We start from the raw sequence: 140,281 nt of genomic DNA, 5'->3' as shown, positions 1-140,281 counted from the left end.
ACCAACCCTGCAACGGAACCTCCACCACCACCTCCCCCTAGTGGCGGTCACCATCACACTCCATCGTCACCCCCACCGCCACCGTCTCAGTCGACCATTTACCCTTATCCCTATTACTTCTTTTACTCTTCTGGATCCTCATCACCTGTAGCTGTACCAGTTGGACATGCTCTTCTCTTCGTGTTGTCATTGTTTATCGCGTTTCTTTTTCTTGTTTGATGCTTGATGTCATTGATTGCGTCTGTAGAGATGCTTATGTCCTCAATGCAAAAGCAAAAGCAATTACAGACTCTCTTTTCTCCCTCCGTCTCTCTCGATTTGAAACGTTCTGTGTGGGCCTGAGCCAACTGTGGCAAACTCATCTCTGGGTGGATCCATGGTCGATCGCATTATTGGGTCTTGCTGTTCCCAAACGTACGTTAGCTGTTGGTTGGACCCGCAGTTCTTGGTTTGGCCCTACTTTCTTCGCTTATTAGATTTGAAAATTTAATGTGGGGGATTGAAGTATCTCAATTCCTCAATGGATGGATAGCCAAGTCTTGCCAATTCTATGAGATCGAGTCAATCACGGAAGACTGGAAGAGATGCGGAATTGCTTCGAAACTGCTCCATTTTCTGGATGACTTAGTATAATTCTTTGCTGACTTGCTCGATCTCTTTGTTAGTGAAACGACTGTTTCTGATAGTTATGTGCTCATAGTTTACCGGTTTGCTTACTGATATAACATATTAACAAGAAGAAGTCTTGACCTGTCCTCCAATCCAACATCTACCAAATCTAACGGTGGATGATGAAAATGACAGTGGTCGAAGTTACGGATTCAATCTTTCTCTCGGTTTCCTTTTTAATCCAACTGAAAAAGGAAGAGATGATGGAGTGAGGAAGCTACACGACAACAAGATGCCAAAGAATGCGGTACGAACATACATGCCTTTAAATTATATTGGAGCTGTCAATGTATTTCGCCGAACAAAATGCGAGGAGTGCTACGGAGAGATAGACAAAAGATATTGTGAAAAAGGAAAGGATTTTCCTCCATTCAAACAATCGCTGGACATTTGGATGCTGACAACACGACCACTGTGGGTTTGCTTTTTAGAGATTGGGAGTCATGTCAAGCGATAGATGCGCCCCAGAACCAGAACCAGAACCAGAACCAGAGGTGGTTTGGAATAATTAAATGACAGAACAGTAGCTGTGGTGCGTTGCAGAGGCGCACAACGCCACTATGGAGGAGATAAGTTTAAGGGCCACATACTGCCATTCATGCGGTTGGGATGGGCACAATAAGCCTTTTCGTGACGTCTTCCACGGCTAATCAATTCTTTCTTTATAGGGCTGATCGGGAAACGTCCGCTTACTCCATGTTCTACGGCGGTGCATGCCTTGCTTTCGCCGTCACGTCCGGCTCCCGCCCCATTTGTTGATGGTGAGAGGGCAAGTTGCAGACCCCAAATCCTGGAAGTTTAGTTTACCAACTCATTTGGGGCAATAGTAACAGATATTTTGTATACGTTTGTCAATTTACCCTAAGATAAAAAAAAAATCCTCATGGTCTGAGCTTTGCGAATCTAAGATAAAAAAAAAAAAACTAAGATCAGACCCTTCGCTCCTTAATGCTGGATTATATCTTTTGTCAATCTGAACAGTAAAATGGGAATCTTAAGCCTTACCTGTAATCTTTAGTCCCATCACATTCATAGATTTAAAATTTCAAGTAATCAAGCACTTTGTAAGAGTTCCACGCGTTGGATAAATGGAGATGGCGTAGAATGTTCAAGTAAAAGGGGCGGCGAGACTAATGAAAAGTAACCAAAGTGTGACCAGACAAATGTTTAAAACATCAAATCAAATGAGTAAAGGATGTGATTAATTGCAGCTGATGCAAGTAACCTAAGACGCTTAGTTGTCCCTGAATGCCTTAGGTCTGCTATCCAAGATTGATTTGAATTGCCTTTTATGTCGAGTCGAGCCACCAAGTAACAATCATTTTCACTGTCATAAGCATGTCAACATATTGGATTTGGATCTAATATCTTGCTAATCTGTTCTGAAAAAATAGAATATGACAAACAGATCAGATTTAGGGTCAAATAAATGTCATGTCATACATCTAATGCCCTTGTATTTTAAAAATAAATTCGGATTCCAATTGTGAAATCATATTTCCGGTTTGGATTTAGATATGACTTTAAACATTCCTAATTAGTAACAAAGGCTTTCGCGGTTGCTCTGGTAGGTCAGCTGTGACCCAGAATGGAGGATCAATGGTGTTTGACCCGACTTTTTCTTCATCCTCCATAGGCTGTCGCTGTCCCAAGAAGCATCAGCACACCTTCTCTTGATATTGGGACCCCGTTGCTCCTGCGCCAAAGAAAGTGGTGATGTGGAGCCTGGCGGGACACCGAGACAAACAATCTCCGCCCCAAAACCATAATCTTAAATTCTTTTTCTTTTTTTCTTTTTCTTTTTTTCCTGGCCGGCCGTGAGTATCAGTTTATATATAAAATTAAAATATATATATATAGATCGTAAGCTTCTGCGTGATGGCCACGCATCATTTCTTTTACCACTTGTCCAACGCACCACGCGTCGACGCGCCAGTGGGAAGAAAAAGAAATTCGCCCACCAAAAAAGTGGGGTGGTCGGATGGTCACCGAAAGGCGAGGCCGAGTCACTCGATGACTGCCACGTGGTAGCTAGAAGGCCAAGTGCCCTTGGAGTCTTGAGAGATTCTGGGAAGGGTCCACCGTTCGTGACGCGGCGTCAGATCGGCCTACGTGGCAGGTGCAAGTCTACGGGGTGGCGGAATCTAACGGGAGATTTAAGTTTCGTTAATTTTGAAACCCGGAACGCGTATAAAAAGAGGGGAACACGCGGAAGAAGGGGATGTGAGATCGTCTGGGAAGGGGCGTCAGGACTGAGTGCCGTCTTCCGTATCCTCTCGTTCGTTCCTGGGTTATAGCTCTTTCTTGTCCGTGATTTCCGTGGCGAGGGAGATGAAGAGGTCCGGCATCTTCTTTGCCTCTGCTGTTGCCGCGTCGTCCGCGGCCTTCACCTCCTCGGACGATCATCAGATCCGCCTTCTGAAGCCCTCGGACGAGGTAAGATCCCGTTGTTGTTTCGTTTCACGGAGGGAGATCGACGTTTGTTTTTTCGCCTCTCCTGGTTATTGAGATTTCCGGCATGTGTCTTACTTTTCCCCCGTTTTTCAGGCGCTGTCCGGCGGAAATGGCTCTTCTTCGGCGTCACAGAGGAATCTGGCCGCCGATAAGTTCGCACCGAGGTTCGACGGCCTGCGCTTCATCGAGACTCTGATCACGGCTCACAGATGATTCTTTGTGTTTTCGTGCTCTTCCGTCACTTCCTGATTTCCTCGCATCGTGGCTCTCGGAAGCGGAAGCTGTGAAACTGGCCCCTTCGGGTTGGGGCGGAGAAAGGGAAGCCTGCGACGTCAGGGAGGAAGAGCTATTGGTAAGACGTCCTCAATAAGGGCGTCCATTTTTGGTAGGCGTGTATGTGTCTAGGTTTTTTGAGTGTACGAAATTTCCATGTGATTTAAATTCACTTGGAATGGTTTCGTATTTGGACTATTTCGCCAATTCTTTGTTTTTTCTCCCCGGTTTATCAAAAGTTGGTGCTCTGTAAATCTTCCTGTTTATACTCATCGAAATTTGTTTCGCGGAATTATGAATGCTGATTCCATGAGATCACAACCTTGTTTTGTTTCTGAGAGGATCGGCAGCTCCTGTATCAAGACGAGGACCCGGCCTTTTCTTAACTTGCCACTTTCGTTGCTTACCGGCCGGAATTTGAATTTCACTTGGTAAAGTCTAAACGAGAAAAAGAAAAATAAAGGTGTGGTCATGTCCACGGTCCACCTCCGTCTGGGGCCTGACCGTTTTAGGTAAATGGACGGTCGGGATCCATTCAGGGCCAGGGCAAAGAGAGACGTGTGATGACTATAGCTCCGTGATCAACTTGGTCTTCCCAAACACAGATCCTGGCCAGTTAGTTACCTACTGGCGATGGCTTTTGGGAGGGGGGGGGGGGCCTTCTTGTGTCCTTCGTATCAACCGACGAACCAGCCGGCGAAAACATGGAAATACCAAAATAAGTAGCCTCATTTAGCCGCCGCACCGAAGAAGGGGATCCAATGTTTCGGCCTTGGCCCGTCCCGGGAAGTCATTCTTTTGTCAAAAAATCGTCTTCCAGGCCACCTCTCTCTCACCCACTTGCCGGGAAATAATTCCCAATTCTACTTTTTAACTCTTCTTTTTCAACCTTCCTGGAGCACTGCAGCCTGATCTAAACCAGAATCTTCGGGGAGCCTCATCGTTTGGTGGCGTGTTTCATCTACTTGAAACTAATTTCATGGTGTGTTTTACTCGGTATGCTGACACGACGAACACTCTTTTCGGTGGGGACCTTTTCATTGATCAAAACTTTACCAATTCCCGCAGTAAAAAAGAAGAGCCGTCTCAGTTTATGGATGCATTGATTGAACCTCTCTCCCTAGTACATGCAATAAAAACCTCTTTTCCTTGTTATTTAAGACTTTTTGATGGGACCTGGTAAACCGACTAATGGCGCTTGACCGGCTCAACCTTCCCTCGCCGTATGCCGAGCCAGGTCAACTTTACGTACGTCATAAAGAAACTTGGACGAGCCACCCAGTTATGAATCAAGCTCAGTCGCAGTATTAAATTCCTTACTTTATTGCTACGATTTGAAAAACCTTTAACTTACTAGGCCAAGCTTGAATTTTCATTTGACAAAAGAGTGGCTCCTTTTGATCGAACTCCTTCATCTAAAACCAACCCGGTTTAGCTTTTTTTCTGTGGGCTCCTTTGACCAAAGCACTAGGTAGCAACATTCAACCCAGCCTCCAAGAAACCCCAACTATTGGCTCCTTACCACGAAAGCTGTTCGTACTTGACAGTGCCTCTAAGCAACTCCGCACCATTTTATACTTCAATACAAACAAAACGTATATCACTTCTTCAAGGGAATCTTGCTACAAGCGTGCTTTAATTTATACTTTTTCTTACAGTTTCGGACCAACCCTCCATTATTCAGGACCTCCCAATTTCTGGAAGCGTTTCCTTTCTCTTTAATTATTCAAGAGGTGTGCTCGATGGTGTAGCTTGATCGAGAGGTGACGACGTAACAGTTAAAATATTTAAAGGCAGCAATATGCCAACTGCTTTCCCTTGTTCATAAAAGTTACGAAGTGGAGATGGCATCGGCAAATCAATGAGGACTACTACGGCTCGCCTTTCTGATAGCACAAACTTTTCTGGTCCCGGTTGGTGAGAATTTAATCTACCCCACTTCTTCTTCTTCTTCTTCTTCTTCTTCTTTTGTTTCCATTGCTTTTTCAGACCCTATCAGTCGCGCTCATCTAATACTCAGAGGCACCGTTTCATATCTCTTCATCTTCTTCACGTGCCCGTTTCCTCTGTTTACTTTCCGTTTTTTGGTAGATTAAAGCTTTCAGAAGCTTTGTATTAAAGAAGCCACTTTTGGTTGCTCTCTGGAAGGAAAGGAATGGAATCAGGCTTCAGATTTCAATAGGTCCATGCATGCCAGAACGGAAGTTGCCGGGAAACATCGCAGAATTGTTGGAAGAAGGCCTCTGTTGTTTCGCTGCACATGCAATTCTGCCACCTTTCACATAACTTCGTCCCCTGCCGTCAACGACATCTCTCTCTCTCTCTCTCTCTCTCTCAGTGTGAGTGAACCACCATGTGCGCAGCATCTTCTGACCTTTCCTTTTTTTCTTTCACAGATGTGACCCGATAACTACAAGTCACTAATTCAATTATGCAGATCTATCTCTTATTTCTTTCCTTCGATCATATACGATTTTAGATTCTTTGGACTTTAGACCTATGAATTAAAGATCAGTGTTTCTCTCCCGCAATCTTAAATCAGACATTAGAGAGTGTAAAGAATGAAATGGACATCCTCAAGTGGAACTTAAGTCTGAATGAAAAACTTCAATTTGATGATGCCAACCTCAAATATTTGGATTCAAGATCAGAGGTGATCAGTACACGACTCAGCTAGTATTTAAGGGTCAAGTCTTCCTCGACCATGCCTTTTGACTATTTTCTTCAAGTACCAACATTAATTTTGTTGCCTTATTTCATTTATTTTCTGAGTTGCAGTTTGGGATGTCAACGGGCCTAACTTACTTACTTGTGCTCATCAACTTGACATTCTTTACCTTCACTTCTGCAATTATAACTTAGACCAATGTGCATGCACCTGCCTTGGCGTTCTTTTATCTTTGAGCAGGGGTTCAAACTTGGACCAGTATTGTAAGTATCCCATCCCATCTAGTTAAGTCTCCGCATCGCGCCTGGCCCAGCCCAATGAGGAGCCAGGCTCAGGCCAGGCAGGCGGGCAGGGTACTAAGTACATGTCGGGGGCCCGACCCAGTGCCCAAGCTTACATCCAATCCTTGGAGCTTAGATAATTTCTCAAGGGGTAGATAATTTTCTTGGTTACTTGATTAACAATAATTAAATAAAAGTAAATTGCAGCCACAGTCTCAAAAACTATAAACGACAGATCGTCGGCGTGGTCAGGCCCGTAAATATAAAATTTTCGATAAATTCATAATATTTTGAACATAAAGATCATTAGGTAATGCAGATTATTAGACATAAAAGTGAAAATTGTTAAAAGAAAAGGAAATGGCTAAAAAGCAGTATGGATGTAAGACTAGTACCTCAAGGCAATATGTCCAGTACGGATCACCCACCCTTTTTTACACGGGCGTTTAACCAATGGCTGGTTTAGTTAATGTCCGCTCCTCTGAAAAAAAAGTTTGAACCTGAATTAGAGTTTCGAGTACGTATGGGAGTTACTTATTTTAAATATTTATTATAAAAACCAATTATATGGACTTCTTTTTTACTTCAAAAACAATAAAACTTGATATTAAAACCATATATTTGAAAAAATAAGATGGGTATTATGAGCCAAAAAAGACAGATGTTGATTATTAAACAGTTGGAATATTTTATAATGGGATTACGATTTCGTGATAGAGAGAGATGAGTTGGTAAAATAAATCCATGGCTTAAACTTGATAAGCCATTTAGAGATAGGAGTTTTTCAATATTCTAAACTACTCTTCATAGGGTTAAACGTGTAATGAACTCGAATTCAAACGAGAAAAACTGACAGACCGATGCATAAATTGGATTTTAAAGGGAAAGATTGATTTCTAAAGTTTAACTACTTTTTCGATTTGATTGTCGCGAATAACTTTTCCAAAATATGTTTCTCAAAACATTATTCAAAAAATGATTCCGAGTTTGTTATTTTAAACAAACATCCCTCACCATCAAACACTACCTAAAATGTTACGGACACCCCTTCCACGTTGGGCACGTTAACGGTTACAAGACTTTGGTCATCAAAAAGGCGCCCGCTGTCACAAGAAGCTCCCACTCTCCCTCTCCGGCGCGCGCGCTCTCTCTCTCCCGCCATGTTTTGCAAGAACGCACCCATCGGATCGCCCTCACGTGGGTCGCTGGAGTCTTTCTTTGTCCGATCAGAACACTACAGGTTTCTCTTTCTGCAACTCTTATCGGAGCGCACGATGGCTGGTTGGGGATTTCGACATGCTTCCTGCACCGTTGAAGATGCCGAAAGGTCTAGGGCATCAGCAAGAACGCCCCGCCGGAGTTCCACCACAATATTCTCGTCACCCACCTCACCTACACCCTGGACGTGATCCAGTGCCCCTTCGAGGTCTCCTACGATGGCTCCATCAAGTTCGAGGAGAAGGACGGGATCGACTACTTGGCCGTCACCGTTCATCTCCCTGGTGGCGAGTGGCGAGCGCGTCCTCTTCCTTTTTTTCACTGTCAAAGAGCTCGCGGCCTCTAGCAAGCCCGATATCTCCGCGGGCGAGTTCCTGGTGCCCTCCTACCGGGGCTCGTCCTTTCTCAACCCCAAGGGCCGGCTTGGCAACGTTTGGTACGACAATGCCGTGGCACGGAAGGCAGGGGAGACGAGGAGGATCTGGTGAAGCAGAACATCAAGGGATCGTTGTCGTCCACGGGGAAGATCACGCTGAGCGTGACGAAGAGCAAGCCGTAGGCCAGCGAGGTAATCGGCGTGTTCGAGAACCTCCAGCCTTCTGATACGGATCTTTGTTCGTAGGTGGCCAAGGACGTCAAGAACCAGAGCATCTGGTGTGGTCGGCTGGAGCTTCTCTTTGTCTCCTCCTCCTGTGTAATGTGTCTCCTCCTTAGGTTGAAATGTTACAAGAAGCAATATCCAACTCTCTATTTTAAACTTACCAGTGCTAGATTATAATCTAGCACTGTTAATAATGCTAGATTAAACTCCCTATTTTACAACTTAACAGTGCACATTTAGAATCTATACACAAGATTTTGTCGTTATGAAATTTTTAGAATTGTAAACTGAATTTTTGTTTCAATAAGTTTCATCCTTTTGCTCAGAATATGATGCTAGGTAGGAGATAGCGCGAGCCCTGAAACGTGAATTTTATAATTCGGATTCATTGTGTGATGCTTCTCTAATTCGGATTCATTGTGATAACTTATGATCATGTCAGCTGTAACATCATTCGACTTGGATTATAACTGTGACGACCTAAAAATCTGCTGTAAATATGCGATATGCAACTTTAGTGTCAACTGTTAACAGTTTGCTTCACTTGGTTGAAGCTTTTCGCTCGTTGTAGATTTTTATATTGTTCTTCCTTTCACATGCCAATAATTACTTCTTGCTGGTGGTGGAAACTAGTATAAGCATTCTCAGTTAGGATTTTGAGTAAAATAGGTAATTATTAGGTTTCTAATTTGATGTGGTGCAACTGCATGTGTACTGACCTTGCTGGTTTTGAAAACTAATGTGAACATGCTATATTGAAAGTGAACAAAATCAAGAAGCACAGCACAAATCGGCACGATTACGTGTCATCTACATTAGCAAAATTAGTAATCAGAGCTTCAACACAATTGTGGAGGTCTGGAAACAAAACAAATGCATTTTGATTTCTTCCAGATGATTATAAACTTTTCGCTCCAAAAGAATCTGCAGCACATAATTTATCTATGGAGCTGGTTGGTTCATTTGATAAACTCTGGGTTTAATGACAACATCCTGATCTCCTGCAGGATTACCAAGGAAGTTGTCAAGATGCATGAGTTATCAAGGGAGCTGACTTTCTGATCTCTATGTAGCAGGTCTGTCGAAAAACCATTACATGTATCTGTTCTTTGTTGAAAATTTTGTTGCTGATTTTGTTTCCTACTATCTGCTGAGCCGAACAATGTTTTGGTAGCTAAAGATATTTTTTGGGCTTGCTCTTAGTCATTTTAATGAAATGCATCAGATAGTTTATCCTTGTTAACACATTCCGCTATTGGATATGATTGCAGACTTTTCAAGTATTGGTTGGAATAGAACTTTGATGTTGATGCTGTTGTTATGTGCAGATCTTCATTTTAGTGTATGCCCATTTAGTCTTCCATAGTCAGAATCAGAACCATATGTAAATCTCTTGGGGTTTAAGAGTCACTATGGTACTTGCTTTAAGTAGGTTGTGAAGAAACAATTGATATCAATGTTCCTTTACCTGTTAGCAGCCCTTTTTGTGTGAAGAAATAACTGATGTCAATTTTGGAATAACTTGCTTGGTGGTCAAGATCTACTTGCATTAGCATTCGAGTTCTTCTGGCCAGTGCCTCGGACAATATTTTCTCTGTAAGCTTTCAACCCAAGGATTATATTGTCAGTGTTTTTGTGTCATGATTCTTAATGCAAGAGATGCGTAGGTGACAATTAAAAATAAACAGGTACCAACAACATGCAAGGGTGGAAGTTTTCCTTTATCTGTGGTGTCAAAACCTGCATCCAGAATTCGGTTCTCCTTGCCTTCCTTTTTTGTGTAAATTTGAGTTCTTCATAGTATCAAAGTAAAAATGCATTTGTATTAGATCATTTTTTTATATTTGAGCAGACTATCAACCATCAGTAACAATTTTATAGCAAACTCAAGTGTGGTGTTCAATGAGCATCTTGTACAGTTTACTCTGTGAAACTCTTTAGTTGGTGAGTACAATTTGATGATCATCAGCAAAGTTTTTTGTCAAAATTGCACTAGTAGCTGGGGTGTTGCCTCATCTTTCGTTTTTTTGTTCTTTCATATCTGCTGAAGAAATTGGTGGTTTTGCTTTTTGCAGCCTGGCCTGAGAGCTACAATGGTAAAGTCTGACATAAAGAGTGGTCGTGTTGCTTATACCTATGACCTGCACCTTCGTTTAACTCAAAGCAATCTATTGTTAACCTTTTTGATACTATCAATTTTTTTTTTTTAAATTTACAACTTCAATTTGTTGTTCCTCTTATTGAACTTTTTTCTCTTATACTGGTTCTTGGTGATTTCCCCTGTACTTAGGTCCTGACTTTGTTTTGTTAGTGTTGCCTAATGTTTCTAATAATTTTGTAAAGCTGAGAAAAAGTCAGCTCCATGGTTTCCCTAGTATTTGGTTCATAGAATCTCATCTTGAAGTAATATCCATTTTGGATTGCTTATAGCACTGGCTAAAAATGGTAAATTCCTTATTACAGCGAAAGGAGGGTGTGGCATCCAACGTAAGCTGGTCGGTTATTTCTTTAGATGCTGGGGATATGTCCAAGAGAAGTGGTACTTACATAAAGGTGAGCTCTAATATCAAAACCCTTAATCATTGAAGACCAATGGGCTGCTTTATCTACTGAAGAAATTGACCAACATTACTTGTGTGGATTCCTTTATTTATTTATTCATCTTCAGTTAGCAGAACATGTTCCTTCTGGTGCTATCCTGTCAAAATGTGTAAAAGGCTAAAAGCATTGCATGTAATGGGAATAGGAATATATTATGTGCTAGCCAATGTCACATGCGTGCAGGTACGGTACGGGTTGTGAGTACGGCGGTACAGGTTCGGACATGACAATTTTGAAAATTGTGGGTACACGGGTCCGCAAATTTTATATTTTCAAAAATGATAAAATGGAAAAAAAAGTATTAATAGTCTTATAATCTACAAAAAATCTCAAAATTAGAGAAAAATGAGAGGAAAATATAGAATCTTATTGGAAGGGAAATATAAAAGAAGGGAAAATAAAAAATTAGAAAAGAATTAAGTTTGAAATATATTTTTTAAAATTTTTAAAATGCAGCTGTACCCACATACCGACACAGGTACCCGGGCAAAACTGGTGTACCCATGTCACATAGGTGCTAGCCAAGCAAGCTCGAGTGAACCCCAAGTTGGATCGACTCATTGAACACCTGTGCACTTCACTTTTGTTGATGCAATTACAACTGAAAAGATTGGGTCTTGACTTAAAGAGGCTGATGGCCCTTCTCAGCAAAACTGCCGTGTTTACTGGAAAAGAAGTCTCACTTTGGCATGATTAGGGCACTAGCAACACAGGTAGAGGGGGAGTTTCAGTTGCTACTAGGAGATTCTCCCAGGGTGCCCTATAAGTTAACTCAAAAGCAAATTCTGTGCATGTAGAAGACAGTTTAGGTAGGCTATTGGAAGTTTCCAAGATCAACTATGAGCTGATGGTTGATTGAGAGTTCTTGTCTTTTATAGTTGTCTTTTACCTATGTATGTCATTCTTTCCCCTAGTGTATAAAGCAACCAGGCTGTTCTCTAGTCTGCAGACATGTCAATTTCTTATTTTCCTGATGCTAATCAAGTTTTCACATGACGCATTCCATAAAGCACAGAGGTCTTGACATGCTGAATGTACATCGGTTGACCTGTGAGTTGCAAACCCACATGCTTGTTTCCCTGCCGCTACATGGAAGAAGGTAGGGTATTTATTTTTATCAGAAGCACCTGATTAATTTGTTTCTTGAAAGAAAAGTTCATGCAGATATGGATGCCGGCTTTTACAAACAATTGATAACAAACTTACTCTTTTTTTGGTCAGTTTTAATTGTGCACTTGTTTGATTGAAGAATATTTACTTTTTTGGATCTAGTTTTTCCTTCTTTTTCTCCTTTTCTTTTGGATTACGATTTTTTCTTCTTTGATTCACCATCTTTACATGAACCTGGCAAGATGTCTATAGTGGTTCTTATCAAACTACTACGGTGGTTTAAGTCCCCTACTTTTTGTGTTGATGCACAGATTTGGACATTCTTTCTTGGGAACTAAACTTGAGCTGAATTTGATGTCTTCAGTTTACCCTTGTGCCATTAGTAGGGCCTTGGAAGGTCTTTTTTTCTTTCCAGTAGAGAACAATATTATAAGTTGCATACTTGCATAGTATATGTTCAAAAGTGGCATTAAGAATATATAATATACAATTTGACAAAGGGAACTTGATTGAGGTCCTACGAGGGGCATCTCTCTTTAGTTAAAAATGCACAAGGGACTGTTCGATGATCTAAGCTTGGTAACAATATTTGACCTTTTTTTTCTCTGGCAATGCAAACTTACATACTGTAGCTAAAAAGTCAACTTATATGTTTTCCTCCTTTTAATGTCAAGAATTTCTATTCTTTTGAGCTTTCGCAGAGAAGAGGGCTTTCCAGGTTCTGAGGAGATCCTTTAATCTAGGTTCTATCTTCCAATTAGGAAGGCTAAGGTGTGTTTTTTGTGAATGCATCGTACTAATAGAAAATAATTTGATTTCATATCTAACATTCAATTTTGGCAGGTTTTGAAGTGATGCAAACTTTTACAGCTTTCTCTAAGATGGTTGGTTGTGCACTTCAGGACAGTTCAGTTTGTCCTGGATGCTGGTGTTGTTCTCTATCTGTAGAAAAGATAAACAGTTCTATATTATTTATCAATATTGATTATGTGTTGCATATTTATTCTTATAGGATCCAAAGTTGGAGCATCCCATAGCTTAGGCGTGTATACAGTGTGTAATGCAGATTGTTTTCCTACTCATTTTATGGTTTATTTTAACTGCTTTTGGTGTGCGATATAGAATTTCTATTCTCTTTTCAAATCATTGCGCAGAAAACATGAATATCTCTTTCTAATGATAATTCTTTCTACTGGAAAATTAGTGCTTTGCTTTCTGTATGAATCAATTTGATGCCCATGTTTAAAGTTTCATGCAGACACTCTTCTTTGCCACTAGATTTCATACATATATGTCTTTGCTTAAGGAACTTTGATAGCTTCTCTCACTCTCCTTCTACTACCGATTCTGCCCAGCAGCTTTAGAGAATACGAAGGGGAAATCGAGAAGAAAGAACAATTACTCACCAAATTAGGGCAAATCCCAACATCAGCGAGGGGATTACTTTCATTAACTTTCTCATAAAAGTCGGGTCACCCTCACCTGCAGCGTGTGTGTGTGTATATATATACATACATATTACGAAGGGTGATACAAGCAGGACCTCATATTAAGTGGATCCACGTCCCCTACTCTTATTCATACTATATTATAGAATATACATGGATCACAGCAAAAGAAAAACGTGCAACAAGATGAACACAACCAAACGTGCAGCAATATGAACACAACCAGAGAATAGCTGACTAGTTTCAGGTGCTATCAGATGTAGATCTCAGGCAGCAATATTAGAGATAGATATTAGGCAGCAAGTAAGCGTAGGTTGAACAGCTCCGCTCAACGTCCACTATGCTGGAAAACAAGGCAAACTGAAACTAGTCTTGACTTCAACGATTCTGTCAAAAAAAAAAATCTGAAACCAGTCTGCACCACTTGACTTCAACGATTCTCTAATGGGAAGATCCAAGAGGCAGCACCCAACCAAGCAGATCAGCATACCCTTGTCGATGGCCTGACCTTCTTCCATGGCAACAACATACACAACGACATCAGATTTGATTAGCATACCTTTGTCGATGGCCTGACCTTCTTCCATCACAGCACCATACGCAACAACATCAGATTTGTTGTTAATCACGTCAGAGTGCTAATCACGTCTTCAACATGTTAAACATGATTAGCCCCTTTCCACCAACTAGTCTGATTGCTCCTTTTGTAATCAATAGGGATTTCAGACGTGATAGCTTGATAGGAGAGATGAGAAAGGAGGAGAGGAGGGGAGGAGCGTGGCCTAGATCTCACAGCCCTAGGTCTTTCTCTCTGATACCATTTTTGAGGAGGAAGAAAAGGACACGAGAGAGAGAAAGAGAGAGAGAGAGAGAGGAAACTTTTAGATTCTATTCATGTAACCCTAATCTCATATTAAAGGGATTAGGGTGTGTTGACAACTTTACAAAATTAGTCCACTAGAAATAAGATAACAATAAAGTGGACCCTTCCAACTTTTTAAAATTTAAGAAAACCTCTAATTAACTTCTAACAACGTTGATGATCCATTTCTGCTCAGCTTGCGTTATTGTGTTTTGTTGCATAGAGCGTATATGGCCCGTATAACCTCAAAGCTTTCTATCAATCAGATAGTGATGTCATTTATGGATGTCATTCATGCTCTTTTTTCCTTTCACTACATATTTGTAAATTTTTCTTAATTGTTTGCAATTTTTTATGTGCTCTTCACAAAGTTTTCACCCAAAATATTATAACATGTCTTAACTTCTTACAATTTTTGAGCTTTGTTACATTTTTGGGGTTAAATTTTCACAATTTTTTGAACCAAGGTTTGAAAACATTTCAAACCCTTTTAAGCCTTGTTCTAGTCTTTGACACTCTTGAGCAGTAATAAAGTTTTCAACTCATATATGTTAACAAACTTGAGAGAATTTTTTTTTTCAGCTTAATTTTTTTTTTAAATTTCAAAATTTTTAAAAACATTTCCTGATTTTATATCTCTAACAGTTTTTCAAATATTCCATTTGTTATAACAGTCTTTGACAAATCTTTGGTATGTGAAAATTCTTTAATCATTTTGCGAAAGTAGCTGCTTCAGCTTCACCAACTCGAATTTTCAATATTCCTTTCTATTTCTCATCGAACTAATGGTGTGCCAGGGGGTCATTCTTGCACCGCCCTAGTTTGTTCCTTAAATTATAACTTCTTCAAAATGTTGATTTCTGTAACATTTATTAGGAAGCTAAACTTTCATTTATATGCTCATGATTATTTATCCAGATTGGTCAGCTATTCATGATTTCTTGTCAGTCTTTCTGATTGTTGGTCAATTTTCACTAAGGGGCCGTTTGATGGCATGGAATTATGGAATTGGAAATATATTTCTGGAAATATATTTTCTGGAAAAAGAGAATAAGAAAAATATTTCTGATTCCCATTTTGATGAGTGTGTGATAAATGAGAAATATATTTCCAGAAACATATTTCTGTGTTTGATTTTTAAGAAATATATTTCCAGATTTCCAGAAATACATTTCTTAGTTTGATATAAGAAACTTATTTCCAGAATTTTTAAATAGAACACAGACCATAGAAATCCTCCTCAGTCCGGAAGAGTACATCCTGCTTTGGTTTATGCAGAGAGAAATGTTCATAAAAATCCAACCGGAGCTACCATGACTAGGGGCTATCATGGAACAGGAAACTCAAGTAATTCAAGGGTTGCCATGTTACAGGCAGTCATGAAATGGTTGCATACTAATCATAAAAAGCTTAGTAGAAGAAAAAGAAACTGTGCTTAAAACCAAGTGGTAATGTAAAAACATAACACTGACCATTTATTTAATGGAGTAGTTGCAGATGTTGACGTAAAGAAAATTTGTAACATGGACAATCTTCTAGTTGCACATACATCAAATTTACAACGAAAAGTTGGAACATTTTGCCAGCATAGTTTTGATGACAGGATTATGAAATTCAACACTGAGAATATGTCCATTTTCACAGATACTGATCTAACCTCGATTGGAACTTGAGGTGTTACAAATCCTTCCAAAGTGAGCTCCTTTTGTTGCTTCCAATTTCATGGCTCCTAGTTGAACACAAGGAAAAACAAGAACATTACATTTGAACGAACATTATAGCTCATCCATCTTGGAGAATAAAGACCTATCCCCCTGAAATAACACTTTCGTTCTGCACAAAAATTCGTCCCTGTTGTCTTGAGAGAGAATAAAACCACGGCATCTTTAATGTGTAATTTTGTAGCAAGTAATATTACAATATAAATCAAACATGCAGTCAAGTGAAACAGATACACATAAAGATGGATGTTAGGCCAGACATTTGGAGCCTTGCCCAGCCGCATGGACATTGTCAGCCCAAAAACATATATATATATATATATATATATATATATATATGCAATTATGCATAACAACAACAAGAGCACATAAATACATATAATACATTACATTATAATACATTAATGACGCACAACCGAATTGTTTATCAGGCTACATTTAATACTCTTTCTGCTGGAAAGAATGTACATTTATGAGGGAGTAGTAAAAGATCAGGAACATGTACAAACCGAAAAAAAACTGAATAAAGTCCCAGTTTCTATCACATAGAGGAGCTCATACAATCACATTCTTGAGGATAAACGCAACCAACAAAAAACACAATACAGATGCTTCTAAATACAAGATAACGACCAGAACAGAGTTTGTCTTTCCCCACTCTCCGCATAACCCATCATCCTAACCCCGAAACAAGCATCAGTTACTACAGAACCACCTGATTCTAAACTCTCTACAGGAGCACTAAGCTATTACTTAGAAGTACTTCCAGACGTTTTGTGCAAAAAGACACACAGAAATCGCAATTACAAGGCAACTAACATATGTATGCAATGTATGCAATAGAGAACTCCAGAAAAAGCTCGAGTCCATGGACCATCCCTCGCAGCGATCGAAATTTTCTTGTGAACCCTTCAAAGAAAGCTCCAGAGAATGACAAAGTGCGAAAAAAGCGCAAACGACTAAACGAAAAGCAGATAGACAGAAAGACAAGAAGAATGAAGACAACATCGAACCTATCCCTAAACTTCTTGTCGGTTAGTTCAAATCGACTAAGAAGATGCTCAGAAACAAGCAATCGTTCCACTACTGCAGATAACGAAACGCTAAGCTAATAGAAGCAGAAGTGGAAACTTTGGGAAAGCAAGTAATGGTTTTCGCTTGGAAAGGGAAATGAATCCAGATCATTCACAAAAGGGAAAATCATTTCGTGTTTATCCTTGCACAAATTTTAAGGGTTAGGGCTTCCCTGCCGTGAAAGGGAGGAAAAAATAACAAGGGCATCCGCCCAAACTATCACGATAAGGAAAACGATTACATAAAAAGGCAAGGGAGAATACCTCGCAGACAACGATCCCGTCGTCGCTGCTGCCGCCAAACGACCGCTTGGCGCCCTTCTTCGCCAGCGCGTCACCGTCGGAGTCGCCGGAGCTAGGGTTCCAGTCCTCCTCCCTCCCTTTTCCCCTCTTCGGCATTTTCGATCGACGGCCTCCGACGAAAAAAGGCCTCGGAAAGCAGGACGTAAACCCCCAAGAAGCAAGAGCGACGCTGACTCACCTGAACAATGGGCATGGATTAGCGCCCTCGAAGCCCTTAGCGACCTTGTTTCTCAGGTACACGGGGAAACTCACAAGACAAAGAGTGAGAGAGAGAGATGATTACCTTCACAGCAGGCGAGTGAGAGGGCGACAGGGACGACGAGGGGATTGAGGCAGCAACAGCCGAGGATGAAGCGTCGAAGAGGAAGACGAGAGGAGCCGGACGCGCGATGAGTTTATGCGGTAACGGGCAAAAAAAAAATTCCAGAAACATTTCTCCACCCCTCGCGGTGGAAAGATGTTTCCGAAAACACTTGCAACGGTCATTAAAAAATTTCTCCGTTTGATTAACTGGAAAAGTTTTAAAATTTTGAAATTTTTTTCCTGAGCTACAGGAAATTTCCAGCCCGTCAAACGGGCCCTAAAGTAATTAAAAATTTTGTCAAACTTTTCCTTTGTTGAGACAACCTTTTATAGTTTTCTTCATTAAAGTTCACAAAGTTTTAATGCTCAATGAACATTTATAAACTGATTTTTTTTTTTTGAAAAACCGATTCTTATGCTCGTACTTTTTCTGCTCAAATATTTGCAAATTTTTCTTAATTTTTATGCATTAAGGTAGCTCAAGTTTTTACGGTTTTGGAAACTTTTTTTCTCAAATTTTCATCTTTTTTTAAATAAGAATTAGACACTTCTTAAACTTTTTTGAGTTTTTCTAAATCTCTAACAGGAATGAACAATTATAAAGTTTTGAACTCATATATATTTGCAAACATGTCAAAAATTTTTGTCAAACTTAAATTTCGAGATTTTTATCAAACTTTTGAAAAATGCTTCTTTATTTTGGATTGTTTTAAATTTTAGACTTTATGCTCTTCTCTTTGTTTGGGAAAGTTCTGCAAAGCTTCGTATGATCTATCACAATTTTTGTTGGCCTGACATCGAAAGGACCAGCAGCATACGAGACCCTTCAAATAGAAGTTCTGGACAAACTTCTAAGCAATGCATTTTTGTGTACTTTGATCACCCATTTTTTGCCATGGTAGTAGCCAAAGCTTTCCTAGAAACCATATGTAAATTGCATGGCATGCCAATATCTATTGTAACAATCTGACCCACTCTTGGGCTCGAGCCCCTGGTTCGGCGGATCTCAACCCGTCCCCTAGCAGTTTCGGTTCTAACCTCAAAAATGCTAGGAACCAAGACAACCATTTATGTAATAACCCTCTTTATAAACCTTTGAAGATCTCTCATAATTTTCAATACGAAACTAAATTTTTTGGGTGTTACAATCCATCCCCCTTAAGGCACACGCGTCCGTGCGTGTGGGACCTTAGATCCGAGTGTTAAACTAGATCTGATGCCACTGTAACAATCTGACTCACTCCTGGGCTCGGGCCATAGTTCGGCGGATCCCAACCCGTTCTCTAACAGTTTCGGCTCCAATCTCAAAAACACTAGGAACCAAGACAACCATTTATGTAATAACCCCCTTTATAAACCCTCGAAGATCTCTCACAATCTTCAATACGAAACTAAATTTTTTGGGTGTTACTTCTATTATAAAATATCATCTCACTACGGCACATGATTGATTAAAACAAGAGATAACTCATTAATTCCTATTGATAAAAACTGGAGAGTTGATATGTTGATATTTGACAAATCGATACAGATAAAAGTAGAAATTAGATAAATTGAGACTACAGTTATGCTTTGGAGACAGGAAAGCAGTTGACACCTCTAACATGATATCAGTTGTGACCAACTGTCCATAATTGGATGAAAACATCATCTTTCATTTTTTCTTTTTTCTCCTTTGGACTTCTGTCCAACATTCAATATGTTTGGATGTTTTCAGTCATAATATTGTGCTCCTTCACTTTAACCCACAGAAGTCATTGTCCTTTGCTAGGTTTCATGTAGTAGGCAATGGAGGGCACTCTCCTTTGATCAACCGACTGCAACATAGATTCCTCGGCTGAAGTATTCTTTCTGTTTTTCTTTTCCTTTTTTCTTTCCATTCTCAAGTGCTGTATTATATTAGTTATACCATATTAGCTAGTTAGTATATGGAGCTATTCTCTACGCTCCCAGAGGCTTCTGATTTTTATGTTAATCTTCTACCGGGCAAGTTAGGAAATCAAGTCCCATGGCTGTATGATTTTGAAACCAAATTGGGGAGCTGATTTTTTTGGAGACTCAGTCTCTGAGGAATGCAGAATCCACTCTTTAATTTGTCTTTTAACTTTTGTTGGATATTCTTAACTTATTTGGTTGATTGACTTTTTTCAGGTTATGGTAGACTAACTTTTCTGTGAAGCTGTGCTCCGGGCAGTACTGTTCCTGTTAATTTCATCTCCTTCTCTACTTATTATCATGTTGCACATGTCTTTGCTGTTGCTTTAGTCATTGAAAAAATGAGAGAAAAGCAGCTCCGGAAATGGGTGGTTAACAAATTGCTGCTCAACTTCTAAATGTCATCAAATAGGCACCCAACATTTCATGTAGCTCTGAAATAGCCACCTTCCAATGGAAAACGCTAAAAATGAATGGTTAAATTACGGAAATGCACTTTGAATCAAACTTATTTCTAAAAAAAAATCGAAAACTATTTTCTTTTTCAGATAAATTTTTACATGGCAAAATGGTTACCTATTACTATTACTGATTTAACGATTATTCTGACAAAAGAATGGTCTTATGGACTTTTTTATTATTTCTGGAAAAATTTAGCTTTGTTCTAACGATATTGAAATCTTTGGGCATAATTTTAAAATGTCGCCAGCTTTTTCTTTTCGAATGCTTGTCTTTCAAAGCTTTTCTTACATTTGTGCTGATTCACTGAAGTTTTTTGCGGTACTTTGTTGCAAAAATTTTTAAATAAAAAAGTTTCTCAATATTATTTCATTTTTGAGGACATGGAAGTTTATCTGAGGACACAGAAGTTTAATCGGCAGTACGAAAACTAAGATTACAAACTATTCAAATCATCTTAAAACCGTAAAAAATGTTCTAAAAATGCATGACCGCGGAATGCTGTACCTCTAAGCTGTGACTGTTTTCACCATAAATCTAGGTGAAAAAGATACATGTCCGATTGGTTACTCTTCGCCGTGTATTCAGAGGCAAGCCAATGGGATATGCAAATGTTGGATGAAATGCCTTAAGAGACCTTCTCTGCGCCTTTCAGGAACACTCTTGGTTTAAGAGTGACTAAAATGGAGACTCTTCTTTTCTTGTAAGGGAGACCGGTACATGCATTCAAAATTTTGGGTAAACAAACAAACACATTCACATATGACATATGAGCAAACATTAAAATTGGATAAATTGATTTCATGCGCGTGATCATGTTTGATTGATTGCTCACATGGTATACCATGCAAAGTTAGTTTTCCAAAGTCAAATTATGAACTGTTATGCATCTTTTTGAAAAGATAACTTTACACATGTTACTGTTTGTACCAAATGTAAAAGGATCAGACGACTCATATTAATCTACATAGTTCTCATATTTATATTGACTCCAGATATTTTGTAGAGCTTTATATATATATATATATTAAAAATTGGTTAGAATATGTTCTCATATTGACAGCAAAGCAGTTGACATCCGCTGAACTTTGGTGGTAATACAAAATCCTTCGACGACGCACCGATCACTTCATATCGTTGAACAGGAATGAAACTTGAATTTTTGAACTCAACTGCTGGCGTCCAAAAAACGTCATTAGTTGGAATACACTTGCGACCCATTGTCAGCCAAACGTTTGTGAAACTATGTTTTGGAAGGAAAATCATTTTTGTCCTCAACATGAGTGTTGCAGTTTCATCGTGCCTTTTTTTTTTCCTTGCCCAATCTCTCTTCCTCTCTGTATCACTAAGTAAAATGTTCTGTGGTTCTCTTCGGCCACGAATGGTGTCCCATGGGTTCTAAATCACAGAAATTTCCCATTTTCCCATCCATGAAGCACCATCTATCTCAAGGGCCGTAGGACCCATCTCCTTTGAGGGACATGCAGTTGTGCCCCGCTAAGAGAATAAATAAAGTGAAACGGTGAACCGGTTCAAGAAACCGGTTTTCTAAAAACTTTAGCTCGACTCGGTATTAAATAAATTGAAACGGTGAACCGGTTTTCCAAAAAATTTAACACACAGCATACGAGGTTTCCCCATCGAGGTCTCCCACACACACAAAACAACATGGTGGGACAAAGTCATTAGATTTTGTAGCTTCTCTTTGAAAAGTTTTGATACAGGACTAAAAAGAATGACTAGTTTAATCTTCAGTCATGTTGATAGTTTGAGATTTTATTAAGAAAACCTGGTTCCAAAAGTATTAAGTATTAGGCTTTATGTGGGTGTGGCTTGGACCTGGATATCGAGTAGCCTTACTCTACAGTATGAGGCTTTATACGTGAAACCCGCTGGTTAAGCATCTACTTGACGGGTTTCCTTGTGGTGTGAACCCTACCTGGCAAGAACTGAGAAAACAGAATGCAGATCCAATTTGTTCAAGTCCATCGCCTTGGTGCATAGAGATCGACATTGGTATTCAGCTTTGGTTCCGATTTGGACTCACACTTTTACAAATCAAGTCCGGATCCCGACATGAATTCCAAGCTTTCACAGAGTCGGATTTTGGCTTTGATTATTTGGTGCCTTGGACCCGAACTGTTGACGGTTCGGGCTGCATTAAAAGAACTCAAAGACCCAAGGACGGACGGACCTCCGTTTCCTCCTGTGCAGAGAAGTCGAGATTTCAAAAGTGCGATATTTAGTCCTGTATCGATGAGCCGGAAGAAATCGGTGGCCCTCAGTCGCCTATATAATGAAGAGAGGGGCAACGATTCAACTCACGCATTCGCGTGGTGAGCACAGAGGTTTCTATTCTTTCGCCTTTTACTAAAGAATGCCGTGTGCTCTCCACAACAAGCGGCATACGATGGATCGTGAGACCCATCGATGGGGTAGACCTCGTATGGCTTGTGTTAAATTTTTGCTCGAGCTCGACTTTCAGTAGTCGATTCGAGCTCGAGCCTGCTTTAAGAATCTCGACTCGAGCTCGTTCTTTCTGTAGTCGATTGCGAGCCGAGCTTGGCCAAGTTCGGCTCGAACTCGCTCATGAACAGCCCTCTGACTCACATTGATAGCCCATTTTTTAATAATATAACAAAAAGAAATGTGCCCAACGCTTGGGCGCTTGCGCCTTGCTTTTCTTGTCGGCTGTAAGGAAAAGCCAGCGGCAGCGGAGGAGGCGACTCTGCCTCGTCCCTTTCTTTTTAAAAAAGAAAAGTGCCGCTAGCTGTCCGCCGGATAGAAAAGGCCAGTGGCGGTGATGGACTCCTTGTTGTGGAAGAGTATGCCTCCCCATTTGCCCGGTACCTAAAATATGGTACGACAGTTTTTGCTTCTCCGAGAAATCCTGCACGGTCCAGGTCGAAAACTTTTTCGCCTAAAGAGATCACAAATGAAAAAAAAAAAGACGGGGGTTAATACTCAGTGGATCCGGACTCTTTTTTAAACGTGCTTTGTCCATGTCCAAATCCAGATGCAACCCGACGGGATTGTACAAACATGCGATTGGCCGTATATTGGGTCCCGGGGGGTCAGACTCATGTCTCCCTCGCCAGTTCAATTTGTATATGACTAATTTAACGGTCATATGCAATCTGCACCGCTCATCTCACTTGCGCATTGGCAGCCTGTCCACTAAATCTAACAAAAGTAGGGTGGTTCGGCTATATGACAGAATTGGGTACATAGCAACAGACCACGTCCTCTCGGAAAAGTATACAATGAGTTTACCTTACCTACTCCGGTGTACTACTTAAGTTGCCTCTCCCCTAACCAGGGTGTTTAGTAGCATGAGGCGTTACATATGAGGCTTATCTGAAATCCTCTTCATGTAGAGCCCACAGGCAGTAAATAACACTGGATTTTAGATCTATAAAGAAAATAAGTATTTGATTTGAGGGTGGATGGAGGGGGGTCGGACCTCAAATCCTTGTATCATAGATCCCCAGTGATCTCAGATCACCTTGAATCTTGCATTCGTGATAAACAAATACTTCTTGTAGCCTTGGATCTCTAACTCGAAGCTGATCTCAAATCCACATTAGGTAAAATCCAATGCTGAATTATGGATTTCAGGTCCGGCGTTTATAAAAGTTACGGTTGTGGTTGTCATACCACAAATTTAGGTACAAGACAAACTGAACTGCACTGTTGAAAACACTACAGTTCAGGAGGGCATACCAGAAAGAAGGCAGGCGAAGAGGCTCTTGAGAAAAAACGCAGAATGGTCTCGGAGACGTTTCAATGTCTAGGGTTTTTAATGGTCTCGGAGACGTTTCAAGACTCCGGTCCGGTTCAGTGTCTTCGCGTACATAGACGACTCGGCGATGCCCCTGGCCCAACGGTCGGGTCAGACAGGATCGTGGTGTTGGTGGACATCGACCCGAACTTACCACACCAGCCTTGTTTTTCGACAGCTAATTTTGCTTCTGATTTGTACGAACAGCTAAAGATGACCGTACAGATCAATGAACCTAAATTTCCTTCTGATGAGAATGTTTTACTCCTCTCTACTTCATCAACTCACCAACTCACCATCACCATACAATAGCACAAAAATTTTGCTGTCTTATTGTATTGAGAAAGGAAACGTAACGCATAAGTTAAACTCTTTCTTATGCGATGAAGTTGAGAGCACTTAATTAATGCGATCTCATGTTACTTATGCGTTACGTTTCCTTTCTCAATACAATAAGACAAAGCAAAATTTTTGTCCTATTGTATGGTGATGGTGAGTTGGCGTAAATTACATAACTTCATTAAGTTTGCAATATGTGATGAAACATACAAATCCAATTGACTGTCATCAATGCACCTTTCGGTTTTTAATGGTGCAAAATAAAAAACAAAAAAGCATTCAGCCATAAAGATAAACAGTTGAGATATATATATTAAATAAACTTTCTGCCTATTGTCCTTAGGTTTGACTTTACGTGATAGAGAGGAGTAAAACATTCTCATCAGAAAAATAACTAATTTTGTACGGACAGCTAAAGATGCCCGTACAGATCAATGAACCTAAATTTGCTTCTGATGAGAATGAATGTTTTACTCCTCTCTATCACGTTAAGTCAAACCTAAGGACAATAGGCAGAAAGTTTATTTAATATATATATATCTCAACTGTTTATCTTTATGGCTGAATGCTTTTTTGTTTTTTATTTTGCACCATTAAAAACCGAAAGGTGCATTGATGACAGTCAATTGGATTTGTATGTTTCATCACATATTGCAAACTTAATGAAGTTATGTAATTTAATGAATGCAGGTGGTAGGTGAACAGCAGACGCCAACTACCACCTATTGTTTTGGATTAAATGTGGCTCGTGTTCCTCCACATTTAATTTAATGAAGTCCTTAAGGGCTATTCTTGCTCTCATGCACACGGCCACAGTGTAGCAAGGGAAGGGAACCGGGCGAGGCAGAGAGAGAGAGCGGCATGGAGATCCTCTCTGGAGATCCTCTCTGTTCTACAGAGTGGGCATGGTAGTGTTGGGCCTGTTGCTGGCCGGGCTGGTGCTGGAGAATTTGCCAGGCTTTAGTGACCAAGACCTGGCAATTCTGGGTGCCCGGTGCACACCGTTTGTGGCCAGGGAGCTGCCGCCGGTGCCTCCTTCTGAGGACTGCTGCAATGCGGTCAGGGGCGCCAACCTCGTCCGCGTCTGCGGCCGCATCACCCCTGAAATTGAAAGGATGATCAGCATGCAAAAGGTGGTCGACGTCGCCAGTAGGTGCGGCAAGCCCATCCCTTCCCACCTATTTATGATGCACTAGTTTCGAAATTGTTGCCAAAAATTTTCTATGGTTTATGTGCCTTCCAATAACAATATGTTAATGTTGCTAAACGAGGGCTTCTGATACTTATGATGTGCTCATAGTTTACCAAAATTGGTGTGGTCAAGGAACTTACTGATATAAATATTATCAAGAAGAAGTCTTGGCCTGTCCTCCAATCCTCCATCTACCAAATCTAAGGGTGGTTGATGAAAATGGCTGTAGTTGAAGTTACAGATTTCATCTTTCTTTCGGTTTCCTTTTTAATCCAACTGAAAAAGGAAGAGATGATGGAGTGAGGAACCTACACGACAACAAGATGCCAAAGAATGCGGTGCGAACATATATGCCTTTAAATTATATTGGAGCTGTTTATTTATTTCGATGAACAAAATAGGAGAAATGCTACGGAGAGATGGACAAAAGATATTGTGAAAAAGGAAAACATTTTCCTCCACTCACACAATCCAATTCCTGGACATTTGGATGCTGACAACACCACCAGTGTGGGTTTGCTTTCGAGATTGGGAGTCATGTCAAACAGAGGTGTTTGAAAAGTCGTTTAGGGAGCTACTTAAACCCAGTTATCCAGATTCAGATAGCATGATCAGAGAAAGCCAACAAAACGAGCGGATCTTAGTCAAAAAATAAATTGCCTTGGCTGTTGCACAGATGTAACCATTGGAAAAGATAAAACCACACACACACACACACACACAGAACCACTAAGTTGTTCAGCAAATAACTCCCAGAAACGCGCCCGAAAGAGAGAGAAGCTCATTCTAAAAAACAATCCTAAACAAGGAACGATCAAGCATCACTATTACCCATCAGATCTCATTAATAAGGTCCAAATCTCACCAATAATCATCAACAAAAGTAAAGACAACGGGAAATGGAACAATAAGGCAAAAGAAAGCAAAATCATTGGCAGATGACGAGGGAACCGAACGAAGAGAAAAAAGAGAACAAGACACGAGGAAGTGAGATTGAGGGCGTACAGTGATGGGGATGCCATTGTCATGGAGGACCAAAGAAGCATAGGTGCAAGCAAGCTCGCCGGCAGCCATTGCAAACGAATCAAGCCTCTGTTCAAAGCAATTCCCGAAGAAAAACAACAGGAAGAAAGAAGGCAGGCGAAGAGGCTCTTAAGCAAAAACGCAGAATGGTCTCGGAGACGTTTCAATGTCTAGGGTTTTTAATGTTTAAAACGTCAAATCAAATGAGTGAACGATGTGCTCAAATGAGTAACCTAAGACACTTGGGTGTATCTGAAAGCCTTAGGTCTGGATAATCCAAGATTGATTTGAATTGCCTTTTGTGTCGAGCCACCAAGTCAAGTACCAAACATTTTCACACTCATAAGCACGTCAACGTATTGGATTTGGATCTAATGTCTTGAGAATCTGTTCTGAAAAAATAGAGTATGAAAAAGACTTAATAATATTAGATTTGCAAAATCGGATTGGATTTAGATTTAAGAAATGACAAATGGTCCTGTTCGGATGTTAAGTTTTTACAACATTGCGTTACACTGCAAAATCGCATTATTCTTCAATGGATCTAACATCTTCAAGCGTAAATAGCAGCATGTATTATTACCTCACTGTTTATCTTTCTTGAATATTGTATTTCGTCAATTCATAACCAATTCAGCCGAACTAATGAATGGACTCATAGTGTTTCTGGATAAACGAACGACTAAATTATCTTTAAAAACACATCTAAACAAAACGAAACATTTTCTTGTTTGTGCTTTATTCAGGTTTCCAACATCAACATCTTTCTTTCGCTGACCGTTTGATATTGGGACCCCGTTGCTCCTGCGCCAAAGAAAGTGGTGATGTGGAGCCTGGCAGGACACCGAGGCAAACAATCTCCGCCCCCAAAACCAGAATCGTAAATTCAAATTCGTTTTTCCTTTTTCTTTTTTTCTGGCCGTGGGTATCAGTTTATATATATAAAAAAAAAAAAAAATATCGTAAGCTTCTGCTTAATGGCCACGCATCATTTCTTTTACCGCTTGGTCCAACTCACAACGCGTCGATGCGGCTTGAAGTGTATTTTTAATGTGGGGGTGGTCGGATGGTCACCGAAAGGCGAGGCCGAGTCACCAGATGGCTGCCACGTGGTAGCTAGAAGGCCAAGTGCCCTTGGAGTCTTCAGAGATTCTGGGAAGGGTCCACCGTTCGTGACGCGGCGTCAGATCGGCCTACGTGGCAGGGGCAAGTCTACGGGGTGGCGGAATCTAACGGGAGATTTAAGTTTCGTTAATTTTGAAACCCGGAACGCGTGTAAAAAGAGGGGAACACGCGGAAGAAGGAGATGTGAGATCGTCTGGGAAGGGGCGTCAGGACTGAGTTCCGTCTTCCGTATCCTCTCGTTCTTTCTTGTCCGTGATTTCCGTGGCGAGGGAGATGAAGAGGTCCGGCATCTTCTTTGCCTCTGCTGTTGCCGCGTCGTCCGCGGCCTTCACCTCCTCGGACGATCATCAGATCCGCCTTCTGAAGCCCTCGGACGAGGTAAGATCCCGTTGTTGTTTCGTTTCGCGGAGGGAGATCGGCGGTTTTCTTTTTTCTTTTTTTCGCCTCTCCTGGTTATTGAGATTTCCGGCATGTGTCTTACTTTTCCCCCGTTTTTCAGGCGCTGTCCGGCGGAAATGGCTCTTCTTCGGCGTCACAGAGGAATCTGGCCGCCGATAAGTTCGCACCGAGGTTCGACGGCCTGCGATTCATCGAGACTCTGATCACGGCTCACAGATGATTCTTTGTGTTTTCGTGCTCTTCCGTCACTTCTTGATTTCCTCGCATCGTGGCTCTCTGAAGCGGAAGCTGTGAAACTGGCCCCTTCGGGTTCGGGCGGAGAAAGGGAAGCCTGCGACGTCAGGGAGGAAGAGCTATTCGTAAGACGTCCTCAATAAGGGCGTCCATTTTTGGTAGGCGTGTATGTGTCTAGGTTTTTTGAGTGTACGAAATTTCCATGTGGTTTAAATTCACTTGGAATGGTTTCGTATTTGGACTATTTCGCCAATTCTTTGTTTTTTCTCCCCGGTTTATCAAAAGTTGGTGCCCTGTAAATCTTCCTGTTTATACTCATCGAAATTTGTTTCGCGGAATTATGAATGCTGATTCCATGAGATCATACCTTTGTTTCTGAGAGGATCGGCAGCTCCTGTATCAAGACGAGGACCCGGCCTTTTCTTAACTTGCCACTTTCGTTGCTTACCGGCCGGAATTTGAATTTCACTTGGTAAAGTCTAAACGGGAAAAAGAAAAATAAAGGTGTGGTCATGTCCACGGTCTACCTCCGTCTGGGGCCTGACCGTTTTAGGTAAATGGACGGTCGGGATCCATTCAGGGCCAGGGCAAAGAGAGACGTGTGATGACTATTGCTCCGTGATCAACTTGGTCTTCCCAAACACAGATCCTGGCCAGTTAGTTACCTACTGGCGATGGCTTTTGGGAGGGGGGGCCCTTCTTGTGTCCTTCGTATCAACCGACGAACCAGCCGGCGAAAACATGGAAATTTCAAAATAAGTAGCCTCATTTAGCCGACGGGTCAGCCGCACCGAAGAAATGGGATCCAATGTTTCGGCCTTGGCCCGTCCCGGGAAGTCATTCTTTTGTCAAAAAATTGTCTTCCAGGCCACCTCTCACCCACTCGCCGGGAAATAATTCCAAATTCTACTTTAACTTTTTTTTTTCAACTTTTCTGGAGCACTGCAGCCAGATCTAAACCAGAATCTTCGGGGAGCTTTTTTTCTGTGGGCTCCTTTGACCAAAGCACTAGGTAGCAACATTCAACCCAGCCTCCAAGAAACCCCAACGAATGGCTCCTTACCACGAAAGCTGTTCGTACTTGACAGTATCTCTAAGCAACTCCGCACCATTTTATATTTCAATACAAACAAAACGTATATCACTCTTCAAGGGAGTCTTGCTAAAAGCGTGCTTTAATTTATTGGTTTTCTTACAGAATTTCACTGATTTCGGACCAACCCTCCATTAGGTCACTTTTGGTTGCTCTCAGGAAGGAAAGGAATGGAATCAGGCTTCAGATTTCAATAGGTCCATGCATGCCAGAACGGAAGTTGCCGGGAAACATCGCAGAATTGTTGGAAGAAGGCCTCTGTTGTTTCGCTGCACATGCAGTTCTGCCACCTTTCACATAACTTCGTCCCCTGCCGTCAACGACATCTCTCTCTCTCTGTCTCTCTCTCAGTGTGAGTGAACCACCATGTGCGCAGCATCTTCTGACCTTTCCTTTTTTTCTTTCACAGATGTGACCCGATAACTACAAGTCACTTATTCAATTATGGAGGTCTATCTCTTATTTCTTTCCTCTGATCATATATGATTTTCAGATTTTTTGGACTTTAGATCTATGAATTAAAGATCAGTGTTTCTCTCCCCCAATCTTAAATCAAACATCAGAGAGTGTAAAGAATAAAATGGACAACCTCAAGTGGAACTTAAGTCTGAATGAAAACCTTTAATTTGATGAACTATGGATTTTGGTGTGAATTCCTTGCCACACATCACAACAAGCATGCCAACTTCATTTATGCCTGCCTCAGCTTCTCCACCTACCATGCATTTTGACTATTTTCTTCAAGTACCAACATTAATTTTGTTGGTTGTGAGAACTTCCATCGCCTTGTCTCATTTATTTTCTGAGTCGCAGTTTGGGATGTCAACGGGGCTAACTTATTTACTTGTGGTCATCAACTTGACATTCTTTACCTTCACTTCTGCCTACCTGTGATGGTAATCTTCAAGACACAAGTAGAGATGAAAATTTGGCGGACCCATTGTTCCAAATACAGCTTAATATTCAAAACATAACTTAGACCAATGTGCATGCACCTGCCTTAGCGTTCTTTAATCTGTTTGCACAAAGGCCGGTGCTTTTCTTTGAAGGTTGAAAGGATCAGGTACAATGTAAGTGCACAAAGCTACAAATAAAAGTAATTAATTAAGAAGCTGTTTGCATGACACTCCAAAATGTCATTTTGATGTCATCGCTACTCTGGTCTTATAATGGCCAGGGCAAGAGGGAGCAGCAAGTTCTCCAAGTGGTTGATATCCCGTCGGAATCGACGAATAAGAAGAATTGTATCATAATTTTGATTTCAGAATTATATGTTGAAAATTCCGGAATTGTGACAAGGTTGAAATTGTGATTCCATAAATTTGGAATTTTTTTCATCTCTGTTTGTGACAAGGTTTTAATTCATGAATTCTGTAATTTGAATTCTTGTTTTACCAAACGTGTCGTTGTCAATTTTGTAACTAAAATTCCAAACTATCAAATACAATGGGGAACTGTAACTGAATTTTCATTCCAATTTTCATGTGGAATTTTGCTTCTAGAATTTTAATTTTAAAACCAATTTTGAGGCCGTAGAGGCCCTAGGGCAAGGTTTGCCTTGAGCGGGGATTCAATCTTGCGTCAGTATTGTCACTATGTTTTCCATTTAATTAAGCCTGGGCATCGGGCTTTGTCTGACCCAATGAGGTGCTGGGCTCAGGCTGGCCCAACACCCAAAACCTAGGCCTGGGCTCAGTCAAACAATTAAAACCCGAGCTCGAGCTCGACTCGATTAAATTAAAAAATATATTTTTAATCTAAAATAATATATAAATATAATTAATCATAATAAAATATTATATATATATATAAAAACAAATGAGTACTGGGGACTGAGTACATGTTGGTGGCCCCTGACCTAGTGCCCAAGCTTACATCTAATCCTTCGAGCTACGGGATAATTTCCAAGGGATAAATAATTTCCTGGTTACTTGATTGGCAATAATTAAATAAAAGTAAGTTGCAGCTACAGTTTAAAAAATTATATGTAAAACATAGGAAAAAATAATGATTTACATAAACGACAGATCGTGGCAGGGTCAGGCCCGTAAATATAAATTTTTCGATAAATTCATAATATTTTGAACATAAAGATCATTAGGTAATGTAGATTGTTAGACATAAAAGTGAAAAATTGCAAAAGAAAAGGGAATGACTGAAACCAGTATGGATATAAGACTAGTACCTGAAGGCAATATGTCCAGTACGGATCAGCTTACACCGGCGTTTAACCAGTGGCTGGTAAAAAAAGTTTGAATCTGAATCATAGAGTTTCGTTCGTATATACAATATTGTAAATTTGAAAAATAAGATGGGTATTATCAACCAAAAAAAACTTAGATGTTGATTATTAAACAGTTCGAATATTTTATATTGGGATTGCGATTTCGTGAGAGAGAGAGATGAGTTGGTAAAATAAGTAGATGGTCATAAGCCATTTAGAGATATGAGTTTTTCAATATTCTAAACTACTCTTCATAGAGTTAAACGTGTAATGAACTCGAATTCAAACGAGAAAAACTCACAGACCGATGTATAAATTGGATTTTAAAGGAAAAGATTGATTTCTAAAGTTTAACTACTTTTCCGATTTGGTTGTCGCAAATAACTATTCGTTGTATTTGTTTTTTTTCAAATACATGTTGGCTGGCAGAAATTGGAGGGAAGCGGACACCTTCCACGTTAGGCCGCTGGACGTGCGACTGCGAGTCGCTTTTCCTCTTTGTAAACAGTTACGAGACTTTGGTCATCAAAAAGGCGCCCGCTGTTACAAGAAGCTCCCACTCTCCCTCTCCGGCGAGCGCGCTCTCTCTCCCGCCATTTCTTTATTGTTTTGTAAGATACGCACCCATCGGATCGCCCTCACATGGGCCGCTGGAGCCTTTCTTTGTCCGATCAGAACACTACAGGTTTCTCTTTCTGCAACTCTCATCGGAGAACACCATGGCTGGTTGGGGATTTCGACATGCTTCCTGCACCATTGAAGATGCCGAAAGGTCTAGGGCATCAGCAAGAACGCCCCGCCGGAGCTCCACTAGAAGAATCTCGTCACCCACCTCACCTACACCCTGGACGTGATCGAGTGCCCCTTCTAGGTCTCCTCCGATGGCTCCATCAAGTTCGAGGAGAACGACGGGATCGACTACTTGGCCGGCACCGTTCACCTCCCTCGTGGCGAGTGGCGAGCGCGACCTCTTCCTTTTCACTGTCAAAGGGCTCGCGGCCTCTAGCAAGACAGATATTTCCGGGGGCGAGTTCCTGGTGCCTTCCTACCGGGGATCGTCCTTTCTCAACCCCCAGGGGAGGGTTGGCAAGGTTGGATCCGACAATGCCGTGGCTCACCCCACGGAGGGCAGGGAAACGAGGAGGATGTGGTGAAGGAGAACATCAAGGGCTCGTTGTCGTCCAAGGGGAAGATCACGCTGAGCGTGACGAAGAGCAAGCCGGAGGCCAGCGAGGTAATCGGCGTGTTCGAGAACCTCCAGCCGTCTGATACGGATCTTCGTTCGTAGGTGCCCAAGGACGTCAAGAACCAGAGCATCCGGTATGCTCGGCTGGAGCTTCTCTTTGTCTCCTTCTCCTATGTAATGTATCTCCTCCTTAGGTTGAAATGTTACAAGAAGCAATTTCGAACTCCCTATTTTAAACTTACCAGTGCTAGGTTATAATCTAGCACAGTTAATAATGCTAGATTAAACTCCCTACTTTACAACTTAACAGTGCACATTTAGAATCTATACACAAGATTTTGTCGTTATGAAATTTTTAGAATTGTAAACTGAATTTTTGTTTCAATAAGTTTTATCCTTTTGTTCAGAATATGATGCTAGGTAGGAGATAGTGCGAGCCCTGAAACGTGACTTCTGTAATTCGGATTCATTGTGTGAGGCTTCTCTAATTCGGATTCATTGTGATAACTTATGATCATGTTAGCTGTAACATCATTTGACTTGGATTATGATTGTGACGACCTCAAAATCTATTGTAAATATGCGATATGCAAGATTAGCGTCAACTGTTAACAGTTTGCTTCACTTGGTTGAAGCTTTTCGCTCGTTGTAGATTTTTATATTGTTCTTCCTTTCACATGTCAATAATTACTTCTTGCTGGCGGTGGAATCTAGTATAAACATTCTCAATCAGGATTTTGAATGAAATAGGTAATTATTAGGTTTCTAATTTGATGTGGTGCAACTGCATGTGTCAGTACCTTGCTGGTTTTGAAAACTAATGTAAACATGGTATATTGAAAGTGAACAAAATCAAGAAGCACAGCACAAGTCGGCTCGACACATGTGTCATCTGCATTAGCAAAATTAGTAATCAGAGCTACAACACAATTGTGGAGGTCTGGAAACAAAAACATATGCATTTTGATTTCTTCCAGCTGAGCATAAACTTTTTGCTCCAAAAGAATCTGCAGCACATAATTATCTATGGATCTGGTTGGTGCATTTGATAAACTGTCGGCTTAATGACAACATCCTGCCCCTGCAGGATTACCAAGGAAGTTTTCAAGATGCATGAGTTATCAAGGGAGCTGACTTTCTGATCTCTTTGAAGCAGGTCTGTCGAAAAAAACATTACATTTATCTGTTCTTTGTTGAAAATTTTTATTGTTGATTTTGTTTCCTACTATCTGCTGAGCCGAACAATGTTTCCCGAACGATGTTTTGGTAGCTAAAGATTTTTTTTGGGCTTGCTCTTAGTCATTTTAATGATGCATCAGATAGTTTATACTTGTTAATAAATTCCGCTATTGGATGTGATTGCTCACTTTTCAACTATTGGTTGGAAGAACTTTGATGTTGATGTTGTTGTTGTGTGCAGATCTTGATTAAATGCCCATTTAGTCTTCCATAATCAGAACCATATGTAAATCTCTTGGGGTTTAAGAGTCACTATGGTACTTGCTTTAAGTAGGTTGTGAAGAAACAACTGATATCAATGTTCCTTTACCTGCTAGCAGCCCTTTTTCTGTGAAGAAATAACTGATGTCAATCTTGGAATAACTTGCTTGGTGGTCAAGATCTACTTGCATTAGCATTCGAGTTCTTCTGGGCAGTTCCTCGAACAATATTTTCTCTGTTAGCTTTCAACCCAAGGATTATATTGTCAGTGTTTTTGTGCCATGATTCTTAATGCAAAAGATGCGTAGGTGACAATTAAAAATAAACAGGTATCAACAACATGCAAGGTTGGAGGTTTTCCTTTATCTGTGGTGTCAAAAACTGCATGTAGAATTCAGTTCTTCTTGCCTTCCTTTTTTGTGTAAATTTGAGTTCTTCATAGTAACAAAGTAAAAATGCATTTGTATTGGATCATTTTTTTTATATTTGAGCAGTCTATCAACCATCGGTTGCAATTTTGTAGCAAACTCAAGTGTGGTGTTCAATGGGCATCTTGTACAGTTTACTCTGTGAAATTCTTTAGTTGGTGATTACAATTTGATGATCATCAGCAAAGTTTTTTGTCAAAATTGCACTAATAGTGGGGTATTACCTCATCTTTTATTTTTTTTGTTCTTTCTTATCTGCTGAAGAAATTGGTGGTTTTGCTTTTTGCAGCCTGGCCTGACAGATACAATGGTAAAGTCTTACATAAAGAGTGGTCGTGTTGCTTATACCTATGACCTGCACCTTCGTTTAAATCAAAGCAATCTATTGTTAACCTTTTTGATACTATCAAGTTTTTTTTTTTTTAATTTACAACTTCAACTGTTGTTCCTCTTATTGAACTTTTTTCTATTATACTGGTTCTTGGTGTTTTTCCCTGTACTTAGGTCCTGACTTTGTTTTGTTAGTGTTGCCTAATGTTTCTAATAATTTTGTAAAGCTGAGAAAAAGTCTGTTCCATGGTTTCCCTAGTATTTGGTTCATAGAATCTCATCTTGAAGTAATATCCATTTTAGATTGCTTATAGCACTGGCTGAAAATGGTAAATTCCTTATTGCAGCGAAAGGAGGGTTTGGCATCCAACTTAAGCTGGTCGGTTATTTCTTTAGATGCTGGGGATATGTCCAAGAGAAGTGGTACTTACATAAAGGTGAGCTCTAATATCAAAACCCTTATTCATTGAAGACCAATGGGCTGCTTTATCTACTGAAGAAATTGACCAACATTACTTGTGTGGGTTCCTTCTTTATTTATTTATCCATCTTCAATTAACAGAACATGTTCCCTCTTGTGCTATCCTGTCAAAATGAGTAAAAGGCTAAAAGCATTGCATGTAAGGGGAATATATAATGTGCTAGCCTATGTCACATCGGTGCCGGTACAGTACGAGTGCGGGTACGGTGGTACAGGATCGGACATGGCAATTTTGAAAATTGTGGGTGCGTGGGTCCGCAAATTTTATATTTTCAAAAATGATAAAATGAAAAAAAAAAGTATTAATAGGCTTATAATCTACAAAAATCTCAAAATGAGAGAAAAATATAGAATCTTATTGGAAGGGAAATATAAAAGAAGGGAAAATAAAAAATTAGAAAAAAATTAAGTTTGAAAACATAATTTTAAAAGTTTTAAAATGCAGTTGTACCCATACCCGTGTCGTCGTACCCACGTACCGACACAGGTACTGTAACGCCCTAAAAGTTTAGTCCCGTATCGAAGATTGTGAGAGATCTTCAAGGGCTTATAAAAGGGGCCATTAATGAGATGATTGTCCTGGTTCCTAGCCCTTTTAGGGTTGGAGCCGAAACTGCTAGGGGGTGGGTTGGGATCTGTAGAAACACGAACAAGAAGAGGAAGAGAAACAACGATCACGATGTAACGTAGAAAACCCTCAACAAGATGGAAAAAACCACGAATGAGGAGGAGCCGGTGCCCACTAGCCGCCAAACTCTCTCTCTTCTTAGTCTTTCATTCACACCTTAAGGATTAGGGTTACACGACTTAAATAATGCCCAACAAGGGCTACAAGCTGGATCGGATACGGATCCGGACCCGGTCCTGAGACCCAACTAACATACTTCAACACTCCCCCTCAAGTTGGGCATACATATCAAACATGCCCAACTTGGATACATTTCTCAAATGAGGTCGAAGATAAAGCTTTCGTCAGAACATCAGCCGTTTGGTCTTCAGATCTCATGTAAGGAAGTACAAGTTCTTTAGCATCAATTCTCTCTCGAATGAAATGCCGGTCAATCTTAACATGCTTTGTTCTGTCATGAAGCACAGGGTTGTTGGCCAAGTTAATTGCGGACTTGTTATCGCAGTACATCTTCATTGGTTCTTCAACCTTTATACCAATATCAGTCAACAATACTTTCAACCACAAAAGCTCAGAAACTTCCATAGCAACAGCTTTGTATTTTGCTTCAGCACTGGAACGCGAACAAACATCTTGCCTTTTACTTCTCCACACTATTAGATTCTCTCCTAAATAAATACAATAGCTAGAGGTGGACCTTCTAGTGTCAATACAGTCTGCCCAGTCTGCATCTGAATAACCTTCAATCCCAAGAGTGTCTTGCTTGACATATAAGAGACCTTTGCCAGGATTCCTCTTCAAGTAGCACAAGATCCTGTCAATAGCCTTCAAGTGGGCATCCGTGGGAGCATGCATGAACTGACTCATCACATTCACAGCAAAGGTAATATCAGGTTTAGTGAGAGTAAGATAAATTAACTTCCCTACAAGACAATGATATCTTCTTTTTGCCTCTTCACAGAGTGGCTCTCCGTCTCTAAGACTTAGCTTATGGCCAACATCTAGAGGAGTAGAAGCTGGTCTACACCCTAATTTCCCTGTCTCCTTTAACAAATCTAGAGTGTACTTCCGTTGATTTAGCACAAGGCTAGTCCCAGACCTAGCAATTTCTATGCCAAGGAAGTATTTCAACTTACCAAGGTTCTTAAGATCAAACTCGATCGCCAAAAGTTTCTTTAACTTCATTATTTCATCTTCATCATCATCTGTGACAATCATATCATCAACATATACCAACAAAATAGTAACCTTTTGCTCATTTCTCTTCACAAAGAGTGTACGATCTCCATTCCCTTGATGGTATCCACACTGTCTCATGACAAGTCTGAGTCGTTCAAACCATGCTCGAGGAGATTGCTTGAGCCCATATAATGCTTTCTTTAGCTTGCAACATTTTTCAGGTTCCTCATATCCTGGAGGCATACACATATATACTTCCTCTTCAAGGTCTCCATTGAGAAATGCGTTCTTGACATCAAGTTGGTGCATCTTCCACTCCTTCATCACAGCTAAAGAGATAATGACTCTGACAGTCTTCATCTTCGCAACAGGAGCAAAAGTCTCCAAATAATCAATCTCATATTTCTGACTAAACCCCTTGGCCACAAGACGAGCTTTGTATCTTTCAACACTCCCATCTGGTTTGTACTTGATGGTGTAGACCCACTTAGATCCAACCAAGTGAGCCGCCTCAGGAATCTTTACAACTTCCCATGTCATGTTTCTTCGCAAGGCTTCCATCTCTTCTTGCATTGCATAAGTCCACTTAGGATCACTCTGAGCCTCAGCAACATTCCTGGGAATCATAGTCAAAGAAAGAGAAGATACAAAGCATTTGTAGTCCTTGCTTAGTTTAGAATATGAAACAAAGTTATTAATAGGATGTTGAGTACATGACCTGACACCCTTTCGCAGGGCGATGAGAAGCTCTTCACTAGCAGCAACAGTCTGAATTTCTTCTTCAACAGGTTGCTCCTGCGCACGACTTGGGTCATCCAGGGAAGGACTAATTGGATTGGGAGTAGAATTCTCACCACCTGTCATCTCATCTGTACAAATTGGATTGGGAGTAGAATTCTCACCACCTGTCATCTCATCTGTACAAACTCTTCGCCTAGAGTAAACTTGCCCAAATAGACGATTGCATTTCTCTTCTGCCTCAGTGGAACACTCTCCATTTTTCTCCTGTTCATGCACCTCACTAGATGGACCAATGGATTCACGCCTGTAGTCCAAAAAATCTGTAAACTGAATTTCCTGACTCGGAGAATACTCTTCATGTGACATAGAGTACTCTCCCTGAGGAGGATTCTCACCAAAATAGGAAACATGTTCAAGGAGACATCTTTGGTAACATAGGCCCGACCAGTGGAAGGGTCTCGACACTTGTACCCTTTTTGAGTGGGAGAATACCCTAAAAAAATGCCCTTAATAGACCTTGGATCAAGCTTTTTAATGTGATGACTATGATTGTGAATAAAGCAAACACAACCAAAAACTTTGAGTGGAAGAGAGAAAGGTTCACGACTCCCCGATAACATAGAGTGAGGCGTCTTCTCATTCAACACACGACTAGACAACCGGTTTATAAGATACGCACTGGTTAGCACAGCATCCCCCCAATACCTTTTTGGAACATGACGTTGAAAAAGAAGAGCCCGAGTCATATTCAATAACTGACGATTTTTTCATTCAGCAACTCCATTTTGAGGAGGGGTATACCTACAGGCAGTCTCATGAACAATTCACTTTTTTCGAAAGAAGTTATCAACAGACTGGCACATATACTCTCGAACATTGTCAGATCGAAATGTCTTAACAGATGCTCCATATTGAGTTTCCACATAAGCAATGAAAGTCTCTATGACAGTAGGAACTTCACTACGGTTTTTCAACAAGTAGACAATAGTGTTACGCGAACAATCATCTATAAAGGTGATAAAATATTGAAAACCATGACAAGAAGGAATCCCTGCAGGCCCCCACACATCAGAATGAATCATGGCAAAGACCTCTTTAGACCGATGGCTAGACAAAGGGTATGAAGCCCTAACATGTTTGGCCAGGTGACAGACATCACAAGACACCATAGTCATATCTAACCTGGAACATAGATCAGGAAACAACTGTCTAAGAAGGCCAAAAGGCAAGTGTCCAAGGCGCTCATGCCAACGTAGAAGCAATTGAAGGGAGTCCTCTCTATTCTTTGTGGCTTGGCTGACTGCCGTCATGAGAGCCTGAGCAGCACGCATAGGTAAACGATAGAGCCCGTCAGAAGGTAGACCAATCTCAATCCTCTTCCCTGTCACCAAGTCCTGCATAACACAGCGATCAGCGGAAAATATAAGTTCGCAATTTAACTCTTTCGTGATCTTGCTAACCGACAAGAGATTCAAGGGAATATGAGGAACATGTAGAGCATTGTGGACTAAGAACTTGTTCAAAAGTGGGAGACTCCCTTTTCCAGCCACGGAGATAGATGAACCCAGTGTTATATGTATCGTACGATACGTATCGTATCGTTTACAAAATACGATACGATATACCCCCCGTATCGTAAATGGGGGGTGTATCGTACCTGTATCGTACGATACGTGCGATACGGGCCCCCGTATCGTACGATACGATGCGATACAGCCCGTATCGTACGATACAGGCTGATTTCTAAAAAAGGGGCTTGAACCCCATTTTTTTGAGTTTTTTTATAAAAACCCACCCCTTCTTCATTTCTAATCTATAGATTGTACTGCCTTAGAGGGAAATCATCGATTTCCATTGTGAATTCATCGATTTTCACAGTGAAATCATCTATTAAACCATGGATTTGTGCATGGGTGGCTGATTCCCATTGGGAGGAAACGGGTTTTTTACCATGAAGATGATGAAAAAGAAGATATTGTTATGAATTTTGATGTCTATGAAGTATGAATGATGAACCGTGAACGCGTAAGTTTATAGCATTTAGCAAAATAATAAGTCTATCATTATCTAAAAGACTAAAACATGTTTTCTATGAAGAATTTATTATTTTTAATTTTTTCTTATTTTTTATGAATTTTTCGATTTTTTTTAAAAAAATTTCTGAATTATTATTATTATTTTTTAAAAATTTACGATACGGGTACGATACGTTACGATACATTACGATACGGCGTATCTTAAAGCCCGACCGATACGGCTTACGATACGCGTTTTACAACATTGGATGAACCATCGGCAAGGGAAACACGATCCTTTCCTGATGAAATCTTATATCCATGAAAGACCTTAGGATCACCAGTCATGTGGTGAGTAGCGCCACTGTCAATGATCCACTCTCCCATACGGCAATCCGCCATCACGTCTATAGATGAAGAAGCTGCCATAATCATAGATAGTCCAACAGGAGGCACGAGCAACGATACAACAAGAGAGGCACCGGTGACAACGGAGAGCACCAACGAGTAGTAATATCCTTGGATAGAATCACAAGAACGAGAGAAAATCAAGTTCTATCTAGACAGAAACGATAAAGAGAGAGAGGTAATATCTTCACCGGCTTCCCAATCAACCCCAAGAGTGAACAGAATGTCGATTGGGGGAAACGATCGTCGATGTCGCTCGACGGAAGCGGTTCCTTTTCTCTCTCGGGTTGCAATCTCCCACGGGTAGAGGTTGCGCCACACGTTCTCCTTGCTGGAATCAAGATTCAAGAGGCAAAACCAGCAAGTATCAAGGTATAGAAGTGAATAGGAATTCAACTTCGAGATGAGGAAAGTCTTCACCCGTAAGACCAATTTAACCCCGGTCTTTTGTAAGGAAAGGGGGATGCGATCGCCAGTACGCCGGCGGACGTTGAGGCAATCCTCAAGTTACACTCCTCTCCTCCTTTACGTCCTCTACCAAGTCACGGACCAGCCACCTCTTCTTGCACGGTGGGTGCCAAAAAAAGCAAGAAGATGGAATCAAAGATCAACCAAGCAAGATATTGCAGATAAGAGGCGGATGCACTTCACCGGATTTGCAAAAGACCCCTAGGAAGTGACATGAATAGGGGGAGGCAAGCCTAGGAAGCGCCTAAGCATGCATATCTTCCTTCTCCGGGAAGCAAGACGACGGCTCAAAAGGCAATGGCGCAAGGGACAATGACGACGGCGACAGTCAACAACGCAAGAGCAACGGCGCAAGAGCGACGCCGCAAGAGTGGCTGTGACGGCGACGGCACAAAGGGTGACACCGGCGGCGGCGGAAACAGCGACGGTGGTATTGGGATCAGCGGCGGCGGTGGCTGTTGCAGCGGCGGCGGTGGTAGCGGTGAGAGATATTAGGGTTGGAACTTCACAACTCCTAAAAATTTCCCAAACTCGTCGGCTCTGATGCCATGTAGAAACACGAACAAGAAGAGGAAGAGAAACAACGATCACGATGTAACGTGGAAAACCCTCAACAAGAGGGAAAAAACCACAAATGAGGAGGAGCCGATGCCCACTAGCCGCCATCTCTCTCCTTAGTCTTTCATTCACACCTTAAGGATTAGGGTTACACGACTTAAATAATGCCCAACAAGGGCTACAAGCTGGATAGGATATGGATCCGGACCCGGTCCCGAGACCCATCTAACATACTTCAATAGGATCCGTCGAACCAGGGGCTCGAGCCTAGGAGTGGGTCTGGTTGTTATAGTGGTATTAGAGCCAGTTCAACACTTGGACCTGGGGTCCCACACGCGCAGACGCGTGTGCCTTAAGGGGGATGGATTGTAATGCCTCAAAAGTTTAGTCCTGTATCAAAGATTGTGAGAGATCTTCAAGGGCTTATAAAGGGTGCCATTAATGAGATGATTGTCTTGGTTCCTAGCCTTTTTAGGGTTGGAGACGAAACTGCTAAGGGGCGGGTTGGGATCTGCCGAACCTGGGGCTCAAGCTCAGGAGTGGGTCAGGTTGTTATAGGTACCTGGGCAAAACAAGCGTACCCGTGTCACATAGGTGTTAGCCAAGCAAGCTCAAGTGAAGCCCAAGTTGGCTCGACTCATTGAACACCTGTGTACTTCACTTTTGTTGATGCAATTACAACTGAAAAGGTTGGGTCTCGACTTAAAGAGGCTGATGGCCCTTCTCAGCAAAAGTGCCGTGTTTAGTGGAAAAGAAGTCTCACTTTGGCATAACTAGGGCACTAGCAACACAGGTAGAGGGGGAGTTTCAGTTGCTACTAGGAGATTCTCCTAGGGTACCCTATAAGCTAACTCAAAAGCAAATTCTGTCCATGCAGAAGACAGTTTAGGTAGGATATTAGAAGTTTCTAAGATCAACTATGAGCTGATGGTTGATTGAGAGTTCTTGTCTTTTATAGTTGTCTTTTACCTATGTAGGTCATTCTTTCCCCTAGAGTATAAAGCAACCAGGCTGGCCTCTAGTCTGCACACATGTCAATTTCTTATTTTCCTGATGCTAATCAAGCTTTCACATTACGCATTCCATTAAGCACAGAGGTCTTGACATGCTGAATGTACATCGGTTGACCTGTGAGTTGCAAACCCACATGCTTGTTTCCCTGCCGCTACATGGAAGAAGGTAGGGTACTTATTTGTATTAGAAGCACCAGATTAATTTGTTTCTTGAAAGAAAAGTTCATGCAGATATAGATGTCCTGCTTTTACAAATAATTGATAACAAACTTACTCTTTTTGTGGTCAGCTTTAATTGTGCACTTGTTTGATTGAAGAATGTTTACTTGTTTGGATCTAGTTTTTCCTTCTTTTTCTCCTTTTCTTTTGGATTACGATTTTTTCTTCTTTGATACATGAACCTGGCAAGATGTCTATAGTGGTTTTTATCAAACTACTATGGTGGTTTAAGTCCCTTACTTTTTGTGTTGATGCACAGATTTGGACATTCTTTCACGGGAACTAAACTTGAACTGAATTTGATGTCTTCAGTTTACCCTTGTGCCATTAAGAGGGTCTTGGAGGGTCTCTTTTTTTTTTCCAGTAGAGAACAATATTATGAGTTGCACAGTATATGTTCAAAAGTGGCATTAAGAATATATAATATACAATTTGACAAAGGGGACTTGATTAAGGTCCTACAAGGGGAATCTCTCTTTAGTTAAAAATGCACAAGGGACTGTTCAATGTTCTAAGCTTGGTAACAATATTTGACCTTTCTTTTCCCTGCAATGCAAACTTACATACTGTAGCTAAAAAGTCAACTTATATGTTTTCCTCCTTTTCTATTCTTTTGAGCTGTTGCAGAGAACAGGGCTTTCCAGGTTCTGAGGAGATTCTTTAATCTAGGTTCTATCTTCCAATTAGGAAGGCTAAGGTGTGTTTTTATTGAATGCATCGTACTAATAGACAATAATTTTGATTTCATATCTAACATTCAATTTTGGCAGGTTTGGAAGTGATGCAAACTTTTACAGCTTTCTCTAAGATGGTTGATTAGGCACTTCAGGTCAGTTCAGTTTGTCCTGGATGCTGGTGTTGTTCTCTATCTGTAGAAAAGATAAACAGTTCTATATTTTATACCAATATTGATTACGTTTTGCATATTTATTCTTATAGGATCCAAAGTTGGAGCATCCCATAGCTTAGGCATGTATACAGTGTGTAATGCAGATTTTTTTTCTACTAATTTTATGGTTTATTTTAACTCTTTTAGAGTGCGATATAGAATTTCTATCCTCTTTTCAATTCATTGCGCAGAAAACATGAATATCTCTTTCTAATGATAATTCTTTCTATTGACAAATTAGTGCTTTGCTTTCTGTATGAATCAATTTGATGCCCATGGTTAAAGTTTCATGCAGACACTCTTCTTGACCACTAGATTTCATACGTATATGTCTTTGCTTAAGGAACTTTGATTGCTTCTCTTACTCTCCTTCTACTACCGATTCTGCCCAGCAGCTTTAGAGAATACGAAGGGAAATCGAGAAGAAAGAACAATTACTCACCAAATTAGGGCAAATCCCAACATCAGCGAGAGGATTACTTTCATTAATTTATACATACATACATACATACATATTATGAAGGGTGATACAAGCAGGACCTCATATTAAGTGGATCCACGTCCCTTACTCTTATTCATACTATATTATAGTCATTTACATTTTAAGACTTTGTATCAGCCCAACTATCAATCGCCCACCCTCAAACAATACCTTGTCCTCAAGGTGTGAACTCTGGAAAGCGATTCTGCACTTGTTGAGTGTCTTTCCAACTGGGATCTGGTGCAGCATTTCCTTGCCACTCCACTATCTACTAGATTACAGACTTTGCTGATCTTCGGACTGATCTTCGCTACGGCACCCTAAATGGAAATAGAGAATGTGAAGTAGTGGACTGTGGAAGATAACGGAGTAGGGGTGGCTGTATTAGCAACCTCCTGATAACATGGGTTCGATCTTGAGACATGGAAGACTGGATGTACGTTAGAATGGTGGGAAGTTGGAGTCAATAAGCCACTTCACCAATCTTTTCAGAGATTTGAAAGCGGCAAGAATGTTTGGCTGTAAACTTATGCATTCCCTTAGCCCTGTTCGGAACCTTAGTTGCTGGAAAGTTCTTCAAATAGACTCACTCCCCAACCTTTGTATTTCTTATCATGATGATGTTTATTATGTTGCTGTGTCATACGGTTTTGTGCTGCAGCTAATATCTCCTTCAACACTTCTAGAACCTTGTCCCTCATCAACAATTGTACATCCACTTCGTCTAGGTATTCTGTTTATGGATGAAACTTTGCGAGTCTGATAGTGATGGGCCATAGAACACTTTAAAAAAGAGATCTCTCCTTAGAAGAATGGGTTGGTGTTGTATGCATACTCAGCCCACAACAGATACTCTGTCCAGTCATGGGGTTGGTGCTCCACGCAACCTTAAATAAGTTTCCAAAACACTATGGACTACCGTTTGACTGTGAGACTGAGAGTGGTATGTTGTGCTGAGATGGAGTTTGGTACCTTGTGATTTAATATATTCTTGCGAAAATTTACTTAAGTGTCAGATCTCTATCACTTATTATAGACTGGGGCATCCTGCGCAACTTCCCAACTTGTTCTTGAAAGACTTGTGCCACATCCTTGGCTAAGTAGGGATGATTTAGTGCGATGAAATGCACATACATTGAAAGTAGAGCAATTGCAACCAGTATTGCTGATTTTCCTCTTTATTTTGGTAGTCCCTCGATAAAGTCCATCAACATCAATATATCTTCCCATACCCTTGCTGGCATAGGTAATTGTTGAAGAAGTCGAGCAGGTTTGAGCGTTTCATATTCGGCCTTGTACATGTGTTCACATTCTTGCACATTGGCTTTTATATGTCTTTTCATGTCTGGCCAAAAGAATTCTCGATGCATGCACTGGTTAAATTTGACTCCCTAGTGTCCAGCTGCCACATCATAATGGAATGTGGCTAGGAGTATGGGTATGACCGTAAAATTTGGAGGGACAAAAACTCAGTTATGAGAATACAGTACTGGACTACTGGTTCTCTCCATCGATACCAGTACATTCTAGATTAGATTTCTCCAAGTTGTTTCCTCTTTTACTGCATGATGAGGAACTCATGATGCTCCATCTCTAATGCTGCCAGATTTTGGCAATGGGTCTATGCAATATAAATAAACTGTACGTGGTTCCATGTCCCCCTCATGTTCAACCTGTCTGGACAATCCACCGGGTACCTCCCTTTCAATTCCTTTTTGATACATCACTTCAAATTCATATCCTATCACGTTGATGGTCCATTTCTTCTCGGCTTGCGTTATTGTGTTCTGTTGCATAGAGCGTATATGGCCCGTATAACCTCAAAGCTTTCTATCAATCAGATACTGACGTCATTTATGGATGTCATTCATGCTCTTTTTTCCTTTCACTAGATATTTGTAAAATTTTCTTAATCCTTTTGCAATTTTTTATGTGCTCTTCACAAAGTTTTCACCCAAAATATTATAACATGTCTTAAGTTTTTACACATATTTGTACATATTGACAGCAAAGCAGTTGACATCCGCTTGGTGATAATACAAAATCCTTCGACGACGCACCGATCACTTTATATCGTTGAACTGGAATGAAACTTGAATTTTTGAACTCAACTGCTGGCGTCCAAACAACGTCATTAGTTGGAATACACTTGCGACTCATTTTCTGTGTCAGCCAAACGTTCGTGAAACTATGTTTTGGAGGGAAAATCATTTTTTTCCTCAAAATGAGTTTTGGAGTGTCATCATGCTTCTTTTTTTTCCTTGCCCAATCTCTTCCTCTGTATCACTAAGTAAAATGCTTTGAGGTTCTCTTCAGCCACCAATGGTGTACCATGGGTTCTGAATCACAGAAATTAGTCCCATTTTCCCAACCATGAAGCACCCATCTATCTCAAGGGCCGCAGGACCCATCTCCTTGGAGGGACTTGCAGTTGTGCTCCGGTAAGAGAATCTGAACGGTACTCGGCTGGTCTGGCCCGTGTATGTAGATAGCCCACATTTTAATAATAAAAGAAAACAAAAGGATGTGCCCCACGCTTGGGCGCTTGACGGCCTGCCTTTTCTTGTCGGCTGTAAGGAAAAGCCAGCGGCCGTGGAGGAGGTGACACTGCCTCGTCCCTTTCTTTTAAAAAAGGAAATGTAAAAAGAAAATGGATGGGCAGTCTGTTGCCTCCCCCATTGCCACCACTGGCTTTTTCTTGCCGCTAGCTGTTCGTCGTATAGAAAAGGCCGGTGGCGGTGATGGGGCTCCTTGTTGTGGAAGAGAATGCCTCCCCATTTGCCCGGTGCATGAAATATGGTAAGAGTGTTTACATGTTCAAAATTTATGAAATATTTGCTTCTCCGAGAAATCCTGCACGGTGCAGGTCCGGCAACGCCCGAAAACTTGTTCACCTTAATTTTGAAGAGATCACAACTCATTGGATCTGGACTCTTTTTTAAACGTGCTTTGTCCATGTCCAAATCCAGATGCAACCACGATGGGGTTGTACAAACATGCGATTGGCCCTATGTTGGGTGTCAGACTTGGCAATCTTCAGGCGAAAAATCTTTAGCACAGGTCCTGATTTTAGCATGTCTCCCATGTCAGTTCAATTTGTATATGACTAATTTAACGGTCACATGCAATCTGCACCGCTCATCTCACTTGCGCATTGCGAGAGCCTGTTTACTAAAACTAATAAAAAGTAGGGTGGTTCGGCTATATGACAGAAATGGCTATATAACAATAGACCACGTCCTCTCGGAAAAGTATACAATGAGTTTACCTACTCTGGTTGTAGTACTTAAGTTGCCTCTCCCCTAACCAGGGTGTTTAATAGCATGAGGTCTTACATATGACCCTTATCTGAAATCCTTTTTATGTAGAGCCCACAGGCAGTAAATAACACCGGATTTTAGATCTATAAAGAAAATGAGGATTTGATTTGAGGGTGGATGGAAGGGGGTCAGACCTTAAATCCTTGTATCATAGATCCCCAGTGGTCTCAATTCACCTCGAGTGTTGTATTCGTGATAAACAAACGCCTCTTGTAGCCTTGGGTCTGAAACTCGAAGCTGATCTCAAATCTACATTAGGTAAAATCCAATGCTGAAGCAAACAGTGGACTTCACAATTATGGATTTCAGGTCCGACGTTTATAAAAGCTACGGTTGTGGTTGTCATACCACAAATCTTGTTATTAACGGCGTTTGGATGGAGTAGTTGAGTAGTTCTTCAGTTAACTCCCGGAGCAGTAACCCGAGAGCACGGGGAGTGTTTCATAGAAAAGAAAGAGGACTTGGGTAGTCCACCAGAACAGGGGATCAAGTGGTCGTTTCAAGTTCTGTGCACCACTGAAGATCGAGAATGCATCGTAGCCAAGAGAATGAGTCAGGGATTGGACAAAGTTCCAACTTGAGATAGAGGCCAGGAAAGACCAGCTAAAGGTCCAAGCCAACTTCCCAACTTCGGAAAATGAAAAAAAAAAAAAAAAAAAAACTGTGGATCTGTTGTTGACACATAAAATTCAAATGCATGGAACTGGTGGCGCTCAGCTCAAGCCACCCATTTCTGAGGTTGAGCACCGGACCTGGCCCATCCATCTGGCATCTCCCCATCGTAGCTAGATATTTTGCCACTGTGTTTTGCTCGTGATTATCACGTCAGATTGGGAATGATTGTAGGTCGGCTGCTACACTACAATCGAGCCACCTTCCTCAGATTGACTTCGGAGCAAGAAATTTCAAGTCAGGAAGTGCATATTCTATAAAATACATATGTAAACTTTTAAATGAGATGTAAAAAAAAAAAACAATTTTATATGGTGTCCGAAAAATATTTTGGCAAGTAGGAGGAGGTCTGTGCCTCCTCGTCTGCCTGTGGCTCTGCTTGATCCATGTATTTCAATGCTACATTCTTTTTCAAGTGAATTAAATGGAGAACTTAGAAAATTTAGCAGGAAAGGTAGGATTTCAGCAAATCAATAAAAAAAATTTGTTGTTTCCTCTTGTTTCCTTTTATATAAACCCTTTAAGCTTTGGCCGCTCAATGTTTTTCATCACTTTCTTGTCTATGGCACGTCGCTATGCATTGTTACCAGCTCTCTGGGATTGTCACACTTATGATCAAGTTTAACATGCGTCTTGCATGTGTCTCAAATGCGAGTGTGTGTTGCCATAGAATTTTTCTATTATAGATCATGGATCCAATTCATCTCCAAATGATATGGCTAAAACCCAGATAAGAATTTTGTATTTGACATCAAGCGTTTTTACTAAGTAGAATATGTAGATGTAAACGTTTACTTGAAGGACATTTAGCTGAGCAAATGGTTCATCAGAGCTGTTGGATCCAAACCCCAACCATCACATCGCTTAAAGGGTATCATGAAGTGTTCAGATCTCATTGCCATCCGGGTCCGATATTTTTGGAACCAAAGACACCTGTGACAGCAGGGTTTCAATGTATCCACTACTGCCTGGTACATTTTGAAAACAATAATGCTATCAATTCTGACTGCACACCAACCCTACCAAACCCCTTCTTCTTTGGATGTTAGTGACGTTTGGCTTCATTTAATAATTGACCCAATAAAGTAAGAGAGAGAGAGAAACAGTTTCAGAGGCGCCAATCCCCAGAAAAGGGAGCTTTACACAAGAACACTGTTAATCACATGTACTCATTTGTTATTTACATTTATGAATAATTTTCTAGTTTGAAAATAAACTTTGCAAACTTAAGAATCGTTGTCCTCTTCCTTGTTCAAGTTCCAACCAAATGCAACATGCACCAACTTTTATAGCCGATAGATCGTTGGATCCAATGCCACAACCCTCACACCATGTTCTTAATCTTCAGCGTTGCCAAGCATACATAAGAATTCGAATTATTACCATACATCGATACTTTAACACTAGCTCAAGACTTCATGATAGAATCGCTGCTGAACATATTTAATAGGAAAAAAATATTTAACTTGCTAATGCAATTAAGATATTAATGTTTCTCCAAAAGGTTAAAAGATCAAATTAGTATGCATAATGCATCCACTCTTTTACTGCCTCTGTTGCGCGGACGGGAGTGAAGTTGCATTAGAACCGTAGAATGGTGTCACGAAAAAGATCGCCGTTGCTGTCATCGAAGCAGCTCTCACGTGACTTAACCCTGTGGTGCTCGTGTTCATGGTCCGCATATTCGATGCGGTGGTTCTCGCTTCTCGGCCCCACAGTCCAGTTCCCTTCTCAGAACCTCCTCTCCTCTCCGCTCTCGCGATTCGGAACTCCTACGATCGAGGGCCCGGCGATTCGCATCCCCCGAGGAGAGCCACCAACTGCTTGCCACGTGGACGTCCTGCCCTCGGGAAAACGACGACGTAGCAAGTTCCTACAAATAGTAGAGCACCCACTGCATTGACGGCCACCACCGCTCTGCCCATCACTTCACTTCTCTCATAATTCACGCTTCTGGCAGTGGGAGGCGCAGAGCGGGCCTTCCATCTCCGCTTCTTCCTTTGGCCAGTTTTCGGGAAGAACAGAGGAGGTAAGGGATCCATTCTGATGCTATATAGTTGCTGCTTAGTCTGGTTTGTGCGTTTGATCTTGTCTGGTGAGTGAGTTGTGGACTGTGAGATTTTTCGTAAGGATGCTGTTCATCATTTCCTGAATCTGAAGTAGATTTTGATAGGTTTATTAGTTTCTCGCTTTCGATTTTTTTTTTCCGTGGTATGGAATCATTTTGCCTTTGTTGATAAAATGTTCGGATGGCTGAGATAGTTTCATGTGTTTTAGGAGGATTTGCTTCATTTTGGGAAGAAAAGGTTTTCGTTTTCTGATTTTGAGGGTCTCCGTAAAAGCTCGATAAAAAGGAAAAAGCGGCTTGGTGTTTTGATCCTTTTTTTCATTAGTTTCTTTGTGGTTGTCACTGTGTTGAAGGGTGCTCAAGAAGCTTTAGCGAGTGGCCCGTGCATGGTTGGGTTGCTGCGACTACGAAGATAGGTGGATTTTGTTAGGAGTCTCGTTTGCAGATTCCTTGGCAACGGGAGAGAGAAAACACGATATAGGCTGTCCTTGTATTCATGAATCATGTAGTCTTGGAAGCCAGGCGGATGGCGATAGATGATATAACCACGCCCATGCATAGGAATGTTTCTGGTTGATCCTTGTGTTCTTTCAGGAGTTGTAATTACTGGGTCACCTTCTCTCTGGTTGGATGAATGGGAAGATTATAGTAATGATTTTTCTTTGTAAGATTTGAAGGGCTGTAGACCAGGTTTCTGTGAATTAGATGGAAAGGGGATACAGCTCTTGTCAGCTATAGGTAGTGTTTTCCGGTCCCGTTGTTTTCTTGTCTAGAGCGTGTTTGATTACCATAATTTTGAATTCTTGACTGATCTGAGTTGATAGTACATATAAAATAGTCATTTATTCAAGTTTCTTTTCGGAAGGGCAAAAGGGTTACTGATTGATCGATCGTTAGCTAGTTTGTGAATCATGTAATTTCTACTGAATTTTTGAAAGCTAGCTGATTCTCGCATATATATATATATATATATATATATATATATATATATATATATATATATATATATATATATATATATATATATTCTTTTTTTTTTCTTTGTGCATTGCTGATTTCGGCAGCTTAGTTGATTAAGAGTTTAACTGTTGATTTTTTTCTACTGTGTTCGCTAGGAAACTGCAATGGCCACATTGAATGCCACCCACTTGGTATCAGGCGCATCTCACTTTATATCCAGCGGGGCCTGTGACTCTGAGACAGTGCCATTTGCAAACAATGTTGCTGTTCGCAGATCCCTTCTTCAAAATCACCAACTCAAGTCATACAACGGATTGAGATCTTCAAGTATAGCTGATTCGCTAGCATGCACCAAAGCAATTTCCAACCATGCTGCCAGAACAGGGTTTAAGCAGGAGGGTGTGAGGACCAATGGCGCCAAAGCAATGTCCAACCAGTCTGAGAGAACAGGTTTTAAGCAAGAGGTTGTGAGGACCGATGGGGCGATCGAGTGCAACAAGTCAGGGATGACTGTTGTATTGGTCACTGCTGAAGTGGGTCCATGGAGTAAAACCGGAGGGCTTGGTGATGTGCTCTCTGGACTTCCTCCAGCCCTGGCTGTAAGCCTGCAATCTGACCTTAAGTCATTTTTATCATACATAGCATTTCTCACTATTTGGTTAGCTCTTATTTGAGTTTTGTTATATGCACATAACAATTTCTTTTTCATTTGAAGGGTACCTGTCAAATTGCTATCACCTGAACGGTTGTTTTGGTTGGTTTGTGTACAGGCTAGAGGCAACCGCGTCATGACAGTCGCGCCGCGTTATGATCAGTACAGAGATGGATGGGACACTAGTGTGCTGGTTGAGGTACTTATGGAATTCTTGAATATATTGCATACTTTCCATCACTACAGATGTTTTTTCTGGTTCAACTGCATTACATTGATAATGAGTTGCATGTGATAATAACAATCTACCTATTTGCAGTTGAAGGTCGGTGACAGAATTGAAACTGTGAGGTTCTTCCATTGCTACAAGAGAGGAGTTGATCGTATTTTTGTTGATCACCCTATGTTCCTGGAGAAGGTCTATTAAACTCTTCTTGTAAACTTAGCTGTAGATCCAGATTGATGTTATATGACTAGCTCAAATTCTTCAGTTGATTCTTTAATCAATGACATCTAGGTATGGGGAAAAACTAGTGGCAAGATATATGGCCCGAAGACAGGAGAAGATTACAAGGACAACCAGCTAAGATTTAGCCTGTTGTGCCTGGTGAGGAGAGTTCTTGTTATTCATGAAAGAAAATTATGGAACCCATTTCTGCTTTTTGCTTTAAAACTAAATAAATATTTGTTACTTTGTATTCTATTTTCCTTTTTGCTGATTCTTAATTTTTTGGTTTGTTTCATGTTACTTTGCGATGTAGTATAATCTCCTTCTGACAATATCTGTTGTTTACTGTATCGTCCTACAGTTATCACTAGTATATGCTATAGCCACCCATAATAAAGTTCTTTCCTTGGTGTGCAGGCAGCTCTTGAAGCCCCAAGAATACTCAATCTGACTAACAAATATTTCTCTGGTCCTTATGGTAAAATTTCAATTTAGGCATTTTGATCCTTCTATCCATGAAAATGCAATAAGCGATGTTGTCATTAACCCTTTGCATTTGCTGCAAGCAGGAGAGGATGTTGTTTTTGTTGCCAATGACTGGCACACTGCTCTGCTTCCATGCTACTTGAAAAGTGTGTATCAATCAAAAGGGATGTATACAAATGCAAAGGTAACTAGCTGCAGTCAAAGCCAAATTGATTTTAGTGTTACATGTTCTCTTTCTGATTCTTTTTGAACCCTGTTGCAATAACAGGTTGCATTTTGCATCCATAATATGGCCTACCAAGGTAGGTTTGCATTTGCAGACTTCCGGCTTTTAAATCTTCCAGATCACTTCAGAAGTTCCTTTGACTTCATGGATGGGTAAGATTTTATTGGCCTCTGATTTTGCGTGCTCTAGATGTGCTTATAGATTACGGCGTTAAATTTCTAACCCTGCTCTATTGTTTGTGCAGCTATAAGAAGCCTGTGGTAGGCAGGAAAATTAATTGGATGAAGGCTGGAATATTGGAATCGGACATCGTTCTGACAGTGAGTCCATACTATGCGCTCGAAATTATATCTGGGGCAGCCAAAGGAGTGGAACTGGACCACATCCTTCGGACAGTTAAGTTACTAGGGATAGTTAACGGGATGGATGCAATCGAATGGAATCCGAGAATGGACAAATATATCGACTTAAACTATGACGATACAACTGTGAGTTTGCATCTACAAAGCTATCGTTCTTCAGATATCACAGCAAAATTGGTATGCAGGACTGACATCAATTCTGCAGGTGTCCAAGGCCAAGCCTATTCTGAAAGAAGCACTTCAAGCAGCAGTTGGGCTGCCTGTGGACAGGAACGTCCCATTATTTGCCTTCGTTGGTAGGCTTGAAGAGCAGAAAGGTTCTGATATCCTAGCGGCTGCTGTGCCTGAGTTTATTGGGGAGAACATTCAATTAATTGCTCTTGTACGTAATCCAGCTAAACTTTCAAAAGAAAAAAAGTGCTAATTGAAGTTACATAGGATTCTTTTGCATTTCATTTACTTGCGCCAACAGTAGTCACACTTTTCTATGAAACTTGGTCCCTGCAAATGGTTACATTGGGAACATGTTTATGCAGGGAACGGGGAAAAAGCACATGGAGAAGCAGCTTGAAGAGTTGGAAGTTTTGTACCCAGATAAGGCCAGGGGAGTAGCTAAATTTAATGTACCTCTTGCCCATAAGATAATGGCGGGGGCAGACTTTATCTTGATTCCCAGTAGATTTGAACCTTGTGGGCTTGTCCAGCTACAAGCAATGCCATATGGAACGGTATGCTCATAGCTTTTTGCTAGATTTCATATTTCAGCAGGCTTGTTTACAATGCAACCTTATGTTCTAATCTGGTTACGCTTGTGAGTGGCGGTTTAATGTCATCCCATATTTGCATGAAGACAAAAGGCATGTGCATATCTGTGTACTTTCCGGTGCATTTATATGCTCAGGGTGCGGGACATAATATTTCATGCAATAGCTCAAAACTGTGACCCCAATTATGAACCGTTTTAGGGTATATGGTTTGTCGATGAGTTTACTTGTTCATAGGCTGCGAGACACTATTAGGCTGTGAGACACTAATGTTACTTTTCATGAATTTCAGCCATGTCTTGTCACCACTACCGGTGGACTGGCCGACACAGTTAAGGACGGGTTTACTGGATTTCAGATGGGTGACTTCAACGTGGAGGTATGCATCTGCTTTTGTTTTCGAAATTCCTCTTTGGGGTTCCTCTCTATCCCCGCACTGTTTAATTGTCTTTCTTTCTTTGTCCGTTCAGTGTGATGCTGTCGATCCAGCGGACGTGAAGGCAGTTGTAGCCACAGTGAAGAGAGCACTGGCTGTTTATGGAACACCTGCTCATAAGGAGATGATCAAGAACTGCATGGCCCAAGACTTTTCATGGAAGGGCCCTGCGAAGGTATGGGAAGACACGTTGCTGAGTCTTCAGGTTGCAGGCAGTGAGCCTGGATTCGAAGGGGAGGAGATCGAACCCCTCGCCAAGCATAATGTTGCCACTCCTTGAACAAGTGGATCCTTGTTCCTTCGGAATCTACTAACTGATGGCTGCTAATTGAAACTTCCCTTGGAAATAATAGTAGTAGTACTGCCTTGTCTCGCTAAAGTAGGCTGCAAAGGTGTCGGTATCAGCTTCTCTATGCATGTATATCCGGGTTAATGCCTGTATCTTGGTATCCTATTCTAGTTGTTCTTTCGCATCTGCCTCCTCTAGCGCAAAGATGTAGCGGACCAAGTTGCCATCTGAACATGGAGCCTATTCTGGTTCTTTTGCAATACATGTATATCCGGGTTAATGTTGCCACGGGAATGAATATAGATATTAGATGGGTCTAAGTTCTTTCAATTGCTTCTACTTGCTCGTGGTGTGGGAACCTCCGAGCTATATTTGAACTTGCTCAATGAACGCGGCCTGTCACCGCATTTGAGCCTCGCCTGCCACTAACCCTGTTAATGAATGGCGGGCTGGTTGAACATCTGAAAATTCATTTGCCCTTTGGGAAGTCTTCAGGGGAGAGGTCCGGTAAACTGCCCCATTTCGGAGGGTACCGTGTGCTTCCATTGCAGTCCGCCAAGCAAGCTCGGTGAATTTAAACTTTAAAGAGATCGCGAAGTTATGGACATATAGGGACGAGCATCTCCAGGTGCAAGAGGACGCCGCACATAAGTGTTTGCGATGATGTAAGAAACAATTGTTCGCGGGTTCAGAGAACTTTTTTACGTGAAAATCACAGATCAATTCGGGAGTCATGCGATTGCTGATGCAATGTCAAGACACTGGTAAAAGAAACATCTTCTCATTGAAACATCGTATTCGCCAAGAATCAAGCCTTAAAGTTGGGAAACTGAGCAGCAAATAAGCACAGTGATTAAAATCCCATATTATAACCAACGAGTCCGTCTTAACCAAAAGGTATGCCATGTTCGTTGCCAACAATTCTTAGTGTAAAGGTGATCAGCGAACCTCCAGAGGCAACGGAAGAAAAAAAATGAACAAGTTAAATTTCTTAAAGAATCAGCAGCTTAAAATCATTTCTTAAAGGTGCGACGCTGTCAAAATTGTGCAATTTAGCAAAAAAGCAAGAACAGAACAATCTAAGTTACGTGAGAGAAACTAATCAAATAAGCTGAATCCCATATCGTCATCGCTCTCTTCCTTTGGTTCCTCCTACAATGAAGAGAAGGAAAATTCAGTACAAGCAAGCCAAAATTTCTTTTGGAAAACAGCCAACGATATGGCAAATGCTTGAATAAATACCTTCTTTTCCTCAGCAGCAGGAGCAGCAGCCTGAGATGTTGCATTAGCACCAGCAACAGGAGCAGATACTGCCACAGGTCCACCACCTCCACCTGTAGAGCAAATAGGAACTCAACAAAACAATGTAATAAAGAAAATCAAAGAAGAAACACGATGAAAAACACAAGAAGCTACAAACCCGATCCAACACTCAAGATAAGATCCTCAACGTTCCGCTTCTCCAACAACTTCGCAAACAAACTGGGCCAGTAAGATTCAACTGAAACATTAGCTGATTTCACCAATGTCGAAATCTTCTCTGCCTGTCAATAAGTTCATTAACAGCTCGTTAAAGAGACAGAACACCCCCCACAATTGCACACAAAGACAACGAGAAACATTGCATACAATCTAACAATCAAAATTTTTTATTTGAAACCATGTCGTTATGTAAATTAAAAATAAGTATGAAAAAATAGGTTCACCACTGGAAAATGAACCCTTACGTTTCAGCCTTACATTTCCTTCAGAGAAATTTAATCATGATTTACTATGCCCAACTAATGGACAATATCTAAACTGCCAAATCAGGAAACAGAAGTCGGTCGTGAAAGGTTATAGAGGTTTGCTTTGACAGGTCTAATTCACTTGATCGATTAAAATTTGAGGTCTTAATATGATGATGTAATATTTCACAAGATAATTCTATAAGTTCATGTACTAGACAGGCAAAACCTTATCCTGGCCGAAAGTTTTTGGTAGGTAGACATTGGCGCCATATTCCTTCCTATCATACCCATCAAAAGTTTTGCGCAGGAACTGCATCGGCTTGTTTCGCACTTATTTTAAAAGAAAACAAGGATTGAAAAATAAAATGCAACGCATATATACGTACAACTGCAACAATGATGTGTTACTGGCTTTTAGTTTTATGAGTCCACAACCTAGGTCTTCAACTATGTTAAAAATCCTATTCCCTGGTATAGTTTCTTCTCTGTGTGATAGTACAGGCACGAAGCACAATATTCTCGTAAAGGGAGCATATGCCAACCATCCTCAAAGGGGAGACGAACCAACTAGAGGGAACCTTATTCAAGCATTCCATCTATCACTTGTTTTGACATCATTAGTTTGCTATACACCTACTTTGCCAGGTAATGATCACATAATATGGCTTTTCATAATCTGCTTCTAACAATGATATGCATTATTACATGAAAAGCACAAGTCAACACTTAGAACTATAGACAAACATATCAGTAATATTCTGATTATTTTCAATTTAGTCCAGTGAACTATCAAAGAGGACTAAAATAAACATGGATTTACTAAAACCAATACCAACACAACAACTAAAGATAAAACAGAACGTCCATATGCAAGCTTAAAGGGTTTCACATTAACTGTGAAAACTCGATTCTACGTGAGAGTTTTAACTGATATCTTCAGTTGAACCAGAAAAACAAGCTTCAACCATTTGTTTGAGAAGTCGTTTAAGGAGCTAGTTAAACCCAGTTATCCAGATTCAGAGAGCATTATCAGAGAAAGCCAACAAAAGGAGCAGATCTTAGTCATAAAATAAATTGCCTTGGCCGTTGCGCAGATGTAACCATTGAAAAAGATGAAACCACACACACACACACACACAAAACCAGTAGGTTGTTCAGCAAATAACTCCCAGAAACGAGACCGAAAGAGAGAGAGGCTCATTCTAAAAAACCATCCTAAACAAGGAACAATCAAGCATCCCTATTACCCATCAGATCTCATTAATAAGGTCCAAATCTCACCAATAATTATCAAAGAAAGTAAAGACAACAGGAAATGGAACAAGAAGGCAAAAGAAAGCAAAATCATTGGCAGATGACGAGGGAACCGAACGAAGAGACAAAGAGAACAAGACACGAGGAAGTGAGATTGAGGGCGTACAGTGATGGGAATGCCATCATCATGGAGGATCAAAGAAGCATAGGTGCAAGCAAGCTCGCCGGCAGCCATTGTAAACGAATCAAGCCTCTGTTCAAAGCAATTCCCGAAGAAAAACACAGGAAGTTAAGAAATTGAAAACGTACAAGACAAACTGCAATATTGAAAACACTACGGTTCAGGAGGGCATACCAGAAAGAAGGCAGGCGAAGAGTCTCCTAGGCAAAAATGCAGAATGGGCGACACGCCTGCGGGAGAGGAGAGAAACTATTAGCCTAGGGTTTTTAATGGTCTCGGAGACGATTCAAGACTCCGGCACGGTTCAGTGTCTTCGAGTAAATAGACGACTCGGCGATGCCCCTGGGCCTGGCTGTGGCTGGTCTTGGTGGAGGTCCGAACCGGCAGGAACGTGGTGTTGGTGGACATCGACCCGAACTTACCACACCATCCTTATGCTTTTCGACGCCACAAGTTCCGTCTTTAAGCAAATAAATAAGGATGAAACCCGCACCGAAACCTGACCCTAAACCCGAAAGAGCAGAGATACACGTATATCGAATCCAGTGAAATAGGCTAGGACTAATCGTTTACACATAAAAATTAATTGAACAAAGTTCCTGACTACATATTCAAATACATATCGGGTAAAACTGGAATGGACCAAAAAACATGTCAAACCTTAAATTGAAGCGCGTGGATGGGAGGTTTAGTGAATCCATATCGATATCCATATGTATTCGGATGGGAGAGATAATTATAAGAGGCCGAAACCCTTTTCTCATTCTCCTTCCTCTGATGGTTACAAAACCTGGGTAGGAGCATGCAGTGTTCATACTCTAAAAAAATGACGATCACTGACAACCAAACTTTCACCAACTTAGCAGTCCAACCAGCTAAAATATTATGCCCCTTGGAACTACCAACATGCCTTGGAGGCAAACCAATTGCTAAAATCTAGTCATCCAGTCACATTTTGGTTTAGTATCAAAATTGCTTGATCTGATTTCTAAATCAACCATATGAGAAGATCATCATCGTTTTGATTGAGAATCCATATACTAAGGTGACTCAGTAAGGCCCTGACATGTAATGCCTTGACCGTATCCTAGTCCATGTCTAACTAAGAAGAATCTATTCATGTTGAAAGGGTTAGCATGGTAAGAAGAATCTATTCATGTTGAAAGGGTTAGCATGGCAAGAACTAAGAGGATACTTGAACGCCCACCTTGGTCACGTAAAACTTCAGTTGTGCAGAAACTTGGCTTCTCGGTTTCAAATTTTGGAGAAGTGCGAACCATTTTGTTCAGGTAACAACTGAAAGTTCCCGAACCTGAGTTGGGCAGCCAAATTGTAGCAGGAAAACCATCATAACACTGTTAATCGTCTCAAGGCAGAAACTTTGACGCCACCAAACGAATTGTTAATTTGGGAATAAGAGAGTGAAGAAAGAAGATGACCTGAGTTAATAAAATAGTAAATGCCGCAGCCCTACAGAAAGACGACCATGCAACAAACTATTGAGCAAAGTTCCAAGGCAGTAAATTTTCTATTCCCAACCAAATCAAGAGATTTTGGCGGTTCAATTCAACAAAAACAGACCAAAAAGTCAAATGAAGTATCCATTAAATGGAGAATGTTTAAGTCTGTCGTCCTTGCAAAGCATGAAACCGGAGTACATGTTCCTCTACGAGGGTCGACCTTGAGAAATTCATGCCTGAAAACACGAAATTCTGTTATCAGATATTGACCATAAAGATTGCCCTAGGCCTAGAGTAGAAGCTATTCACACCAGCAAAGTAAAACGACATGTTCAACAAAAGAAACAATTAAAGGAAAAGGTGTTTAGACATCGACACTTACAGGACTACGAGATAAAGACCTGGACCTGGACCTGGACCTGGACCTGCTCCAAGATAATACAATAGTCAGATAAGCCCAATAAATAGAACTTGAGGAGAAAGTGGGACAAAAAAAATCCTAGGGTAAACTACCTGGACTTTGCCGGGGACACGGATTTGGCAGGAGGTGATTTTGATGCTGATCTAGAGCCAGAACGCCTGGGAGACTTGCTGCAATTGGAAATATAGCTCAAATGATTGAAAATCACAATCATATCATGGCTTTTAAAGAGCGACAAAGAATCAAAAACATAGGTACCTTGGGCTCCTTTCCCGTCTTGGACTTCGACTTCTGCTGTGACTTCTTTCACGGCCTTTACTTGGGCTTCGGCTTCTTGATGCACTCTTTTCATAACATTTGACCTGTTTCAGAGCATGTCAAATCTCCAGCCAGTAATGCAGTAAGTGTTTTCTTATGACATCCTACCCTCCCATGCAAAAAAATCTAGTTTGCCTGGCCCTTGAGATATGAACCCTGACTGAGACCCAAGAACGACACTGTCACACTATGGCTAAGGTCAGGTTGTGGAGGGACAAGGTTTAGGCTTGATTTAGGTTCTTCACCTTGAACACCAATCAAAACTTCCTCTTCGCACACCCGCCACCTGGTAAAGGATACCTAGAAGAACTCTCACTACTTCCATGGTAGATGCTATTCAGCATAGAGTTAACATCAAGCTAACAGAATCTCAAATCGAGAGATGGTGGATAACAAAAAAGAATTTACCCGAATATAAGAACGTGCAAATGGATTTCGGAATTCAGTGTCATCAAGTTTCCGAATCTGGACGAAGACAGAAGCCGATACATACAAAATGAGTGATAAACAATGATACAATATAGCATCATAATTGTGAGCATAGCTTGTAAAGTTAATACTTACAGCATGCTTCATGTCCTCATAATTGGTGTAGTCAACCAGCCCCATCGCTCCTGAAATCCATATTCAATCACTGGTTACTCATAAAATAATGTATCAACCCCGAAAGAGAAGGCGAAATAAAATACAAAGAAATTCGATAGGAAAAAGAGGGAAAGATAAAATGCAATTGAATTATATACTACATAATGGACATAAATTGTTGAGAAACAATCTTATGAAGGATAAGACAGATAACTTTAGATAGAAAGAAAAACTCATGTATCTGTATACATGAAGCATCATATAACCTTACCATCACCATCACGAAAAACTTGGGCAAAACAAACTTCCCCAGCCTTTCTCATATGATCCTAAAAAGCACAAGAGGAACTATAAATTTCTGTTTCTTCATTTGTGATGAAAAGAAAAAAAAAAAGGAACCCCAGTACCTTCAAATCTTGCCAGGATGCTGACGAAGGCAATCCTCGTACAACAACTACAATGAGATATAGCAAAGAAAAGGAGAAAACATAAACAATAAAGCTACTTGTTGGAAAAAAGGTGTGATAACAAAAGGCACCCAAGACAATAAAGAAATAGTAAAGTCAAAGACAAAAACCACGATATTCTGAACGCCTTGAAGGTCCATAACGGCTGCTACTACCACCTCCATGACCACTACGTCGATCGCTTGAAGAAGACATTCCCTTACCTCCATGTGCAAGCTCAACCTGTAGTATTAGCATGGTAAGACATACAAGTATAGAGGCCAAGAACCCAAAGAAGACACTAAAACGTACCCGTAAACGGTAGCCATCAAAACTATAACCATCTCTTCCTCTAATCGCATCTTCTGCGTCACGAGCACTCTCAAACTATGTGAGAAGTAGATGCAAGGGCATTAAATAACAACAGATTGCTTAAAACAAAAACAATTCATTAACAGCACAACAAGGCCAGATAACAATTAAGTAGGCAAAGATCTCTAAAGAAACGATACCTCTACAAAACAGTAGCCAGGAGGGCGAGGTGGATTCTTCAATTCAATATCCACTATGGGACCATACTGCAGATCAGGGAAACAAGATAAATTTATCAAAAGAAGCAAAAAGAGCAGACATGACGAACATGTGAGAAAATACAATAAAGCTCCTATTTTACAACCACAATTATAAAGAGATGGAACATAACACACCACATATACCTAGCTATTAAAAATTTTTCTGTCTTCATATGTTAAAAAAAGGCCCCAAGAGTAACAACAAAAAGAATAAGTAAAACTAAAATGACAAGTACATGATCAGACGCAGAATCCTCACATTACTAGGAAATGATATATTCCTCAACCACCAAAATAACAATAAATAAGATGGTTTCTCATACAAAGACAGTCATGCAGACCAACACTTGGAAGTACAGCATGATTAAATGAGAGTTCTAAAGAATTTGAGCTTTCAAATGGAATGTTACCAGTTCCATGGTTTGACATAAATAACCCATAATTTCAACGATGTGGGTTGAGCATTAATCACACTAATTAGTCAACGGGCATGAAATTAATAACACACAACCTTGTAAAGGAGATTTAGCAGCTCCGTGGTGTAACATAAATAACCAGCAATTTCGATTATGTGCATAAGAATTAACCACACCAGCTAGTCAAAAGAAATGAAGTTGGTAGGAAAAAACCTTGTAAAAGAGATCTTCAACTTCCCATTCACGGATATCTCCTGGCAGATTGCCAACATATATTGTTCGAGCTGATCGACCAGTCATTGTTGCTGCAGTGGAATATGTCAGCTCAACAGATTTAAAAAAAAAAAGTACCCCAAATATATGCTTCCTGATGTATAATAGACATCCTAGACAAGAGACAGGACGTGGTAACACAGCAGTATGACTTTGTGGACCCTATTTCTCTATAATACAAACCAAACCAAAACTATAAAATCAAACCAGGAGCAAAATTTTTGATGTGGCAAATGCTCCACAAGCTCCAATGCTAATACACTCCAAGAAGCTCCAAAAACAATAGGTTTGCAAGAAAATTGGACCAAATTCATCCTCTCTTTTGCTCCTTGCAGAGTTGCTAAAGCTCTTTTTCCAAGATACCCATATTTCCACACAGATATGTCCCACTCCCACTTAATCTCCCTATGTACAGGTACAAAACTCCTGATTGTCCAAGCGCCTTGCATCTATCATAAAGAAAGACTTTGTTATGTGATGTAACAAGGTCGAGAAAGATCCATACATTTACCTTAACTAGCTTTCCTCTTTACCAGCTTAAGAGAAATACATGCCTGAAAGTATAAGGTATACATATATAACCAATCATTTTTATCTGTTAGATATATTAAGTAAAAATTCTTCTTTGCGCTGGTCTAGAAGAACATTTAACATTAAGCATCCTCCAAGTCACAGTCATGCAGGTCCAATTACATTGTGATTAAGCATAAAAAAAATGACAATAAAATAGATATTCTCTTTCTAGTTTCAGGGTGCCATAATATCTAAAGTTTATGAAGGATTGGAAAGAAGAAGACAAGAGAAGATGGTGGAAGCGTACATGCACGACACACATAGTATGGAAGAGCATATGAAGTAGTACACGTAGTTAGTCCATATTTTATGGATAAGCAGATATATCCAGTCATTAATTGCATTGCTTTTACACTTGCCAAAAAGAGAAAGAAATAGCATTCCTCCAAGAAAAATCACAGGATGAAGAAGGGGAAAAAACTATAACCATATGGGATTATGTAAAAACTGCTCGTGCCAAGTTTCCAATTTCCATACAATCATGCAGTCTTAGTGGCATCGAGAGAAACTGAAAATCTAGGTTGTTCCCTGATATAAGAAAGGGAAAAGGTTTGTTTCAGAACGAGATAAATATTAACAACAGATGTTTTGCAAATATTCTCATGTTATTTTCGAGGAATAACTAGACCAGCCGTTGCCTGGAAAATTCTTAAGCTAGAAGCAGGAGAAGTTTTTTTAAGGAACACTTGTGGGAAATCTTTCAGAACTCTTGACCCTTTCAAAAAACGAAGCTTCCGTTATTTCAGAATCCCTCTATATCTGAAACCAAAAAGCCGTCCGTCCAACAATATCCCCTCCCCAATGCCTCCTTTGTTAGTGCAACAGTTTACAAAGACATAGGACTGCATGAAGACAAAAAGCGCGCCCATCTAACAATGTAGCCAATCGCTCTGACAATTGGGCGAAATAGCTAGCTCAAGCACCAACACAAGATCCTAACACTCACAAGAAAAGGTTCCACATAGGAGACCTATCGTTCCAATTGAAATACTCGCATTTCTTCCGCAATGGGGACAAAAAAGATCAACTTATCAATTTAAAAAATAAACGACAGCAAACCATGTTACTTAGATAACAAGAGAGATGCCCAATCAAATGTACACAACCACGCGATTTCGACTATGCAACCACAGAAACAAAACACAGGTGAACAAGTCCATACAGGAGAGCTACAATGGATTGCTCGCAGGAAAAAGCAACGATTTTCGCGATTTTAACAACAAAAATCTCGGATATGACATCAGCGGAGGGTCCGGAAATCGATCGAACCCGGAAAAAATCAATGTGGCAATGCAAACTAGGCCCAATACGCCTTTCGAGAAGGGCTTCCGAGAAAGCGTTGATCCCGCTAGGTTTTCGCTGCTGCAATTCACAAGATTCTGAGAATCTGAGACAGAAGCGATTCAATAGAGAAAGAGAGCTCTTACGATCGTCGAGTGTAACCACTTTGCCTTCTTCTCGTCACGAACTCAACCCGATCGGCGGGGTGTGCTCCGTCCGCGAGTCCAGAGATGCAGACCGACTCCCAGCCTCTCGCGTGGACTCTGTAGGAGTGTAAGAGAAAGGCTTCCTCCAATTACAGAAAACGTCCACCATATGCCCATAAATTCCAAGACGCTGACTTAAATTTTCGTGTTTGCCCCGGTTGGTTCTGGTTAGCTGACCGTCGTAGTGTGGCTCGGTTATACTCGACTCGGTTTCCCAGATATCGTTCCTGAAGGCTTGACAACCAAACACGCGACGTTAAATATCATGACAAAAATGTCGCAACTCAGGTAATCTTTTAAAATCACATGTCTTTTCAAAGGTAGATCAGCTTTTCCTGAGTTTTAAATAGAAAAAAGTTCTATTTTAAACAATGCACTTTAATGGGCTGGAACTCAATCAGGGAAGCGATAGGGTACGGGGAACGCGCTTCCTCCAAAGGAAGCAGCATCACTGCATCAAGACCATTTTGTCCGGATACGTTTTTACTTTTGTTCCTCTCTTACATTTTTTATTATTCTATTCTAATTAAGTTAGAATTAATAGATCTAGATTGATTCTTATTTCATATTTGTTGAGGCGAAGATTAAAAGAAGAAGCAATATGTAAGCATCATGACCAAAATTTTAAGAATGATTTAGAAAAACAATATCAATTCCAACTACATGGTAGAAAATTTTCTTAATATGAATGCAAACCACATAAATCAGAAAAGGACGTATGGAAGGACGAATGAGTGCAGCTCGAGTTTAAAATATATGCTCGAAATGTTGAATTAGTCGAGTTTCAAATTGTAACAACTCGACTCAGCTCAATTATTAATAAATGGTGAGAGAATAGCTAAACATTTAGCAACTGAATGAGTGAAATGAGTTAAACAAGTCAAACAACATGAGTGTGATACCATATTGTCAAGTCGAGATCAAGCAGAGTATATTCTATGAAACTCGACTCAAGTCTGAGCAGGGCTCGAGCCCTACATTTAAAAACACTTTGTTTTGGGTGGAGGCGGGTGTGTGTGTGCGGGAGGAGCCACTCTCTCTTATGGCGACGTGAATCTTTATAACCCCTACTCCCCCGGTGTGTGTGCAATCAAAAGCTGCAAAACATCATTCCCATGCTGTGTGTATGATTAGAGCAGGCACTTTTAAGGCCCCATAATTTTCCTCAAAAAGATGTTGCAGCAACTACCTCACAGTTTCAATCCTACCACCGCTACCCTTCCCCCCTTTAATAGCAAGCAAGCACTTAACATTCCTTTATTTGTCTCCAACACTTTCACTCACAGAATGCATATTTTAAGAACACTCTGTTCTTGTTTAGTAAACATGGTATAATTATATCTAGCGTTTGATTGTTAGACTTAGATAGAAAGTCTGTAATTACATTATGTTTTTCGACAAAAGAATGTGGTGGTTGTGAAACGTACTTCAATATACATTTGTTTTTTCTATCAAATATAAGGTTAGTTAGGCATCGGGTTGGGTACCCGACTCAATAAGTCTTTTTTTTAATATTATTTATATATATTATCACAACTAATTATAATTATATATTAAAAAACTGTTTTAATCTGACCAAGCCAGGTCTGAAAAATGTGTACAAGGCCCAAATTAGCCCGACTGATCTGATGCCTAGGCCTAATCAAATGCTCTTGAAGGGCCAGGTTGCAAACTCATTTCACGTCGACCCGTGGAACTTCCCTCGTAAGATGTTGAACCTAAAGTTTGGTATGAAGCCAGTTTTGCTTTGATGTGGGGTGGGAGTGAAAACAGAGAGGGGCCTACTGGTGAACTGAAGACCCAAATCCAACTACTGCTTTTTTGGATGCAATGGGTAGTGGTAGTTGTACCTGACCGACTCCGTTTCTGCTTCAGAGTCAAGTGCAACTGTGATCGGACTGGACTTCTTTACTTCGACTTCTTGAGCAAGAAGACAATGAGGACTACTTTTTCATAAATCGTTCGAAGAAGAAGGAAACAACGTGATTCCGAAAGCCATTTGTTGTTTTGCTTGTTAACAATGAACGAATACCCAGCATGTACTCTCACGTTTATTATTTATAACTCCGATTGAATATTGTAGATTTCAGTTGCTTCTGCTCTCCTTACTGAATATGAAATACCTCCTCGATACTCAGCCCCCCATCGAAAATATACGTGGCCATCCAATACAGGAAAAAAGGAGCATTTGTTAAAGTCGGTAAAAGCCCATGTGCCAGCTGGCTTCTCATCACACGCCTTTCCTTCATGGGGTTGATTTTTTTTCTTTAGCATTTAAATTTCTGGAATTATGCAAAATCAATTCCCCAAAGATACTGCTCCGATCACTTGCAATGCCCATGGGTGGATACGGATCCACATCGCTGTCGGGTCTAAATTTTGTGTCCGTTCCAAGCCCCTGCCCGAAACCCTGAGCTCATCACGTCAACATGAAAAGGGCATAACGGTCAGCCTACTATTTCGCGCAAGAAATGGCGGAAGACCGAAATTCTCCACGGCGCCATCACCAGTTCCCCATACGAGAACGGAGAAATGCTTTTTTTTCATTTCTGGGACGGGCGAGGACCTTTCTGGAACTCGAAAAACTAATGGTCCACCGGGTCTCGTCACGAAGCGTCAAATTTCCGCCGACCACTGGCAACCCTTTTTCTTTTTCAGCAGGGAGCTCCACTCCAACTCTCCCACACTCCCCCCTCCCCCATTCTGCTCTGCGCTCGCTCGCTCGCTCGCTCCGAGAAACTCCGAAAGAGGCCAAAAGAGAGAAGAAGAGAACTCGAAGGAAATGGGATTCGATTCCCAATGCCGGTGGTACCGCCTTGCCTTTCTTCTTCTCTCAGGTATGCAATTTCCAACCCCTTCTCTCAAATTTTCCGGGGAGATTCCGGGACTTACTCGCCGATGATGGAATGCTTTTCGTTCCTCTGGTTTTAGGTGTCTTTTTTTCGGCGACTGCGTCGCCGCCGGCGGTGGGCATCAACTACGGGCAGCTGGGAAACAATCTTCCTTCGCCGGACAGAGTGGTCGGGTTGCTCCAATCTATCAATGTTAGCAAGGTCAAGCTTTATGACTCCGATCCGCAGGTCCTCCATGCGTTTCGCAATACCAGCATCGAGTTCGTTATCGGAATCCCGAACGATGACGTCGGCAAGATGACCGATCCGGCGAAGGCTTATGCCTGGGTCAAGGCCAACGTTCTAGCTTACTTGCCTCAGACCAGGGTCAGCTGCATCACTGTCGGCAACGAGGTGCTCACCGGAAACGACTCGTCGTTGATCCAGAACCTCGTCCCGGCGATGCAGAACGTTTACAATGCGCTGCGGACTCTGCGGCTGGCGAACAAGGTACAGGTGACCACGGCTCACTCGCTTGCGGTTCTGCAGTCGTCGTACCCGCCATCGACCAGCAGTTTCCGGCAAGATCTCGTGAAACCCCTCCGCCCGCTATTGGATTTCCACGCGCGGACTGGATCGCCCTTCCTGATTAACGCCTACCCGTTCTTCGCATACATGGGGGATCCGAAGAACGTCCCTCTCGATTACGTCCTATTCCAGCCAAACGCCGGAAACACGGACCCTAACACGGGTCTCCACTACGATAACATGCTGTTCGCGCAGATCGACGCTGTGCACTCTGCGCTTGAGGCGGAGGGCCATCATAATCTGACGGTCAAGGTCTCGGAGACGGGGTGGCCGTCAAAGGGAGACGCGCAGGAGGTCGGCGCGACGCCGGGGAACGCCCGGGCGTACAACGGGAACCTAATGAAGATCGCGGCCCAGCGGAAGGGGACGCCGAAGCGGCCCAACTCTCCCTTGGAGGTATACGTATTCGCGCTCTTCAACGAGAATATGAAGCCCGGACCGACTTCGGAGAGGAACTACGGGCTCTTCAAGCCTGATGGAACTCCTTCATACGCCGTCGGCCTTGACTCCGCTCGGCTCGGCTCGGCATCTCCTCCGGCCGATCAGTCCCCCACCCCATTCAATACTTCGGTCGTCTTGCCTCCGACTCAGCCTGCGACTGGTGCCAAATCGGCGAACTCATCTTCGGCGCCATCCGTCACTTCGGTCTCCTCCGCCGTGGTACGATTTCCGCACTCCTCCTCCTCCTCCTGCCTGCTCCGCTCAAAAGTGTAAAAAATCAGCTGTTCAAAGACTCGTCGGCAGCCGGTACATTGCGAACGATACGACATACTTAGACCGAGTCGGTTCAACCGTGAGAGGTCTAGGACTCTAGGCTAGATACATTGAAAAAGCATGAGAATTCAGCGGGAAAATATTGAGAAAGCATCGTCGACTTACACCCAGAAAATAGCATGACATCACAATCTGCAAGTTAAAATAAGAAATGCTGTTTGCCTTTTAACAAAAATGTAGATGTCGTTTCTTCCACTTGTCCTCGTTCGGTGTTCGAACATATTTCACGATACATTAGATGTTTCCATAATATCACAGCTGTTGTACTTGTTCATCTCCACTATTTGGTGGTGCAGGTTCTTCGGTGGGGTTCGATGAGGCTTCTCGGGCAAGGATTGGTTGGCTTGGTACTGGCGTGCATGTGTTTCTTCCCCTGAATGAAAAGCTAGACACGATGTGGTACGCTCTTTCTTCATCTCTTGAAGTAGAGTCGCATCGTAATGTTCAGAAATTTGATACCTAAATTGCTAGAGAAAAAGATGTTGCTTTACCATCTTTGTCGGTTTCGCGTCCCTGAGATGCTTTTCTTTCCAAACTGCAATTTGGAATCTCTTGTTGAAAAGTAAGAACCGTTTTAATTTGGCCGAATTTTATCATCTCTTACGTCGGCCTCGGCCTCGGCCTCTTTGTTTGAATTGCAGTGGATGATAGTCGCAGCGTTGGTGGAACTGGAAGGTGTTGTTTGATGGGTGGATCTGATTATATTTTTTCAGCCGGGAGGTCGACTGTTTTCTTCTTTTTGTGCTTCTCAAAATATCTCATTGTGTAGGGGCTGTTGTAGCATTGCCGATTATATTGATTAAAGTAGTGAAAATTAACATGGATGTGAGAGGGAATCCCTTTGTTGGCAGCGGGTCACTTTCTGTCTTTTAAAGCAGGCGCTTTCGGGTGAAGGTGTTGGGTCAATGAGCCGCACATGGGACGAACGCGTTACTTGATCACGATCTGGGCCGTGGCTCAACGTACCAAATTAAGAGAGCATGAAGTGCTAGACACCTAAGCGCAGAAACTCTGTCTTTAGTGTTCGGATGTGGGCGTGGCATCGACAAAACTGTTAAAACGGTGAGTAAAACAGTAGAATACTCGTTGTGGGATCTGACTTCTTTCTCATTGCCTTTTGGGAGGAAAGCGGCCGCCAACCATTCTATTCTGGGTTTGGTGGAACAGCAAAACGACTTGGGGGGTTGGGAAAAAATTGTAATTCACAATAACTAACCAATTTGAAATGGGAAGCAAACGTGGTTCATCTTTCTGTTTAGACGTTCTACTTGCAGAAGAAATTGCCAAAGAGGCTTTTCTGGTTGATGGTGAGTAGCAACCACTCCGTTACCCTTGCTGAGGGGTTGATGGTGAGTAGCAACAACTCGTTTCCCTTGCTGAGGGGTTGGAGTGGGGCCTGAAGTATGTCCGCGTCAACTTAATCTCGTTTGGCAAGGAGTCTGGACCTGGACGCGTCAAGTTAAAATAAGTCGATTCAGAGGTGCATCTTCTTTTGGCATAATCTCGTAATGGTCTGCCTAACCCCAGTTCGAGTATCAAAAGGAAAATATAAAGGATAGCGGGAAAACTAGGGCTTAGCAGTGATAGACAGTTCGTTGCACTTGGGTTCATATAATAAAACACATTAAGGAGTCTGAGAAATTACCTGTTAGAATTGCTTGATGATCATGCGTTATTATACCGTTCGAAAAGATAAATGAACACATCTTCTTTATCTTTTAGCACCATTTGGCCATGAGAGCACCCTTTAACCATTTTCACCAACCTTGGATCAGATGATACGGCAAAGCACCAAAAGTTATTGTACTGTGAAATTGACAGCCAACCTCCTACTTTATCTTCCACCGCCACTGTTGTCACAGTGTGACCCACCTAAAAGTCATTGAAATCTTTTTGGTGCACTGAGAACAGAGAAGATTTCATGCTCCGAGTTCTCCCAAACAAAAGGTCCTTGGCTAACTATATTGAAATTGATTTAAACCAGAATTTTGAGTCAAGCATGCAACATCGAAGAACAGGATGTTGCTACAGAGTTGTTAGATTGCTGCTTGTAAAATCGGTCCCTTTTCCATAAACACTTAAAATGGATCGATGTACCTGCTGAATTTTTAACTTTATAAAATCTTTTTTAAATTTATCTATTCAAGCAAAAAGGTAGGGTGCCGATTCAGCTCCATTTTTTCTTGAAGGATACAAGGCCTTGCTAGCACTTGAACTAGAAAAAGAAGTGCACAAGTACCGTGTAACTTTCCTACAACAACCTGGTAGTATCCTTACCGTGTCTACCAACAAAGCTTCCCGTTACTTTGGCCGTAATGGGTAAACCACGAACAGCTTGAGGTTCGAACTTTAGACCTTCATCTTCAAGGCTTTAAGCCACCTAACGCGATGCCTTCAGATTCCCTGGGGTTTCCAATGTTTCTTGATTCGAAACGTTTAGATGAAAAGAAATACCCACTCTCTAATTTTCCCATCCTAAGCAATGAAATTGATGATGCCACGCACATTTGGAGGTCTGAACAGTTCCCCATGAAAGAAACGGAAACAAAGGAACAGGGTTTTTTCACTTCGTCCCGAAAAGCAAGAGGAGAAAATGACAAAGAAAAGAACTTACATTTGCCAAGGAAATCACGCGGAAAACAGATTTTTCTTTAAATTGGTCGTCAAAATACTTTAGGATCCAATTATATGATCTGTTAACGTGGAACCCTCTTAATTTTAAAAACCACTTACTTTATCAATATGAGAGAGAGAGAGAGAGAAGCCAAAAGGCCAAAACAACACTGAACAGAAAATAGATGGACACAGATACATATTAAGATTGAAGAACTGCGCCTTCCGTTATTTTCCATCCTCCCTTCGCGAAACTCATCTCGTACCTGGTGGTGTAAGTGGCAATGCGTGAATCATTGTGCTCGGCATTGGTGTTGTCAGTTAACCGTGCCGATTCCTCAAGTGTTGCTTCCACTATAGCTCTCCTCCCATCCATGGAGATGGTGACACTATCAATCGTTAGCCCCAACAAGGTGTATTCCCAATACCAGCCATTCTGGGCAATCTCAGATGCACGATCTCTCCATATTCTTAACATCTGACCATCTAAAACCTGTATAAAGTTTATGATAAAAAGACATCTAGATCAAGATATTTAATTTCTGACGAGATGACAAAAATAACAGCGTTCTAGGAAAGATTGTCAAAAAGGAAATTGAAATTAGGCAACGCAGCCACGCTTGTTTGTATGCATGGATATGAAGACAACACAAGGACCCAAACTCACCTCAGGCAAGCTCGAAAGTGCATGCTCAAGTCCAAGAGCTTGCGATTTGATTCCCTGCCACTTTCGGACAATGCTTTCAGCTAATCTTGCATCCATTCTTGGAATGTCCATGGCCGAAGTATCATCTGCAGGCAACCGAAAGGTAATAAGAGTGACACAAAGAAGAAAGCAGCAATTCTCTTACACTTTGCTTAGCACATGGGAAAATTCAATCCAGGGCCAAGTTTAGCTCCTGGAGAACATATATCCCCACCTTGTTACAGTTCTAATACACTTTCTAGACCCAACTAAATGGTGATATTGGCTTCTCTTCTCTTCTCAGTATAAATCCCCAGTCTACAGATGATACCAGGACGACGCATAAATCTTGAAGTAATTATTTGAAAAAGAGAAAAGAATCAAGACAAACAACCAATCCTACCATCCAGACCAATGACATCTGCAGCCAATGCTGAACCTGCGTCTTTCTTAGCAGGATGTGATACGGATCTACCAGGCACTTGTTTCAATCCTGCCACTGCTAGAAAGCCAACCAGCACTCCAGCACACAGGATTTTCACGGTAGCATCTTTTATGTCATTCGAAATTGATGCTGTTGACTCCTTGTAGTCATCGAAGTTCTGCTCAGCAACTTCAGGTGAATGTTCAAGAATAGTTCTATCATGCTCTTCCACAAGCACGCTTTCTACCACAGAAGCATTGGCACCACTCTCTTTTTCCATCTCCTCTTCTCTACTTCTCAGTGGAAACACCTTATGCAATGCCTGAATGGCACTTGTTTTTACATTATCAAGTGCTGCTGAAGCCTCAGCTCCAATTCTCACAATGGCAGCAGCCGCAGCCAATGGTGATCTTCCTTCCCCCTCATGCCTCTCCAAATATTTTAAAACTATAGGATCATCATAGTAGTCACCAAGCTTGAAATTTACATCTTTTGTATCCCTAAATCTTGGGAACACAATCTCCATCAACCAGCTTTCCAATAATTTGCATAGCCCAGGAAGGATGTCATCGTCTCCACTATCCTGTGAATTTTCCATGACAAATTCGATAACAGATTGGTCTCTGTATGGTGAAGAATCATTGTCTAAGCCCAACCATGAACGACAGTCATCTAGCTCCCCCGTAAGTAGTGAACAGAGTCCACGTTCAAGGGAAAAGTCAATCTCACTGTCTTTGACAGCTTGGGGGTCAGTGACAGATTTAGTCTGTTGCAGTTGCTGAAACAACTTATCTGCCTGCTGGATCAGATGAGGCTTCTTGCCAGTGAAAGCTTGGGCTACAAGAGCAAGTGCAACACCGTATACTTCAAAACTCTCGGCAGGTATATGGCTAGGTGTTGCCACAAATAAATTTACCTTTAACAACAAAAGAAAAACAGTTTAGGCCATGTGGACCTGAATTTAAAAAAAGAAAAAAGAAAAGGCAACAAAGATAAGAAATCTATGAAACTAAGAAAACTTGGAACAAGTCTAGGAAGGCTACATGAAAAAATAGGCTTTCCATAGAGAAATTAGACCCAATCTACTGATTCTTTGTATAGATGGCTTCAAACAAATCATACCCTTAACCTAATGACTATTAAGCCAATTGCAGACCTGCTCATCTGATGTCATAAGTGACAAGGCTTGGCTCATAAAGTCTTCCCTTGTGAACCCTCCAGCAATTGCCACAGCACCTCCACCTCCAACAGTCCACAGAATATTCCGCACACCATTAAGACCTTCTTCCCTTTTGGTCCGATACTCTTCATCAAGTGGCAAAGCCAGAAGCTCCAGAACACAACGTGGGGTTATCTCCTCAAGTGTCTCATCAATTTGAGTACGGAGATCAGGTGCAAGACTGCTTGCTCCTTCCTCCTGCGACAATACATTTACATTTCTGAAGTTATTAAGGTTAAATATTACAAAAATTTGAACATTCAACCAATATGCTTAAGCTGTTCAAATAATTGATATTAAATACCAGGCGTCTTCCATATATATCAAGAAATCATCATCGACCAGATTGACAAGCTACACATGGTGCATGTGCACCAGTACTACTCAACAGGAGTAATGAGGCACTAGTTTATTCAGATGAATTTCCTCATCACTTAAAACTTATTTTTCTTCTTCTTATTCTTTAGGCAGACAACAAAATATGTCCAACCAATGAACTCCCTGGCATCCAATTCTAGATCCCCTTCAATTTGAAGGTCATAAATTGACCCCCTCCTTCAGCCATGAGTACATCCTGGTAGAATAATATAGAATATTAAAAAAGTAGAATACTAGTCAAAAACTATAGGGGAAATACTCATACTTTAGCAGGACAAAGGAGGAAACTCTTGATATGAACAACAGCAATTAGCAACTTCTGCCTACTCCATAATGTAAAACTTTAATCCCATAATTTAGGCATCCTGTTCTTCAGCACTAGAAGATGATTAAAAGAGCTCAAGTATGATTCCTGACTGCACCAAGTTGCAGATGGCAATTGGCTATTCAGCATGGAAACGGTGGACGTTAATTACTTCAGGGCGTCCAACTGAGTACCTGTAAAAGTTTTAAAGCCCTTTCCAGCAACTCGCAGCCTTTAATGATGTCTGGAGGAGACAACGCCATTGCATCCCTTGATAAATCCACAAAAGCCAGTGCCATTGCCAGCACAATATCTTGTTTAAAAGGCTTTGGCAGTCTTTCTGCTAACAGGTTTTGCCCAATCTGAATGACCACTTCATTTTCCCCAACTTCCTGTAGCAGGCACAGAGCTCCGGGGACCTGTGATAATGTGGTTTACTTACTCTGCAGTGTATAATTTTAAAAAGAAAAAGAAACACGAGAACCTGAACGGATACCTTATCCCATGGCAGTTCAACTGCCAATGTATAGTTCTCATCTTCCACGAGCCCTTGATTGTACTCTTCCCTCAATCGAGGGTTCACCAGCGTCTCACAAGCAGCCTGCAGGATCTTCCTCCTCCCCAACAGGGCCTCCTGACTAAACCCATCTTGTGGCGGCCTAGAAACCTTAGCTTCATAGCTTCTCCTGATTCCATCTGACAAGAAATGAGTCTCTGCTCCCAAAACCTGCAGAGAAAATAGAGTAATATCAACTCCGCTAGTTCAAATCAGACGACAACCACGAAAAGTAAAGAGATTAGTCCTTGAAGGCTCCGTAAAAATGGCTCTAAAATCCAGTAACGCACATGCCCATCATTAGGAAAATAGGAAAGCAACAACACCAGGAAACCTGGAACCAAACAAGAAAAACATAGAGGAAGTGTAAAAATGGTTCTGTGAACTCGCCTGATAGAAGTCTATGGGGAGGACAAGCGTCCGCTCAGGAGCCAACGGCGGGAGAAGCGAAACAAATGAGAGATTGGAAGGAGAATCCTCCGGTGCCTCCGCGGGAACGAACTGAAAATCTCCAAAAAGCCTCTCTGCCCACTTGCTCGAGAAGCGAATGTTGACGTCTCGAGAAAATTGGAGCCCTACCCATGTCGGCTCTGTAATGCTTCTGTTTCTATTCCTACTGCCTGGAGCAAATGGACGAGGGAAACGGTGATGGCCTCGATGTACCAGAGGCTCCATTGGGGAAGGAGGAGCGGGAGCCGGAGTAGCAGGTCTGAGATAACAATGGTGTCAGGCGGATAGGGACAGCGTCGTGAGACCAGTCTGCCTTTTTGCGCTACCGGCCCTCGAGGGAGCAACGAGTCATGAGATTAGTGCGTCGGGAAAAAGTCGAGGAAACGTACGTTAGTTGTTCTATCAGCCATTAAGAGTTAAGCATTAGCCAGTAAACGTCTGATTACCTTGAATCTCATGGAAGGCTAGTAGCATGTACTCACCTTAAACTTGTCACAGACAGGGGAACAAAACTTATGTTTTTAATAAATTGTTAATTTACATTCTCTCTCAGATACATAGATCTGAAGTTAAAAGAGGAAGAAGTCTCCCTATAGATTGATTAATTTTAGAACGCAAGATTTACAAACTTATCATATAATGTTTCCATCGTTTGAACAAAAAAGTTTCGTTCTTCAAAACACAGATCGCCTCAGATATTTTATGGTTACTAGTAATTGACCAGTTTCTACACCTTGCCTAGTGCACAAGTGAGAAGAATAGCATTTCCATGGGGCTAAAAGATTCACATCAATCTGTCATTTTAGTTTGCGAGCAAAATTTTCATAGCTGCGATCAGTCATTGGACAATTGGTCGTATATCATCTGGGACTTTGAAAATCCGAACTTGAACATAACTTCTAATCCAGAGGAGAGGTACTCTGTAGAAAAGAGAGTTATTAGCGAATTGACAATAGAATTGTGAGAGCTCGATTTTTCCATAGCCAGGCTCCAGGAATTAATTTTGTATTGATCGGAATAGCTAGAAGACGTCCACGCCTCAGCAAGGCTACACAACGACTTTGGGTTCGCTCGTAAAAATTTACTTGGACTCGAACAAGTTGAGCTCGAGTTTAAATTTATACTTGAAATGTCAAACAGTCGAGTTCAAGTGGTAAGAACTCGACTTGTTTAAACTCGGGTATGCTTGAATCAGTTGAGAGTTAAAAAAAACGAGGCGTCAATATAAACGAGTTAAACGATCCAGCGAGTCTAACTTGAGCTCGACGCTATATCGTCGAGTTGAGCTTGTTCAATGAAGCTCGACTCGACTTCGAGCCAAACTCAAGTTTTTCTTAGTCAAGTCAAGCTCATTCTATGCCTTACGACGGACACTCTTTCCCTTGTCCAAGACAAGGATGGGCAGCGGCAAGAAGGGCGGGACTCGTGAGCTCTGTCTAAGATTCACCAGTCACAACTCACAATGTGGCGAATCCACCTTTGCGTGCAATTACAATTACAGGGCATGTTCGCTTGGCCCCAAATCATAATTCATCCGTGCCTGTACCATTACAAAGAACGGTTAGTTTCTAGATCTCCTTACCATTTTCATGACTATTTTCATTTGCGAGGAATATTTGATTCTGAATCAAAAGAACAGAAACTGTGGAATTTTAGAACGAGTGAATGGAAAAGCTGGTTAAAAAAAGCATTATTAATACAATTTGTCCCTTGACAAATGGTCTAGATTAATGCCTCTAAAATAGAGAAAGAAAGCCAATCAGCATCATACGATGAAAATAACGGCTCACCAAAATTGAGTTTATATAAAAAAAACAGACCAACTGAAGGAAAAAGGATTATTCTAAAGTCTAAACTGGGCTTATTGAAGAGTTCGAGTCACGAAAAAAAATTAAAGCACCACAAATGTGATCATTTATTGGATAAATATCTTAATTATGAGGTTGTGAAATACTCTAAATACTTATAGATCACCATTACAAGGAAACAAGCTCCAAGAGATTTCTTATTTAAGTACACATAAATACAAATCGTTTTACGCTATAAATCAAAACAATCCATTTGCAACTCGTAGCCGAGCCAGGTATTCCACCACTATGTATTTGGAGAAAACTAAATCTATCTGAACACCCAGATTCAGCCCGCATTTTACAGAACAGTTTGCAATGGGTGTCACCCAAGCCCCACCTGAGTGGGAAATGTTAAGGGTGTCAAGTTAAAAAAACGATATCGACTCTCAACCTAGCCATTCTGATTCATGTGTCTTTTACCGTCTATGCAAAGCTTGGTGCTAAAAGCTCCTCTTCAATTAAAAAACATTGCGATCACACCAATTCAAGAATGAGAACGATGCTGAACAACCTATAATCAGGGTGATGAGGATCAAAACCTTACTTTGTGTTCACAATACACTAACGTGATTAGCAAAACTTCAGGGTGTTCACTTTTTCCTTCTTCAAGCATGTTCAAAATACACTGACAGTGATTAGCAAAACTTCAGGGTGTTCATCCAGTTTGTGGCCCCAACCCCAAACACCCTCCAGCCTAAAACAATTACCCAAAATTGCTCACATAATAGTGAGAGCCAATTCACTATTTAACCGCCAAATGACTCCCAGCCCACCACCGAAAGGATCTTTAAAAAATATAATATCATTCAGAGCAAAATTTAGAAACCGCGTATAAACCAGCCCAATCTGTCCCAGTTCTCCGTTGCCATCGTTTATTCCCCCCCATCGAACATGAAAATTCCATGTCTTGGCCATGCTGGCCTCGCGCTTTAGCAGTGTGGTACTCCCAAATTTTGCCAGGAACACTGTTTCCTCACTATAGATGATGACCAGGGAGGGAACGCTAGGGGGTCTCCAAAATGGCAAAAGAATACTCGCACCGTCAGTTCAAGCTTCAATGAGAAGGCCAATACCGATGCCCAATGAAAAGGTTTCGATCATTTTGGTCGTTCAGTTGAATTTTGCTCCTGACTTTCACCTGCAACTGCATCTTCTCTGAGCCGTCTATAGAACAGCACATAAGCAGCAGAAGTCCTAACTTCATCTGTGCTAGCTGGAGAAACATGGCTGTCGTCAAAGCTATACCATTTGTTCCCTTCATCGAGCTGCATAGGGATCAGGAGGCAGCCATCTAATCACTACAAGGTAGAACCCAAGATTGCAGAAAGAACAGATAGACATAGGGTAGACATGCGAACATGGAGAATCAAATGCAAGTGAGCTGAAACTCACCTTCACATATGCTGTATAATGACCACCACCCATGCCACCATAATGGTTACTAACTGCGTATAGCTCATACATGTATGACTCAGGCATGCCCTTCCGTTTCACATACTTCGTCAAGTCAAGATTGCAAACAGGGAAGTTGACGAACGTATCAAGTTTGTTCTTGAAATACCGACTGTATGAGAACCTCTTCAAGTGAACAACAAGAATTTCCGGTAATCTCCATAAGTCCAACTTCTTAGTTGCTTGTCTATGCTCCTTACAGCTCGGGCAATACCTGCAAATAAAATATACTCTCAAAAGATGAACATGTCACACAGAGTCGCCAGAAAGGGTGCCCATGGGCAACTATGAGACCACAAAATGATGCTTAGAAACTGTTTCTATTTTGGTATCATTTGATGAATATAAATAATGAATATATGTCTGTTTGCATAAAATTTTATTGTTGCAATATGTGTGTGTATGCGCATTTGCGTGTGTACAGCGTTGTCCCTGCATTCATATTTTATGAAAATGCTCTAAACCAGTTTCCACACCTGCATCTGCATCCACGTGGCAGCAAATAAAATAGCAAAGCACTAACATGAAAATTATGTCCTCACCACATGTCATCAGGACTCAGAGGCTCCTCCTTCAAGAATGTATCCAAGCATGAAAATAGGGTGACACCCTCCTGCCATATCTTTTTCATGACAAAACCTGATTTGGAGACGTCAGGCAGATTTTCAAGCAAACTGGTGTCGTATAAGTCTTCATTCTGGTCAGACCAACGCACAGTAATTTGAATCCTGGTTGATGTATTCAAGATAACAAGTGCATCACAGTCCAGAGATTTATTCAAACCCCTATCATCTATAAGCAACAGCTGAAATGACGACTTGCCATTGCCACTTGATGTAGAACAGTTTTCTGCTCCCATGTCAGAGTCATAATTCTCCATTAAGAAGTCGTTTTCTCCATCCCTTGGACTATCATCTTTCGAGGCTTTAATTCCATCTGGAGAAGGGAAGGATTTTTTTCTGCACAATGGAGCAATCACAGTCCTGACTGCTTCTTGAATATCAGCAACAGTATGAGCACCCTCTGGCAAGCAAGTGATAAGTGGTGTTCCAAATGGTTTCCACTGACTTTTGTGAATATCAAAATACCTGAAAAATAGATGAAATTCATAGTGCTAGAGGAAACAAAAGAAACAAAAAGAACAAACTACTCAACCTTATTCCTGAAAACACAACGAGCTTTTCAGACATAAGCAAGGAAAGGGCAGATTTACAATGTGACCAAGGGAGCCAGGTCTGAAACCCTCAGTCCTCAGATCTGCTCATTTGAGGAATTCAAAAGCTCCCATAAAGAACTCAAATATTTGTGCAACATAAGAGACACCTAACCTTCCAAAGTGCAATCGAATCAGACACTTAAAGATGAACCATCAACCCAACTGGCATTTTTTTGAGGGAAATGGCTATGTTCATCCATTCACTAGACAGAATATCACACTCATTATTGGGTCCCAATCCTCTGGATTTCATCACAGAAAAAAAAAAGTTCATCTTAGATGTGAAAGATATTAAAGGCTTACACATCACTTCTCTGATGAAGCAACTCTAGCCTCAACAGTTTCTCATGCTTTGAAGGAAGCCTGTAGGCTACAATACGGTCATCATCTTTGATTGCTGATAGTGGTTCATATGGATTGTCCAAATATCTGTATATCCGATGGTTATAAACCTGCAAACAGAAAAGCTTTTTTTTATAGGACTTGTCTAGAATCAAATTAATAAAAAAAAGGTGCATGGTTCACATAAAATTACCTCCACAAGCAATAGACACTCATCTGCACCCAAACAGCATGCAATACTCAATTCTTGAGTAAGATTCCTACAGTGACCCTGCTTTTGCACATTTACAGTGAAAGGCATGGGAGGTTCACTTCCGTCCCCGCAGAATACAGTAACTGTCATAGAACGAGTCGCAATCGCAGGCAATGGCAGTGACAAGTACATAAAGGGATCAAAAGTTACTGAAACTTTGCTGCAAACTGGACAGACCAATGTTGACTTGTATTGGCCCTGAAAAGGGAATGTCAACCGCATTAAGAGGTAAGGTTTCTCTTAGAAAATAATAAAGACCAATTATCTGATACAGATACACACACACACACACACACACACAGAACTGCATGATTGTCATCTGTGACCCAAGATTACACACATCACTGGTACAAAGATGAGACCGATTATACAGGAACTTTGTTGCCACCAACTACACAATTTAGGTCTTTAAATAATGCACCTTGTCCATTCTTGAGTGCATCAACAAACGTGAGATTTTTTTCTTGAATTTTGTCATTACGGTAACAATTAAAAGCTAGAAAGAAGACGATTTTTTATTCAAATGTCATTATCAACTTGGGGTGGAGTGCCACATAAACTGAATAAGAAACTTTATCAAATAAGCTGACCATATTCAGGTCTTGTTGACAATCCTAATTGCAGATTCACTCTAAGATGCAGAATCAACACTCAGCTATAAAACAAATTAAAAGCTAGAAAGAAGACGATTTTTTATTCAAATGTCATTATCAACTTGGGGTGGAGTGCCACATAAACTGAATAAGAAACTTTATCAAATAAGCTGACCATATTCAGGTCTTGTTGACAATCCTAATTGCAGATTCACTCTAAGATGCAGAATCAACACTCAGCTATAAAACAAAAACCTGAAAAGCAAAATATTGCCCCTTTGGTAGAAGAAGACAAAGAAGAATAAAATGATCAAATGTGGAAAAATCCAGTGAACATAAACCTAAAAAAGAGAAAGAAAAGTGCTGGCCAGAACGAACTTGGCAAAAATCTACAATAATGGAGTCATTCCGAGCCTTGTGGTTTGCCCAGTACTCAGCTGCAACTTCCTCATCTGGCCGACCATTTGGTTCCTTACTTTCAATATAAGGTTTCAGCTTCACGCGATTAAGATCTTCATGCAGTCCATCCAAAAGAAAAGCCAGAAGTTCCTAGATAAAAAAAATAAGAAATAGTTCAGGAGAAGCCACATTCAGCAAGAGAAACCATAGATAATGCTGAAATGCATTTACATCAGGACAAAACACATATTTGAACAGAAGAGGAAACTGAATTTGTTTCTTGAAAAGATGCATCCATATAAAATTTCCCAAAAACAAAAAAAAAATCAACATAGAAAGTTTCATGCTACCAAGTATAACAATGACAATATTCAGACTAAAGTGAAAAGTGTAACTGCAAAGGCAAAAGCTGGCATTGCTATATCCAGGGACCAACCCCAACCAACATACAAAGATATTAGGTCAAATAAAACAACAAAATTAGATTCTTAAAGGTATAAAAAGAAAAGGACAGACTGGGTTCCTAGTTGGCCATCTGTCTAAGCCTAAATTTATCATATTATGTCTTTACAAATAGTCACAAATAATGTCTCGGAGTTTTAAACGGCGAGTTTTTTCTCGGGTATAATCCGACGAGCTTGAAAAAAAAGAAAAATATGGTAAATTTTTTAAAAATTTAAAACTAAAAATGGGGGAAAATAAAATAAGTGAGAAACTAACAACAAACATCAAAAGATAAATAGATTTGTAATAAATAAAAAATGAAAAAAAAAACTGTTTGGCATTAAAAAACTGAAAAAGTAAAAAAAACACGAAAAAAAAGCGTTTCTTTCGTTTTTAACGTTTCTTTCAAAAAAAACGTGTTTTTTTTTTAGTTTTAAACGGCCATTTACAAGTACAAGTAAAAGCTTGAGAAAAGTAGCAAGTCATATTCTGCAATTTTGAGTTTAAAAAGTAAAAGAACATTTTTTGCCCCACAAGCTCCAAGTTTTTAACTATGTCACTGTAATTAAGTATGTCTTAGTAATTCCAATTCATCACATATAAGTACAATGTATGTAAGGAGATTAATATTTGCTAAGCATCTGCATCAACATATCCCCTCTTATTCTCTTAGTAATTCCAACCCTTGCATTTACAGTTTCATTAGCAAGCAACCTTGATCTGCTATTAATCTTTCGAATGACAATAAACTGTTCTACATATAGATGAGTGATCAGGGTCCCTATTCCCGCTTTCTGGAGCTTGAATAGGGGAGCTCAAGTTTGTGATAGAGATCTAGCCCTATATCCCACTACTCCCGTGCCACTCCCATCAACAAGTGATTGAGGTGATGACCAACGCATAAGAAACATTTTATTTGATGGCACCTCATATGTGACCCCTTTGGCTTGTTCAGACATATGCTTTACTTTTGTGATGTTTCAACAGTATGTATTCTTCTAAAAACACCACAAATGGCTGATAAAGCATATAACATATACAAATTACAAGGACTATTGGTTTCTACTATGATGCAAAATATAAATTAGACATTTCTAAATATGTGCTAAATAGATAATAAAAATCCCAATGTTTAGAAGATTACTATCAGTTGTCGGGGTCTGTCATCCATTATTCTTGCATTATGTATCTGTATGTGCATGGACATGTCTGTTGATTTGCCCACTGCATTTTGAGTGTGGGTTTGATCATCTCAGATCTTTATCATGCTTAAAATTTGAAAAAACCTACTCTGCGTCATTTTCTACGGAGAATATGCCATAAAGCAGTGGCTTCTCAGAGAGAGAGAGAAGTCAGGAGCCACTTTGCACCTACTGATGGCCCTTATGCTGTAGGCAATTATACTAGAGATTGGTCGTACAATCATGGGCACCAAGCAAAGTCCTGGTGGGACCAGACAAAAGAGTGGGAAGAAATATTTCTAAGACGGCAGCAGGCACCAATTTTAACAGAGTTTCCAGATTTAAGGAATTAATGCAGTGAATTTATTCTTTCCAAATGTCTCTAGCTTGCCTAATTTTCAGTAAGCAGGTTGGATATGTTCTGACTCCCAAGTACTCTCTTTGATATGTTTCCATTTTCTTATTTCTAATTTTAAACAGTGAAATAGACAAGTTTTAAAATACACGATAAAAATTTATTAGCTAACATTAGTGAAACTGTAAATGCAAGGGTTGGTAAAAATCAGTCAATGTGATCCAACTTTTTAGTGATGGTGATCAGGCTAAATCTTAATAGTACAATTAATGAGTCGAAACATGCTAGCATAAACCATGCCAAAAGAAATTTGTATGTCAGATCCAGTACTTGGTGGCTAGGTCCATATAAAGAAGAGTAGGAACAATCTGGTATCTTAGGAACACATGATCAGCCAAAGGATCAAAACAGACAATTTTAAGCAAGAACTAAGTACGAGTTTGACAAGTAATTTGTCAACCACACTATCCTAAAGAAAAAAAAAATAGCACCGACAATAATAAATGAGTCATGGTGTTCAACAGATGATTGAGTGTATCAATGAAGGATCATGGAACTTCTGATTACAGTGTAGATCCTTCTCATGTCAACATATTACCAGACACAAACGATCCATTCAGTGACATAGTTTGCTATCTAGAAATAAAGGTCCAGGCATATTGGACGCTGAGAAAAGCTAAAAGGAAAATAATTTTTTTCTTTTCAGTGCAAGTGTTTTATAAGTTATTGATATTAGAATAAGTAAACTAACTTTTAGAGATCATAACAAAAACAACTAATAAAAGAGAATAAATTATCTCTACAATACTACTAACTTGAGAATCATGTTGGTTATATCCACTAAACTGAGGAGCAAAGTGAGCGAGCCTTGCTTTGAATGCACGTGGAGCAATTGGAGTCTGGCAGGAAGACCACAGTTTTCTCAGTAGCTCACCAAATGCTAATGCTAGCTCACCCTGAACAACTAAAAGAAAATTAGATCATTCTAACTTTTCTTATAATTAAAATTTAAACCAGAAAATAAACTACTACTTGTTTGGCAGGAAAGCCAACATGAGAACAAACAGAACAATAAAATGAATAAGAAACACTGTAAACATACATTCATTCCCAAAGGATTCTCTTTGTTTATCTCGTTGCCATAGTCCCGCAGAAAGAACTCCACAAGTGGTGGTGTATGCACTAAACACTGAAGGGCACTGTTCATAAAGCAAGTGTTTCCAAGGTTCTGCAAACCCGTCAACCCAGAATAACCTCCAGTGCTTAAACCATCATATCCAGCTTCAGAATCTCTTTCTACTAGGTTCATACTACCGTTCAAGGAGCCTGAAACAAATTCAGTGGAGTGCCCATTACATACAGAAGGTCCTCCTGCAATTGAAAAAGATGACCTTGAAGGCTCCACTGGTACTAGAGCTAGTTCATTATTGGATGAACCCATCCCATAATTTGATTTAACAATGTCACTAGGCCAAGCCCCATCAATCTCTACCTCAACAAGAATCTACACAGGCAAAATCATCAAACACATCACTGACACAATTGAAAACACAATAATAAAGACTGGACCATAAGCCTCAACTCGAAACAAAGAAAACATGGTTAAAAGCTAAGTGGTTGTATTAACTCAGAGGAGTAAACATTAAGAAGCCAGAAAACACAGTCATGTACTCAGTTAAACTGCAAAATTGATTTCACAATTAAACTGCTAGTACTCTATAATGTTTAATTGTTTTCCACAGGAAAAATCAACTATAATGAACTAATTGAAACAGAATAACAATTCACTTACAACACAAGGGAAGGAACAAAAAGGCTGTGCCATAGTTAGATATGTAACCTAACATGATGTAATGAGTAATCAAATGTAAAAAAATCATCAGTTTTGTTTAATTTAATAAAAAAAAAAGAAAGGAAAAATGTCATTCATAAATATAGCAGAGCTAACGGATTAAAATCACCACTTTTGCATCCATGTTCAATCAACTTAAACTTAAAAGCAACAAATAAACTTGCTCAGTAGAAAACACGAATGTCAAATTATCATTCATCTTCTTCATCTTTACTTTCACCACCAAAGACTATGCCATCCCCACTCAATATAAACCCCTTGCCATCATCTTCTTGTGTTCCACCAATGTTGATCCATTTTCAGAACTCCTAAAAGTGTCCAAACTCCAAACCATTGTCACAAATAGCGTTCTTGGGTTTTTAACAACAAGGTTTTTCTCGGGTGTTTTTCGGCAAAGTTGGTTTTTGGGGAAAAATTTCAGAAAATCGTGGCAAACTTTAAAAAAAAAAAAAAAAAAAAAAAAAAAAAAAAAAAACATTAGATAAAAATAAAATAAATGAGAACCTATAAGAAGACATAATAAAACTAGATGAAAGTGATTCAAAGAATGTTTTAACAAGGATAGAAATAATGCAAAATAATTTAGTTTAAATTTAAATTTGAATCAACAATGATATTAATGTTAAAAAAGACAAAAAATAGAAATCGCAAAAAATATGAAAAAACACGAAAAAATCGTGATAAAAAACACAATAAATTTATTTTTAATGTTTTTTCAAAATATCGTGATTTTTCTCTTTTTTTCGTTTTTCTCATTTTTTCTGAAAATATCGCAATATTTTTAAAAATATCACGATATCAGCCAAACCTTGGTAGCAGGCAGCTTTCAAACAAAAAGTTGAAAAGAAGGCCTAGGACATTTTTTTCCTGACCCCATTAAGGCCATATAATGCAATATTGCCCACACTGCACCATATAATCTGAGCAGGCACATCATGTAAAAAATAAAATATGGCTTCTTACAGGTGTGTTGCATCCCTGAAACTATCTTAAGAACCCGTCTCATCCTGTTTCATTACATTGCATCCGTGAAACTATTTTAAGACTCTATTGCATCAGTTTTTGTAAAATTTACCTTACGTATGGCACATTTACTCATTCTTCACATAGAACACTGATGTCTACCACTTTGATACATGTACACAAGCCAAAACTTAATAGATTAAATTGGAAAGGGAAATATTACCAACTATAAATCAATACAATATATATATATATATATATATATATATATATACACACACACACACATATACGTACATACATATAAATATATATAGAAAGAGAGAAAGTGAGAGAGAGAGAGGATAGGAAGGATAGAGGGTCCCAATATGATGCAACACGGCTTGCAAATCAGACTTTGCAAAGCCAACTTGCAGAAGACAACAAACTTTCTAAACTAACTAGTTACACTAGGCGACAAGAAGTAGAAGATGAAAGCAACACAAAAAAAAATAAACCTTTTCTTCATTCGACATCAAGTCTTAATCCAACTGCATTCAAGACTAAACTAAAACTAAACTAAAACTAACTAAAACTCAAGCAAACGATCAAAGGAACAAGAAGAACATAAGAAAACTAACAAACACTTCATTTCTTTCAACTGATTGACTGACTACAAAATGATCCAACGCCCCCTTATATAGAGAAAGGGATGGACTGCAGATCTGGATCCATTTACAAATACTAAAAATTCTAATTGGGTCCAATTACAAAATTTTGGTTATGCTTTCATCTAGCATAGACTCCCCTAGTTAAAGAAGAGTCGCCCTCGACGAGCTTAAATCTTTCATTCTGCCAAAATGATTCTTCACCTTAAAGAGTTTGAATAATGTTTGGATCTGTTGAACAAAAAGGACCCACCGCTCCCCTAGTTGGTGGTCTGCACACTTCTTCTAAAGAGGATCAAGGTGGCGGCTTAGGTGGTGGCTTCGAAGAAGGAACGCGAGCTTGGACTTGGTTCTAGAGCGACCCCGCACCGGATCCAGCTAAAGAAAGTGGAAGAAGTGAGATTGGATCTAGATCCAAATCCTTGAAACAGGAGACTGAGCGATACAGGTTCGAACTGTGTCTAAAACCCGCTCGAGGCGCAACTGGAGTTCCCCCCTTTTCACCTGAGTGAAAGAGGGGAAACTAGCGGCAGGGGGAGGGGTGCCCACCGTCCCCCACCTGAAATGATGGTGGGTGAACTGCGGAAGGCGACTCTCCCTCGGTCCACGAACTACGACGAGAGGCAGGGCGATGGGCGGCGGTCGGTCGAACGGAGGCGCCACCAGATCTTTTCCTCTGGTTGGAGAACTGCTGGCGACGTTCCTTGCACTGCCGCTGGCCGGCGACGGAAACGGTGATGCCCTTTGCTCTTCCCCTTGCCCACCCAACGTGACGGGAAGACCCGCCAGCATTCCTTTCGCTGAGCAGAGTACCAGCGTCTGCCGACCGATGTGCAGGGACAAGCCCATGGCCATCGTTCCTGCCTGACGATGGGAGGAAGACGCCCCAGACGAATGCAGTGGAACTCCGGTGAGGAGTCTCGATGCCGAGTGAGGTTCGACGGCCAGCGACGGAGCTCCGCAGGACTCCCATCAGACGCGGCTCCTGTTTTCCCCAAACTCCCAACGCTTCCTTGTGACTGCTCACCTCCGTCTACTCCCAATGTGCAATTTGCAGAAGTTGGGAGTACAGTTTGCAGCAGGAAAACGCCTGCAGATTTTCGTCTTTATTCTGCGCGTTCTGCAAAACCGCAAAGCATTCCTCTGATTTCATCAATGCTTCTGGTTATGACAGCAAGATCCTGTCTCGTGCGGGTGATTTGAAATATGTGCTTTGCCACAGTCTGCTGTAAGTTTTCTTGATTTTCTTCTTCAAACTGCACGATTTCTGTTGGATTTTCTTTGTTTGCGTTCGATGCAAACTCTGCAACCCTTTTTTCTGTAGCAACAGAACCCTTTGCCTTTTCCTTATCTTTTGCAGCCATGCGCGGGTTAGGAACACACTATAGGGACGACACCAAAGTTTGTTGAACTTGGTCTCTCATGAACGTAAATCCTCGCTCTGATACCAATTGATGCAACACGGCTTGCAAATCAGACTGTGCAACGTTAACTTGCAGAAGACAACACACTTTCTAAACTCACTAGTTACACTAGGCGACAAGAAGAAGTAGAAGACGAAAGCAGCACAAACGAAAATAAACATTTTCTTCATTCGACATCAAGTCTTAATCCAACTGTATTCAAGACTAAACTAAAACTAAACTAAAGCTAACTAAAACTCAAGCAAACGATCAAAGGAATAAGAAGAACATAAGAAAACTAACAAACACTTCATTTCTTTCAACTGATTGACTGACTACAAAATGATCCAACGCCCCCTTATATAGAGAAAGGGATGGACTGCGGATCTGGATCCATTAACAAATACTAAAAATTCTAATTGGGTCCAATTACAAAATTTTGGTTATGCTTTCATCTTGCATCACAATCTCTATAGAGTATAAACCTGAATACAGCTATTGGGCATGAGTGCAGTTGAATTCGAAGCTCACTATTGTCAACCCATGTAGCTCCCGATAGAGACAAAGGATAGACTATGCTAGTGAACCAGAAAATAAGCACTCAAAGAAGAAAACATTTAATTCATAAGCAAGGAACATTGCAAATTATAAACACAAGTTGAGAAAAAAGAGGAACAAAAAAGCATCATTACCCAACAGAGGGACAACAGAATAGCACGTGCCCAAAAAAGAAACCAAGAAGATAAATTTCCAAGCTGTCTAATCATTTTAAAATATAGAATACAACAAATATCATCCTCAGAAAAGCTAAAACTGAAATCTAATGAAAGGAGAACACTTACATCTTGATCCGTCAGCAATTGGTAGTCCTCTAGAGTTTGATTTTGTGTCGTCAACAGTACATTTTTATTCTTGTTGAAATAATCCCATATGCGCATCTGCTAAGAATTTATTGAACAGTTTCATATCCTTCTACTTGGAAAAAAGGAAGGATAATAAAATTTAGCAAGAAATCACTTGCCTTCTCAGGATCCAACTTGAGAAGCTCAGAAACCTGATCATAAAGCTGTCCTACGGTACCCTGAAGATATAAATTATCAAGATTGATAAAGTGGCCTTCTGATTAACCAACAGACTGAGGCCAAACGTGAAAGTAATGGCCTTGCATTTCACATCAACAACAGTTGACCTACATGTGCTCAAACCAGAGGCCCAAACCGATTCTAGCCTAAACTTCAAAATCTAAGCTATAACAAAGGCCAGGTCCTTGGCCATGGAACAAAAATTACATAGATGGTCATGAACACAATCTCAGGCACCATCCCAAAACATATAACCTAAATATGATAAACAATTAGGATTGACACAAAGTGCAGCCAGTTCGAGAACAAGTTGTTGCCACAGTAAAGAAATCAGTAGCAAAGATCAGTAAGAAGAACCTTTCTGCTGATTTGAACAACAGATACATCCCCTGTATGAGCAACAACTAGTTGAAGACACAATGGATAAACTTCTACTACAAGATCCTTCGTCGACAAACCCTGAGAAATGAGCATCCTGGAGAAAGATGGTCCTCCTCCATACCTGCACATGATAAAAGCATGAAATTGACCTTTTGTGAGAAAACAAAACGCAGAAAATGACAGGCGATGATATTACCTTGTCAAAAGGCTATCTAACCTACTAAAATTTGACAAGAAAATTTAACATGAAATAAGAGGAGTTAAATACTAGAACCACATGCCAATAAGAGTTTTCATCTGTCTGAGATATCAATTTCTCTCAGTATTTAGCTCCAAACACCAAGCTGTAGGACAACTGCATTAGAGTGCTTTTGAATTATTGAAGTACATTAGCTTACCAAACCCCAGGACAGCAATTTGAGGGCACCAAACTTTAACTCTTTGAAATTTAAAACAGCCATTACTTATGTCAAAAATATGAAATTTAAAAAATAAAAAATATGTCGAACATAAGAACATCAGGAAATCATGCTAGAAAAGGATTATTATATCCTTAAGACTTGGAATAATGGTTCATAATATTTCTAATATGTATTGGGAGAAAGATTGTTTTCTAAGATGACTACCTTCGAAGATCTCATAACAATATGAAATTGAACTCTGGATGATTTATTTTTTCTTTTTTGGCTTGTGCATTGTCACTATCATGCCACCAACTTTTATTTGCCTCCTATGCTCCAGATTTTCCAGCACTATGTATGCTGTTTTACAAAATATAAGATTGATGTAGGACGTTTAAATCTATAAGGTTTAAAAAAATCATGAAAATTGAATACGGAAATTGGATTCCGTAAAATTTTTAAGATTAAGTCTTAGCTTTCATGACCATCAAACCTAATCTAGACACTGGATTTTCATGATCCTTTGCATCATTGCATCTTAAACCATTTCACATCCATCTATGCAGTTAGCTTTATTAAAACCATCAGGAAGCATGCTTTGGAGGCATATCTTGAACTCCAAGATCATGGTAAAGCAAACACTCCAAGGAGAAATTGAAACAGGCAACAGAACTAACAGAAATTACAATACAAGATTTTCCATGGACTATCCACACTGTTGAATAGGAAACAAATGACCGTGCAAGGAGTACAAAGTGCTGCATCGATCGTTTTGGAATCTGAATAAGAAAGAAAAGAAAAGAATAATTGCATCTGCATTCTGCAATGTCTTCATGTCTCTTAATCAAAACAAAATTGAAGGTAAATTTCTTCAAGAAAGAAATGAAAATAAACAAATCATAATAGCTAGAAACTGACCATTCTAAGAGTCGATTCCATACTTGTTCAGGCACCAATTCATAGTCATCGACTTCCTGTAAGCCAGTACGAAGTTGCAACCCAACACTTCCATCAGTTCCGTCCAAGACCAGATCAGCATTATCTATCCTTCCAGGCCTGCATCCTTTGGAAATGGATTCCCTACTGCCCTGCACGAGAGTAGAGTTAGGATCCGCAGAAACACAGCCTTCTTCTGGTTCAACATACGCTTTCCAAGACCTCCACCATCTGCAATCAATGCACCTATTTCAATAAGATGGAACAGGAACACATGCAGCATACAACATGACCCAATACAAGGTCTGCCACAAACAATTTGCTAATAGCGGGTGCAATTCACGTGAATATCATTCGGTATATAGTAATATATAACTTTGGAGCAAAACAGAGGGCAAATAGTGAATGTTGTAGGATTTTTATGAACGTATGGAGCTGAAGCGAAACCGTTTCCCTCGTGTTCGCCATTGCAGATTAAAATTTTTCGGCAAATTGACGACATAACGTAAAAGAGAGCTAGAGAGCGCGCGAGAGCGACCATCAAACTTACCTACATAATTCACAATCCCAACGTGTAGAATCAACAGACGTAACCAAACACGTAATAATCAGATAACAAATTTATTTCCTAGCGTTAGCCAGTATGCAGAATTCACCCAACAATTAAAAAAAAGAAAGCGAATCACGAGTGACTTTGACAGCTGCAGTAACTTTACCTGCTCGAAACGACGTAATACGCATCCCCCGCTTTTTCGTTCAACTCTGCTGCATCCCACAGTTCCTTGACTATCGACTTCTCATCTTCCGGAGAGCAGGGCACGGCATCAATTATATCTTGCATCACACAATCTGCATCCAAGACCGTCATTTCGACTGCGAAAAGTCCCTTTCCTTTTCTTCCCGCCAGCAAATATGCCTAAATCGCAGGGCCACTGCGACAAATTGCACAATGAAAAAAAGAGAACGATATCGGAAAGGACGATCACTCTGTGAAGTACAAAACTACAAATGCAGCGGGTCGGAGCAAGGTCGCATGTCCCGAAACCAAGAAAAAGAAAATCCTTGGAACAATGAAAAATCGCTGAGATCACAAAGAAATGTAGAGGAAATTTCAAAAATCCTACACTCGTTCGACCGGAGATACCGGAAAGGACCCAGAACAATCGGAATATGGAGATCAACGAAAGCGGGAGAAACCCAGGATTATAGCCTTACAGGAAGATGGAAGGAACGAGGAAGAGAGACACGGAAGGTGAATCGAAGAAAGAGAAGCCTCCGAGAGGGAAGTTTTTTCGTGGGAAGCCAAGTCGTTAAGAGACTTTTAAGTCAAAACGGGACTCGAGTTCTCCCAGCTTCCTTCGCGCGCCGGGCAGGACCGAGGCTTGCATCGAACGGCTGTGACCACTCGATCTGATGGTATTGGTAGATGCCAAACCGACGTGATTCAGTTGGAAGCCTGAAAGTCCGATTGTTTCTCCAGAGACGTACACGATACGGTGGAGCACGACTCGACTTCTTTTAGTTAAGGGGCGTTTGACACGCACAGACAAAAATTCATGGACGAAAGGTCATGTACATTTTGTTCATAAATGAAAAACCATCGACAGTGATCCATGAAAAAAAAAAAGTCCACCGTGTGTGATTGGCACAGACAAAGATCTATTGTAATGCCTAACCTGTTTGAACGTAGAACGGATAAAAAATTAACAGACAAAAATATTACCGTTGGCAGTCTATACTCATTACTTAGAACATGATAAAATGGAGAATTACATACCCAATTAAAAGTGTAGATAAAATGGTTTTAGTTCTCACCTATTATAACCGCTCAACCTCAACAATCAAGTTCAAACTTCATAATTGGTGAAGATTCATGCTTTCTTTCTAAGCAAGAAACGGGGAGAAAAGTTTCCATTCCACCTATTCATGGAATCAAGTTCAGTTCCAAAATTCTAATGTATCATACTATGCGTTAGTCATTCTCGTGCAATGAAGTTGACTTTAACACAATATTTGAATGCAAATTTGGGGACGTGAATTATGAAATTCGAAGTAGAACGCGAGACAAACCTCTGACGAGAATGAAGGTCGGGAAACCAAGGGACCCCACGGACCGGGCCCTCCGGCGGCCGTCGGGCTGTTGGGAGGTGGTTGACAGGAGCCTCCCACTCTCAGGAAGAAAGCAGAGGGGGACCCAAACGCAGAGCTCTCTCCAAGTAAGGTTTCGGGCAGAGCCGAACGGACCAGACCGAGGGCACAGTAAGCACTGGGGGCAGGGTGCGCCCAAGTTACCTTCCTTTTGTTCAAGAATGTTGAAAAATATAAAAGAAGCAAAGTAAATAAGCAAATCCAATGACAAGATTATTTTCATTAAACATATACGGTTTTTCACCATGGAAGGCCATTAGGAGCCTTCTTTAAACAATGCAAAAGAAAGAGCTTAAAAAGGCAACATTGGCATCAATTTGATGATAAATATGGAAAACTAAATCTGAATTTGTAGAAAGATTTTTTTTCCTTTATCATTTTATTTTAATTTATCTTGTTGAGATTCTTTTCTTGAATCTCTTTAAAGGTGGTTGTCTTTCAATTTTATCGTTAACATCCTCTATCATGGACGATGAATCTGAAAGTTCATGTTTACTGCAAAACTTTGTAAAAGCTGATAATTTCATCTCTTTAATAGTGATTCGACGAGTCCAAATTTGTTTCATAAAGTTTTGCTTCAAAATGACCAAGTCCTTGCTTTGATGAAGAAGACGGCGATCTCTTTGGTCGTCTGGAGGCCATATTTGGGCTTCGATCTTCTTCTCCTGCTTTAATATCATGTTATTATAGTACAAAAACAATTGTAAGATAAGGATAGACACGATATCTTCTCCAAATCAAAAACAAAAAATATCTACAATAACTCCTTCATTAACGTGATAGGTTTTTATCTAGATAGCAACTGTTAACACTCCCTCTTAAGTTGGTGCTCCTGGATCTATGAGACCCAACTTGCATCTTAATTTATATAATGGATATTTTCTAATGCTTTAGTGAAGATATAAGCAATTTGATTCTTTGAATTGACGTACTTGGTGCAAATCCCTCCAGCTTGAATCTTCTTCCAAACAACACAACACGTGGTTTGCAGCGATGTAGATAGTGTTGGATAGTGGCCATTGAGCCCTACGAGATGTGTGGAACTAATCATTCCCTAAAATCTCTCACTCATCCAAACTGCACGCTGGCAGAAATGGAAAAACCTAAGGGACTGTTCTATTTGAGTCCAGCTGTTTTTGTTTAGGGCATCGATTAATGGCTACCCTAAACTAGTCCCTTAGAAGGAAACCTGTTAATTCAAACTTTGTTTCATCTTCTTAGTCTTATTCTCCTTCTTCTTGCTTTGCTGTTTTCCACAGGGGACGGTCGCTGCTTTTACGCTTAAATACATGAGCTGCTAGTAAACATACTATGCAGGCAACCACTTGAACTTTCATTGCCACTTCATTTGCTCCAACAGATAGCTGCTTGATTGTCACACAACATTTCTATTGGTCTATTTTGTTTAATGTCAATATCATGAAGAATGTATTTTATCAATATCATTTCTCTAGAAGCTGAAACCATTGCTCTATATTATGCTTCTGTCGAAATTTTTTAAACAATTGTTTGCTTCTTTACTTTTAATCAAACTGGTTTATCTCTAATAAAAAACACAAAAACCTGATGTAGACCTTCTTGTCATAGAGCATGATGCCCACTCTGAGTCACAAAAAGCTTTAATGATGATATCACTTTGAGAAGATAAAAGAATTCCTTGGTGTATGTTTTACATAGCTAAGAATACAGAAAACCATCTCAAGTGCCCAGTTTTTTGCTGAGTAAAAAATTGACTTAAAATGTGGACACTCTGCCTAATGTCCCGTCGAGTAACAGTGAATTTGACAAGGCGTCCAATGAATTTTCTCAAGAAAATCGGATCCTTAAGGAACTGTCCTATATCATTATCTAATTTTAAATGTTGCCCCGAAACAGGAAAATATAGGATAAAAAGATCCAGGTTAGTGGGTGTCTCAATCTCTATAAATAAAGCCAGAAAGCCAGAACATATTAAACAAAACGAACAACAGAGGTTGGGAGGCTCTCACATGGCGTTCTCCAAATATAGATTGCAATCTCACCGAAAGCCTTATAACCGTCTTTTCCTTTCTCTCTATGACAAGCTCCAAGCTTGTGGACGTCGACGAGATCAAAGCAAAGGAGCGATCAAAATACACAAGGCCGTCGGACTTTACCTTTTTTTTTTTTTTGGCGTTCCCAAGGTGATGGGAGATCCCAAATCTAAAATATCAGAATATTCGAGAGAATATGATCTTAAGAATATGCGAAGTTCAAGGCAGTAAGTGCCGCGAAGTAATTGTGAAGGCCTTCTCAAAGCTTCGGTCACAAAAGAGGCTTTAAGAAGACACGAACGCGTTTGGTGCCATTGGGCAAAGGCCAGTGGGGATGGGCTTTCACAGTAGGACTCTTCAGGGGAAGGTCAAGGACTGGTGTTAGAGTATATTCTGAACTACGTCGTTGCAGTTTTCAGGTGGAAGACGGACGGTCGGCCTGCAGGGTGAAGATGGCGTCACCTGCGTTTGGGTCTTCTTCTGTGTACTACGAGAAATGGTCCACCATCAAATTTATTTAGTTTGAGGACGCTTTGTTCTTATCCCCATTTCCATGATATGTTTATTTGTTTCAGGGCATTTTCATAGCCAATCCCCATGTGAGGTCATTTTCAACTTCGAAATCGATGAAGCATAGGGATCTCTGAATTAAAGTTGCAGCAGTTGTAGGAGCAAGGAAATGCGGATGGTTTTAAAAGAGAAATATAAAAGGAAAAGCAAAGAAAAATTACAAAGATCAGTATATGTTTGAATGATGCTGAAGGGTTACTTGAAACTATTCCCACCACTTTTTTGCAGGTGAATGGTAGGGTTGCAGTTTTGGGAGCTCATTTAAAATGGAAACAAACACTCAAGAGAGCAGCCACAATGCTACATGGCAGGGGTTTTGGAAATATTTGGGATATCATTCCCGGTTGAAATCCACCTCTAGAAGTGATTAATCTCCTTCAAGTTTTTATCCCTCTAAATGCTGTTAGAGAATGGGAGCCTTTCTCTCAGTTGTAAGTCAATTCAGGATTATCCCTTTCTCTTATTTTGTACACTTTCGTTTTTGTATATGTTTATTTTGTTTTTCTGAATAAAAGGTAAGGGAGTCAACTCTCCTGGCAGTTTTGCAGTGCAAATCAGTATAGTAATCAGTCGTAAGTTGCAAAGAGAAAATTTGACATGGAAAGTATTCATGGAGATCTCTTAGAGCTTCCTTTGCGTAAAGACATAAAGAAAAAATTCTGTTTCCAAGGGGGAATTTGCTTGCAAGAGAGGCAAATTGTTAAAAATTATATTTAGCACTCACAACTTGGTATTGTAACTTGTAAGAATAAGCTCCCACTCCCAATTTTTTCACTGGGACAGAAAGGTTTTACGTGGTTTAGGAACCAAAAGCCTTACGAACGAATTTTTTTGCACAAGCTTGTGCACAAAAACAGATAAGATTCCAGATCTATCATATAACTAATTAATGGCAGACAGTCTTTGCTGATGACGAATGTCCCTTCTACCTTGGAGAAATTTTAGTATTTGTAACTCCATTTACTGAAGATTGTGGTTCGTTTGAAAGCTTGACGCATCTTTTGATATAGAATAGAGATTCTGTCGGCACCGGAAGCGCCAAAGACCCTCTCCCAAGCATGAGAAGAACGGAAGACATAGTTGGTCTGCTTTCAGCTTCATCTTGAACGCAGAGCAAGTCCATATTTATGCATCTTAATATTTCACGAGTTGGGCTTGTCACTCTCAGCAAAGGATCCACGAATTCCAGTCCCATTCCTAGACTTAAAAATTAGGTGTATTGAAAATGACATTTAAAGAGGTAAAAATTAGATGCACTTTCCATGATAATATAACAAAAAAGAAGGTTCCATGATAACAGATATACAAATGACAGTCTACGTGTGCCATCCTCGAAGAGGAAAAACTTTTAAAGCCACAAAGAGTTACCAAAAGAACGTTGGCGGCCTTAAGATACCGGTGGATGATGTTGAGTCGGGAATGAAAATAAACCATGCCCCTTGCAGTTCCCATTATAATATTCAGCTTCTTCTCCCAGTCTAACAGACCACGCTTTTCTGTATCTGAACCTCGACATATATAAATAAAACAAGTGATGGACTCTATCTATTCTCTGCTCTGATGCAATAAACTACCTTTTCTGCAATCAGATGTCCAAAAGATGAAAACTTTTATGCTTTTAATAATTTTGCGCTTAGATAATTGATCAATTTGTTTCACAGACTAAGCATGTTTTCAGACCTTTCGTTTCGATGCGACACAAAGTTTAATCAGTTACAACACAAATTTCCAAGTCAAGAAAAAACACGCTAATGAAGTAACAATTGTTAATTAAAAAACGAATGAATTTAATCATGAAAAGCCTAACACCAACATCTAAACCAGACTCTCATAACTCTTTAAGGGAGTGTTTGGATGTCACATTTAAAAACAAGACTTTGTGGAAACTTGGTTTTGTAAAAATTAAAATTTTGAATGAACTTTAAAACCTGGTGCATACGCATGGACAACACAACAAAATCAAGACAATAAACCGAAAAGAGAGGTTAGTTTTTCGACCTCCAGATTTTATAAAAAATGGGTTTGGCATGTCATCCAAACACACCATAAACATGCTTGAATTGTCATTCAAATGCCATCTAAAAAACTTGATAATCACAAGCGAGTGTCATCTAAACTTCTCCCATCATTTTTATTTGTTTCAAGGGATGCTTTTAATTTGAAAGGATAAATTTGTAATGTACCATTTTATTTTACTATATATTCTAAAAGCGGCTGAATCTCCTAAAAATTGTGAGGATCCTATTGTCTGACTTTTGAAACTTAGGCGCCCCGTTATTCACTCATTTGTTGGCCATTCTTTACAATTTTTCTAAAAGCAAAAAAGCAGACGATAATTTATTTGGGAAGGCAACCAAACCGAAACCGTACCGGGCTCGGTATAAGCCTACCTGCTGTATAGCTACGTATAAAGGGCGGGGCGAAGCTAGGGTTTAGGTGGCGCACTCATTATTTTATTTGATGCTTTTTTGCTCTTTCTCTCTATCCCTCTCTCTCGGGAGGAAACGGACACTGAGGGGGTTTGATCTGCGGTTCCTGACGATCTTCCAAGACTTCCTCCCTTCCACCGATTCCGCGCGCATCGTCCCGATTTGATCCCGCGACCTCCCCTCAAGACAAAAGAGCGCCAAGATCCATCTCTCCCGCGCAATCCTTCTTCTCCTCAACGTTCAAAAGGGCTTTGATCTGCCGCCCACTCCTACGCAGCTCGTTGCCGGCATCCAGCCGTTGCTGCATCGCCTGAACTGCCAGGATTCCGGCGAAGCACGCGTATCTCCGTCGTCGTACGGTCTCTGCTCACTGTTTCGGCATGCATACGTCTTGCCGTCCTTCTGATTGACAATCAAAGCGGTCTATTGCTTCCGGCGAGAGATCCACTTCAGATCTCTTGCCGTGGATCGGTGCTCGCGGTTGAAAAGAGAGCAATGGGGTCGCGTTTCGATGCGACGTATCTCTCCGCGTCCCCGTGCTACCCTAACGCCATTGCCTGGTCCGAAGAGAACTTGCTTGCTGTTGGGTCTGGCCATGTCGTGACTGTTCTGGTAAATGTTAATGTTTTTTACAGTACGAATGCTTTCAATATAGGTGACGCTCTTCGATCGCTCGTTAACTTTATCTTTCTTTGGATACATCGTGCTGCTCACAGAATCCGTCTTCGCTTTCTGGACCGCGAGGTTGGATCACGCTTCGCAGTAGGCCGCCGGTTCAGATAGGAGTAGTGAAGAGGCAAGGTGTGATTTCATAATGCTTCGCTCAATGACTCACTCTGAATTGTCTAGCTTGTGTATGTTCCCAGTCGATGCGGCCCTTCCAGCATCGCTATCTCTGCACATATTCCAGTATCCATTTTCTTTTGGAGTTTTTATTCCATTAGTCTCGTAAAAAATTTGAACCAGACCAGATGTTGGTAGAACGACTATCTCAGTCTCCTATGAAAACCGCAAGGATGTTCCGACTAAGATAAGCACAATTCGATGCATGACCTACTACGGGTCTCTGATTAAAATTGAAGCATCAACATCTACAGGAGCAAAGAGCAAGTCATATGCGGTGTACGTTTGTGTGTGATCATGCGCGTGCCGATGGTGTGTGAGTGCCGGCTTGCATGGAAGCATGGAAATCCTTTCTTCCGGGAGCACCAGTTCGAGGCTTGTCATGCAATATTTTGTAATATCCCGTTTCTGCGGGAAAAAACTCGAAATTGTCCTCAAGCCACAGATTTTGCTGCAGGCTTTAACTGGTCTATCCAGGAAGAGCCGGAGAACCACGTGTCCAGCTCATGCTCATGTAGAAGCGATGAATTCGACTGAAGTATCATATAGTTTTTGATGGGCTGTACTATTGAATTAAGAGATGGTTCTAGAATCTTTGGAATGTTTTTGGGATTTAGGGGGGAAATGACGTTGTTTCTGATTCCATGTGAAGCAGAGGTAAAAGAGGCTATGAACTTTTTTGTGAAAGGCGAGCATGAAAAGATGTCCGAGGTTTTTACCATATTACCTTACCGTGTAATTGCCTAAGAAACTATTGTTAGATTGCACCTTAATTGACAAATTCAAAATCAACACGGTAATAAGTTGTAAGTTGGAAAGAAAAAATTTGACATGGAAAGTGTTCATGGAGATCTCTTAAAGCTTCCTTTGCATAAAGACATAAGAAAACTATGTTTCCAAAAAATGAATTTTCTTACAAAAGAGACAAATCGTTAAAATTACATTTAGCAATCACAACCTGGTGTTGTAAGAATAAGCTTCCACTCTCTAAATGAGCACTCTACGTTCTGGGGAGATCTTCTTGCTTGAAACATGTAACACCTCAGAAGTTTAGTCTCGTATCGAAGATTGTGAGGAATCTTCAAGGGCTTATAAAGGGAGGCTTTAATGAGATTATTGTCCTGGTTCCTAACCTTTTTAGGATTGGAACCGAAACTGTTAGGGGGTGGGATGAGATCCGTCGAACCAGGGGCCCGAGCCCGGGAGTGGGTCGGGTTGTTATAAAACAACCTGGAACTGACTGCATCTTGAAATTTAATCATCAGAAAACTGTAGTATGTGTTGTAAGGACACATTTGGGATCACTGGAAAAGAGTGGACAAACGTGACTTATGGAATTCCAACTGCATCTTGAAATTTAATCATAAAAAAACTGTAGTATGTGAGGTAAGGGCACATTTGGGATCACTGGAAAAGAGTGGACAAACGTGACTTATGGAAGTTTCCCTGTGTTCGATCCAATTCTCAATTTTATGATGTTTCTCTTGATGTGTCTGTGGTGAATCTGAATTCTATGATGAATGTAAACATGCCATGAAACATATTATCTGTTGGATCATCTTGCTCCTAGATTCAGTAGGGTCAACCTGACGAGGACCAGATTGCAGCATAATGGCTTCATTTGAGTTAGTTATCCTTATAATTTCTTCATTCATATAATCACATTATAGATACAATATCCATATGAATAAATAGCTTTGGTGTGCAAGGTTATCCATCTGTACCAACTTTGATTGCTCAATGAATCGTTGGGAGAAATTATTTGCTTACTAATTGTGTTTTCCTTCTTAAATATATTTGCAGTTGTTGTGTGCTATCTTTGGCTTTGCACAATTCTACATTTGTAACATATCTAAGAGTATGCTTTCTTCTTGTATTTTAATCGTTAACAGACTATGAATCTGCTGTAGGTTCACATTTTATGTTGGTCTTTTTTATTTTTTTTTGGTTACATGTGTTGCTATCCTCTAGTCCTTGTCTTTCAGAAGCAGAGTTTATGTGTCTGTTTCAGATGACGAATTTTATTCATGATGCAGACCATACACATCATGTTTAGCGTGTTTTTGACGTTAATTTTTAATTGTTGTTACAGTTTCAGCTAGTTTTTTTTTTTTAATGCTTTGTCAGGATCTTTACATTTACTGCCACTTTGATAACTCAGCTGACTTCATGCTCCACTTGGTTTTCTGCAGATCTTTTGGCTCCATGTTTGTTGCCGACATGCTTGACTCGCGATACACGTCCATGTGTTCGATCCATGTCTTGGTCGCATCAAGGACTAGCTCCTAATTCAGGGTATGGTGAAAAAATGTTTTAGAGAAACATTTATATATTTGTCTTTATGCATTTAGGATGAGACTTGAGACTTGAGAGCATATTCTATAATCTTATTAACCTTTAGGGGTGTTTGGCAACATGAACTTTATTAACATAATGTTCCATGAATAAGTCCCGAAAAGTGGGCATATTAATGGAACTCTGTATTTTAGTGTTTCATGAATTTGTTCCAAAGATTGGGACAGATTCATGAAACGCTATGTTAGTGTTCCTGTTGCCTGACAGCCATTAAAAAAGCACATTTGCTTTGGTTCCAGGTGGAATAAACAACTACAGTTGCTAAAGGGTTTGTGACTGTTGGTCACAAGTTTTATCTGGTGACCAAGAACCACACAGCCTCTTGAGTAGCATTGTTAAGCAAGAGATGCGACCAGAACATGTACTCACTTATATTTCACTTAACTTGAGAAAGAGTGTTGTTCTTGTGTTTTATTTGGTTCCTACGGCTTTGGAATTTTGCCCTAATTGTACACCTGCTGTGCAATCATTTGTCAATAGGATTTCAAGGATTCTCAATCTTTTCTTGAACTGGATGCAGATGCTTGCTTGCTGTTTGCACCATTGATGGCAACGTGAAACTTTATCGTGCACCATTTTGTGATTTCCGTGCCGAGTGGGTAGATGTATGTATCAATGCACACCACAATTCTGTTATCCATCTATTTTTTTTATGTTGGTTATGTTGGCATACCTGTACTTTGTTGATTCATGCTTCTTTTCATTCTAGCAAGTTAATAATGTGCAATAGTATTAACTATTATGTGTTTGCATGCATGACTGGTTGTCTTAACTTTAAAAATTGCAAGTTAAACAAAGAAGCCCTCACAGTTGAAAAGAATTGCCTCTTTCCGTTGCTTCCCCTTCCTGTTCTCTAGAAAATAGAAATAATCAAACATCTAAAGATGCATTTCTCTACACCAATGGTTGCACTTTCGTCCAACCAATGCCAAACAAAACTCATGGTTGATTTTGAAGCACAAATGGGAAAATTGCTGCTTGCTGCTAGACTAGGCAGGGGATACCAAAATTGTAGGTGATCATAGGTCTGACATTTTGAGTCAAACCATTTTGTAGGGTGATTTGATCGTACAAACAGGTTTTGCTACTAGGTTCATTTTGCTACTATTGGAATACATTTTTTTTGTCCCTCATTTTGTTGCTCAAGTACCTTAAGCTCATACTTACAGTAAAGATAATGACATGAAACTAAGAAGTCCACTAGAATGTGGCTTTCTCCAACCAATATCACTTCTTAATTGCTATTCATGTTGGCAGGTTCTGGACATATCTGACAAATTGTATGGTTATTATCTCAGTGTCAATTTTGAGGAGATTTTGAATGGATCCACAGGGCATTTTCACGTGAGTTATGCTGATAGAAATACATTACATACAGTTATCTTCTGCAGGGCTTAAATCTGCAAGTTTTTCCTTCTAGAGACTTTATACAAACTCTTGTTTGTCTAGTATACCATCAACAAGACTATTTATTTTACATTGTTTTAAGCAGAAAATTGGAGGACAGTATCAGACAATTTTGTCTACGAGTGCTGTTCAAGACAGGGGGTTCAGTCTTCAGGCAACTAAGAAGGCATGTGTAAAGTAAGCAGATGTAATTGATGTTTCCATATTAGTCTTCTGATTGTTGTTTGCCAATCTCTCTTTCCAATACTTGAATCTGAATCACTTCCATTTTCTCGTTGTTAAATATGTTCATGTTATGTAGATGCATGGTTGTTTAACATTTATTGTCTCTATCTGATGTTTTGAAGATCTGAACCAGATTAAATGTATGAATGTAGATGCTGCTGGAGATGTGATTGCATGTTGGGCGATGATTGCTTTCGCTTTCATAGTATAATTATGTGCTTCATTTAAAAGAAAAGAAAAGTTTTCCTTTTAATGATTGATGGTTGAACCTGTAAGAGTCATACTGAGATTGTCTCTATGGTACTTTCTAAGCACTATAAACACTTCAAGCACCTCTGTCAAGCTTCAAAAATGTAAATCATCCACATGTTGAAATTGGAAATGGACTGTTGGTCGGCAAGTCAAACTTTTTACTAGAACAAGAAAAATATTTCATTGCTTTCAGAACTGTAAAATAATAAATGGAAAACTGGCATATATAATGACAGTTTAGAGGAGGTGGAATAAACAGAAGAAGGATTTGTTAAGCAATATGTTGATCCATCAGTAACTAAAATCGGAAAAAGTTGCAAGTCCAAAGTGTGGTTGAATTTGTAGAACTGCATAGATAGGCTCATAACCTTCGACCCAATGACTAAAGCTACAGTGTATTGCCAAAATTTTACTTCTGAATGCATGAATATTTGTCCCAGGTAAGTGATAAAGTCTGAAAGCTTCTAGCATAGAACTGACCCAGCATTGAAAAATGGCTTCTAGAGTGTTTTTAATGTGAGAAGAAAAATAGGCTTTGTTGAGTTAATGATAAAAAGATGAGAGAATCCACTACAAGGACTACTTTTCTTGAAAGTTCTTTTCTATTAAATTCTTTGCAACTTTGCAAAGTCATCCATGCGATTCCAGTAACCTGAGATGAGGAAAAGCATTACATTAGCACTTTTATATACTTAAAAAATTATGATTTGAGGTGGTCTATTAATTGATTTGTTAGAAGTGGCCAAACTTTGCACCTGTAGGTTTTATTTCTACATCTATTTGATTGTTCTGCCAGTATTAGAGACTATCTAATACACCTTCTTAGCTTTTTTAGCCCTTCAACATGATTGCTTAGACTAGGTACCATACTCACTGATTAACTTTTGGTACAGAGAGGACCTCAGACGTGTTTCTAGGGACTCAAAAAATCGTATGGATGAGAATCATGATGACAACAGCGACGAGGATGATGATGATGATGACAGTGACGATGATGATGATGATGGCGATGCCAACAACGCAGAGAACTGTGTGCAACCTTCAGAAAATTCTACCACTATCTCCACAGAGCTGGCACTGATTCCATGCATGTTCTCTGAAGGCACCTCAGTTGAGGTATATATATGTTGCAATACGTGCATAATCTAGAATGCTGAACTTATTGTTTCTCGGGGTGGTTCCTCTTGAATTAGTTTTATTTTGTTTCATAGGTTCTTAAACATGAGTCTTCTCAAAGGTTCTGGATTAATGGAAAAATTGTGCGCATTAGTGAGGGAAAAGCATTTGTCCACTTTGCTGAAGCTATTGAAGGTGGTAAAGCTTTTCATTTCAAGGTTACCATGATATATATTTTGATTGTAGCATATGTTATCATTGACGGTTGGAGGTTAATATTCAGAGCAACATGATGGGTGGTTTTCATTGAAATTTGGACCTGATAAAGGAAAAGAGGCTGCTTCATCTTTTAACATGCGCCCAACACTTGATTTAGGCAGGCTGCCAAATGAAATATATTTGGTAGAACATAGCAAAGAGGTGATGGAGGTCCTTGTGAAAGGGCAACTTGTGGAAGCTTGGGTTGATAACAGGTGATTTTCCTTTGCTTTGCTTGAAAGAAGTTTATTTATTTGCTCCTTTTTCCTTTGTAGTCACTTCTCTTTGTTATTTTCCATCTTTGCTGGTTTCTTTTTATATGCGAAAAACATAATTTGTTGATCCACCTACCAATGTTGCAGACTTGCAGTGGACTTAACATGTTTTTCTATCAAAGTTGCATATCGTCTTTCCAATAGGCACCTTTTCTCAAGGAACAAGGATCCTTAGCTGATCAAGATTGCCTTGCACGAGCTGTAGGCTAGAATCGCTAGATAGTCTTCACTATAATGTTTGATCCTGCCTTACTCAGGATCCTTTTAGTTTTGCCTCTTATAGGCTCCAAGAGGCGCATAGATGCCACTATTTGTTGTCAACCTAAATTATGGTTTAATCAATGTAAAACATGTATTAGGAATTCTGTTCTGTCATTCAGGTAACACTGAAACTTGATAACAAAATATTGTAGCTTTTTCCTTAATTTGATCCAATCCAAAGCAAGTACCAAATAAGAAATAAGTACGTTGGCAGGATAATTTGTGATAAAATGTATGAACAGTCATGGTTTTCACTGGAACCTAAAACCAGTCCTAGCCTAAAGGAAATGCTACTGCATCCCCTTACATGCTTACATAAGTATATTCATGTGTAGGCATTATACTGTTGTATGACATATATCTATTTATCCTGTTGAATTAATTATATCTGCGAGCTTACAAGTATAAAAATGGATATGGCACTTGCAATGCTGAATATTTAAGGTTCAGTATGAAAAGAGTTATTCCTTGAAATAGATACCCCATAATATTGAACTTTCATATACTGTTGGCATCTTATATGATAATCCATGTTTGGCCTTACTGCTAAGAAGGCATAGAGTTTCTCTTTTACAGGTTCAGATGTAATTAGTTCGTTCTTTCATGCATGTGCAGATGGATAGAAGGTGCATTTTTGGGAACTAGTGATGCTCAGCTGTTAATAGATTTACATGGTAAAGTTTTCAATTCTACTAGTGATGTTCTGTGGTTCAGTCTCATGTTGCTTTAATTTTCTTCTCAACTGAATGATACCACATTACTTAGTGGTGCTTGTACTCTTTTGTTCTCTATCAAATGCATGCTGATGCACCATTCATCTTTCTTAGCATGTTTTATCACTCTTTGGTAGGTTGATTAGACAGTAATGATTGTCTTGCAGGTGATTATGGCCGCTTTATTTTAAGTCCTGAAAATGTTCGCCTCATGCCTATATGGATTCCTGATGAGAACTCATGGCAAATTACTGTGGTGAAGCTGAGGAAGATGACAACAAGTTTGCATGATGTAAGCCACTGTGCCTTTATAAGTGCATCTATATTTTTATTATAGTGAAATAATGTGAGTATTTATTTTTCGTTACCTCTAAAATGTTGTTTCAAGCCCAATAATGCTGAATTGAAGATAGTTCAGCTACCAGTTGGACATTCCAATCAGTAAACATTAGTAGTTTTCTGTAAGCTCTCAAAGTTTCTATTTTGACCTTATTAGAATGAAAATCCATGGGATGATTCATCAATTTGTAATATATAGAGAAAATAGTGATAATTTTTTTTACAGGTTCCTGATGTCAAATGTGCCACTGGCACGGGAAGGAACATAAATCAAGATAAGCGCAAGGAAAGTTCAAGGAAGAGACATGAAGAAAATGCATTTCCAACTTCCTTATCTGCAGAGGAGTACGTCTTTCGTAGCAACCTGTTATCGTCACTTGTTGTTTCATGGTCGCCTATGCTGCATTTGTCAACTAATCTGGGTGCTGTTGCTATAAGTGGCTTCTCCAAGACATGTGCTTTACTTGCAGTTGGTGGGAAATGTGGAAAAATTTCCTTTTGGAGATTCAATGAACCAAACTCTTACACTGTTGATCAGTGCCCAGTCTCTGTTGATGCGACGCTTGTTGGGATCCTCCAAGCTCACACTTCTTGGGTTACTGCAATAAGCTGGGTTGTTCTAGAGTCTGCACCAAAGTTTCTCTTAGCTACTGGGAGCTGTGATGGGTGGTGAGTTTGTTCCTCAAAAACCAAAAGTTGTTGCCCAGTTCAATTGTTGGTTTTTTTTTTTTTTTAATATTGGCAGTCAAAAGTGCTAAGGGGGTTAGAAAATTTAATATTAGATTTCTTGCAGGACAAGTTCACACTTACTAGATGAATATTGTGAAATAGGACATGGAGGCACGAAATACAAGTGATCATAATCTTGTTCACAAATCACATGCAACTTGAATGTTCTAAGATCTCTATGTGTGTGCCGATGATAAAAGAACATGTTATAGTTCCTTTAAACTCATCTACTTGACAATATCAGCTTACCCCTTACAGATTCATTTCTTCCAATCACTGTGAAAGATTGAAGTCTAATGGTAAGAGTAACAAAAAAGACCGTTCAATGTACACATAGACAATCGAAACTAAATAATTATTAGTCAGTGGCAGATTCACACTGACATAGCACAGACAGACTCAAACATATCAAATTTCCTCTGAATTGTAACAGTTTTTTAAATTTGTAGTGTTTCAACAAAAAGGATGCAGAAATTATCATTTCCATTCGAAGTTGTAAAGTTATATTATGAATGACAAAGGTGAGAGAGAGATAGATGGAGGAAGGGGTTTCACCTTTTCCATATTTTCCTATTTAATTTCTCAGGCCTAACTGGGGGCACCTAGTCAGCCCAGCCCGAGACACCTGATAGGCAGAACTAGGCAACCTAGGCGATGCACCTTGACAGGGCCACCTAGGTTTTTGCTTAGGTGATTGACACTGGACCCAGTGCCTACGTGTGCCTTGTCAGTCATCTCCTGCATAGGTGCTTTGACTACTAAGTACTAAGCTTTTTGTGCACACTGTTTTTACTAGGGCAAGTCATTCCTAGTGAACAATCACTTTAGCAGTTAGTTTATCTAAAAACCTTGGAAATTCTTCTTGTTGCAGCTTGAAGTTTCTTTCCATGTCTGTGTTTCTTCAAACATGTTACTGTTTTACATGGTTTTCATGTAAGGCGTAGATAATCTCTTTCATGTGAATCCATGTGTCTCCTGCAATTAACACATTTTTATCTTTCAACAACCAAATGCATTGCTTTATGCATCTGCAGTGTGAAGTTATGGCTAGGAGATATTGAAGGAATGGTCACACCTAAGGAAGTGAATGATGATTGTGTTTGTCTTTTGAGAGAGGTATAACTGTTTCTAGGTGTTGCGTAATATGATATATTATTCTGTAGTTCTGGATATGGACAAAGAAATCTAGTATTCTGTATTTTTGATTGAAATATTTTCTGTCTATTTGGTTTAATGTCTACAGGTGATAGTTGCAGCTGGCCCTGTCTCTGTGCTTTCATGTGTTGCACCTTCAAAGTCTCCCAACGAAATTCTTTTGGCAGTGGGAAAAGGATCTGGCTTATTAGAGGTGTTGAGCTGTGATATATCAAGTGGTGAAATTAAATTTAATAGGCAATTTAATGCGCATGATCAAGTGGTAAGTTACCTGTATCTGTGTTACCATGTCCTAAGATATTTTGTCTAAACATGCCACTCTATTTAGGTCACTGGCGTTGCTTGGGCTTTTGATGGTCATTGCTTGTACAGCTGCAGTCAGGTATATTTTATTTGCTGGTAGCATCTTTGTACTAGTGCAATGCTTGTATTGTTATCATTCTGTGGTTTGTGCTGGACTGCTGGTCCTAGATAATATTGCAATGAGAGGCGGAGCCAGAAAATCTCCAGTTGGGGTGGGGGCAGTTGTCATAAAACTTAAGGCAGCCCTATGGACATTTTCTTTTCTAGAAATCGTATGCTAAAGTGAGCTTTCTTTGTGGATTATCATCAAGTATAGTTTGTGAATGAGCATCATTTCTGATCTTGGACCTGGATGCTGCATTTTGTTATTCCTTTGCTGAATTTTCTTTCCTTGCATAAGACAATTTGGCTCCTGCACATATTCATGGTTTGTGGGAAAAAGAAGAACCAAACTTCAGTTTGTCATCTATTGATATTTGTAGGACAACTCCGTTCATTGCTGGATATTGCAAGCTGACACTCTTTGTCTGGTTCACTTCCCTCTAAACTCTCCTAGTCTTGCTTATGATAGTAAGAGGACGTCTAGTGAGGTACTATTACTTCTGGTATGCTATTTCTTAATTTTATTTTCTGAATTTTGATTTGGGAAATGTTTTAAAGATGTTCTCTTACAGATACCACGGCATATATTTGATTCCTGTTACGGTCTGGCATTATCCCCTGGAAACTTGGTTCTTGGTGTGGTAAGCAGTCAATTATTCTGATAAGAAGTCAATTATTACTTTGGGCTATTTGTGAATCAATACTGAACCTTTAAATTGATGTTTCTTTTGCCTATAATACATACATACACCTTCTCTTAAAGAATGATAGGTTGAAACACCCTGATTATGTTGATATGTTAATTAAAGAAATATGATACACAAAATTAGAAGAATCGGAGAAACACCTTACCTGAATAACAAATGTATGAAGTGATAAATATTTGAATAAACCTTCATACAGAAAGTATGTCTGATTATTACTTCATTGGGTTATTGACGTCTTCATTGGGTTATTGATGTCTGTCCAAATCCCCCGAGGGTTTTGACAATTTCCAAAGATGAGAAACTGATATCTTGGAGCAACAATAGATTGAGATGGATAGTTACCTTTCATTATCGAGCCATTCATGTTCTTTCAAGTGGCCTTGAAGCAAGCTCCAGTCTACTGGGACTCGTTGTCTTTGTTAGGTTTTGAGTCTTCTTTTGGTACTTTTTATTGGTTTTTCTTCTGTGGATATTTTTAAGACTTGTATAGTTGTTCATGATATACAGATGGTCCTAATAGAAATCATATCAAGGTTAACATGCCAAGGTGCAGGTGCAAGTGCTCCACCTGACATGAAAAGTGGCAAAATGTCTCTGGTTGGTTGCGTCATGAGTGCTGCCCACTATGTCACATAGGTGTGGGTATGGGTGCAAACTGCAAAGCACTTTCAAAGTACAGGGGCATGGCTATACACGCACACATGTATATATATGTATATATGTGTGTGTGTGTGTAGACAAAAAAAAGATTTTAAGCAACCAAAACAATATAGAAAGTTCTATTAGAGAAGATTAAGTCGCCGGAAAATTGCTGGTTTCCATAGAGTCTGGCCGGAAAATCCTGCTGAATATGTGGAGTTAGACCATAGGGAACATGAACAGCCCTTTGGTATCTACAAGGGCTCTTCATTTCCATTGTATAAACATGATGGTTTAAAAGAAATCTAATTAGTGGACAAAAATGGACTTGGTCCACTTTGATAGAGTAAAAAAAGGGACGGATACGGCCATGGATGCATTGACCACACGCGACACTTGTTTGACCATATCCGGGCCGTGTCCAAGGGTGTACCCGTACTTGTACCTGTATCGACACGGGCACCTCACTCAAACAAAGTACCCATGTGACATAGGCTGCCCATGTGCTTGAGATAATCTTGACCGAGTAGGTGTATGGGGTGCTGGTCAAATTTGTAAAGAAAGACCTCATGAAAATTTTTCATGATACTACTTCTGATCCGAAGAAAGGGAAGGGATTTTCTCCTCTTTTCTCCTTTTAGATGAGTTCAGCCAGACTTAGCCCACTAGCTTTGACTTAGTCAGTATAGGCTCAGTTTTGTCTGTGTCCGACCTTGTGGTCCCTTTTTCAGTAGAGACCATTTAAATTCAACTAGAAAAGTGCATATATGTGCAAGTACGCACCCTATCCAGATCTGAGAAAAGCCTCAAAAGTTTTTGAAAAATTTTCTTCGGGTATATAGACAACCGTTGACTTTATTTAATAAAACTTGACTAGAAATAGGTACTGGTATGTGCAATTGAGGTTGTCCTATTTTATGCCTTGTGTTAATCTGCTTACCTCCTTTGTGATTCTGCCACTTTTCTGCCTTACCAAAAATATATGCTGATCCATGTTGTTTCTATGTATAAAATAATTAATTGTCACCTGATTGAACATTATATTGCCAGGTTCACAGTGTTGACACTGCCCTTGTTGATCCTATGTATGAATCAAGGTAATTCAGGGAAGATAATTTGTTGGCATGCAGACATGCGCACACACAATATATCTGACATAGGTGTACCGTTTTTACTATGCTTGCTTCAAGGAACCTTTTATAACTCTTTCAAAATCTCTGCAGGGCCCAGAGAGCGGCTGTGGAATTGATCTGGACTGGTGGTATGATCAGTGTTTCTCTGGACAATCTGCCTGATGAATATGTTGATGCTGTTCCTGGTTTCTCTGACAAGGACCTGGTTTGCTGGCAATCCAGCATCTTGTGGACCCTTGAGCAGTATGCTTGTCCAGCAAAGCCTCTTATCCTTTGGGATATAATGGAAGCACTCCTAGCTTTTAATCAAGTTTCACCAAATTATGTTGAGACTATTCTTTATAACTGGTTCTTAAGCTGGTGGCCTGACCCAGATTCCTTGGTTTCTCTTGAATCAATGTTGTCTTCCGCACCTAATTTGCTACACATAATTGATTCCAGGCACATGCACATGATCAATATTGTCTGTAGACGACTGGTGCTGCCTGAAATGAAGAGTGTGGCATACAGCAGTAAACATGAACTGCAGTCTGTTGACGTTGAGGCAGTTAAACTGTGGTCGAACCTACTTCTACATAGTGAAGCTGAATTACAGAGGCGGCTTGTTGGTTTAACTTTTTCCGCTGTACTATACCTTGCTTCTGGTACTGCCAGCGCACTTCCTCTAGATAGGCCATGTTGGTTTCCAACAGGAGTTGCACAAATGCAGCAGTGGGTAGTTATGAACAATAACTTGATCCCTGATGACCTTAAACTCCTCAAATTGGAGGTTGATAAGATTCAGAAAAGGTAATTAATTTGGCCGTTTATCCTCAGTCCTGATTGAATTGTGATTCTTTTACTTGCATTAACAATGTTTTCACTTTCATATATTTTGCTTTGACAATGTCCTAGTTTAGCTTAATCCATTTCTTGTTATGTCTTATATCAGAAGTACAGGATTGTCTAGTCTTGTGATAGTAGGGTTTCTTGTCTAGACATTGTTATTGGGACATCTTTCTAAGAATGATGATCTCTTCCACCATTTCATTGTGTTTCTTCTATTTTTTAGTATTTTGGAGTCCACCAATGCTGCATATCTAGCACAGTGCCAAAGGTTTCTTGTTTAAAACCTTGAAATATTGATTTTATTCTCCTTTCGCAGGCTTTTTTCTGTATGTGAATATGTTCCAGAAGAATGGTGTAGCTTTTGTCCTTCACTAGTACCATTTGAATCTCCAGAGGTGGCGTATTGTGATGGTACTGGATGCAACTATGTAGGTGGAGAAAAGCACAAACTTCTGCGATGTGCAGCTTCCATGCAGGTTTGTGATGCTAGCCCGTCATGGTTTTGCATGTGCTGCCAAAGATATGTCTACAAACTCGCACCAAGTACGCTGTTTATGGTACATTCATCACAATATTTTGGTCGTATGACAGAGTCAACCTTTCTGCAGACATATTCAATACCTTGCTGTCCTTTTTGTGGGATACTTCTGCAGAGATTACAGCCAGAATTCCTTCTTTCTACATGCTTAGTTTAAGTGTGTCTTGGCACTGAGCTCGATTAAGTTGATTTATGTTTGGATCCGATTCAATGTCTTCAAGCTATGGTGTGCAAGAGTGCCGATGTCAGTGTCTTCACTGAAGCTCTTGGTTCTTCTCACTTAATAGGTGTAGTTATCTTATTGTGAGAACAACATCGTTCATCAAATATTCTGCCATCTAAGTGATCATGAATAATCCTGGACAAGTAGGGGGATGCTTCTCTCTGTGGGAATACATTTGGACAATGTCATCTGGCCTAAGCAAATTGGTTCTTTTTATTCTGCTAGAGAAATCAAGCCATATTAAGGCTTCAGTTTTGATGGTTACTTGTATAAATCTGGAAAACAGTTTAGAACCCCTACATGCTTGCTTGGAAAATTCAGAACTTAAGTGAACAATGGCTTGAGTGTGAAGTTTCATTTTGTGATACTTCTGTGGCTGGCAGTTTTCATCATCCCATGATTCCAACTGGGAATGTTCAAGTTTCATGTAAGAAGGATTATTGCTGAAAATTCTTTTTAGAATTCTTGAGCAGCTACATGACAGGAATGCAGATGCAGCTGAAGGAGTCGGTGACAGCTGAAAACTATATGATATTCAATGCTTTTGATTCAGGAACAACTGAGATCACATTTCTTAGTATTCTCCAATCTCCACTACCCATCAGGTATGTTAGCTGAAAAGAGTTGGCTTTAGGTCTTAGGTGATTGACTATCTCTTACTGGTTTTATGGCAGCAAGCGATCTTGTCAAATGTGGTTATGGTTAGAGGGCTTCTAGCAGAGAGAAAAGGATTTACTTGGTAAGAAAAATTGGTAGATTCCATAAATAGAACAGCTTTTGATGGAATTGGAGCTTTGGAAGAGGCCCATATGGACTGTGATGGTGGGGACCTTCATGCACCCTGTGCAGCTTGCTGTTGGCTAGTCAAGCAAGATATGGTCAAAAGGTCGGCTTCATAATGCTGGGACTTGGGAGTATGGGTGAAGATGGGTCATGTAGGGTGCAACCAAACTAAACTAATTACCATCAAACCCCCCCTGCCCTCTCAAAAACAAAAAGAAAAAATATCAGCACCACTCGTTGGTAATGTAACACCGAGTTATGAAAGGAGCTCCTTTTATTCTATGTGTCAAAAGAAGAGGTATGGGCTTTGCAAGACAAGATTCTTGAAGAGTTGAGTGCTGATCAAATTACTTGATCCAATGAGCGTCTAATCCCTGAATGATGCCTGTTGATGTGTGTTACAATGGTGAGCATAGCAGAAAGATAGGCTTCCTGATTGTGCTATAAATGAGGGCTGAGTGGTGAATGTTTCAAATGGCCCAAAGGAGGGAAGATTGTGGTGAAATGAACGGTTGCTGTGAAAGTATGCTGTGCCATCCAGGGCCTTCACATGAATCAGCATCCCATTCCTATGCCAGTAAATGTTCCATCATCAATATGCTTGAGAACTGAAAATATACATTAGGTGTGCAATCAAGAGTGATCATGATCATCTACAAGAATCATGCCCTTACTACTCGGGTTTGGCTTTATGGAATACTTTTCTCCATCAGTTCCCTATGGAGACGTATCTTAATCACCTTAACAGTGACTTCTACTGCATATCATGCTTTGCTCTGAAATACAAAATCAACAGGTGAAATCAATGCCTGCCTTTTTTCACATATAATGGAAGACAATAAATGAGTGGTCTGCGCAAGTTGTCCAACGGGATCACATTCTTATTGTAGTTGCTTGCATTTTGGTGGTCAATGGAGCATGTAGATATTCATAGTTGCTTTTTGTTATGGGTCTCGGTTGGGCCCTTACCCGCAACAAACTCTATTTAAATATAGATTGCCGTTCTTGTTCATAAGTAGAGATATAAGGGGCATCCTGGGCCCATGCTTGTAACCAACCCTCACTTTTGGTGACAATTGTATATTCTGTCTACAGGTGAATTTGTTACACTCTGCAAGTTGCAGAAACTTAAATTTTGTGTTGATGAATGATGACATGTGGTAGTGATTTTGTTTATAGATCTCAATTAGGTTTCCCAAAATTGTAAATGTTCCGCAAATTCCAAAATCTGCATTTTGATCTCTTCTTAATGCAAACAGCAAGCTATCTTATAAAACCAGTTAGAAACTTAGAACGATCTATCCATCTCTCGCATTTAATCGGTGGCGAGTTTATGCACGGTGAGGGCTAAAAGGTGGGGTAGAAATTTGTGAGATGATTATGTATGTGCTAGATGCCCAGTTCCTACTTGGCGTCTTTGTACTTTTTGTGTTACTTTGAAATTGAATTTACATTCACTCTCAAACCCCTCCAACTTGCTCGTGGGTTTTTCTTCTTTTTGTGGAGAAAAAGTTTGCCAAGTTTGAGGGGCTTATAACGATCCTGGGCTAGCCAAGGTTTTCACTCGGGCTTTTATTTTTTGTTGGTGTTTTTTTTTTTTTTACATTTCGTATTTAATTTTCAGATGGTCGTTGGCTCATCTTTTCAAGTCGTCTTTGGATCGTGATTGACCTTGGAAATTCGAGGACTTTTACGTAGAATTTTTTTTGGTGTATCAATGTCTATCTTGTTTTCTGTCCTTTTTTCCCCAGAAGAAGAAAAGCATATTAAGGACCAATTATATTCGTTATGAGTACGATTTGTCTAAGCAAATACCTTCCTTGGATTTGAGCGTGTATCAAGACAAAGTGAAAGTTGGAGGCCAAAAGCTGTTCTCGTCATTAAGTGCTCAAAGCATAAGTCGCGAGGATTATTAAGTGTTACATGCTCCACAGCTTTTAAGATCTTGAACTGCCTCTTGCAATATGGCGATTCTTAATTCTTAAAACCATTTTGGGAAATTCAGTGGAACTGTAACAGCATTTAACATTTTTTCCAGTCCCTACAAACTAATGAAAGATGGGGATATGAATGTTCTCATTGGGGAGATCCTTTATTAGGCAAACCAAGTTGGAGTCACTTTGTCGTCGGTTTCGATGAAGATTTGAGTTGCAAAAATACCAAAAATTTCTCGATTGGTGATGGAGTTAGTTTCGGGCCTTACCACTAGCAGACCCATGTGAGCCATGCCAGTGTCAGGTAGGGGGCCTGGTCCACTTCACAATCCACAAAAGACAACAACTTCAGTTGCAAGACACCACTTACACATCTCGGGTGACAAAACATTAGAGTTGCATATCCCCATCCAAGTTTGTCCTCCCCAACTTGGGTTTGGTTCCCTTTCATTTGTAACGGTGGAGAAGTTGCAGAGCCCACCAAATTTCGTGCCACAGCAGAAACGAAACGATGTTACGATACCAGCAAGCTTACCGGTGTCGCGTGCACATTTGTCTCAATAATGATGATCCTTCAAGTATAAGCTGCCTCAACCGTCCATGTCATGGTGCCTTTCCCACCAGAGAAAGATAGTTAGCCGTCATCAACCTCATGGCAAGGGGTACCGATCTACGATGAGATCATGAACTTGTGAAGTTTCTGTCGACTTGTGGACGTCCACGAGTTGCCTCTGTCATATGAGGAAAACCTTACTTGCGGATGCCGCCTGCACATCTTATCTGTAATGCCGATTGGTTTGTTGGTTTGGCCTCTTACTTTTGCTTATTTATTTTAGATGGGCAAGCTGGCTAGGCGGACAATGGCCGGAGTTTGGCCCTTTATTCGCAAAATCATTGCGGAAACTTTCTGTGTCTGCCCGTTACATGGTCTTATGTTTCTACCATCTAATATTTTACAACAAAAGTTTATCATCGTGACCTGCTCAAGGCGTAAAGTTGCAAGGCTGCCTTACCAAGTGAAGAATTGTTCTACATAATAATGGGAAATCATCGGTTACCTCCTCCAACGTTGTGACTTGTGAGCTCTTTTTGGAGCTCATTTTTGCGAACCTAAACTAACTTCTGCGGAAGTGATCTCAATGCATAAAAACCTTAATATGCTAGTGTGCAAAAAAGCCTTAATATGCTAATAAAAAAAGGTTCGAGTGTTAACTTAATTCTCAAAGAAAGAAGAAAAATAGAAGCAAATCCTCAAGAGTCGATTGACATGTATTCTAGGGACATTGTTAAAGGGCGGACCTAGGATTTTTTCTGGAGAACCTAAGGGGATCACCATATCATTTCCACGTTTTCACCTGAAATTTTTTGTAAGTTTTATATGCTATATTCATTTAGTCAAAACCTCCGACTTTCTATATCTTATGAAGAATGAGTCAAAATTTGAGTTCCAGCGGGAGCGCATGGTGCATTCGAGACCTGCCCCTTTGCTGTGAAAGCTACTGCTCTAGTTACGTCTTCTGCTGAATGGTGAAACGTAGAGAATCGTGAAAAGAGTGTATTAGTTCACAACTCCACTTCGTATCCTTGCATCTGCTATATATGTATATATGAAAATTGATTGGTGGCTTTATCTTTTTAGAGTCACTCAATCATCTAACCAAAATAATCTATTTGAACATGATGGATGATTATAAGAAAAACAAAAAGAAAAAAGGTGAGTAACATTTTTTTTTTTGATTTAGTATTAGTTTACACATTTTTTTCTTTGTTTTTCTTCATCTGTTTCAAATGAATAACTTTGGTTAGATAATTGAGTGAATATGGATAATAGAATCATCATGCACATGTGCATATACATACATGTATATATATAAAGAAAAAAAGAGAAGAAAAAAGAGAGGGGACGTCATGCAGAAATAACGAAAACAGAAGCATATTGGAACTGATAGAGAATGGAGTGAGAGGCAAAGATCATTAGCCATCCTCTCGACAGAATGTGAAAGGAAGTGAGGACTGAAGTACATTAATTCGCCGTTAGTCAACCTCTCAACTATGACAAGAGACAAAAGATAAACGTAAATTTGACTCATGATTGTTCCTGTAACCGGCAGAATAGGATACCCTGTGCTGCTATTCTCCAAACGGGCATAACAAACGTCCTCCCTATCGAGTGACGAGCATAATTTGAAGAATTACACCAACATTTTTCGAGGCACTTAATTTGTCCGTTCTCCAGCGTTCTGATTCTTACCGTCACACACTTGAGAACACTGAACTCGGGACATGCCGACAATATGCATGTACATTTAATCTTCGACGTTTGCATCCATTTCGATGGGACGAAACAGTTGAATTTCTTTGCAGCACCGACAAAAACGGACGAAACAGACTCTAGAAATCGAATTCTGAATCATAAACCCTTCCATAGCGACCGAAATATTTTGCAAGACTTTTATGATTGGCTAAACCAAATTCTTCAAATGTTTTAAGGTGGCTAAATAATTTTTTTTTACAAACCATAAACTTTCAAACAATTCCAAAGAGCTCATCCTCCCATCCTTCAAGTGTCTATGGGCTTTCAAATTAAGGTTCTAAATTCTCTGGAGTTCTCCAGAGGCCTAAAAGTTCTGCCTTGCCATCAACAAATAGATGGGAAATCAAGATTTGATCATATTCGATGAATCCGGAAAAATCTAAAACGTCAAAAACTAAATCCACAATCAGGCAATCACTTTTACCATTCATTGGGTACCTAATTGACCGCAAGAGCTGCGTCATAAAGTGCAACAAAGATCACATTCAAGACATGCTTGATTCTCTCCATGTTGGCATGTGACCGGTGGCAAATTTATCGCGTCATATCACAATTTTAGCAGGAAATTTTTGCATGACTTACGGGGAAATGAAATCCCCAGTTACATTGATATAAGCGTCCAAGGCATCGCCATCACGACAATTCAGCACCATTTTCCTGTGCGCGATGGCATTCACCTGCCCCGACTCCCCTTCATCATTCCACTTTGATTCTATACACTGAATCCGGCGTCCTTGTGGACGGTGCGATGCTTCTCCCAAGGGCCAATCCATGCTTCTTACTCCATTGTTTGGCAGTATGCGAGTTGAGTTATAAAACTTTGCTTGATTGCAATTGATCATAAACTTAATTAGTGGCCGATACCCAATTGGTTGGTTCAGTGGCTGATAGGCAGTTTAAATTTCAAAGCCTATAACTATTTGAAAAGTTGACATAATGTAGAACCGGAGGAAGAGAGAATGACATTTAGTAGCTTAGGGGGTTTAAGCCATGAGTCTTTCAAGTTAAAGCAGCTTAGAAAGAAGAGTTTTTGCGTGCAAAAGTTTTTTTTTTTTTTTAAGAAAAAATTGGATCGTTTATGTATGTGTGTGCATGGGTAGATACATGCACGTGTAGATGAACAAGGTTCTAGGGCATTGTAGGTTAAAATTGAAATAAAAAACATTCCTAGCCAGCACTGACGTCAGAATGTCATCACCATGGATCGAAATGCATGTCCATCAACTTCAAATTCTTTGTTTACCAGAGAGAATTCTTTCTCACAGTGTCAAAAGAATGAATAATGCCACCCTGTGGCACTCACAGGGCATCGTCATTCTCAGCTATCTTGTCATCGTCCATCTTGACTATCGGGATCAGCTCAATAATTTATTTCCGCAGCTATCTCTTTATCTGATATTCAGCACTTTTTTTTTTTTTTTTTTTTTACTGGGATACGACCAACAATTTCTCAGGGCACAGCCAAAAAGTTTTAAATTTTTAAGAAACATTAATATATAAATGAGACAAACTGCTCAAAAATATCAATACAGAAATGATGCCTTGGCCCCTGTCCCAAACCCACTGTCAAATATTGAGGAGCTTCGATTAATCTCTTGCAAACGAAACCAAAGAGACTTCTTAAGGTTTTGCAGCATTCTGATTGCATCGTAGTAAAACAGTTGATTGCTCTTTCAAAGGTAACGTAAGATGTCTATAAGCGAGCAGTATATATATATATATATATATATGATGTACCGAGATATCGCTGCAAACCCTCGATCATTCACATTGTATTTTCTTAATAAAACACCTGATTTGTGTTTCAATGATGATGCTGATGACGAAGAAGGAAACAGGAGGATGAAGAGCTTTCGTATTTTATATATATATATATATATATATATATATATATATATATATACACCAAACTATCGTTGCAAACCTCGAACATTCAACATTTCTTTTTTTTTTTTTTTTAAATAAAGCACCTGATTTGTGTTTCAATGATGATGGTGATGAAGGAGAAGGAAAGAAGGGGATATAGAGCTTTTGTAATTTAGAAGTTGCAAAAATATTTAAAATTGGCATAAACCTATAAGGTTGTCGAGAGTTCTTCGTTTGATTGTCAATGTACTCTCATCAATATATCAAGAATTTTCGCAAGACCAGATACATTATGCATATAGCTGGAGAAGTACTAAATAGACCTTGGAACGACCTGATTTCGGATACATAACATTAAGAAGAAAATAAACTTCTATAAGGATTAATGGCAACTAGTATGTGACTCCCCCAAATCTCTGTCTCTGTTGCAAGTAAATACTTCATTTGGTCTACCATTACAATGGGAAATCTATTCAAAAAGTGATTGACAAGCATAAAAGCTAGCTGCACTTAAAAAATGCAAAATGCTGTCCAATTCAAATAAGCTTGTTTTTTTTCTCTCTTTTTTGAACTTTTCAACCGTTCTGTCGTTTTTACTAAAAAGTAAGATCCCAAACCTTAGAGTTACTCCATATGTTTAGTATTTTTTTGGGCGCCATTGTTTAACTTTATACTGAAAAGGTTCATTGGCTTCCAATGAAAGCTTATATATAGAAGGCAATATCTATGTAACTCTAAGGCATGTCATTTACTTGATATAATAAGTTCTTCAATGATATTGTCCTTGACATTTTCACGAAATACAAGTTTTGAAATGCGATAATATCCTGTTTACTTGCCACATTTTAGAAATTTAAAATCAATCGCTAGATCACGTCTATATAATTTAATATGCAGAAGTCACTAAGATGAACTTTCCCTATATTGGAATTAAATTAGCAAAGCTAATATCTAGCTTGCATATGCTGCATTCGGAATTGGAATGCTGATCCGCATATTGAATCCTGCTATAGCCAATATATTGCTGATCTAATTTCACCTACTTTATCAAAACCGATTGATTAATTTTCACACTCGAATAGCTGACACTGCATGCATTTATCAATCTTAAAGTTAAGCCTTTTTGACCAATTGCCTCGTCACAATTAATGATCAATTAACAAAGTTAGTAAAATGAATTGTAGGAGAGGTAGGTAAGCTAGCGCATAAAAAACTGAATGAAAAGTAAAACGTCGGAGTCAGTTTGATTAATTGTTTATGAGGGCCAAATCCAAAACTGCCTTTGGATGAAATGAAAATGTATCTGTAGGTTGTTTAATTTCATATATGTATAGGAGGCATGACTTTTTTCTGCGCCGACACAGCTTTAAACTCCCATGGCATGAGGAATTTCAGCCCTCCAAAAGGGGGAAAAAAAAAGGCCAACGTCAAAAATTAACTTATCGGCCACGAACAAATGTGCTTGTTGATATTGATTATTTTAATCTCTCTCTCTCACGCACACACCATTTTATTAAACACTTTAATTGCGTATAATAGCTTTGAATCTTAAATTTAAGGTTACATACAAAGGTGTGTTTTGAAATGTGTTAGTTTAAACAAACTGATGATCTCAATAGTATGGATTTTAAGTCCATGCTACATATTACAAATCATAGATTTACAATCGGATTGGGGAAAGGGTCTGACCTTAAATCCATGAATCACCGCAGATTTCAGTGAAATAAACACCACCCAACTTATCGTCCAGTAAGAGAAAAAAAATGTTAATCGCAAGATTGTAACATTTGCCAGCATGAAGATTCAATAATCAACATGAATTTGTGCTTGTAAGCTCCAATGCTTTCGTCGAGTTCCTTTCTGTAGAGCGAGAGAGATCAACCTTCCTAAACTAAACACCCAAAGTTCCCTTCACGCATCACACAAGAAGTAGTGGGGACCCATTGATGAATCTCAAGAAAAGGAAAGGTTATATGTAAAGGAGAAGTATGTTTTCCATCAAACTCAAAAGAGTGCAATAGACAACTTCTTAGTTTGCAAAAGTATAAAAGCTAGCCCATCAGAATATTCTTCTATATATGCACCTACCCACTGACCTTGTCAGGTCCTTTGATTTCCACCAAAACCATGAAACTAAAATATATAGACACACTTCTTAAACAAGGTGAAGTTCTCATTCCTTCTTAAAATAAGAAGTATCTATTTGTGCAATGCAACTACTTTTCATAACATAGCTGTTCTGGTAATAAGGAATATTGTACAACATAACATAGCTGTTCTGGTAATGAAGAATATTATATCGTAAATGCTATAATTACACTCTAGTTGACGAGTATATTAAGGTCAAGTACTTTTCATGACATAGTTGTTCTGATAAAAAGGCATATTACATTGTAAATATTTATAATTACACTTCAGTAGTTGATAGGTATATTGAGGTTTCGAAATAACAGTAAAATTATGTGAGAATAGAACTACAAGTTACGTATGTGTGAGTCCCACACATACAGATACAGCTACAGTGGGGCTCACTAACAAAAACCAGTGAGAAGCGAACCAAAATTAGTTATGGGTGGACAGAGATAGGACGTCTGAAGCAGGATTTACAGGTGAGATGCGGACTCGACACAAAAATGTTGCTGAAATTAGTGAGAGAAGCACAAAGCGGGCGTCTGCCTTAAGCTGGCTGCTCTCTTACTCTCAGCCATCTGAGCCACTGCTTTTGGTTAGAGATCATGCCTCAAAATAGAAAACCACATCTCCAAGCACCCCTTCCAAAGATTGTCTATGAGGATCCCCATGAGCCAATGCATTCCTTAACCTCCAAATCCCCCAAACCACAGAGTCAGAGTGGAAGCAAGCAGGCCAGCAACGCATTTTCCTCCATTTCTCCACCTTGAATTTCCTGCGAATATGGCTCCATACTTCACTCTCTCCCATTGAAAAGGATTGTGTCACTGCAAGAGCCAACAGAAGATCTCCCCAGCCCCTCCTCTTGTAAGAAATCCTTGAAGACAGGGTCAAGGTAAACGTCTCAATCAATAACTTGCTTAAAAGTGAAATACCGAGAAAATTCAAACCTGATGGTTTCATCTATGTTAAGGCAATCCATTCAGTGATATAACGAGCCCAGCACCTCCTTCCAAGCAATCAGGTGCTTGCCTTCACCCTGATTGCTTCCTCCCCATAGAAATGGGGCCATAACTGTGAAAAGCTGCTTCACAACTTTACTAAGAAGAAGAAGAAGAAAGACAGAGGACCAAAAACTAATCGCATTTTGCACGGCATACCGCATAAGGCATAACCTGCCTGCATAAGAAGTATTAATACCGCTTTCCTAGCCTTTTTTTGCTAACTTTTTGAGTAAGAGAGTAGCACGACTCCTCTTTAAGTTGGCCACAAAACAGTGGGAGACCCTGGTCTATCGCTGGCAAAGACCCCTCTTGGCAGCTCAAAAATGTGTTCCAAATTGGAGGCCAGCAAGCTGTCCGTTTCAAAAAAAATTAGAGGAAAGATTTGGAGGCATTTCACACTGAGCCCCGTACACTTTGCCATTCCCTCCAGCAGTTGTTTAATTGAAAGAAATGGTAGAGCATCATCAGCGAAAGCCAAAAGCGGAGGACAGCGACCAACCCTTGTAATGTTTGGGACCTCAATAAGACCAAGATCTGCTTTCGACTTGACTAGTTGAGAAAACATCTCCATGATCAGGATAAGGAGACAAAGGAGAAAGAGGATTCCTTTCGCGGAGCCCACGCCTGAAAACGAACTAATCACCCTGCTTTGAGCTAACAATCCTTTGAAGAACAGGTTTCATTCAATTGGTTGGGTAGGCACTTAGAGATGAATTTGTAGAGAGAATTGCACAATGCTATGGGACGAAAGTCGCGAATCCGATCCGCGCCTTCTTTCTTGGGGAATGAGAGCGATCGAATGCTGCCATAAGCTCATAATAAAACTATTACTGAAACATGGTGACGTGATTTCTTGGCCCTTCTCTCCGTCACCGCATTCTGAACTGAAAGTAGTTTGTATTGCTGTTCCCTTCCGCCGGCCATTTTAGCACCAAACGCCATCGGCTTTCTTCCTCCACCAGAGCAGCCATGAGCTCCTTTCAGAGTAGCCACCAGACTCCATTTGAAAAATGAACCGCGCCTCGGCGACACATAGCATTCGTTTTACCACGTCAAACCGACTCCCTCACCTGTGTTTGACATTCAAATCGCGACGCATGCGTACATCAGACGTTTTATTTTCTGACCGCGTACACGCTTCACGACTTAGACCATTATATCTACGCAAGTTTGACAATTATTATTGGAAACAACTTAAACGGCCGGAGTAAATATGAGATACATATACATTAATCATGATTTGTCAAATTAATTTAACTGATAACTATAAAGTGTTACGTGTGTATCTTGTTTTTCAATTTTTTGAAAAGATGAATAACTCTCAAATTCATCTATCGAATTGACGATTTGGAGAAGAGGTTGGTGTACACTAGACGGCCATAGACAATTGTTCGCGTTGATGGAAGAATTATTCGTGCGTGTGGAACTTGTACATTGCCAATTGCAACGGGAAAAGTAATGGCAGGTGTTCAGATCAAAACCAGGGCCGTGGTCAACAGACTGATAAGAACAGTTGAATTCGCCTGTTTGTTGGGTCAAATAGGCATTAAATTTTTGTCGTTCCGTAATTCCCTTCTCCACTTGTTGTTCATGAAATTGCGCCTTTTGCAATCTTAACGGACCTTCTAAAATAATATTTGATTCAGTTCCTAACTTTTTTTTTGCTTAGCAATTTTGTTAGAAAAAAAAAAAACGAGTTCATGGAGTACATTAAAAAACGATTCATTTCATGCCCATTTTTTGAATATTCTACCAAACGTTATCACACAGATCACATTCAAAAGTTCCCATTGGCATTGAAGGTTTCTTCAATCTCCTGCGCTAGCAAGTTTTCAAGTGCCCATCAATACCCAACACCATACCTTTCTTTCTCTCTCTAAAAGCCAGAGTTTACATTACATATGAATGCTACCTTTCATCTTCACTGCAATGGTTAAGTAAGTCTCATAACATAATGATGGAATAACTTGCATTTATGCAACCTTTGAAAATAAAATTAACATAGATTCGCATCCATGATTGATGGCATGTTCGTGGATGGAAGCATGATGATGATGATGGGGACAGGCATCGACGACGGAGAAGCCACAGGTGGGCAGCTTACAGGATATCGACAAGTGTCACATGCCCGATGGCCTTCTTCACATGCGGAGAACCGAAGTATGGAAAGGCAAAAAAAAAAAAAAAAAAAAGGATCCGCCGATCCGCCACGTATGCATCACGGATGTTATGTATGATGGTGGCTCATGTGATGTACGCTGGTAGTCATGATGTATGGTGGTAGTTCATGTGATGTCTCATTATAACTATGATGATGGTGGTGGTGACGGTGACGCGAAAGTAAGGACAGAGGTTCGGAAGTCAGAGAACGACTCGGTTAAGATTATATTTTATTATTAAACATGTGTGCGTTGCATATATATATATATAATGAGAGGCGTGGCCAATAGATTTGTGAGTTTTAATTTTTAATGTGCGTTTCTGGTAGTAGAGAGTAGGATGCATAAGAGGGGCTGGACTGGAAACTTGAGTTGGGTCCGGTTGCAAACAAATACTTAATTTCAATCAAGCTTTGGTCTAAAATCATGCGTACAAAAAGGTAGCAAAACGACCGTTTAGGGGATAAACTATTGTCAGGCGACAAATTTCTTAATGCCGTTCGGTTTGGACAACAAGAGCATTTGGATTCAAGAAAACCTTTTGGTTTTGAGCTTTCATTTTATAAGGGGACTTCAAAGTCTGCCAACAAAAGGTTCCATTAGACCAAAGAGAAAAAAAATAACTCAATATTTTTTTTAAGTTCAACCCAACTTGCATATGGAAGAAGAAGAGGAGAATGATGATGATGACGAAGTCCAAGTTCGTATTGCTGATGGTCAATATCCGTATATCTTTCAAACCCGTGAACATCTTTTTTTCCTCCTAGTCCAAAAGTGAGCTCGAAAATTAAAATTTGGTGCCTAAAAATCTTGAAGTTTTTGCTATTAATTATACAAGACGCCTCTTAACAACACTAACAGAAGGCGTAATGATCTATCCTAGTCTTTTGGCATTGGCAAGTTATAACGAGTCCTGTTAACAGAAGATGAATCTGTTAGTTTCCTTGGATTTCGTGCGAATACAATTGTTGGTAGATTACAATTCGGTTACGAAAGTTAAATGCATTCAATTCACGTAAATGTCATATACATATATATATATATAATGAATTGATATAGAAAAATAAAAATAAAAAGATGCGATGGGATGACATATATCATATATGCGCTACAGCTACATCGGCATTTAGATGGTATGCCACGGTTCATAGAGAGAGAGAGAGAGAGAGCTTTCTTCTAATTCCCCTCTCTCTCGCCAGTTTGAACCTTCGGGAGGTCAGTTCACAGGAAGACGATCAATGGCATTTGCAATAGCCAAGACGGACTAATCCGCTCCCGTCTTGTTCACGGTCTCTCAGAGGTTGAGTTCCGTCTTCTTATTTTCTCTCTTTTCCTCGTTGCACCACTGCATTTCCAGCCTCCACCCGCAAAAAGAGGGAAAAGAAAAAAGAGAGAGAATGTGTTGATTGACGAGGTGGAGTTGGAGCCCAGAGAAGCTTGGGAAGAAGTGGAATAAAAGGAAGCGATCGATCCCTTGGAGGCCATGGCCGTGGTGGAGAATGCGGGCGTCGGTCTGGGGATGAACTCCGGATCATCGCCTTCTGGCCGGAATTTCGGGGAAGACGTCCAGGCGAACGGGTTCGAGACGGCCGAGGCGGAGTCGTCGTCACCATCCATGACTGATCACGAGGAGGTGAAGGCTAAGCATTTCCCTAATTTAGGCCGCCCTGGTGGTGTGCCTCTGCATCAAGCGCACGGTCAGCTGCACAATGCGGACCTCAGGTTGAAGGTGCAGCAATTGCAGCAGAGGGCAACGCCGCCGGCATCTCTGCCGCAGGCTGCGCTAGGCAATCAGAAGCCCTCGGTCGCCAAGCAGGACTTGGTGACGGACAACGGTTTGCAGGGGTCGCAGCATGAGGCTCTCGTGGACGACCACCAGCATCGATCTAATGGGGTGGAGTTACACGAGAATGGTACGGTTGAGGCTGGCGACGGGTTTAAACGGGACATGAGGGACCTGGTGGATCTTCTATCGAAGCTCAACCCCATGGCAGAGGAGTTTGTTCCTGGATCGGGTGTTCCTTTTACCAACAAATTTGTGCTGCAGAGCAATAATAGTGGAAACGGAAACCATAGAAAGGTGGGGACAGAACTGGATTTTTTTTTTTTTTTTTTTTTTTTTGCTTGTCGAGACAAAAGAGAGGGTTTTTGCAAAATTTATGGCTGATACTTCCTTCAAATTCGATTAGAAGAAGAACAACTATAATCAAGGGAAGAGACGGATGAACAGTAGGACGAGTATGGCTCAGAGGGAGGAGATTATTCGGAGAACCGTGTATGTTTCTGATATCGACCACCAGGTCTGTCTCAAATGACTTGATTGGTTCTCTTGAAAAGTTTGCTTTCTATGATTGGTATTTGAGTTCTAACTTCACTGAAATTAGCAGAAACATTTACCATCTACACGTTCCGTGTTTTCTAGTTTGTTCATGTCTTTGTGAACTGATTGTGTGCTCTTTCTGCCATTGTTCTGTTGGTATATATGCGGCGTTTACCCTTTATTTGTCGTTTCTGCAACCACATGAAAACATAAATCATTGTTGTGTTAATATTGGCGCGGGATGTTATGGGAATACATCCACCACCGAGTTCAAGGGTTCGCTGATTTTACATATCCTTTGTTAGTCTTCTATGTTTTCCGTTGCTTTATTGGCCATATTTGGGTATTAAAATAGCCAATTTGGCAATTTTTTCTCGAGTACATCGACGCTGAGGATCGTCTTTTTGATGTTTATCTAGGTGACGGAGGAGCAGCTTGCAGCTCTCTTTAGTCACTGTGGACACGTGAGTCTTAAAGCTACCTTGTTTTTCCAACATACGTATATTGGTATTTCTTTTCTGAAAGTTGCTTGTTCTTCTGAATGAAGGTTGTTGACTGCCGTGTATGTGGTGACCCAAACTCGGTTCTTCGCTTTGCTTTTATAGAATTTTTCGATGAAGGTAAATACCGAGGCGCAATCTGCGTTTTTTCTTATCATCGTGGCTGCAATTTTTCTATACTTATTTTTTCATTCTCTTGCCCGTTATGGTCTGTGGCATTTTAGACGGTGCAAAGGCTGCGTTAGGCCTGGCTGGTACTGTGCTTGGATACTACCCAGTGAGAGTGCTTCCCTCAAAAACTGCAATTGCTCCTGTTAACCCATCCTTTTTGCCGCGGGTAAAAGGACCTCTTCTGCAAGGATCATATTGGTTCCCATTGTCTGTTTCGTGTTCTAACTGATGATGTACTTTTCTCCAGACTGAAGATGAACGTGAAATGTGTACAAGAACTATTTATTGCACTAATATTGATAAAAAGGTAGGATTGAGCTTATTAATACTGTTATAGTAGGGAATATGAACTCTTTCTTATTCCTGTTTTTACTGTTTTAGGTCTCCCAAGCAGATGTTAAGCTATTTTTTGAGTCACTATGTGGAGAGGTTAGTCTTTGTGGTTCCAACAGCATCTTAAGCATTTGCTCTACTTTGGTTTTATGATCTGGAAGGACAATAAGAATTGGTAACGTGGTTAGGTTTACCGGCTGAGGTTGTTGGGAGATTACCATCATTCAACACGAATTGCTTTCGTTGAGTTTGTGCTGGTACGTGTTAATTGTTCACTGCTGTGCATCTTTTTGGGCTTCAACTCATGCTGGCGATAAGCTCCTAATGCTGATGTTCATCTAACATGTGTGCTAGTCGTTATGCTTTTGATTGTTAATTATCTGGTATTGTTTTGTGAATGAGTTCTCCTGGAAAACTAACTCAAAACTCCAAGATGCAACATATTATTCTTTATTAAAGAAATTGCAGTTACTGATAATAGTGACTGTAATTCATGTTATTGGGAAGCAGTGCGTTTTTGCTATTTTGTTTTCCTCTTTTAATAATGATTCTATTTCTACTTCATGCTGAAATGACTATACAAACTGTCTACATCTGAAGACACATTATTTATGCACCAGTCTGTGCAGTATCTTGATGAAAACCAGATACTTCCTGATGTTTCTTGTTTAATGTGGCAAGTGAAGCTGCTTGGACTTGTCGGCGGCAAGTAAACAGTTAAACAGCTTATAGGTTTTTTGCAACTTCATGGCCTCCATGGCTCCAAGCTATATCACATGGGTGTGAGTGGATGTGGGTGCAAACCATTTTCCTATATATATATATATATATATATATATATATATATATATATATATATATATATATATATATATAGATAGGCTTTTAAGCAAACAAACACATGTTTGTGTTGTCTAGATTTGTAAAATATAGATTACTAAACAAAAATGCCAAAATATACATAAAAATACAGAATATGCTTTCAAAAGATTCACTTTTCTATTCTCCCTTTCTCCTTTCCCCCAGTCGGCTTCTCCTTCTGCTGTATCTTTTCTATCGTCTCATCTTCCTGTCCTTTGTGCTGTTTGGTACCTTTAGATTACCCTAGAGAGGCAATATAATATGGGGGCCTCTGTCTGCCCAAAATTAATTAGTGAGTGTTGCTCTACTTATGCCTAATTTTGAATTGTTACAATGTGTGAGTTCTAAAAAGCATTGATTATTGTCATGTGAACATGGATATGAGAATGGCATGTGACATGCACCTCAATTATGAAAATTTGACTTGAATAATGGGGTCATGTGGATACAACTCCAGGTCCCAACATATGCACATAAACCTTTTCCTAGAGCAATCAAACATGGGTGTTGTCTCCAATGTAATCTCTTGAAGAGTAACCCTGAACCCCCACAATATAAACATCAAATGCAAAAGCTAAGGTGAAATTGAAATGTGATGTAGTACATAACCGAAACTGTAGAAAAAGAGAAATTAAAGAAAATAAGCACAAGTGGTCAGCAAAATAGATAAAGCTAATAACACATTATTGACTAGGTAAGATAGTTAAAGACTTAAAGGTACACACTCTGAGACACCAGTTTGGAGCCCCTAATCTGTTCCAATGCTAGGACTTTGGATTAAGTTGATGAATTCAGTTTCCCTTTCTGGCATATCATCCTCCTCAATGTGTTTGCTTTCTCCCAAGTGGAGCCTATTCACCTTTATCTTTTTGATAGAAGTTAAATCCATTTTTGCGGATGCCATGTCGAACAGAGCAATACTGTTGCATTCCATTCTGTTTAGGTGGTCCTGAAAGATTGTTTACCATATTCCAATATTCCCTGGATCAATATTTTCTGTGCTGTTCTTGAAGTAACATATAATGAAAGTCTACCTGTTTCTCGTCTGTTCTATAGGGGCACAGGTAATGATGCAGTGTTTAGAGTTTCACGCTCTAAACCCTGCAAAAGAACACAACGAAAGCAAAGAACGAAGAGAGGAAGCAAAGAACAAAGTAAATGAACAGAAATTAGGGTTAATTCTTTATTAATCAATCAAGGGACGATCAAAGCAAAAAAAACACGACCGTTAAGTAGGGCCTCCAAGCACATGGTCAACAACTTGGATCTTAATGGATCTGGGTCCACATAAAATCAAATAAAATAAATTAAAAAATGCGTAATTGGATCCATGATCGGCTGCTGCATCAGGTAACTAGATCCTACCATGCAGGCATGTCTCTCCACAAGTGTCTGAGATTACCCAAGTATTTCATTCGCTCCTCATGTGCATCCACCACTTCTATTTGCATTTAAAGGAAAAGTCAACTTGTCATCATATTACAACATTATCATGATCAGGCACTGCCACGTGTACAATGTCATTGTCAATGATTTTACTTTTTGTTTCACATCTGTCTAACATACTCAGAAAACTACTTTTTGCAAAAGTTGGAAACATAAAAATTTTGGATGGAGATATTGCTCAAGAATTTTGTTTCTGGTTAGTTTCCATGACTAGGTAATCAGTATCTCTTCTGAAATGTGCTTATGATTCTGATTGTCACCAAATGTTATAGTCAATCCTCCAAGAACATCTAACTTCCGGAATCTATACTCTCCGGAAGGTTATGCATCCAGCAGTAGTAACTATGCAATTACACCTTGAGGAAATAGATTCACTAGAGCTTGGTTTATTTCTTCTGCCATGCTTATGCCATTAACAGACATCAATAATTTGGAAACTTCAACTATCATTAATGGGACCTGCTAACACTATTTGGTGAGTCTTGTTCATCAGACCCCAAGAGCCAGTAATGTCTTCTGGCTAAAACATTACTCCTAAAACTGCTGTTTCCAGTGTTGTTGAATTTTTTATTGCTTTATGTTTCTTGAAGACTGACAGCTTATGTAATTTCCTCAGGCCGAAAGTGCTATCAATGCACTAAACTGTAGCGGTGCCATTTTGGGTTCCTTGCCTATAAGGTATTAACAAGGTCCAGTTGTGTGTGGGTGTTTCCACGTGTGTGTGTGTCCGCGTGTGTCCCTGTTTATATTTTCTAATATCCAATACTATGTGCAGGGTGAGCCCATCTAAAACACCGGTGAGGCCTCGTTCTCCACGCCCTCCCATGCACTGAAAGCAGATAACTTATAGGTGGCACAAAATGTTATACTTTACGTAATCTAAGTATTCCAACTGGTCTAGCTGTATCTGAGTTCTCTCCATATAATGGATTTTCTTTGTTAGTGAGTGATTTCCTGGGGGTGAACTTGTCTTGCTAGCATGTAGAGTTTGGTTGGAACTTCGAGGATTTGGCGTTTATCTCTCATTAAACTTTGAAATGTACTGTTACCGATGTTGAAAGGCTTTTCAGCTTTTATCTTTTCAATGACTAATTTATGTCATTTCTGAAACGTCTAGATGAGGCTTCCTCGACAGTTTTATGCAGACCTGTGTGAACATTCATCTTCATGTAAAGCCAAGATTGGTTCATTCATTTGCCATCCCCATAGGCTGTTAGAGTGGAAGCCGTATTGGGACTAGTTGGGGAGGGAAATGTATAGCCACATGTAATGTTCAAAGAATTCAATGCTAATCAATTCGTCCAGAAGCAAATGTTGCTGTCTGCTGGTTACACTATGTGCATGCCCTTTGAAATGTTTATGCATGAAATTTTGGACCTGATGTGTTTTTTGGGTCAGCTGCTGCTCCAAAGAATAGGAAGAATACTGATGTGATACGGGTTTTTGGTGTTTTGCATCGTTGAGGTCTGCTGCATTGATTTCCTTGGGAGGATTATGTGTTCTTTTTCTGTTTGAAGTGAAGATTGGAAGGATTGTTCATGTTGAAGTATATTTTCATGGGAAGTCTTCTCGTCAAAACTGTCTGGGCTGCTCTGTTCATGGGACATTGTTGTGATTCTAGCTTCTGCTAGTACTAAATCTTTTGTCTTATTCTAATTACACTTTGTATTATGACTAAATTTGATCCACATAGATCAGTGAGTCTTCTAGCGACACCAAGTTGCTTTTTTCGTTTTTACCTTGTGCCATGTGTTGCCAACTTGATATGCCTACTCAAAACATCTGATTTTTAAGCGAAAAATGGGCTGGCTGACAGTTCATGGCTGAAATCAGTGGAAAAACAGAAAAAATTTATATTGATTTGGTGTACTTTAATTTACAGATGCCTTGGACCGTAATTTGGATTATGTGAAAGCAAACTTAATTGGCAGAACTGAAACGGAGCTCCTTTAGTGCATGTTTGAGATCCGAGGGTATCTGAAATCCATGCTGTATGGAATCCACCGTTTAAACACAGTGGATTTCACCTTCTTTGTATTTTTTTTTTCTTTTATTTATAGCTGAGACATCATAGTCATTGAGAATCGAGAAAATAACGGGAAAAATAGGAAATGTTGCAAAAAAATGTCATAATTATTTCAATCATGTTAGGAAAATCGTCAGGTTTGAAAAGATATATTTGGGCTGTGCGCTTTTCAACGCAAGTCATAAAGTCTTGGGTTTCGGACATCAGGCCTGGGCCGAGCCAGCTCGATGCCCAGGCCGCAAACAGCGGCAAGTGCCATATGTGAGTTAAAGAATGTACCATAGATCAACTAAAAACCCCAAAACAAGCTATAACCTAAGAAGTATAACAAGCTATAACATGAGAAGTATAACAGTATGGCCTTGGGGTTTTAGACTGAAGGCGGTCTCCCCTAATTAAACCTTAAAAAAAAGTCTCACTGCTTTGATATATTACTCTTTGCAGTAATAAATAGAAGAAAGACTCCACGCTCCTCTTCCATCGACACGTGAAATTGATCTATTTTACTGATTTAACTTGATAAACAATCTTTAATGTTCATCAACACTATTAACTCATTGGTAATAAGATTCCATCTTTCCAATTGGACTCTTCATCTTGTCTTAACATCAACTTCCGGTCCAGCACTCATTTTCAACTGAATGTATAGCAGGTTGCCTAACCCACGCATGCACGCGCCACCCCCACTCCCCCACCCTCCCCCTCCCAACCAACCAACCAACACACACACACACACATATAAAATCCATGGTGTTATCTCAGGTAGGAACGTAGGATTATGATTAGAATAACAAGGATTATGATTAGGTTGTAACACAGGCTGGATAGAAGAGAATCATATGAGAGGCGGGAACATGGTTATGTATTTTAATATGATCCAAGAACAAATGCTTCGTCAACAATGATTAGCTTAGGCTTGTAGGTCACGTAGCAATAGGGCCGTTGAACTCAAACAGAAGGTCGTGGGATGGCGGCCAATTTTCTAAATATTGCTGCTGCGTATCGGGTGGTTATCTTCTAAGCTATTTTTTCTCCTCCACTAATCGACATGAACTAAGACATCCAAAATCATAGCCCTAGCTGTTGCGATTAAATGTTATGCAACATCATGGTCCAGTTGACAAAAGATTGACAATGTGTCTCATAAATCTCAGTGAAAAAAGTTAAATTTCAGCATTTCCAAAACGAGCTGGTCTATATTTGCCAGAAAAACAAGAAATTCAATCGTGTGACACAATTTTTTTTTTTTTACATTATATGTGCTCATTTATATGTATTGTGTCGTTAAAAAGTTTGAGAGCTTTAATTAACCAATACCCCCGCAACCCTTGGGTTGTTCAATACATTAACACCTTATTTTGTTCAATACATACATATTTCTTTCTTTCCCTTTCTTTCCTTTTCCTTCCTTCCTTTTATATATATATATATATATGAAACAAATTCTGTGGGCTGGTGTGGACACTTATGTGGGTCCGTCACTAATTGGTAGGGTTTGGAGCTTCATCCTGCTCTCAAATGGCAGAGGCTTGCAAGTTGCTCTCATGATGCGTGTGCAAAGATCATGCTTTTCTAAAGAATTATTAGTACGATTGGCCAGAAACCAGCTGGTAATAAATTCACATTTCATGACGGCGTCTTGCTAGGGATGTAAATGCTTCGACTTAATCACATGTCCTGTAATTGGATTCAGACATTTTCTAGAACCAAATTTGGAATCGATTAACGTAAAATTCAACGTTTCTATGTGAAGGGGTTGGATTCGAATTGATCGTCAGACGAAGATTTAGTTATAAAGCTGCATAACGAATCTTTAATTTCTTTACCGGACCTGACTAATTAATCGGGTTCCAGAATGAATACATATAGCTACGTCTCTTCATCCCAAAAGTAACATTTTTTATCTGAGGGGAAAAAAAGAGAAGGGTGTCAATTAATTTGAATTAGAAATGACAATATTTTACTACGATAATTTATCTTAAGTATATCAGATAAGTTCCGTGAGATACTATAAATTAGAAAGTTAACTATCAAGTTAAGATCAAACTTAAATAACCTTGATTTGAAAAGGAGAAGCGTCAAATCCGCCTTTGTCGAAATGGAAAGCTCGCATTAACAAGTGGCCTCATACTCATACTTGCTACTACTGCATGGAATCAAAGAAGTGGTCGATTTCTTTCCCTGCGAATGAATTAGAAAATATTATCAACATCAACAAAAGCTCTGTTGATTTAGGTAAGGTAAGACTTAAGTGGTGATGTCGTGATCGTGATCTTCTATACATAGCAGCCAGGTTGCATGTGTTTTCAATGTTTCTGAAGTCATAAATCTTCTCAAGGTATATTAACGTTAGCATGCTCTTTTAAACCAACACTATTTTTTCCAGATAATTTAAAAAATATGAGATGATATCAAAAAAATATTTTTTTGGAGGAAAATACCCACATAAACGCGCACCTTCGTTACAGTTTTTTTTATTCATGTTTGTGTATAATTTTCATAAAAGTTAACATCCTCAGGGATTTTCCAATGAAAACAAAAAATATTTTTGAAGGTGACAGCATATTTGTTCCTGATTTTTTTCTCCCCCTTTTTGTGGGATAAACGAGCTGCAGTTTGCACTAACAGACGAGCTCTAGTTGTTGAATTCTTGACATCCTTTACCTTAAAAAGATCTTGAGCCAACCTTCTAGCAAGTGAAAGTACTTTGGGGCAGAATGTTATGACCACAGGAAAAAAACGGGCTAATTTGGTTGACGTTACTTAGGTGATGAGTTCTTTAATTTATGTCAGAAAAGTACATCCTAGTTATTGAACTCTTGACCTCTTTCAATTTAAAATTCTGAACTAAAAATCTAAGCTACTGTAACATTTTCCACCACCGGGACAGAGGTAATATGTGTGTGTGTGTGGAGTTTAAATCTGTAGGATGGCAGATGCTACTTGATGATAAGAATTAAACATTTATTGCTAAAAAACTGTCGCCGCAGAAGTATTGGCGATCCTTTATGATACAAAGATGGTTTGTGCATAGTTCTTTTAGCAATGGTTTATTAAGCTTTCAGTAACAAATTTTTTGTTGTCAACCATCCGCCAACATCTAGTATTTTTGAATTCGCACACACACACACACATATATATATATATATATATGAAAAATCCCTTATACGCAGTTTATCCATGACTTTTAAACAAAATATAAAAGAATGTTTTCTGATGCAACCTGCAGCGAGGAAAGGAACACCGAGCCCTTTTATAACATGTTTGTATGGATACATATGAGGAGAAGTATTCTATATCCCTTGCCACATAGATTAGACAAAAAGTGAACCCGCCCTTAGAGTACATTATCGATATATTTTTTGTACAGTTCAACTTTATAGATATGATCTTAGAAGCTATTTTGATAAAAAAATATATTTTTAAGTTAATTAGTTTTAAAATTTTAAATGTACTTTTTTATCTTAAAGAATTAACGGCACTTGCAAAACTAAAATTTTGGTTGTTAAAGAATCAAAACTTTTAACAAAAATAACTTGAATTAAGATATATTATCTACTAAATTAATAATCATCAACGTGTTAAAGTGTTGACGTGTACAATATTTTGTAACAACAATTTAAGTGTTCCGGTTTTGTTCCTGCCTTAAGTGGTCTAGTTTTTCAATTTATATATGTATAAAACATACATTCATGAATAGGTATGGCTAGCTAATTCCTTCATTTTCAACATTGTCCCCTCACTCTGTTGACAATTTGTTTTATGGATTCGATCTTCGCATCTGAAACATTATAAATCTATAAAAAGAGGTGCTTTTAAATGTAAAGAGAGATTTTATAAAATTCTAAGATGAACGATTTGGTTTCTTTCGCTTCTGTTCGTCTGATATGTTCAACTTTCCGTTGATCCTTGTGGTTTTAAACGTGCAGCCTACAACTTCATAATCGTTTCTGAAGATAGCCCTAAACAATGTAGGGTCTGGTGGGAATATCTATGTAGTTGTTATGTTTTCCTAATGCAAAGAAGTAATATGAAACTTTCAGATCCTTGGTTTGGATTGTACCCAGGATCTTTTACACATCAGCAAAAGAATGACAGACATAACCACATTAGATCGATCCATAGATTTCAAATCTGAAAACGCCCCCTAGTGTTATTCTTCCACTCCAGATTATTTTTTTTCTCGGAATATTAACAAATACTGCTTCAAGGACCAAAACCCCTTGATGGGCAAAATTCGAATACAAGAAATTGTTTGCCCGGAAATGTAAGTTGGTATTTGGGGCATTTTATTTTGATCTGTATATGTTCAAAAACTACTAATTCATGTCAAAACCGGTCCCTATCGGCTTTTACCTCAAAAACTTGAATGAATTTTCTGTTAGTATATCGGCCAATGTAGGCCGGTTTAGCCTCTGGATGGCCATTCAAGTTTTTACCATATCTAGTTTTTACCACCTTCGCTTAATAGATCCACTAGTAACCGTCTTCCTTCTTTCACGTTCGCCATCTCCTTATCCCCCTACAGCAAGGGGGCAAAAAATGATTTATTTACCCTCTTACTCAAATCTTGGCCTCCAAAAAGAGAAAAAAATTTAAAACTTAAAGTCCATGTGCTGATCCATCACCATCAGGGTTAGGTGTAGAAGATCCTCGTCCGTCATCAGCAATTGCATCCATAAATGTTGCGACCTATCGAGCTCCGCGAACTCCCAGAAATCGAAACTTTCTTGCCTCAAGAGGGCAATCGATTCACCTTCGAGTCTGTTGTTCGTATTTTTCGGAAACGATCAGAAGTAAAACAAACAACACATACATAAAATACATAAACAAATAGCGTAATGAAACAAAATGTGACATACCTTTTAGTTATATCATGATTCACACTCCACCGGCCGAAATTTGCGCTTTATCGATTGAAACTTTCACATTTGGCCGATGATGAAGAATGAATTTCATATTTATGCGCGACCCCATCCGGGGGAAAAGAGAAAGTGGAAGAATCATTTGCGCTGTATCGAGTCCTTTCTTGACCGTATTTATCATTTAATCTTTTGTGGGGAGCAATCAACCAAGGACCACTCTCCCAAGTCTGTACATACCGAACCCTAATCCAAGGAAAAAAGAAAGCAGTTTTGCCAAGTTATTAACTTTTCTCAAAGAGTTAATAGATCTGATTTGTGCATTGGTAAAGAAAAGAAAAATTGGAGGAGAAATAGCTTCATACCATACATTTGAGTCTGATATCAAAACCCGTCCAATCTCCCTGTATAAAATCACGAAACTGTAAAAAAAAAAAAAAAAAAACAGATGCAGTAATTCTTTACAAGATTCTTCCAAGCATTGAGATAGACATGGTTTCAGTGGCCCCCAACGTCTGATACCAACCCAAATTAGCCATTAAACACGCCCTTCCTCCCCTGCATTTGCCATCACTGGCAGAAGGACCACCATGATAATAATCTCTTTCTGTTTTTCTCTTTTGATTCCCACTTATCAGGTTCCTCACAGGATTTACTCACAATTATCGGGCTTCTCATGGGATTTACTTGCAAGGTAAATATCCGGTCAGAGGGGTTGATCCGGAGCGGCGTTGGTATGAAAGCGGTCAAGTTGCATCCTCCCAACTCACCCACATATTCACAGAATCACAGTCTTTAATTAAAACTTAAATGCACGAGCCAAAGGAATAGAAAGGTTGAAGACAGCGAAGCACATGCCCTCCCCTTGACATATAACTACATTTAAGCAAAAAATAAGATCTCCTACTCTCCCCCTTCAATTCACTGGCCAATTCCTGTTGGTGGCCGGTGGGTGCCCACACCAACCATTGATCCAGCCCAGACCCCCTCTCCCTGCCTCCTCCTTCTCTCTCTCTCTCTCTCATCTTTCCTCCATCCTGCCCATTGATCTTTCTCTCTTTCTAACTCATGTTTTGGGACAAAAGAGACGGTAATGCTGTTAGTTTTTGAGGAGAGGGAGAGGGAGAGGAGGAGGAAAAGGAGATGGGGATGTAGGATGTAAGCTTTTCTTGTTGTAAGGAAAGCTTAGAGCTGAGCTGACCCCATCTGTTGACAGTTCGGAAGGTTGTATAGTCTACCATCGTTTCTTCTAAGAGGGATGGAGCAAATTCAACGGCAGGACAATGCCGGTGGTCGGCAGTTTGGAGATACAACGTACACAAAGATCTTCGTCGGGGGGCTGGCATGGGAGACGCAGAGGGACACAATGAGACGTTACTTTGAGCAGTTTGGGGAGATATTAGAAGCTGTTGTGATCACGGACAAGACCACAGGAAGATCAAAGGGATATGGCTTTGTAAGAATTTGAAAGAAACCTGTTCTCTTGTAGTGCTTTGCTTTCGGTTTTTTTATTTTATTTTTTGAGGAGTTTGCTTATAAGTATACACACATTTGCTGTTGCTTTTTCCTTCTCTTCCGCCTCTCTGCTCTGTGTGAAGGTCACATTTAAGGATGCAGATTCAGCAACGAGGGCTTGTATGGATCCTTCGCCTGTGATCGACGGCAGAAGGGCTAACTGCAATTTGGCCGTTCTTGGAGCCCGTCCGTCTAACTCGACCGCTCACCACCAAGGTTAGTTTCATTGATTAATCTCATCAGCAACCAGAAACAGAAAACATAGTGTCCATAAAAAAGACACCAACAAACGAATTTTTCTCTTTCTCTGTCGTTAAAGGAAGTGGTCGGTATAGAATGGCGGCCGGATCTGCCGGAGCTCCGGCTTACCACCCATCTGGGACTTCTTACCGTCAGCAGCCTCAGTACACATTCCGCCCAACTGCTCCTTATCAAACTTACGGGTAACGACTGCATCTCTGGTCTTAAGATAATAAACAACTAATGGCTCGTACCTTTCGTTCCGATATCTCACTAGCGAATCTTTCTTCTTGTTCAGCTTTACTGGTTATCCTCAAGAAAACATGTACGCCATGGTTAGTTCTTTTTTCTTTTTTAACCTTTTCTTTTAGGTGTTTGACATCATTAATAGTTACATTAAGTGATGCTAACACTGGTAGATCAGATGATGTATAAAGACGGGCGTCCTCTGAAATTGCAGGCATATTACAATCCGTTTGGTGGTAACCAGTTGCCCAACTACTATGGAGGGCTAGGGATGCTGCCCAACCCAGGAATGTACCCATACTACGCACAATACCCACAAAGCAGTATGCAATACCCTCAAGTGGTTCAGTATCATCCTTATATGCCCCAGCAGCAGCATCCCGGAACTCCCATTCTCTCCTTACCCACAAATGTTCAGTCCAACACAGGTAAGGCTTTCTTTTCCCTTATATCTTTGTCAGATTTTTCCTTCTTCCGTCTTGTCAATAATGAAACCGGCTTCCGGTAAAACGGTCATATGGCTACACTGAATCTATTGACAGTCTGTGGTGAAATGCAGCCGGCAGCGTGACGGCGACCACAGCAACTGCCTCCCCTGCCTCCTCCTCTCAGCCACCGCCATCAGGTGGCAATGCTGAGCAGAGAACTTCTCCCTCCTGAGGTTTTCTAGCGTTAAAATTTTGTGGGTGGTCGTCAGGGAGATGAAACACCCACTGGCAGGAAGACCAAAAGAAGGAAATTAACAGCATTTGATGTTCTTCTCTTTCTACTCCATAGTTTTCAGCTGGGAAGGAATTCGTGAGCGCGCCTGATGCTCTCTGCGTTGAGTTGGCGAAATAGCGGATTATTCAAGAAAAAGAGGAATGAAGGGGGGGTTTTTCATGAATCGTGAGGCAATTCATTGTTGCCGATCATTTGAGATTCTTCTGGGGAATGGGTGGTTTTTTTTTTTATTTGAAACTTTTACTCTTCAATTTTTTTAAATATTTCTTGGAATACGGCTAAATGGTCAACCAATAAATTTGTGGTCGATCTATATTTTGACCAAGACTGACACCTCTAGGAAGTCGTGACATTCACGCCCACATCTACGTGCACAAAAATGTGGACCAGAGAGTCTGACTGTGATTTTTCCCGCGAGCAGTTTTTTACTCGGTGGATTCGCATTTTTTTTTTTACTTTTTCTC

At 40.0% G+C, this 140,281-nt stretch overlaps 11 protein-coding genes, 1 long non-coding RNA gene and 3 pseudogenes across 34 annotated transcripts in view; 10 read left to right on the top strand and 5 right to left on the bottom strand.

Moving 5' to 3' along the window:
• Window positions 1-301, top strand: part of LOC116259935 (probable pathogenesis-related protein ARB_02861) — a 1,167-nt gene extending 866 nt beyond the window's left edge. The window contains exon 1 of the mRNA XM_031637949.2: window positions 1-301. This exon is cut by the window's left edge and continues 866 nt beyond it. Within this exon, the coding sequence (XP_031493809.1) occupies window positions 1-219 (219 nt within the window). The 3' untranslated portion in view covers window positions 220-301.
• Window positions 302-5,962: 5,661 nt separating this feature from the next.
• Window positions 5,963-12,975, top strand: LOC116260662 (oxygen-evolving enhancer protein 1, chloroplastic-like; annotated as a pseudogene).
• A 2,659-nt stretch (window positions 12,976-15,634) lies between these two features.
• Window positions 15,635-17,737, bottom strand: LOC116261412 (uncharacterized). Its single transcript, XR_004174290.2, has 3 exons — window positions 17,566-17,737; window positions 17,244-17,460; window positions 15,635-15,914 (listed from the first exon to the last, which is right to left on the bottom strand). It is a non-coding gene; the product is annotated as an uncharacterized LOC116261412 (long non-coding RNA).
• Window positions 17,738-22,306: 4,569 nt separating this feature from the next.
• Window positions 22,307-22,415, top strand: LOC116261606 (U5 spliceosomal RNA; annotated as a pseudogene).
• Window positions 22,416-27,592: 5,177 nt separating this feature from the next.
• LOC116261411 (uncharacterized) lies at window positions 27,593-28,436 on the top strand. Its single transcript, XM_031640148.2, has 2 exons — window positions 27,593-27,817; window positions 27,939-28,436. The coding sequence occupies exons 1-2, from the start codon at window positions 27,713-27,715 to the stop codon at window positions 28,056-28,058; spliced, it is 225 nt and encodes a 74-aa protein (XP_031496008.1). The 5' UTR covers window positions 27,593-27,712; the 3' UTR covers window positions 28,059-28,436.
• Window positions 28,437-31,316: 2,880 nt separating this feature from the next.
• Window positions 31,317-43,510, top strand: LOC116260661 (oxygen-evolving enhancer protein 1, chloroplastic-like; annotated as a pseudogene).
• Window positions 43,511-49,715: 6,205 nt separating this feature from the next.
• On the top strand, window positions 49,716-54,856 carry LOC116261450 (granule-bound starch synthase 1, chloroplastic/amyloplastic-like). 3 transcript variants are annotated; one of them, XM_031640209.2, is made up of 13 exons: window positions 49,716-49,874; window positions 51,029-51,472; window positions 51,644-51,724; window positions 51,845-51,943; window positions 52,043-52,132; window positions 52,391-52,451; window positions 52,543-52,643; window positions 52,728-52,837; window positions 52,930-53,173; window positions 53,253-53,429; window positions 53,584-53,775; window positions 54,104-54,190; window positions 54,282-54,856. In XM_031640209.2, the coding sequence occupies exons 2-13, from the start codon at window positions 51,038-51,040 to the stop codon at window positions 54,525-54,527; spliced, it is 1,923 nt and encodes a 640-aa protein (XP_031496069.1). In that variant the 5' UTR covers window positions 49,716-49,874; window positions 51,029-51,037; the 3' UTR covers window positions 54,528-54,856. The 3 variants fall into 3 exon arrangements, with proteins under 3 accessions (XP_031496069.1, XP_031496070.1, XP_031496071.1); XM_031640210.2 differs by having other exon boundaries at window positions 49,745-49,940; XM_031640211.2 differs by lacking the exon at window positions 49,716-49,874 and adding an exon at window positions 49,951-49,970.
• A 647-nt stretch (window positions 54,857-55,503) lies between these two features.
• On the bottom strand, window positions 55,504-58,029 carry LOC116261452 (60S acidic ribosomal protein P1-like). Its single transcript, XM_031640217.2, has 5 exons — window positions 57,876-58,029; window positions 57,687-57,773; window positions 55,957-56,080; window positions 55,779-55,870; window positions 55,504-55,688 (listed from the first exon to the last, which is right to left on the bottom strand). The coding sequence occupies exons 2-5, from the start codon at window positions 57,753-57,755 to the stop codon at window positions 55,635-55,637; spliced, it is 339 nt and encodes a 112-aa protein (XP_031496077.1). The 5' UTR covers window positions 57,756-57,773; window positions 57,876-58,029; the 3' UTR covers window positions 55,504-55,634.
• A 1,094-nt stretch (window positions 58,030-59,123) lies between these two features.
• On the bottom strand, window positions 59,124-64,346 carry LOC116261451 (serine/arginine-rich splicing factor SR34A-like). Of its 6 annotated transcripts, none has more exons than XM_031640214.2 (14): window positions 64,193-64,346; window positions 62,400-62,641; window positions 62,133-62,224; window positions 61,444-61,509; window positions 61,244-61,318; window positions 61,063-61,174; window positions 60,893-60,939; window positions 60,757-60,814; window positions 60,465-60,514; window positions 60,309-60,365; window positions 59,841-59,944; window positions 59,675-59,752; window positions 59,544-59,586; window positions 59,124-59,397 (listed from the first exon to the last, which is right to left on the bottom strand). In XM_031640214.2, the coding sequence occupies exons 3-14, from the start codon at window positions 62,217-62,219 to the stop codon at window positions 59,392-59,394; spliced, it is 783 nt and encodes a 260-aa protein (XP_031496074.1). In that variant the 5' UTR covers window positions 62,220-62,224; window positions 62,400-62,641; window positions 64,193-64,346; the 3' UTR covers window positions 59,124-59,391. The 6 variants fall into 6 exon arrangements, with proteins under 6 accessions (XP_031496074.1, XP_031496076.1, XP_031496075.1 ...); XM_031640216.2 differs by lacking the exon at window positions 62,400-62,641 and adding an exon at window positions 62,698-62,746 and having other exon boundaries at window positions 64,193-64,329; XM_031640215.2 differs by lacking the exon at window positions 62,400-62,641 and adding an exon at window positions 62,704-62,746 and having other exon boundaries at window positions 64,193-64,329.
• Window positions 64,347-66,813: 2,467 nt separating this feature from the next.
• LOC116261346 (glucan endo-1,3-beta-glucosidase 14-like) lies at window positions 66,814-69,269 on the top strand. 2 transcript variants are annotated; one of them, XR_007574332.1, is made up of 4 exons: window positions 66,814-67,089; window positions 67,184-68,418; window positions 68,742-68,844; window positions 69,087-69,269. XR_007574332.1 is itself a non-coding variant. In XM_031640063.2 (4 exons), the coding sequence occupies exons 1-3, from the start codon at window positions 67,035-67,037 to the stop codon at window positions 68,820-68,822; spliced, it is 1,284 nt and encodes a 427-aa protein (XP_031495923.1). In that variant the 5' UTR covers window positions 66,836-67,034; the 3' UTR covers window positions 68,823-68,844; window positions 69,087-69,269. The 2 variants fall into 2 exon arrangements, 1 of the variants encoding a protein (XP_031495923.1); XM_031640063.2 differs by having other exon boundaries at window positions 66,836-67,089; window positions 67,184-68,331.
• Window positions 69,270-71,141: 1,872 nt separating this feature from the next.
• On the bottom strand, window positions 71,142-75,436 carry LOC116261258 (protein ACCUMULATION AND REPLICATION OF CHLOROPLASTS 6, chloroplastic). The gene is made up of 7 exons (XM_031639937.2): window positions 75,015-75,436; window positions 74,565-74,795; window positions 74,263-74,487; window positions 73,324-73,584; window positions 72,147-73,083; window positions 71,726-71,850; window positions 71,142-71,551 (listed from the first exon to the last, which is right to left on the bottom strand). The coding sequence occupies exons 1-7, from the start codon at window positions 75,297-75,299 to the stop codon at window positions 71,261-71,263; spliced, it is 2,355 nt and encodes a 784-aa protein (XP_031495797.1). The 5' UTR covers window positions 75,300-75,436; the 3' UTR covers window positions 71,142-71,260.
• Window positions 75,437-77,491: 2,055 nt separating this feature from the next.
• LOC116260293 (ubiquitin carboxyl-terminal hydrolase 9-like) lies at window positions 77,492-92,195 on the bottom strand. Of its 6 annotated transcripts, none has more exons than XM_031638514.2 (14): window positions 92,040-92,195; window positions 91,541-91,756; window positions 90,807-91,055; window positions 89,464-89,608; window positions 89,046-89,105; window positions 88,867-88,962; window positions 84,262-84,663; window positions 83,975-84,115; window positions 81,159-81,329; window positions 80,128-80,385; window positions 79,896-80,044; window positions 78,919-79,464; window positions 78,317-78,590; window positions 77,492-78,189 (listed from the first exon to the last, which is right to left on the bottom strand). In XM_031638514.2, the coding sequence occupies exons 2-14, from the start codon at window positions 91,690-91,692 to the stop codon at window positions 78,022-78,024; spliced, it is 2,811 nt and encodes a 936-aa protein (XP_031494374.1). In that variant the 5' UTR covers window positions 91,693-91,756; window positions 92,040-92,195; the 3' UTR covers window positions 77,492-78,021. The 6 variants fall into 6 exon arrangements, with proteins under 6 accessions (XP_031494374.1, XP_031494375.1, XP_031494376.1 ...); XM_031638515.2 differs by having other exon boundaries at window positions 91,949-92,133; XM_031638516.2 differs by having other exon boundaries at window positions 84,032-84,115; window positions 91,541-92,134.
• Window positions 92,196-98,010: 5,815 nt separating this feature from the next.
• On the top strand, window positions 98,011-114,341 carry LOC116260564 (uncharacterized). Of its 8 annotated transcripts, none has more exons than XR_004174150.2 (21): window positions 98,011-98,595; window positions 98,700-98,784; window positions 101,019-101,121; window positions 101,702-101,786; window positions 102,439-102,525; window positions 102,674-102,765; window positions 103,959-104,181; window positions 104,277-104,376; window positions 104,465-104,654; window positions 105,591-105,649; window positions 105,856-105,980; window positions 106,254-106,696; window positions 107,791-107,872; window positions 108,000-108,173; window positions 108,240-108,293; window positions 108,697-108,804; window positions 108,889-108,957; window positions 110,713-110,759; window positions 110,886-111,584; window positions 111,969-112,099; window positions 112,232-112,246. XR_004174150.2 is itself a non-coding variant. In XM_031639013.2 (21 exons), the coding sequence occupies exons 1-21, from the start codon at window positions 98,479-98,481 to the stop codon at window positions 112,316-112,318; spliced, it is 3,189 nt and encodes a 1,062-aa protein (XP_031494873.1). In that variant the 5' UTR covers window positions 98,011-98,478; the 3' UTR covers window positions 112,319-114,341. The 8 variants fall into 8 exon arrangements, 6 of the variants coding, with proteins under 6 accessions (XP_031494873.1, XP_031494872.1, XP_031494874.1 ...); XR_007574274.1 differs by lacking the exon at window positions 112,232-112,246 and having other exon boundaries at window positions 110,886-110,923; window positions 111,237-111,339; window positions 111,940-112,079; XM_031639013.2 differs by having other exon boundaries at window positions 111,940-112,099; window positions 112,232-114,341.
• An 11,358-nt stretch (window positions 114,342-125,699) lies between these two features.
• LOC116260760 (polyadenylate-binding protein-interacting protein 11-like) lies at window positions 125,700-131,536 on the top strand. 2 transcript variants are annotated; one of them, XM_031639229.2, is made up of 10 exons: window positions 125,700-126,654; window positions 126,767-126,874; window positions 127,314-127,358; window positions 127,442-127,514; window positions 127,619-127,731; window positions 127,813-127,872; window positions 127,947-127,994; window positions 128,087-128,155; window positions 130,822-130,883; window positions 130,981-131,536. In XM_031639229.2, the coding sequence occupies exons 1-10, from the start codon at window positions 126,058-126,060 to the stop codon at window positions 131,036-131,038; spliced, it is 1,233 nt and encodes a 410-aa protein (XP_031495089.1). In that variant the 5' UTR covers window positions 125,700-126,057; the 3' UTR covers window positions 131,039-131,536. The 2 variants fall into 2 exon arrangements, with proteins under 2 accessions (XP_031495089.1, XP_031495088.1); XM_031639228.2 differs by having other exon boundaries at window positions 126,764-126,874.
• A 6,463-nt stretch (window positions 131,537-137,999) lies between these two features.
• LOC116261067 (uncharacterized) overlaps window positions 138,000-140,281 on the top strand; it is a 2,337-nt gene continuing 55 nt past the window's right edge. Inside the window, exons 1-6 of one of the 2 annotated variants that reach the window (XM_031639672.2) lie at window positions 138,000-138,549; window positions 138,692-138,824; window positions 138,928-139,051; window positions 139,147-139,183; window positions 139,309-139,522; window positions 139,654-140,281. The exon at window positions 139,654-140,281 is cut by the window's right edge and continues 55 nt beyond it. In XM_031639672.2, coding sequence (XP_031495532.1) covers window positions 138,352-138,549; window positions 138,692-138,824; window positions 138,928-139,051; window positions 139,147-139,183; window positions 139,309-139,522; window positions 139,654-139,754 — 807 coding nt within the window. In that variant the 5' untranslated portion in view covers window positions 138,000-138,351 and the 3' untranslated portion in view covers window positions 139,755-140,281. Of the gene's footprint in view, window positions 138,550-138,691; window positions 138,825-138,927; window positions 139,052-139,146; window positions 139,184-139,308; window positions 139,523-139,636 lie in introns of both variants that reach the window. The other variant, XM_031639673.2, reaches the window with a different exon arrangement.

This window comes from Nymphaea colorata, chromosome 9 (assembly GCF_008831285.2).
Source record: "Nymphaea colorata isolate Beijing-Zhang1983 chromosome 9, ASM883128v2, whole genome shotgun sequence".
Taxonomy (NCBI): Eukaryota; Viridiplantae; Streptophyta; class Magnoliopsida; order Nymphaeales; family Nymphaeaceae; genus Nymphaea; species Nymphaea colorata.
This window is presented reverse-complemented; position numbering and strand designations above follow the sequence as displayed.

Excerpts from the sequence above, each read along its gene's own strand:
- LOC116261411 (XM_031640148.2), top strand. The coding sequence starts at position 27,713 with ATGAAGAGGTCCGGCATCTTCTTTGCCTCTGCTGTTGCCGCGTCGTCC. Across the intron at positions 27,818-27,938 it reads TTCTGAAGCCCTCGGACGAG|GCGCTGTCCGGCGGAAATGG; the intron begins GTAAGATCCCGT and ends CCCGTTTTTCAG.
- LOC116261450 (XM_031640209.2), top strand. The coding sequence starts at position 51,038 with ATGGCCACATTGAATGCCACCCACTTGGTATCAGGCGCATCTCACTTT. Across the intron at positions 52,133-52,390 it reads GATTTAGCCTGTTGTGCCTG|GCAGCTCTTGAAGCCCCAAG; the intron begins GTGAGGAGAGTT and ends CTTGGTGTGCAG. Across the intron at positions 54,191-54,281 it reads TGGGTGACTTCAACGTGGAG|TGTGATGCTGTCGATCCAGC; the intron begins GTATGCATCTGC and ends TTGTCCGTTCAG.
- LOC116261452 (XM_031640217.2), bottom strand. The coding sequence starts at position 57,755 with ATGGCTGCCGGCGAGCTTGCTTGCACCTATGCTTCTTTGATCCTCCAT. Across the intron at positions 55,871-55,956 it reads TATCTTGAGTGTTGGATCGG|GTGGAGGTGGTGGACCTGTG; the intron begins GTTTGTAGCTTC and ends TTTGCTCTACAG. Across the intron at positions 55,689-55,778 it reads CTGCTGCTGAGGAAAAGAAG|GAGGAACCAAAGGAAGAGAG; the intron begins GTATTTATTCAA and ends TCTTCATTGTAG.
- LOC116261451 (XM_031640214.2), bottom strand. The coding sequence starts at position 62,219 with ATGACTGGTCGATCAGCTCGAACAATATATGTTGGCAATCTGCCAGGA. Across the intron at positions 59,945-60,308 it reads TTGCACGTTCTTATATTCGG|GTCAAATGTTATGAAAAGAG; the intron begins GTAAATTCTTTT and ends GCTCTGAAACAG. Across the intron at positions 59,753-59,840 it reads AGACGGGAAAGGAGCCCAAG|CAAGTCTCCCAGGCGTTCTG; the intron begins GTACCTATGTTT and ends TTCCAATTGCAG.
- LOC116261346 (XM_031640063.2), top strand. The coding sequence starts at position 67,035 with ATGGGATTCGATTCCCAATGCCGGTGGTACCGCCTTGCCTTTCTTCTT. Across the intron at positions 67,090-67,183 it reads TGCCTTTCTTCTTCTCTCAG|GTGTCTTTTTTTCGGCGACT; the intron begins GTATGCAATTTC and ends CTCTGGTTTTAG. Across the intron at positions 68,332-68,741 it reads CTTCGGTCTCCTCCGCCGTG|GTTCTTCGGTGGGGTTCGAT; the intron begins GTACGATTTCCG and ends TTGGTGGTGCAG.
- LOC116261258 (XM_031639937.2), bottom strand. The coding sequence starts at position 75,299 with ATGGAGCCTCTGGTACATCGAGGCCATCACCGTTTCCCTCGTCCATTT. Across the intron at positions 74,796-75,014 it reads TCCCCATAGACTTCTATCAG|GTTTTGGGAGCAGAGACTCA; the intron begins GCGAGTTCACAG and ends TTTTCTCTGCAG. Across the intron at positions 74,488-74,564 it reads TTGAACTGCCATGGGATAAG|GTCCCCGGAGCTCTGTGCCT; the intron begins GTATCCGTTCAG and ends ACATTATCACAG.
- LOC116260293 (XM_031638514.2), bottom strand. The coding sequence starts at position 91,692 with ATGACGGTCTTGGATGCAGATTGTGTGATGCAAGATATAATTGATGCC. Across the intron at positions 89,609-90,806 it reads TGGAATCGACTCTTAGAATG|GTATGGAGGAGGACCATCTT; the intron begins GTCAGTTTCTAG and ends TATCATGTGCAG. Across the intron at positions 80,386-81,158 it reads TTATTGTAGATTTTTGCCAA|GGCCAATACAAGTCAACATT; the intron begins GTTCGTTCTGGC and ends TTCCCTTTTCAG.
- LOC116260564 (XM_031639012.2), top strand. The coding sequence starts at position 98,479 with ATGGGGTCGCGTTTCGATGCGACGTATCTCTCCGCGTCCCCGTGCTAC. Across the intron at positions 101,787-102,438 it reads TCCGTGCCGAGTGGGTAGAT|GTTCTGGACATATCTGACAA; the intron begins GTATGTATCAAT and ends TCATGTTGGCAG. Across the intron at positions 102,766-103,958 it reads ACTAAGAAGGCATGTGTAAA|AGAGGACCTCAGACGTGTTT; the intron begins GTAAGCAGATGT and ends CTTTTGGTACAG.
- LOC116260760 (XM_031639228.2), top strand. The coding sequence starts at position 126,058 with ATGGCCGTGGTGGAGAATGCGGGCGTCGGTCTGGGGATGAACTCCGGA. Across the intron at positions 128,156-130,821 it reads CTTTCGTTGAGTTTGTGCTG|GCCGAAAGTGCTATCAATGC; the intron begins GTACGTGTTAAT and ends TAATTTCCTCAG. Across the intron at positions 130,884-130,980 it reads TTGGGTTCCTTGCCTATAAG|GGTGAGCCCATCTAAAACAC; the intron begins GTATTAACAAGG and ends TACTATGTGCAG.